Source organism: Dryobates pubescens, chromosome 14 (assembly GCF_014839835.1).
Source record: "Dryobates pubescens isolate bDryPub1 chromosome 14, bDryPub1.pri, whole genome shotgun sequence".
Lineage (NCBI taxonomy): Eukaryota > Metazoa > Chordata > Aves > Piciformes > Picidae > Dryobates > Dryobates pubescens.
In genome coordinates, this window is record NC_071625.1 from 7,476,888 (window position 1) to 7,618,732 (window position 141,845).

The window sequence follows — 141,845 nt, forward strand, 5'->3', positions numbered from 1 at the left end:
TATCCCAGAGTTCTTATCTACAGGATAATTTGTGGTTTGTTTTTTGGGGGCTGTTGGGTTTTTTAGAACAGAATACTGAGGTTCCAGATCACTAGTATTACCTGATTAGCAGTTCCTGCATTATTCTTCCTAGCAGAGAAAGTGGTGGTTGCATAAAGTTCTTTCACACTAATAGGCTTTTCTTACTCTGCAAGCCCTACCCCCCTGAGCAAGGGTAAACTAAGCTTGTTAACCAGCTAGCCCTAGCAAATATCATGCATTTGGCTAAAGAATTATGATGGCCTGACAGATTTTGATCAAGCCTGTAATACAGAACCATTTTGGTTGGAAAAGACCTCTAAGGATCATTGAGTCCAATTCTGCTGAGCCTGGTGCTAAACCATGTTCCTTAGCACCACATCTCTGCCTATTTTGAAACACCTCCAGGGATGGGGATTCAACTACCTCTTTGGGAAGCCTGTTCCAGTGTTTGAGAATCCTTTCAGTGAAAAGGTTTGTGTGTATATCAATCCTCTCGAAAACCGAGTAAGTAGTGGATGAAGGCATCTGGTATCAGTACGTGGAGTTAAAAAAACAAAAATACTTTCTAGGACAGTCCAGCAAATACTTTCCAGTCTTTCAGACACGCAAGTCTAGTTTTGCTGTTCTTTCGCCTCACTGAAGGTGAAATGCACGGCGTTGCCACAGGGGGGCTCAACCAGCCTGCGACGACAGACAGAGATTTCCTGCTTACACAAGCAGCTGAAGCAAGGCAGCCTCAAAGCTTCAAGCATTGCTGCAACCAGAGCTCACAGGGAAGAAGTACTGCTAAAAGAAAACAAGGAAAGACATAGCTCCAATTTTAATTCGCCTTAATTCTGCATAGTTCCTCACACCCCAGTGAAGCAACCGTCATTCCTGATGACTTTGTGAGTGAATAGTGCCTTGAAGAAGGCACTGAGCCTACATTCCTCAACCTGCCAAAAATCCCACTGACTTCCTTGGAATTTCTGAATGACCAAAGACACGCAGCCTCATGCCTTCTTCCTATACCTACTCACTGTGGAGAAAAATGTCCTGTTCCATCCCAAATCCTTTGAAGAGGATTCTTGCTTGCGTGACAGTTCCACCATGAAAATTGGTCTCACTATTGTTGAGGGGGCTGCTAAGAATCTTCTGTTAACCTGCACAGGAAATGTCATGTCACAAGCTGCTGGGTTAGCTGGCCAGCAAACTGAAAAACATGCATTTATAACTATCACATGTTTCTAGAGGTGAACAAAAAAAATATATCATTTGTTTAAAAAAAAAAAGTAGCTCAGTGTGGACACCAAACTTTTAAAATTTGTAGTAAAAACCCCCCACAAACATAACATTCAGACATGATCAACTGCTGCAGAAAACACCTGAAAGTTGAAATGCCTTGTTTCTAGCAAGTTTTTCTCCTCTGCTGGAATATGTCAGAGGACAATTTCCATCTTGAGTGAAACAAAGTTTTAAGTTCATAACAGTTATATGCTCAGCATATCAGGTATGGCAGTGGAATTTTCAAAATGCAATTGCTTAAACTTCCCCAGATTTGGTGTAACATTACAAAGCTTTTCAAAAATCCACTGCACTACCTCTTCTGAGCACCACATATTCAAAATAGAATTGGGAAGTTAAAGAGACTATTTGATCCCCAAAAGTTCCCAGTGGCATGGTTTCTGAGCTAGTCATTCACAATTGCTTTTCAAATCTATTAATTCTACTCATGCTGAATGCTAGCTAGCCTTCTATATTTAAGGAAATTGCTTGAAAGACCAACATCCACAATACTACTAAGTTCAAAATTAGGTCCAAATTATCTAATGTACTGCTTCAATAATATGACACAGGGGGGGAAAATGAAGAACAAAATTCCCTACAATTGCAAGAATATAATTCCAACAGCAGCAGAATTACACTCTGGTGGTAACAGATGCCCCCCCGAGCAGTACACAAGGAGATGGGTAAGGCAACAGGCCAGCACCACTGTATGCAAGCCCAACCCAGTTCTGCTACACTCTTTGTGTGCCCAGCCCCTACAGAAAGCATTGAGTTTAGCATAAATAAGCAGAGCAGCTGCACAGCATTTGAACAAGAGGTACAGCATTTCCTGGAAGCATCACATGGCTTCCAGACCCATGAACTTGCAACAGATGTGGGACAGCAGGCACAGCTACTGCTCTAGCAGGCTGCCAACTGCCCTGAAACCCCAAAGCTCTCAAATTGCCGGTAGAAGAAACAAAGAGGAAAAGGTAGTCCCAGCAAACTGGGGGTGTGGCTACCTCCAGATGAAAACTCAACAGCAAGACTTTCTCAGAAACACATTTTTATATGGTGTCTGAAGAATGTAAAATACAATGCAAACATTTAAACACACGATGTGCTGTGTTCATTTTCTCCACAATATCCTTTTGCTGCTTACATACCTCTGTCACTATGAAACGAGATTGTTTTGTGTCCTCCAGTATTTAAGAACAGCGATTTGCTCCCTTCTCTCCCAATCACTGCCACCCATTACATTCCACACGGCGCTCTGCTACACCACCTGTTAGCTGCCATATGACATCTCATGTTACAGCAAAACTTTGTCGTGATGTCGACCGATATCACCCTTGACACCCCGCAGCCTTCCTTAGGTTCCCGCGCCCGGGAACCAAGGCGGGGGAGGACCAGCTGCCCTCCCCTGTGTGCCCGCGGGCTCGTTCCCGCTCTTCGCCACCCGGCCGAGGGATAGCCTGATCCCACCAGAAGGCCTGGAGCATCCCCATTCCCGTTCGGAGGCCCGGCCACCCTCCGGGAGCTGCCTCACTACCCCCAGAGCCCCCGAGTAACGGCCACACCACGGAACTACAGCACCCAGAATGAAGCGCAGCCCAGCTCCCGCCGAGGCTGGCGCCACGCTGCCTGCCGGGAAATGGAGGCGCCGCCGGCGACCGGGCGTGGCGGGCTGGGCTGGTGGTCCCTGCGGGGCCTTCGCTTCCGCCCCTCGCCGCAGGTACCGGCTCGCTGCCACTATCCCCCGGGTCCGGCCACTGCCGCGCACCTCCTTTTCGGCGCGCAGAGGAGCGGGGCGGGGCCGGTCCAGGGGGAGGGGCGGCCCCAGCGGCGGCGCGGCAGAGGGAGGCGAGCGCGGCGGCGAGCAGGTGAGCGGGGGTAGTCGGCATTCTCTCACTGCCCGCCGGGCCGGAAAGGGGCGAGTGGATCAAGGGGCGCGGCCAGCACCGAGGGCAATGAGGGAGGCAGGCGGTGGGTGGGGCAGGGGGGGAGTGGAGCCCCTTAGCCAGTGCCCAGCCAGGGCACGGCCGGCCCCCGCCGCTTTCTCACCACGTTGGCCGGTGGCGCAGCGCCCGCGCACCTGTACGGAGGCGGCGGGGCAGTTGCGCCGGCCTCCGCCCTGTTGTGGGACGCTACGGGAGGCTGGACTGTGGCTCGGCCGTGGTCAGGGACGGGCGGGCGGCACGGCGTGGACGGAAACCCTTCGCCCCGCGGTCGGGGTACGAAACGGTGCCTCACCTCGGAGGCGGCTCCTCAGCCGGCTCTGCTGTGAAACCTCTCGGTTTTCGAAGCCGGGCCCTGGAACTGGCCGCGGGAGCCCGGCCCCGCCGGTACCGCTGGCTCAGCGGCCGCTCCTGAAGTTATGTAAAGCGGCGCGGGCGGCATTCCGGGAGCCTGACTGGCCGGAGGCGGGAGCGGCGGCCCCTCCACGGTGCTATCCTGCGCCTGACGGGCCCATGCCCGCAGCTTCTGGGCTGTGTCGGTCGCTGGAGTCCGGCTGAAAGATTGCTACGGGGGGTTGTTCGTTTTTCCCTCTGTTTCGGAACTGTCGCGTCCCAGACATAGGTAGGCAACGTGGAGTCTGGGCGGGGAGTGGCCATCAGTCGTTTGTAGTGCGGGAACAGGCTCTTTTGGGTAGGAATTGCCCTCCTCTGTGCGCGTGTACGGGAAGCGCGGTAAATACGCCTCAGTTTTGAGTCCATAGGTGAAAAGCACAAGATGATTAATTTCAGGAAACTTACGAAATCCACTTCAGCAAGGGTTTTTTTTTCTAAATATTTCACTGATTCTTCAGCTGACATTCCACTTAAAGTCTGCCTGCTTTGTCCAAACAGAGATGTAACAGCGTGTAACCAGATCAGAAACAGTATTGCATAGCTAAAACTCTTCTAAATCCAGTGACAGCTGTCGAGGGAGGATTGTTTTGTTTCTATCTACTACCTTGAATTGCGTGGTTGCTGTGTTGCTCGGTGTACAAACCATTACCTTCAAAGGGTTTGGAATTGGGATAGCTGCAAGCTGGAGGCCACCCCTTTTTAAGTGGTTTTGTTAAGAGCCTTTTTGCTTCATCCCCAAGAAGGGAGGTGGCTGCTGTAAACGCCCGGTAGGGTAAGTTCGTGTCATGCTGTTTCGTAGCACGTGACGGTGGTGTTCCCAGGACTCTGCTATCCTGTTTCAGATCGAGCGGTTCAGCACTTCCAGCAAAGCGTTCTCTTTCTGTTTCGTTATTAAGCTGCAGTTGGGAATCAAACCCAGAACTAGTTTTGACAGTAAACGCATTTTGTATAAGCAGCAAGTAAATACCTAGACAAGAATGAGAGTGCAGTTGCTGGATTAACTCTTGGGTGTCATGAGAGATGGTCTGAAGGTTGGTGTGATGCAGTGTCACTGGTTTAGTGTAGTGACGTGAGACCAGTGTGTGGTGAAGCCTGAGTAGCAGCAGATTGTGCACCTAAATCTTTTTTCCTTGCCCTGCCTGTGTAAGCAGGGAGCAATATAGTTTGTCTGGAAGGGGAGTTTTGTCAAATTGTTTTTGCTCTTTTTATTGCATGAATTGTCAGTCAACTTCTCTGTGTGTAGAGAAGGCTTGAGTCCTGAGGTTGTGACCCTCATTTCACAATTGTAATTTTGTTATTATTTTTTATTAATGTTTAGCCTTCATAAAGTGCAAATTAATGCAATTTTAAGTCCTGCCACGATTCATGGCATAGAGGTGGTGTAGATGTTGGGAAATTGTGATGATGCTTTTACAATTTAAAATGTATTTTTCAATATGTATGTGTATATATATTTACATATATGTATCTATTTATGAGTCTGGTAAGTTCTAATGCAGTGTCTTTGTTCGCTTCCTTTTCTATTTTCTTGACAACAGGGGGGAAAAATCATAGAATCATAGACTGGATTGGGTTGGAAGTGAAGGCTGTCTTGTCCAACCCCCTTGCAGTGAGCAGGGACATCTTTAACTAGATCAGATTGCTCAGGGCCCCATCAAGTTTGACCCTGAATGTCTTGAGGGATGGAGCCTCCACCACATCTCTAGGCACTTGTTCCAGTATTTCACTACCCTCATTTTGAAGACCTTCCTCCTAATGCACAACTTGAATCTGCCCTGCTCTAGTTTGAAACCATTGCCTCTCATCCTATTGCTCTGTGTCCTTCTAAACAGTCCTTTCTCAGCCTTTCTGTAGGTCCACTTCAGATAATGAAATGCTGCTTAAGGTCTCCCTGGAATCTTCTCTTCAAATCAAATGACACTGTGGTTTTTGCTCGCTTGACCTTCCTTTTCTGTTACTCTGGAGTTACAGGAATCTGGCTGTGACACTGATATTATCTGCCCCTTCTACTTATGTACGAGTATGCTTACTGTGTCAGACTGAGTCAAGAATGTCTTTTAGAAGCAAATATTGTGGTCATTGCCATTTAATATGCTTTGACTCACAATTTGGGATGGTCTTGCAGAGTACAAAAGAAACTAACTGCATATATAGCCTGGGAGCCGACCTAATGCAGTCCAGCTGCTAATAAGCATGCAGTCAGTGGCACCAAATTACAGCTAGGCTGACATAAAAGCTGCTGAGCCATGTACAATGGAGATGTTGGATTCTTAACACCAAGTGCCTTACAGATCTGTTTGTGTTGAGCTGTATCACTGATAGAGCTCCAGCCTTTCACTAACATGTGTGCATTTAAAAGTAATTGTAAGTATAGAAGTTCAAGGTAGTTCTTGACTGGCATTTTAAAGGTTGGACCTTTCGTGCCTTCCAACCTGGCATTCTATGATTTCACTTTAAAGAACTTCACCGCATTCCCTGTCTGCTTATTTTCCTTCCCTGGTTAATAAAGAACCAGATTCATAAAGTCATGAAGCAGAAGATAACTTTTTTTTTCAGTTTACATCCTTCAATTTGTTGCAAGCCTGGACTCAACAGGTATCTATGGTTTGTAGGTCTTCAATCCCACACCTCTGGGGACATGGCAGGTTGGGGCACTCCTTAAAGGTATGCTCTCAGTTCCTTATGCTGCTAACACATGGAAGAGTCACTGAAGTGGCAAGTGAAAAAGGAGTTACCTTATTAAGTGTTTTATACAGTCAAGAAAATTGCTAGAGAAAATCCACCTGAGAATACTTCATGTCTTTATTTTTGTATCTACTGAAAAAAAACAAAGGTGCAAAGTTAACTGTCTGATGCAGAAAACAGATTCATTTACTGAAATGCACTAAAAAAGGGATTGGTCTAGTTCCAGGACTAAGACAGCTGTGACTTGCTTCTTCCTAACTACATGAGGCTGTAGCAAGTCAGATGCTTGACGTGTGGAGTTAAGTCCCACAAGCAAATACAGGATTATACTGCAACAGAAGCTGCTGGATGGTCCAAATCCTGTTCCTGGCCAGAAAAATCAGCAGGGATTTATGATACTGACACTTATGCTTCCTCAGATGCTGCTGAGTGTCCAGCCCCAATTCAGTGTCCATTGCTCTTGAGGAGTCACTGCCTTCCTCTGGTCCTGTTTTACCAGTTCCATGTCCTTCTTGTGGTGGGGGTTCCAACACAGGACTCCAGGTGATGTCAGAGTGGAGTTAGAGGGGCAGAATCCCCTCCCTTAGCCTGCTAGCCGTACTTCTTAAGGTGCAGCCCAGGATGGTTGGCTTTCTGGACTTCCAGCATACCTTGCTGGCTCATACTGAGCTTGACAGGGCACTGGGCAACCTGATCTGGTTGTGGATATCCCTGCTTGCTGCAGATGGGGTTGGACTAGATGAGCTTTGGAGGTCCCTTCCAGCCCAGACCATTCCATGATTCTTGTCAACAAGCGCAAGTCCTTCTCCTTAGAACTGCTCTCTGTCCATTCCCCACCCATTCTGTATTTGTGCTTGGGTTTGCCCCCACCCAGGTGTGGGTCCCTGTTCTCCAGGACTTACTTAGAGCAGGGGAATGAAAGCATCATTTCACCCTGCCAATTAGGAAACTTATTCAGTTTTTGCTCCAGTAGATGATCGATCATCTACGTGACCTGAATCAGGTTGATCATTTCCCATTTCACAGCTCCCTGCAGACTTGAGGTTTATTGGAATACTCCTGGTGTGAAAAGGTGGTGGCTCAAATCCTGTCAATCTAACAAGGTGGCATCTCATTTGCCTCTTCTAAGAGCTATTCTTTGGGTACTTCATCAAAATGAGGAGATGGTTGGTTTTGGTGGCTGAATAGTGCTGTCTTAATTTCCCTCTGCTGCTTTGCTCTGCAGACAAGCACACGGAAGATTCATTTTGGCTTGGAATGGTTTTCTTAAAGAAAAAAAAAATCAAATCTTTTATCTTTCTGGTTTTTTTCCTGGAACTTGTTTTTGCCTTTTTAATCTGCTGGAATGGAAAACCAGCAGCTCCTAACAGCACTGCTTTTGATGTGCATGAGTCTAAAACTTAATTGCTTCAATTCAGGCCGCACAAAATGTGCCCAGTTAACATTGTTGCAAATGTCTGCAGCATTGTATGCAAGAGAGTTGTTCTGAGGAACTGTTTTGCTTTGAAAAGAGGGTGATTATGCTTCACTGAATATGTAATATATGCAAATACATTTTTCCACTTAAGTTGTTTACTGTGTTGCTTTTTGAGTCGTGTCATGTGTATTGTCACGGGGGGGTGTTTGGCTCACCTGCCCTGTTCCACATGTCATAGCAAAGCAACTCAAGGAAAGCCTTTGTCTTGCTTATACTAAGAAGTCACTCAAACTACATCAAATTCTTATATGGCTAAAATGTGCTGATTTTTGCACTCAACTCATAGATTTTGCAATCGTACTTTAACTTTCTGCTATTTAAATAGTTGCGAAAGACAGGGGTCTCCTGTAAAGCTGTCCATCAACCTTCAGATGCCATTTAAAAGCAGCATTTTGTATGGAAACCAAATTCCTTGTGAAAATGTTTAACCACCTGTGCTGCTATGCACCACCTCAATGCTGATACAGATTCTTCCAAAGCAGTGTCTTAGTGTTACTTCCACTTAAAAGTGAGAGCAATATTTTCTGTTGTTCACTGCAGGTGCTGTTCTTGAGAAGAAGAGAGAACATAGAACATGGCTTATACAGTGCAAGAACTTTAAACTCCTGGACTGAAAACAGGATTATTACTTGTTTTGATGAAGGATGGCAACGCCATACGTTCCTGTTCCTATTCCTATTGGAAGTTCATCATCCAGCTTTACAAACAGAAACCAAAGAAGTCCATCCTTTGGGAGCATCTCAACAAGTTCCAGCTCTTCAAAAGGACAGTTGGAGGACTCCACAATTGGTAGTTTTAAAAAGATGAGCGTGCCTGACCAAACAGATTCTACATCATCTTTGTGCAGCAGTCCACTTGTTAGGACTAAATTTACAGGTGTGGAAACATCCATAGAGTACTGTAGTCAGCCCGTAGAAGAAGTAGAGGAGAATACAGATTCCAGGAGCTGGGAAGAGCGACCATCTACACCTACTATACTGGGTTATGAGGTGATGGAGGAAAGGGCAAAATTCACTGTAAGTTTTGGGACTGGTGCAGTTCATCCTGTAATGACAAGATAACAGTTGAATATATTTTGCATTCTCTTTCAGTAACTGATCCTGCAGTCCAGGGGTGTTGGAGTATTCTATGAATATCATTTTAGCTTCAAAGTACTGCTGTGGGACAGAATATTCTTGTTACACATAGATATATATCTCTGGAGAAGAGAAGGCTCTGAGGAGACCTTCTAGCAGATTTTCAGTATTTGAAGGGGTGCTACAGGACAGCTTTACAAAGGTACAGAGTGACAGGACAAGCAGTGAAGGCCTCAAACTGAAAAAAGCAAGGTTTAGATTAGGCATTAGGAAGAAATTCCTCCCCATGAGAATGGTGAGGCACTTGAACAGGTTGCTCAGAGAGGTTGTGGAGGCTTTAAGTGGCTGGAAGTATTAAAGGCAGGTTGCATGGAAACTTGATCAGCCTGGTCTAGTAGGAGGCGTCCCTGTCTATGGCAGGGGTCTGGGGCTAGATGACCTTTCAAGTCCCTTCCAAGTCAAACCTGTATCATGATTCATGATACAGTTGGAAAAATTGAGACTCTGAAGCAGTCTTTCCTGTAACTGTGTACATGAGAAGGAACTCATTCTACTTCAGGTATCAGTTTGCACTGGAAAAGTCAGGAATTCCTTGCAAAGTTGCAGTCCCTTGTTCAACTGAACTTGTCAAAGTTCTGGGTACTTAAGCATCATAAACCATAGTAATTTATTTAAAATTAATGATAAGCTGCCCTGATACTTGTCTTTTACAGTTACCGAAGTCCACAGAGTTTTTAGCTTCCTGCATTGCCAGGTTTAGTTTCTAGTAAGGAGAAATCAGTTCTGAAAACAGTGAGATGCCACATACACACTGTCTGATGACAGAACACTGGCTCAACTGATTTGTATTGATTGTTCCCAAATTGTGCTCCAGCTGGCAATTCAATCCTGTTTTTCACATCCCATAAATATATTAGCACATTCCTGCAGTTGTTTTGATGGGCTTGGTTCAAAGATTTTCTTGAGGTAATTCAAAGACTGGTGGAAGGTGTTTGTTAATAGTTAATTATTTGTAACACTACTTAAGGAGAGCAATCTTAATCACAAATAGACAAAGAGGAGGAAATAGAAGGAAAACTTTTTTCCTTTTAGGTTAGAAAAAATGTGTAATCTATTGCCCTTAGGACAGTTAAGATACTAATACAAATAGAATAGAATAGAATAAACCAGGTTGGAAGAGACCTTCAAGATCATCGTGTCCAACCTATCATCCAACACCACCTAATCAACTAAACCATGCAACCAAGCACCCTATCAAGTCTCCTCCTGAACACCTCCAATGATAGTGACTCCACCAGCTCCTCAGGCAGCCCATTCCAATGGCAATCACTCTCTCTGTGTAAAACTTCCTCCTAACCTCCAGCCTAAACCTCCCCTGGTGCAGCCTGAGACTGTGTCCTCTTGTTCTGGTGCTGGTTGCCTGGGAGAAGAGACCAACCTCTGCCTGTCTACAATCCCCCTTCAGGTAGTTGTAGAGAACAATAAGGTCACCCCTGAGTCTCCTCCTCTCCAGACTAAGCAACCCCAGCTCCCTCAGTTTCTCCTCATAGGGCTTGTGTTCCAAGCCCCTCACCAACTTTGTTGCCCTTAAAAAAAATCATTTGAAATCACATAAAATCATTTGAAGGCAAATAATGCTGCTGCTTAATTATTTGAGGATGATGGCTTGTCATAAGTCTTTCCATTTCTCACATCTTTGTTCATGGTAGCATGAAAGAAGAAGCAGATTTATGGGGGTTTTTTTTGCATGTAGATTAAAAGGTTACTTTAAAAGAATATCTTGTAAGCTACAACAGTGATTAGTATTGTTACATTGATAAGGGTTAATCTGAAATATGCCAAGGCATATTCCAGTGTGCATGTACGATGTTCTTCAACTGTAGTTACAGTGACAACTCTGACTACTCCTTTTAGGTACAGCATGATCATAGACTCACAGAATGGTTTGAGTTGGAAGGGACCTTAAAAATCATCTAGTTCCAACCCCCTGCTATAGGCAGGGACTCCTACTGGACCAAGTTACTCAAGTCCCATGCAACCTGCCTTTGAACACTTCCAGGCTTGGAGCCCCCACAACTTCTCTGGATGTGTTCCAGTACCTCACCACAATTTCTTCCTAATATCTGATCTCAGTTGAGCTTCTTCCAGTTTGGAGCCATTACCCCTTGTGCTGTCACTCCATTCCTTTTTACAAAGTCCTTCATCTCTCCTTCAGGCCCCCTCCAAATACTGGAAGGCTTCTCAAGGTCTAGAAGACTGCTTTAAAGTCTCTGTATAGTGACTGTTTCCTATAAATGAAACATTCTTCATTGTTAAAATGCTTGTTTGCATTTTTGTCCTTTCTGAATTCACTTCTGTTGCTGTGCTTGATTTTGAAACCACATGATTAACTGTTTGTTTTCAGTTGCATGTTGAAAATCAGCTTGTTACTGTGCATTTAAACCAGCAAGTAATTAGTCCTTGAAATTTTGGGTTCTTCTGCAGTGCCAAATCAACGAGATGAAAGATAGTTGAAATGAAATTCTAATTAGCTGTAAAAGAGGAGGCTCAGTTGCTGAAGCTTTTTTACTGTCTGCTAGCATCTCACAGGTCCCAAAAGTATGGACAACTTAAGCTGAGTAATGCACTGACTTCAAGAGTTAAGTGTTAGTGCATGTTGGAGTACAGAGCTGCTGAAGCTTGGGGCAGAAAAATCCTAGGCTGAAAACCCTCTCTGTTGGTACATAGCCAGTCTCACATGAGTTAGCAGTCCTGGGATGCTCAATTAGCACTTATTTTTTTGAATCCAGCTAGAAATGATGATGAGATGCTGAATCAGCCAGAGATTGGTTTATTTTCATGGAATATTTTGTATTTGTGTAGTAAGACGACTCAGGAGTGACTGGAATTGCAGGAGTTTGTTGAATCCATTTGAAGTGGGTTTTTTTTTCCAAGGCCTCATGGGAAGGAACTGACAGTTGGTTTTGTAATACCCTAGACTTGTTCATTAATTTCAAATCTTAGAAAGAAAAAAAAAAAAACAAAAAGACACACACACACAAAAATCAACCAAACAGAAACCAGAAGAAAACACAAACATGTTGGCTTTCTTTTTTTGGCCAGTAATCTCCAGCTGATTGTGCTTCTGATTACAATGAAGTTGAGCATAATTTGTGAACGTAGGTTTGTTGGGTTTTTTAGGTTGTCTAACAGTTTCTTGGTAGCCATTCAAATTGAGGGCCATACTCTGTAGTTTTTTTCACATAGGCATTTGCAGAACTTAACAGCAGGAAAAAAAAGAATACTGATGAGCAAGCACATTCACAAGCAGGATCTTCCCAATTTCATACAGCAATTCTGCTTTCTGAAATGTTCATAAAAATAAAAGCATTTGTACTTTTGGTGTGACAAGAAAGCTAAAACATTTGGAGAAACTTATTATTTGTACAGAAAATACTGGACAGAAAAATGGCATTTTAATGCTGCCTTCACAAGCACGTCTTGCAGCTTGTATTTTAAAAGCTAATAGCTTTTTGTTGATGACTGAAATGCTGCCTCTGTCACAGTCCAGGACTTCCACAAATGATGATGCTTGAAATTGGAATCTTTTGTGTAGAGAAGCTCTTTCTGAGTCTGCAGCTTGATATATTATGGAGTCAACAAATGTTTAAACAGGTCTCAACACCTGTACAGAGCATGCACCGGAGTTATCACATGCTGGGACTGCAACAAGAGAAATACATTTATCAGCTAAGAGAGCCTGCTGTGAGAACATGGAATACTGGAAAAGATTTTACTATGTAACAGGGTAGAAAACATTGTAAATAGGATTTGGTTAAATGCCTGATAGAGGTTTTATATCATTAGGGTTCCAAAAATAGTATCATCTTCACTGTAATTTTTTTTGTCAGCTAGAGAACTAGACTGGGAAATGTAGCCCAGTGCAACTGCAGAGCATCTTTTTCCTTACACTGGAGGCAGTAAGGTTGTGACATGAGAACCTAGGCTTTCCCAGGCTCTGCTGAATATTTTCTAGTTCAAGTTTTTTTGGTGTTAGATTAATTGTGCTCAGAGATGTGAGCATCAGCCTTTCTGAAAGGAGTTGGGTGTTTGAAAATTGTTTTACTTATCTGTTTGTTTTTAAGTAGGGGAACGGTGCTGCTGTGTACTTGTCTTGCTAAATCCGAGTCAAAGGATCTTTTGCTTCAGTTCTGCAGTGCTGGTATAATTGTTCTGAGCCAGTTAGCCAGGGAATTAGTCATATTTTACCTGGAAAAGCAGAACCTAATGTTCAAGCCAAACAGAACCCAAGGAGGATGGCATTTTTATCTTGCATCACTTGTGAAGCAAGTGAGATGAGACGTTTTAAAACACTCAGCATCCAGTTATTACAGTCATCTTAAAAGCAGCTTGGTCTCAAGGGTTAATGAGCAGAATCAGAATCCAGCAAAGGTTAAAGCAGATCACTAAAACATCTTTCACTTTCATCAGTGAGGGTTTATTTTTTACTAGGGAATACATGTGGGTGCAGTTTCACAAGCCTTTTCTTGCAGAAAGAAAGTTAAATGACTGCAGAAACGCCTTCCTTAAACTCTGAAATTAATTCATGCTGTTTCTTCTGACAATTAAATTCCAGTTAAGAATTTATTCTTTTTGTGTTTTTTTTTTTTTTCTTTTATGCACAAGTTTTGTTTCATTAAGAATTAAAGCCTAATTTCAGCTTTCCAGCCAATGCAGCCTGGAGTTCTACACATTTGTCTGACTGTGACCATTTTTCCCACACAGGTATACAAAATACTGGTAAAAAGAAGTCCAGAGGAAAGTTGGGTGGTTTTCAGGCGGTACACTGACTTCTCCAGGCTTAATGACAAGGTGGGATACTCTCAGCTAATTTGCCTCACTGATTCTTGGAGGTTTCCTTTCCTTTGTGTATTTGTGTTTGTCCTTTTGTTCTTTTCTTGCCTTTTTTACAGCATCTAAAACACATCCTGTAAAGGAGGCATTGCTTCATCCCAAGCACTGTGCTTCGGACTTTATCCTAGTCTCTGATAAAGGAAATTAACTCTTTAATAGGTGTATCCCCTTCATGGAACTAGAGAGATGCAAGACAGACTGTCAAAGGATGCTAAAAGCAGTAGGTGAAGTTCTAGAAAGCATTAGAGACAGAAGAGAGGAGGTAGTCAAATAACAGACCCAATTCTTGAGAGCTATCTGTGGGGAGCAAATACAGCAGAGTGACATTGTACCTGTGCTGTAACATTAGCAGATAATACAATCTTAGTGGATGTTGGACCATGACAATTTGAGGGGCTAGGAGCAAAGGCTAAAATAGAGACATTTGGCTAGATGCATAGGTTTTGTTTGTCAAGGACATCAAGTGAATTGAAGAATTACATGTAGAATACTCTCCAGTCCCCAAAAATGGTGGGAAAAGGACTTTGTCAAGTTTATTAATATGCTGGTAGAGATGTTGAATAAATAATGAAAGGCCCAGCCTAAAGACACAAGAAATTAACCATCTCTTTCTCTGAGACTGGGCCTCATGTGACAGGAATAATCTACCATGTGATCATGTTGCAGAGAGGCATCTAGAAAAGATTCTGCAAGCAAGCAGTCACAGCCAGCATAACTTGTCTGAGCCACAGTTTGTGCTGCTGTGTCTGAAGAGTGTTCAAGAGAGTGCCCCAGGACTCTGCTGGTGAAAATTAGTCTGCTGACAACAGCTAGCTTTCATCCACAAAAGGAGTAATCTGTGGGCTGACTTACTCTTTCCTTAGAAATAAATTACATGATCTGCATAACCAGACAAGTGAAATTACCAGGAAGCAGAAATGTGTGGTTGAAAAGCTTTCCCAGCAATGGTTGTCTGTGGTCTGCTCTACAACTAACACAGGAACTCCTGTTGTTATCTTTTCAGGGTTCAGTTCTATTCAGTGTTTTATTAAGAGGGGATATTTATGTGTATGGTATTAATGGTAGCTTGATAAGAGACAAAGGGACTTTAGATGACCAAGGATAAACTGAAAAATACCAAGAGGAAATTAAGTAAGGGAAGAGGAAGATAAGTAATTAAATGCAGAAATAAAGAGCAAGGCTTTGACAAACTATTGCACAACTTGGAAAGCAGTGATTATAATGGACTGTTTGAATATACAATACTTGTGCTGTTAAAAAGCACCCTTCGTGTGCTTTGAAATGGTGCCTGTGTGAGCAAAGGTGATCCACTAATATGGTTCTTCCTTTAAACTCTGTAGATCTAGAGATTCTGTCTGAAATCTTTCTCTTGTAAAACTTCATCTGCTGAAAGAGATACCCCTTAGAGTGTTTTTGGGGAGTCCATAAAGAGCCATTAAATAAGGGTTATTGTCAGGAGGCTTAAATGTTACCATGCAAGGATCAAGACACCCCCTGAAGAATTCCATTGTAGCTATGTAACATTGAGTGCTAAACTGGTTTTGAGGTAGTCTGGGGACTCCCTCTCACCAGAACTTTGGTTCTTGTGGCAGTTGGAGGAACATTAGATTGCAAAACCTGTCCACTTTTCCCTCTTGGTTGTAAATCCTCTACAGAATGTTTCTATGAAGCATCCTTTATAAGAAAAGGCATCTAAAAATTGTACTTTTGTGAACGTGTTAATGTGGGTTTTTTGGTCTTTGTGTATTACAGAAACACAGAATGCTTTGAGTTGGAAGGGACCAGAAAGATCATCTGATTCCAACCTCCCCCCCAGTCATAGGCAGGGACACCTCTTAGTAGACCACATTGCTCAAGGCCCCATCCAACCTACCTTTAAACACTTCCAGGCTTGGAGCCTCCACAACTTCTCTGGACCACCTGTTCCAGCACCTCCTCACCCTCACAGGGACAAATTTCTTCCCAATATCTGATCTCAATTGAGCTGCTCCTAGTTTGAAGCCATTACTCCTTGTCCTGTCACTCCATGCCTTTGTAAAATAACTAATTGGCAAGCTTGGGCAAGTCCATTGTTCCATAATTCCATGCTTCCATTCACCTGTGTATTTCATGCCTGAATTCAGAGTAAAAATCTGGGTATTTTTGGCATTTAGTGTACCCTGTTACTATTTCAGTAACTCAAAAATAGGCATGTTAGAGCCACATCCATGCATATTGGTGGTAATCTGCTGAGTTGTAGGTTTGTAATGGGCCTTTATTTTCTTTTTTATTGCAATAGTGCTTCTTATCCCTGAGTATTTCAGAAAAACCACCACCAAAATGCTTACTCATCTCATACACTTTGCTTCCATGCAATTTTCCTGTATTTTGGAGGAAGTTTTACACAGAGAGAGTGATTGCCCATTGGAATGGGCTGCCTGAGGAGGTGGTGGAGTCACTATCATTGCAGGTGTTCAGGAGGAGACTTGATGAGGTGCTTGGTTGCATGGTTTAGTTGATTAGGTGGTGTTGGATGATAGGTTGGACACGATGATCTTGAAGGTCTCTTCCAACCTGGTTTATTCTATTCTAAAAGGCATGAAGTAGCAGACTTGGAGACATTAAATCACAAAGCAAGGTTTTCATTTCCATTTTTATGTGGCAAATTGGAGAGGCCATTTTATTAAGGCAGCACAGCAAGGGGCAGAGCTGTGTCCACAGTTCATGCTGTAAGTTGGATTTTACTTAGGGTTCAGCCTTACGTTGTGCTTGAACCCAAGAGAGCAAGCTGCCAGAATTCTAAGTAATGTCAGTGCCTGTGTTTAATTCACTATTTGATCAAGACCTTTTCCTTTTGGTTTTCATTGGCTTGGATTTCTGTTTCAGCTCAAGGATATGTTCCCGGGCTTTCGGTTGGCCCTTCCACCAAAGCGCTGGTTCAAGGATAATTACAATCCTGACTTCTTGGAGGATCGACAGCTGGGACTGCAAGCATTCCTCCAGAACTTAGTAGCTCACAAAGATATTGCTAACTGGTATGTACTCAAAACCTTGCTTGTGGATTTAGATTTTTGTTTGTGTCCATAGAGGCTCTCAGATGCTCGAGCAACATGTAAGGAATGTCATTAACTCTCATGTTGTGCATTTGGTCATAAGTAAATTGTTTTCTGTCCTGTTAAATTAATCCCATCTTAACTTCAGCAAAAAAAGGGGGAATCACAGTACTTGAATTGTACATGGTTAACTGCTAACTAAATCTGTAATATTTAAGATGTTAGACTAATCCCCTGTTTACTCCTAAAGTATTACTTCTGCATGCTGAAGGCAGAATTGATATCTTGTTATTGACATTAAATGATGGGCTTCCATAATAGAAAGTGGATGTACTATTATGTGGTTAGTTCTTTAAATGTATTTCAAACTAAAGCCTTCCAATTTATGTGGCATGATAGCAGTAGAATCATTTTGGTTGGGGAACACCTTAAAGATCAAGTCCAGCCATTATAGTTTGCTTTACCTAAGTAAATCTAAACCATAAGTCAAGAAAGGATTAAGAAGAGTCTAAAGACTCTTCTGCCAAGTGCAGAAGTCTGTTTGAACAATATATATTTTCCACAAAGTAGAAGATTATTCCAGACCTGAAGATGAGCAGAACATCATTCAGGCAAATGAAATGTAAAATCGTTTTAATATAGTCCAAAGAGGATTTCAGTAAGGAAAATGCTAGAGGCAGAGCAGCTAGGTTTTTAGAACTGTCACCAGATACAAACTTGTGAGGTTGCTGTACCAGAGATTCCTTGAGGAACTGTCTTCTTCTAAAACTTTATTAAAAATGAAGAGTAAGAAATTCACTAGAGCAATTTCCTCCAAAATTTTCAAGGAACTAGAATGTGAAATTGCTGAGCTGTGATGTGAGACCATACACTGCTTGCATCTCCTTTCCTTTGGAGTAGAATGGCTGTTACTACATTTGGCATATTTCTAGAAGGCATTTGGCTGTTGAGTCTGGAAACTTGAGAGATTAGTAAGTCTGACTGCTGGTACTGCCTGTGATACAAAGCCCAAAGTGCTAAATAAAACCAGGACTTGGAAAAGCAATAATGTCTTTTGCAGAAAGAAAACTATCTAACAAGTAGGTATGAGGGAGACTGCATAAAATGGTTGAAAGTCAAGGGGAAAACAATCTGTGGAAATTTAGGAGTATCATATATCAAATGCTGGATCACAGTTATGGACACTGATGTTCAGAACATCTGGAGATTAGCCATGAAAGGGAATGTAGAGGGATCCCAAAGTGCTGAGTGTCTGGCCTGAATTTTCATGTTATGAAGTACAAAGTGATACTCAGTACATACATACACAGTGTCATAAACTCAGTTGCTCAGTTTACAACCTGAAAAATAACTATTGGTTATTGATACTGAATACTGAGGCCACTCAGTATTCAGCAGTATTCAGAAGGTTGCATAAAGATTGTTGAAGCATAACTTGGAAGGAAAAAAAAAATGGTTACTGCTGTGGGAAGCTGAGTTGCCCTTCCACAAAGCCCAGTGCCAAAATACAGCATTCAGTTTCAAAAGAGAATCTGCTAGAAGTATAGGGAAAGCAAGCTAGAACAGATGAAGCTATAGACAAACTTCCCTGCAGACAAACTTCCCTGCTCTCCTGAGACTGTTGTCCTGGGAAATGGCTGGCTAAACAGGGCCTATGAAATCATCAAGGGGATATGGAAGGTGAGTAAAGAATGTGAGTGTTTTGGATGATTCATAGTCATCTCTCAGTATGTCACATGGAGTTGCAAAGCTTTACTGTGAGGTGTCAGAGACAGAAAGCCTAAATGGCTTTAAAACGAAATGGGGATCAGCCTGTGAGTTTCTCTGTCAGTGGCTGTTAAACATGATTATTTGGGTGAAATATGTGCCCAAGAAGTGTTAAAAAAGCTTCCTGACTATTAAATTACACAATTATAGGTGTGCCAAAATGAAGGAATTATTCTCCAAATGTCACTTAAGGCATGGTGCTGGAGACAGAATGGTGAGCTGAATGAGCCTTCCATCTGCTTGAATAGGTCTGGAGGCTTTATGCTGCTTCTTGTTGCAGCCAGTTTGACATTTCAGCTGACTTGTTTGCATCATGGTGATGGTCTGTATTGGACAACACAGAAATCTAACTTTAGAGTGCTTCACTTGCCAGGCAGAAAGGGGAATCAATTTCTATTCTGGTTAATGAACAGATAGCTAACTGAAATGTGGTTCTGAGGAAAATTGTCATCTTGGCTGTGTAATGCTCTGCATCATATCCATTAAAAAACTTTACCTTACTGGTACAGCTTACATTCTAGGGTTTGGATCTGTGGAATGTCTGGATTCCTCAGGAAGTGCTTAAAACTGGGGAGACTGGATGTCTCCTTTTTTTTGAGCACTCATCAGATGCTACTTATCAGTAGGAGTTACTATTAATGGAAATCAATATTTGCACCTTATGTGAGCTGTGGTGAGCATCTAACCCTGCTTCTTTCTTAGAAGCTCACCATTTGCTTCTGCAGTTTTGCAAGTAAGTCACACTGCAGATGAACCCTTTCTCTTTGTGGAGAAGTCTCTTTCATTTCTCATTGTGCAGCATGTTTTTGTTGAGGCACTGGCAGTGGGAAATTCACCTTTCAGAGATAGGAGACCTATAGGTATGCCTATTTTTTAATAAAAATAAATTCACCAAGTAGTTTAAAGGTAGGAAGTAGGATGATAAACAGATGACTACATTTAGAGTCTGCATTTTAGTAATTCCTTCCCCTATCTTACCTGATATTGAAGATTCAGTGAAAGATCAAATTGAAATCCACCCACAGAGTTTAAGGTATTTAAGATGATTTCAGCCTGCTGAACAGAAGTGTCATCTGGATGGCACAGCTTTCTTCTGTTCAAGCTTGAAAAGGAGGAACTGAGTCAGCTGTTGAGTTTTGTCAGGGATCCCGTGTGCTACACTACCCCTTGTTGCCATCCTTGATGCTGGCCTACACTGGCATTGCAGCCCCTCTTTAGAAGGATGCCAGCTAGCAGTGGAGCAAAGGAGGAAGCTATGCACAGCAATCTCTCTTACATGTTCTTGAAGATTTCTATGATAGTTGTGAGGCAGAACTTTCTCCTGTTTGCTAAATGAAAAGCAAGAAGTGTAACACACAGAGGGTAGAGCAGGGTCAGAGTGAACCTGGACTGCAGATGAATTTTTATGCCATCAGGTGCATATTGTTGATGAGGAAATGTTTTCAGTGACCTGTAGCTTTAAGCTTCTTGACCTCCCTCCTTATGTAAAGCAATGAATCTACAGCTTTCAATTTTAAGAAGTTCTGAAAACTGTAGAAAAACACTTTTCTGCTAGCAGCTGTAGGCAAAACAAAAATGGATTTGACCTGATGTAAGTAGATGATATATGCAGATTGGAGATTTTGTGCATTTAGTTTTCTGGGTATTTCCTTTCCTCACTCCAGCATTACTCCCTGTTAACCACCCTAATGCTACCGTTTAATAACACCATAAAATTACTAGCAAAATTATGACATTAAGTACTTGTAAAATATGTTTGAACTGAGCTATGTGAACAAGGGTGAAGATACTGCAGAAAAATGGAGAGCAGAAGTGCTTTCACAGAATGAATTCTTCTGCATTATGCATATTGCAAGCTCCTTCAGTACCTTTTTGATAAGAACAATCCAACCATTAATAAAAGGACTTGAACATCATGTTGGAAAAGGTTCACTTCAGGTCAACCTATTTGGAGAGGGGAAAAAAACCCAACCCTGCTCTTCTTGAAAATGTACTTTATATGCCTGAATAACTTTTCCCTTAGTTTGAGCTGGTTTTCTCTTAGTTTAATTAATGGCTTGTTACCATCCATCTTCTTCTATTTTTTGGTGCTAATTAGAGTGATAATCTTGGTTTAAGTAGCAGGATTTGTGTAGTGTTTTTATCTGAGTACATGAGAAGAGCTGGTTTAATAGAACAGGTCTAAGCAATGACTTGCACAGATGATGGACTGATTGAAACAGTGGAGAAGGTTTAAAAAGGGAAAGTTTTATTCCATTTGTCCCAAATTAAGTTGGGACCAAAAGGATTAATTTTGTTCAGGTTGGTGCAAAGGCTAAGGCGAAAGAGATTGCAAAGACAAGAATTCTCACCAGTCATTGGCCAAAAAACCCCACCAGTATCTTCATCTGAGCAATAAGCACTTGAAAGTAGGCTTACAGAAATCCAGCAACAAAATAAAGGCTCTGTGTATTCTTCAGAGTCCTTCTAAAACTGAAAGTGATGATATAGGCAATGATCAGTGTTCACTGAAGACATTTCTCTCCTTATTTGGCTTGCCAAACTTGAAACTGTTTGATTAGATTGGTAGTTGAGTAAAAGTTTTCTTTCTAATTTTGCATCTGCCTCAAAAAGAGAGAGAATGGACACAGGGCAAAAAAAAAATCACTGCCTTTTGCCCTCACCTTCCCATGGCACATAGGTGGGAGGAAGAGGCAGGGCATTAGTTCGGATGCACATCTTTCATTTCTGTGCATTCATTGCATCAGGAGGGTCTTTAAAGAGTGAGTGGTGAGTGCAAGCACAGAATTGCTAGGAAGTTACTAATGTTGAATTAACTGTGAATGCAATATTCTGGCTCTAAGTCATTTCTAGAAGAATGAATGCCACAGAGCAGGAAAGGCTTAGAAAGATGGCTGAAGGGACATGTTTGGAGGTGTCAAAGAGTTCTGTGAAAGGCAATCTAAACTTGGAAGGTCGAATGAGCAAGATGCTGAAAGTACTCTGTAGTAAACCACAGGATTACACACACTTCCTCCTTATGGCCTTTGCAAAACAGTGCACAGAGGGGCTGACAACTGTTACACAATTTTAAGTTGAATGCATTAAATTGAAATGTTTGAAGATGGCTGTGTAGTGTATCCCTGGCACATTAACCTGGTCACTTCTTGTTCTGATAACTCATTGCTATGGTTTTCTATATACAAAAAGATAGTTGTATGTACAAGATTTCTATGCCAGTGATTAAGATCTTAGCACAATGGAGACACATAAGCATGTTTCAATGCCTAGGCTTAGTTCCACTGCTATTTCCTGAAGGGATCTGCATATAGATTTTAGCATCATCCTTTTTCATCCATCTTTTAATATTTATTTTTCACCCCTCTTCAGTAGCAAAGTGATTAAAAACTTTTCCTTGTCAGGTATGTAGCCACAAAGTCTGTGGAGGTTTGAAAAATCATCTCCTAAATTGACTTGCTCTCTGTTTGAAAGCTCTTAACTGTACCTGTGCAGCTTCTGAAGTCACGTTTTGAAGACTCTGCCTGGTTAACACATGCAGCTGGTTAACACATGCAGCTGAGACTTAACAGTTTAACATTCAAGGAGAGTTGTTTGAGTCCCTTAAGGAGATACTGCCCTTGTATGATGTTGAGTGTCATTGCTTTTCTGCACTTCAAGTAATTCACTCTCTTTTATTTGGTAAAGTCTTGCAGTGAGAGAATTTCTTTGTCTGGATGATCCTCCGGGTCCTTTTGACAGTCTAGAGGAGAGCAGGGTAAGTGCTGTGTAATATGACAAAAGTAGAATGCAAAAGGCAGTAGCTGTTGTTAGAATATTGTGAATCTGCTGAACTGGCATAGAATGAAACAGCTTTATTGATGTTCTTCCACAAAAATCTGCAAAGGGATGTGTTTCTAAAACTGTCATTATTGGTGCACGCTGATAATCTTTGAGTGCTGTACTTCATCTTTGTCCCAGAATACCTCTTCTTCTTTGGCCTTTTATGAGCAGCGGATGAAATTTGTTTTTAAGGCAGATAATGAATATAATGAGAGGGTTTGCAGGTTTACATTCAGCACATCACAATGTGTAAATGTTAGGCTTCATGTCTTGCAGTGTAGTGCTTCTTGCTGTGAAAAGTAACACAAGAATTGTGTTCCAGCAGATAACTAAGGAGGGTCAAGCAGTAGGGTAAAACAGCAGCCTTTCAGCACCCTGAACAAATAATACTGTGTGCTGCTGCCTGTTAATTGGAAAGAGGTTTCACTGACATGCAGAGCTGTTTCTTCTGTCCAGAACAGCTGCTCTTAGTTTTCTTGCTTGATGCATAACAATATGTTTTGGAATTGCACATACATTGTTAATGTTGTGGCAATGATGAAGGTTAAGTGGTAATCCCTCAACTGAATTTACCAGCTTGCTTTTCATGCAGGTGGGAGTGCCTTGGTTCTTGTTACATTTTTGTGTACATCTAAAGGATTCAGCATGGAGTTTATGTTTGAGCTCATACCTGGTTTCTGTACAGTCATGTTTCTACACAGCAATTTAAGTTGATGAAAATGAACAAAAATCACAGGAGTTCATTTCTCAGATAATTAAGAAGTTTAAGTGTCATCAGCATTGAAATTTTGCTCATACATACTGTGATCCCACCTGGGTGTTAGTGTTGTACCAGATTCCAGGTGCCCAGCTCTTCAAGGAGCAAAGTATCTTATTACAGACATTCCCCTGACAGGTCTTTCTCAGCTTCAGTTCACCTTTCTGCTGCTACATCATCCTTCAGAATATGTTGGTGTTTTCTTACTTGGGTGTGCACAGTGACTTCCTCTCCTTGGGCAGCTGATACACAGATTGCAGCTAGAGATAGGAATAGAATATGGAATGGGATGGAATAGAATATGGAATGGGATGGAATAGAAGATGGAATGGGATGGGATGGAATGGGATGGAATGGAATGGAATGGGATTAACCAGGTTGGAAGAGATGAGTCTTTCAAAAGGCTTTTTTCTGTTTTCATACAGAACAATGGAACAGCTTATACCACCTGTGAAATACTTTTAGTTACTCTGTGAGTAGGGAAATTTGCATGTGCCTAAATCTGAAGGAAGAAATAATATAGCTAAATTATATTCTTGAGGAAGTGATGGCCCATTTACTGGTAGTCACCAGCAACCCCAAACAGTTTTACACACTACACCAGAATTCATTTAATTGCTTCAGCAACTCTTCTGGTTAAGCAGTCATCCTGTTTCATCCAAAACAATCACTAAAAATGCTGTGTGAAGAACAAGTTCCATGATTCTATAATTGCATGCCACGTGTTGTCAGCTCTACTAGACATGAATGAAGCCACAGCTTAACTGATGATGGCTCCTCACTGCCTGTCAACCACGAGAAATTCGCTGTCTGAGCCAATAAAATAGATCAAAGATCAGAATAATTATTGGACTGAAAAACACTGCACTTGTTTGAATTGGTTCCTTACAAGAAAAACTGAGGTTGGTAGTCTGGTCCAATTACAGCAACGAACAGTATCTGGATGTTTGTAACCCATTTGAAAACTTCAGGGAAAGTGGTGTCTTAAGAGCAGTTGTTAACTGAGCTCGTGTTCCATGTTTGTATTCAGTGGACGCTGAGTTAGTAGCTAGAGGCATGTAATGTTAAGCCAAGAAAGCCTCTTGCATGGGTTTCCTATTTTGGGAGGATGTGTGAATGATTAAATCAGAACTGGTCATTACTGTTGAGAGGCTTGCTCTGTGCAGTCCTAGATCAGCTGGCTCTCAGCCAGTGCTTCTGCCACTTCCTGCATTCAGTGGGTGTTGCATTAGACAATCACTCTCCATAGGAAGTTTTGAGATTGCTCACTGATTCATCAGTGTGATGTATCCATGTGTCATGCTCAGCAGCAGAATGGAACATACTTGGCATGGTTGGGTGTGTTTAGCATTTCATGAAACTTAATCAAAATGGTTTTAGATTCATAGAAGGGACCTTAAAGATCTTCCAGCCTCCTGCCATGGGAACTCTTCTACTAGACTGGGTTGCTCAAGGCCCCATCCAACCTGCCTTTGAACACTTACTTCCAGGCTTGGAGCTTCCAACCTATTCCAGTGCCTCACCACCCTCATGGGGAACAGTTTCTTCTTAATTCTCAATTGAGCTTCATCCAGTATGAAGCCATCACTCCTTGTCCTGCCCTCCATGCCTTTGTAAAAAATCCTTCAGCTCTCCTTTAGGCCCCACTTCAAATACTGCTCTAAGGTCTCCCTGGAGCCTTCTCTTTTCCAAACAGAACAACCCCAGCCCTCTCAGTCTGACTTCATAGAGGAGCTACCTCAGCCCTCTGGTCATTTTTGTTGCCCTCCTCTGGACCAGTTTTACCGGTTCTGTGTTCTTTCTGTGTCGGGGACTCCAGAGGTGGACACAGGACTCCAGGGGTGGTCTCACCAGAGCAAAGTAGAAGGGCAAAATCTTCTCCCTTGACCTGCTGCCCATGCTGCTTTGGATGCAGCCCAGGACATGGGCTGTCTGGTCTGCAAACTTTCTGTAAGCACATGTTACTGGCTCATGTCAAGGTTCTCATGAAACATCACTCTCAAGTCCTTCTCATCATGACTGCTCTCTATCCATTCCCCCACACAGTCTGTATTTGTTCTTGGGATTGCTCCAACCCCACTCACCTAGAGGTTTTTGAAGGAAGCATAGATGTGGTGCTAAGGGAGAACACCAGACTTGGAAGAGCTAGATAATGGTTGGAGTAGATCTTAAAGGTTGTTTCCAAGTGAAGTGATTCTATGATTGTAGAAGCTAAGTGCAGGACCTTGCACTTGGCTTTGTATTCTGCCTCTCAAGGCTGTGCTACTGGTAACAGCTGCTTGGTACAGCTGTTCTTCCCTGAGCAAGGGAAGAACATGCCCTGCATCCAGATACTCCGAGCATCTTGGGAATGACTGCATAGTTTGACTTCCAAGTCATCTGAAATCAGAGGCTGTCTGAGAAGAAGAGAGAGAAGGGAGTTCAGCTAATGTTCAGGTAGGCAAAAAGGTTCAAAATTAGGGACTGTGTGTGTCAAAGGCCAGAAACTTCTTTCTGAAGAGTTTCTTGCTGTGAAACCAGCAGCTGATAAGGTGTTTGCACTGCAGCTCAGCACAATGAATTCACCGTTCAAAGCGAGGCAGCATTGCTTTAAGGACAGAGCGTCTCCAAGTTTATGTAGCTCTTCTATAGTAATCAATACAAAGAAAAGCAGCTGCAATTCTGTTACAGGTTGATCTTTCTCTCAGAAAAATCAATAAAGACAGCCCAAGGTAAATGGAAGATGTTCTTAAATTTGTCTTTTAGGCTTTCTGTGAAACTCTGGAGGAAACAAATTACCGTCTGCAGAAGGAGCTCCTGGAGAAACAGAGGGAGGTTGAGTCACTGAAGAAATTGTTGAGTGAAAAGCAACTTCATATAGATGCTGTTGAAAGAAGAATTAGGTATGTGGAAATTCTGAGAGTTTTAAGACTTTCTTTCTGTGGAGTTATTTTCTCTATGTACTCTGAAGCAGCAGCTTTAAATGTCTTCTTGGAAACAGTTTTCCCTGCAGAACCAGGCACAAAGCAATGTGTTCAGTGGGTGCTCTCATACACTGGCTAAAAAGCTGGTTGGTACAAGTGACTGGGAAACTTGTCCCATCTTTTCCCTTCAACTGAGGTTATGTTTCCTAATCCTTTAAGTCCTGTAAAGGTAAAGCAAAGACTGTACTCTGCTTCTGAAATGTTGGGTATGTTAAATGGCCTGCTAGAGATGAGAGCAGTGGGAAAATTGCTTTGAGTTACAAAATTTGACCTGTACTCACCTCTGGCAGAGCACACTGATGAAGGATTATGTGTCCCTAATAATGTTCTGAATTGGTACCTGAAAGTGTCCAGAGCCACACTGGATGGGGCCTTGAGCAACCTGGCCTGGTGGGAGGTGTCCTTGCTCGTGGCAGTGGAGTTGGAACTGGATGATCCTTGAGGTTCCTTCCAACCCAAACCATTCTGTGATTCTAATTGCTTGCAACGCTGCTGCAGATGGCATTTCAGTAGCACTGGAGATTATCCTTTGCCTCCAAGTTAAAAACTGGTGCTTTACTACAAAACTTTATGGTATCTGCTTGCTACATTTTGTATCAGGCCCAGGAGAGCTGATGTTGGGCTGTTCAGTGTCCTGCTGGGCCTGATAAGTCAGTCATTGTGGGGCTTCTTTAGCAAAGGACTAAATTCCCATGGTCCCTTGGGCAGTTGTTTTAATAAGGCTTGGGTTGTCGAGTCTGGTTATCCAGGTTGACTAACAAATCACATCCTTGGATATCAGGTTTAAAGGAACTGCATTTGGAAGGGGATCTAAATTGAATTGTGGCTTATTGAAAATGCTGATCTGAATGCCATGTTCAGTTTGTCTCTCCTGAAGGCAAATAATTACGTTTGAAGATGCTTCCCCTGTCTGAAAAGAAAGTTACTGTTTGCTGCTGGCCTAAACAGTGGAATAGTCAATAAAAATTAAGTAACTGACATTTGGCTAAAACATCATGATAGAAAAGTCTGTGTGACTAAAAACAGAGTGAAGAGGCATGAGTAGCACAAAGGGATTGTGTTTTGTAGACCTTTCCCTGAAGGCAGATAGACTTTTTTACATGCACAAACACCCAGACATGTAAAGTTACTGAAAGTCAGCCAAGCCCTGCCTGAAGTTTTGATGGAAAAGAACTCCTCTGATTTGTAGTTGTGAAAGTTACAAAGTAAACCCATGACCGTGTTTGAGAACTTCAGCTGCTCTGGTGGGAACTGAACCTGAAACAAATTTGTCTTTGGCCTTATTTCAGTGGAATTTTGATTTGATGGCCCAGCAAGAATTAAGCAACTTCTGCTGATCCACTCTGAAGGCTGGGTACATACGATGTGAGGTGGGAAGGGACAGCTGGACAAGACTTCTGGCCTGCATTAGGAATAATGTGGCCAGCAGGAGCAGGGAGGTCATTGTGCCCCTGTACTCTGCATTGGTTAGGCTGCACCTTGAGTACTGTGTCCAGTTCTGGGCCCCTCAGTTTAGGAAGGACATTGAGACACTTGAGCATGTCCAGAGAAGGGCAACAAGGCTGGGGAGAGGCCTTGAGCACAGCCCTATGAGGAGAGGCTGAGGGAGCTGGGATTGTTTAGCCTGGAGAAGAGAAGGCTCAGGGGTGACCTCATTGCCCTCTACAGCTACCTGAAAGGTGGTGGTAGCCAGGAAGGGGTTGGTCTCTTCTCCCAGGCAACCAGCACCAGAACAAGGGGACACAGTCTCAAGCTGCACCAGGGGAGGTTTAGACTCAAAGTGAGGAGAAAGTTCTTCATTGAGCGAGTTGTTCGTCATTGGAATGTGCTGCCCAGGGAGGTGGTGGAGTCACCGTCCCTGGAGGTGTTTAAGAGGAGATTGGACATGGCACTTGGTGAGGTCTGTGGAGACAGGTTGGACTTGATGATCCTTGGGGTCTCTTCCAACCTTAGTTATACTGTGATACTGTGACTTCCTATGCGTATGCCTTTACCTGTGCTGGGTTTGGCCCAAACACAGGCAACTAATCACGTTAGAGAATACTGCTGAGGTGTACATTGGCACAAAACTATAGAAGCTATAGAAGAGCAGTTAAATTTATGAGGCTGTGAAACAAGGACAGTATCACTTTGAACATGAGACTGTTTGGCCTTTCCATTTCACATGGAGCGTTCGGCACCAAATTGGTGGATGTTTTCCACACAGAGCAGTACTTTGGAAACAAGGGGGGGTTGGTAGTTTTACATGACCACATTCCCACTTGTAGCCAGGCTAGTCAGACTGCCAACTCCAGCTGCTGTTACAAAAAAATATTACCTGTGTCTTTATCATTAATGAGGAAATGCTCTGAAACTTAATGCATGACTCTAAAGGTGCAAATTAGCTTGGGAAGCTGTTGAGGAAATCATTTTATCATCCTGCCTGTCTTCTGCCTGACTGTGTGTTGCAGTTTAGGCAAGGTGCGTGGGGCTTAGATAGCCTGCTTGTAATTTCTCACCTAAAATCATCATCACACCTCTGGGGCTTGAACTGATTGATTTTTAGTTTAGGAATAAGCAGCTGGAGCAAACAGCGTTCAGCTTGCTGTCCAGTGCGAGCCTTGTGTCTCTGCAGCCATAAAAGAAATGGGGCATGTGGGAGTAAGATGGTTAAGGTCCCAGAGAATGCAGAGCTTAAAATGAAACCAACAGCTGTTCAGTGATGAATGTTTGCTGCATGGATTGGTGGTGCTCTGTTCTTATCTGTTGTAGGGATCTATCTGTAGGAAAAATGACTCGTCAGATGTCAGGAGAAGAAAGTGAGTGCAGTGGTGAGGTGGAGTCTTCTGCAATAGAAGCAGACCAGGGTACCCTGGGTGAGGACAGCTGGTAAATACTATTATTTTTTACTTCTAATATATCTTAGGGGGGGTTATTAAGCTTGTTTTTATATGTTTGGTCTTGCATAAGTTCTGAAGAGCGTTTTATTGCACCTCTCTGCTGCATAAAGGCCCTCAGGAGAGAGAATCTTAGAGCTGGAACAAGATAACTGGGACGAGATTTGTAAATATTTTGTGGGTTGCTGGCATGAAATGACTATGGAGGACCTTGTCAGCTTCCATTTCACAAAGCTTATTGATCTGTTGTTGCAGCTCAGACAAAGAGAGCCACGAGGCTTGCTGGAGTGGCTCTTTGGCCGAAAATTCTGTACCTGAAATTGAAGTTGCTGAAGTGGCCTATACTGCTGATGAAGAAGGGTAGGCAGTAGCAGCTGCTCTGACCTGGCAAAGGTTCATCTTTGGGACACACTCTTGGGGTAGGGGCATAGAGTAGCTGTGAAGAACTTACAGCAAAGAGCAAGACTGCACATCTTGAATGTTTACATAAATCCTTATAAATGGTTAATGTAAGAAGTATACCCTGTGCTGCTTTCAGGTTTTTATATCTAGCATTTATATATTTAATATATTACAGTCTAATAAGGGCTAAAATCAGCTGAAGTTCTGGTAGTGTACATACACCATTTGGCTGAGGAAAGCTTCACGTGACATCACCAAACACATCTTAATTAGCATGTCCCGTGCTGCCCCTGCTGCGACACGTCTGAAGCGTTCATCTGGGTGGTGTTTGTGTTTTCATGTTCTTGCAGCCATAAATTGATGCCTATTGCAGTGAGAATGGACTCATCCTGTGTTTCACAAGAGTGTAGAACGTGCTGGTTTTAAGTTGTAAAGCTGAAGATGTATTTCTCTGGAAATTTTAAAGCAATGCAACAGGAAAGCTTACAGTACCACAAGAAAAGTACTTAAGAGATGGGACTAGAGTTGGGTACTTTTGGTTTTTTCACAAATGGTCATTTTTGCTGAAGGAACTGATCTGAGACCCCCAAAACACTGTGTATTTTCATCCCAAGACAGCATGCTGTGTACTTTTTGTTTGGTACTGCTGCTTTGAAAGCCTGGGATACCCTGTGCTTCATACCCACGTAACACCACCGCTGGTGAGGTTGCCTTTGACTCAGAACACTACCTCTGACCATCCCGCTAAGGCATTCACGTTTCTTTAACGCTAGTCCAGATGCCATGGAGGTTACTGAAAGACTCACAAAGAAGCCATACATTCCCTGCACAGTTCATGACTGGATGGGAAACTAGTTGCAATGTATTTTTGTTTCAGTATCTTGTACATGTGGAGATTTTGCTACGTGTGTTCTGTAGCCTGTTTCTCACCATGTATTAAGACAGGGAGATGCACTTTATAATTAATAACTCCGTTGTGCCAAGCTCAGTTGGCTAATTGGTTGAGAAAGGGGAGCTGCAGGGAGAGGGAGATGTAGTGCCTTTTGTGTTTGACTTGTTCATTACTGCAGCGTTTTGTTACAGTGCTCTGTGGAGTCTTTGATACAACTTGTTTCTGTTCTGTACTTATTTACTGAAAGTGCCTTGTTTCATTCTGCTTTTCCAACAGGAAGAATGCTGGTTTGTTTTGACTCTTTTCTTTCCCTCCCCTCCACCACCCACAGTGTTGTTTCATATTGTCAATATGCAGTGTCTTTGTGCTGGAGTTTTCAAAGGGAGCTTTGTACTTCAGGCTGTGCATACAATGACCTTTATGCAGAACCCTATAAACCTTCCCTGTGAAATAAAACGATGGAGAAAACACCTGGTTTTGTGTTGTTTGGGGTTTTTTTATCCTCCAGGGGAAAGGGGAAGGGGGAATCAATACCTTGTGGATAAAAATACTGTTGGAAAGAGATGCTTCTTTACCTCAGTGATGTCCTCTAGTTACTCAACTTTTGGTCTGAGTTCTTTTTGTACCAAAAGTTGTCCACGTGAAAAGAGATGGGAAAGCTGTAACAAGGTACCAGAAAACTTTCTGGGCTTCTGTTGAAGATTAAAATAAAGGAGCTAATAAGGTTGGGGAGCTTTTTTGTTTGTGTGTTTGCTTGTGAGGGCTTTTTGTTTGTTGTGGGTTTTGGTTTTGTTAGTATTCTACGTGAATCCTCAGAAATGTTGAGTTGAAAATCCATGAAAGCTTTTGTCAGATGCCACTTAGATCTTCAAAAATAGGATTGAACGGTGTTGGATTTACAGCTGTGTTTCCAAAGTCTTGAAAAGGTGCTTGGGTCAGCCCTGCTGGGACTCAAGCTGCTCCAGGGGAAGTTTAGGCTCCAGCTGAGGAGAAAGTTCTTCACAGAGAGAGTTGTTGGCCATTGGAATGGGCTGCCCAGGGAGGTGGTGCAGTCACCATCCCTGGAGGTGTTCAAAAAGGGATTGGACATGGCACTTAGTGCCATGGTCTAGTAGGCATGAGGTCTTGGGTGACAGGTTGGACTTGAACTTTGAGGTCTTTTCCAACCTTACTGATTCTATGACTTTCTAAACTACTTCAGGTAAATCCCCAAGTTGGTCACTAAAGAATGCATTAATATCATCTACAACCTAGTCATCAGAGGGCAGAGGAGTGGCAATTTTCTTGCCTTTAAGGTCGAGAAAATACTTTGCTGACCCAGAATATTTAGTATCACATCAAGAGAGGTGTTTGTTTAGGGGCACCTTGATGTGTTATTCAGCTGAGCTGAAAGATGTGAATGCAACCAATTGCCATCACTTGGCCAATGTTACTGGTTAATGAATGTGTCCAGAGAAGGGCCACGAGGATGAGCAGAGGGCTGGAGCACCTCTCCTATGAGGACAGACTGAAAGAGTTGGGGCTGTTCAGTCTGGAGAAGAGAAGGCTCCGAGGTGACCTAATTGTGGCCTTCCAGTATCTGAAGGGGGCCTACAAGAAGGCACATTTTAAAGCCCTGAAGTGCAGCCTTGTTCAGCATTATCAAAATAAAACAGTACTTGAAGGATCCTATTTAACAAGGATCAGTTACATTTGGGCTGCCCAGAGCACAGGGAGTGCCCAGGCAGGCTGTTTCTGAAGGACAGGATTTTTAAGTGTCCTGCAGAGTTAGCAGGAAAGGTGGAGGATCTTTGCAAATAGCCAAAGTCACTGAGTCCTCAGATGTAATCTGGGAGGCTGGACAAATCAGAAGCTGCTTGTGTTGGCCCGTCTTATTTAACAATGAGCGTGTTTAGCATGAAGTCTTCCTGCAATGGAACAGCACCTGACTCTAAAATAACTACTCAGAGAAGCTGAACTGGCAAAGCTGCTTTCTCTTTCTGTACCTTTAACCTCCAGATGACCCACAGAAAGGTAGTCTGCAGCTCATTTGTCTCATGATCCCAGATCCTCACCCTCTGCCTGTCTCTGTTTGTGTAACTTGTGCTTTTTCTGCCTCATTAAGGCTCTCACAGCACCCAGCCCCGGCTGGAGTTCTGGTGGTGGTTGTGAAAAGCCCAAGCTGGGGGTAGGGCAGTGCAGCTCTGGATAAAGAGGAGAAACTTGGCAGTAGGAGTGGTAAACTTGAGTAATAAGTTCAGTCTTCAAAGGTACTGTCACTGCTGCCGGAGCTGAACCCCTCAGCTGCAGGAACCAGGAGAGCTGCAGCCCCAGCATGCAGAAGCCATTGGCCAGTGGGCACTGGCTCAACTGACTGGAGCCCTGGCCTCATAAACAGGAGTCAGTGCTGGCTCTCTCCTCTGTCTTAAGGGAAGTTAACATGTTCTGCACAACCCTTTGTTAAGCCTGCAGGAGCAGTACTCTAACGTGTTCTCATGGCTTTCAGCACACTTGTCCTGGAGACCTTTCCACTTTTTACCCCTTTTAAGCCCTTCACGGAGATCTTAAATGCTTGCTGATGCCTACTCAGCACTTCTGTGCCTTGAGGATCATCCAGGTGCTCTGCAAGTAATGAATGTGTCCCCACTTTGTATCCAAGGTAGGTATTGGATTTCTCTCTGCTTTGCAAATGGGGGAAATGTGGAAGAAAGCAATTAGATGAATCACCTTAATTGCACAGTAAGTCAGCCAGTGCAGTCCCAGTGTCACTGCTGATCCCATCCACTTGTCAGCAGCTTAAAATGCAAGGGTTTGGTGATCCAGTGAGACACACTGTCTCTGTAATACAGGAACTTGAGTCCTGGCATATCCCAGCTGGGTTTCAGGTAGGTCTAAAGATCCTTGCTCAACAATTACTTGCTGCTTCTGGATTTTATAACCCTTTGTTCCACCAATTCAAACTAAAAACGCTGTTTGCATTAATGTGGTGGAGAAACAAGCCTCTGCTCTCTGAAACCCATGTGAGTTAATGCTTTTTATCTAGAAGAAACCACAGCTGCTGCAGATGGTTTATGAAAGGGTTGAGGACGACTCTGAAACGCTGCTCATTTGTTTTGTTTGGCAGCTAATGGGGGCATTGCTCATCTAGCAAGTGCCTAATGGGAGAAGGTTGTGCCTTGACCTTTTAGAATCTCATTACTGATTTGCATATTCAAAAACAGAGAGAGAGATAAACGTAGTTTAGGAAGCAGTTGCAACATGTGGCAACCTTCCTATGGGATCTCTCCGCCCAGATTTCCTGTGGCTCTTCCTTAGCTGTTCTCTGATAACCTGGTTATGGGGTGGGTAATTTGTGACGTGAAGGCTTCTCCCTTTTCCCCTCATATGCCAGTTACATGGATAAGCAGCAAGAGATCTCCCCCTCCCTTGGCAGCTGCTTTGTACACTGCCCTGAGTTTATTTTTGGTGTGTTGGTGTGCAGTGTTCATTTAGAAATCCTCCAGCATAGTTTGTAGTAGAACATAAACCTTGGTAAACATCATGTGATTCCTCTTGGCTTTGAGCTGTCAAGGGGATAATAACTCATGTGGGTGGAGGCAGAGAACTGTCTCAACTCTGTGCCATCCGTGACAAACACCAAGATCAGCCATTCATCTGCAGGGGTGGTGCTGCTGCTTCCGTGTACCACAAGAGCCCAGATAAACCAGCTTCTTGTGGACACCTCACACTGGTCAGATCTGACTCGATCATCCCTGCTTCACAGGCAATTCAAAAATTAGCTGAGTGCTGCACAATGTGCCAGGTACATGTTGTGATGAGAAAAGAAGCTCAACCTTGCTGTGAGGTCGCCTGAGAAACAGAGCAGGTGCAAGTAACTCCTTTTCTCTCTCTGCTGTTGGTGTGCTGCAGGCCCCCCCGGCAAGCTCTGTGAGATGTTTCAGTTCCCGGTCTAGAAGTGCAGGCCAAGCCCAACACCTTTCACTTCTCAAATGACATCAAGTTGCACAAGACTGTGATTGCCCAAAGGTCAGAGCATGAGAGCTCTCCACAAAGAGGCTGCTCTGTTCTGCTGAAGCAGCTGTTAGCTCAGCTTTCAGACACAATGTGTACTCCAGACAGATTCTCAGCCTACATAATTTAATGTCTTGACCACTTAACATTTTCCCTCATCATTTTTCTCCCCCTACTGCCCCTTTTGTTGAAATAAACCCCCATATGCTCAGCTTCAAGTGTATCCCACAGATAAGCTCTGCTGTCAGGTTAGTGCCATTACAAACCTCTCACAGAATTCCTTGGTTTGTGCAGGAGTATTTTTTTTTCCTCACTCAGGAAACTAAATGAGAGACATTTTGAGGGCAGAGCTTGCAAAGCACTGGGAGCTCAAGGTTTTCACCTGGAAAGTGTGAGGTGGCCTCTGCTGCCCACTTTCAGCCATGAGCTTCTGAAAGTTTGCCTCACAGCCTCAGGAAGATCACCAGTAACATCATCCATTTCACCTCTGCATCCATATGCAGCTGCCACCTTATCTGCTTTGGATTGGGCAGGAACTACCTGAGCCCAAGGCAGCAGTTTGTCTTTTTCACCTGTTCCTGCCACTGCCACCATTTCCAGCTTAGCCAAGACACTCCAACAGCCACTTCTTGTAGATGTGAAGGGCTTTCTCTCCCAAGCTCCTGCTTGTGCAGTGTAAAAAGTACATTGGCAAAGTGTAGTGAAAGAATCAAAGTGTTTTCTACAGGACTTACTCTTCTTGTTCTTGGTATCTCCTGATAAGGTTTCCTCTTTCCAGACTATTCTCTTCCTTCAGGAGCAACATTTGGTAGTGCCTCACTTTGCATACTCTTACTATGCCTAAAGGGGGAACCTGAACACAGACTTGCCTGCCTTGCCCTTCAGTGCCCTCAGCATGTTGCAGGACATCCAGCTTGGGACTGAGCACTGCAACACACAATTGGCTGAGTCAGTATTAAAGAGGTTAAGTCCCTTCATTGTACTGGGCTGAATGTCTACTCAAAAATGGGTACTTTGATTTAATCTTTCTCTTGGCTCCATTTTATCAAGCTGTGAGTGCACAGAGGGGGCTGGTAAGCTTTGGCATAATGGTTTACTTCCAAGGTCCTGCTCTCCTGCATGTCTGCAAGTGCAGAGCAGGAAACCAAGCTGGGTGCCAAGATGGTCATGGACAGGGGAAGGTCAGAGAAGAAGCCAGAACAGCCCAGCTGGTCAGCATTTAAAGGAGCACTTTAGCTTGGAAAAGTGGAAGGAGTGGGGAAGATGGGAGGGTTCCCCCTCAGCTTTTCAAACAGCACTTCCTAGCAGGCCCTTTTCCCTCCAGCATAAGCAGCAAGACTGAAACCAGGCACTGTATGAAAATCACAGCCTGCCAGGGCTGTGGGAGCTTCTTGCTGTACACTGAACTCAGAGCTCCTCCTGGAGGTCTGCGGCGTTCCCAGCCCAGCCCATGGCAGCTCATCCCTGCTGCTTAGCACAGACAGAAGCACACCAGGCACTTAACAACCCTGGGTACAGAGCGGGTGCATATGGTGGGGTAGATGCACGGAAATCCCCAGCTGACCTCAGCTAGCTCAGCAGCTGCAGCAAGGTCCCTTCAGTAAATTAAAATCCCATCTGAAAATAGTGAAGTGTTCAACCCAGCTGAAGACTTACAGTCTTATGTCTTGTGGAAAGGAGGCTCAGCTCAGAGGGGAGGAGGGGTCCACATAAATGCTATTGGAACCCAGAAAACCTTGCCCAGCATGGCCAGGTATCTTTGAAAGCTGGATCCTACCAGGGAGAGGTATCAGTTTGTTACCTACTCAGGAAAAGGCCCTAGCTCAGACCAAAGAGCCTCTCACCTGTTTTCTCAAATGTAGCTCACTTACTAACTGCAGATCCTCAATTTCAACTGGTGGTCATGCAAGTCTAGGAGAATCAGAGCAAGCCAGGTGAGTGGGTACCAACACGGCTTTAAAACCAGCCTGGGTACCACCAGCATGGGAGGTTGGGACAATGAGTGCCCAGGCTGTCTCAGAAGAGTGTCTGCCTCAAGCTCATCTTGGTAGAGAGGAAAACAACAAACTGTATTAAACAGCAAGTGGAGAATTAGCAGGAGACTTTTAGTTGGGAAGAAAACCCCTACAATTCATCAAAGCAGACACAGAGCAAAACATGAAAATAGGAGTGTGTGTAGAGTGTAGGGAAGGGGCCAGCATGAGCCTGCCACATGCAGCTATCCTGGGGAAACAAAGGTCTCTAGAGAGGCCTAGGCACACATTAACATCTCATAACCCTGTTCTCTAGCTTTATCTGTTGCACTGCAAATATTGATCCCAAGTGTATAGTCCAGCAATTACCACATAATTATGTGTTGATGAAAAGCAATAAACCACTTAAACTGTGATCAAAGTCACGTGAGCCAGGCAGGTCCTCCCTGCCTCTGTTCTGCACTGGTGGGTCTTGCACCTGCCTGCAATGGGACAGAGGTGAGAGAAAGGGCAGCTACATGAGATGAGACCTGTGATAGCTGCTCTTTCTTAAGATGGTGGCACTTGAAGCCATGGTTTAGTTAAGTCACGAGGTGTTGGGTGACAGGTTGGACTTGATGATCTCTGAGGTCTTTTCCAACCTTACTGATCCTATGGTCAAGCTTGTCCCTGCTGTTCATTTCTAAGACTAAAGCTTCCTCCTTGTTTCTGCAAAAATGTCATGAAAACAATTGAGGCTCTGCAGCGTGAAAACCTGTGAGATACTCTCATCTGAAATACTCCTTCTGCATGCCCACCCCCTTCTTCACCCCGCTCCTCCTCTCCCTCCCCCAAGAACAGGGTACCAGAACAGTGCCTTCACATGTTGTGATGGAGCCTTTATGCTTTACAAAGAGGCAAAGCCCCCTCTCCACGCCAGGCAATGACTGAGGCTCTTAAATCACTGTTCCAACGCTTGTTACGTGTAAATATCCAAGTGTGTGTGCATCAAATGAGCTACTACACACACAGACACTTCTTGTAAGGAGAATCTCATGAGATGCAGGGTGGGGGGGGGGGGGGGAAGGCAAAATTTTATCTATTTCAAGTAATCCTTGCCTACAGCAATTTTTCATCTATAAAAGACCTGAGCATTTGTTCTGTCACCTGGGAAGTGAAGTGCACACATTTCTGTAACAACGAAGAGGTGCTGGGGGAGGAAGCTTGTGTTCTGGGCACGTTAGAAAAACCTAAGCAAAGAATCTTTTCCACCCCGACTGGTGGAAGTGAAGGAATGCAGCCCAAACTGGGTTGTGAGGGTATTATATTTTTGGCTGATTTTTTTTAAGCTAAGTCACCTTTGAAGAATAATTGCATTTTAACCTGATGCTGACAGATTAATACATCAAACATAGAATACATAGAATAGAATACATAGAATAAACCAGGTTGGAAGAGACCTTCAAGATCACTGCGTCCAACCCATCAACCAATCCAACACCACCCAAACAACTAACCCACGGCACTAAGCAACCCATCAAGTCTCCTCCTGAAAACCTCCAGTGATGGTGACTCCACCACCTCCCCAGGCAGCCCATTCCAATGTGCAATCACTCTTTCTGTATAGAACTTTTTCCTAACATCTAGCCTGAACCTCCCCTGGCGCAGCCTGAGACTGTGTCCTCTTGTTCTGGTACTGGCTGCCTGGGAGAAGAGCCCAACATCCATCTGTCTACCACCTCCCTTCAGGTAGTTGTAGAGAGTAATAAGGTCACCCCTCAGTCATCCTCAGTCATCCTCTGAAGAGCACCGCAGCCTAATGACAGCACAGGGAGAGTACTTAATGCCTCGCTTGATCAGAAAGATTTAACACAACCACAGCACAAACACAACACCAAGGTATGTATTTACAGCATGCATAGTCTTTTTTTTTTAATTGATATATGTCCCCCAATTTAAAGCTATCCAGACTACCCAAGGCTGTTAAGGGAAGCAAACAGTCACAAAATAAATAAGAAACAAGAAAAGGAGATGGCTTTTGTTCACCATCTGCCGCCACGGTCCTCATATGAGCTATGTTCCTTCCAGTCAACAATGCCACGTTGACACTACTGCCTCTTGTCTGCTTACAGACTGCAGGAACACCACCTTGGCAAGGAGAGAGACGTGAGCAAAAAAGGAAGACCCACCTGACCCAGTGTCACCTGAATTTACACAGGAAGGAGCTGCCTCCTCAGCTGAATTATCTACCTAGAACCCCTTTGCTTCCAAAGAAAACCAGCCCCTCTACTGTCCCCAAACAAAAATGGAGCATGCACTCCAGTCCTGGAGGTCCATACTGCATTTTGATTTGTCTGCATGACTACAGGACCTCTGAGTATAGCTTCACCAACCACCCATGTCCCAGGCTGTGAGGTGGTATGTGACTGTCCTCCAGAACCACCAGCCACTGCAGAGAAGCTTTTAGAGAAGCTCACCCAAATGATCTCTTTCTCTTCTTCACTGCTTGCAAATTTTGCTCCGCAAGTGCCTGGTCTGAAATCAATAAGCTGAAGACACCTGAAGCTTCCCAGGATCAACACTTAGCCAGAACACTGCTGGAGGTCAGCAGCCAGATGCCAGCTTGCAAAGGAGAAATCCTTGCTAAGATTTCTTCTCCCCTGCTCACATGGAAAGCTCTTGCCCAAACCCCAGAAGGTCCACGTTTCCCAAAGCAGACATTTTAGTTTCAAACTAGAAGCTTAGAGACATATTTTGGCCAGGTTGTAGAACAGTGCAAACGTGCCAAGTGCTACAGAAATGCTAAGTAAGCAGAAAACACTGACTCAACCACAACCAGTACTAGAAGCCAACTTTCCCAAGTTCAGCATGGCACTGTGTTGGCATGACCCTGCACTTAGAAACACCAGGTAAGTCCACAAGCACATGGCCAGCCTGGCACAGTGCTGCAATCGCTGTTGTACCCAGTTCAGAGACCTGCAGAGGCTGCATACCTTGAACACAGGATTCTAGCCAGAATGAGCAGCAAATGGATTGTAAATACCTCAGAATGATTTGTTGTTTTATTAAGCATCACAGTATCACAGGACTGTGATATTTAATATGCTGCTCTCAGCTGGCACCTCACCTTGACTTTGAACAAATGTTCAACCTAACATTTTGTTAACGTTTGGGGTCCTGCTGAGAGCTCAAAATGCAGTTTAAAATCCAAGGCAGTTTGTGGTAGGGCTGTTTGGGTTTTTCATTTGAAAGAAATGATCAGCACAAAGGGGCAATTCTTCTGGTACCTCCAAACTTTGAGATAGAACTACCACAAAGTTTTCCAGTAGGGAGTTTATGGGCAGTCAAGTGGCAAGGCTTGATGCTCCCTTCATATGGACACAAAGCAAAAGCAATTGCACTGCAGAGAATGAAAAAGGCCAGGAAAGCTGAGTATCTCCACAGGGTTTGTCCATTTTGGCTTCCACCTTGAAAAGTTCTGAGCACACCATGTCCAGAAACACAAATTAGCTTATGCTCAGCCTCAAGTCAGGTAAGCTGAAGCCTGTTGGAGCCTGTCAAAGCTTAACACCCAGCAAGCCACGGGTTAAAGCCCAGAGGAGAAGGGATTGGTTCCCTCTTGCTATGGATCTACAGAAACCAAGTCTCCCACTATTCCCCAGGTGGCTCAATCATCAGTAAATACAAATTCATGTGAAGAAATGGAGTTCAATGTGCCTGTGCTCCCCACAGCCCTAAAAACTCCCTAGTGTTTTACTATTTCCCAGGGACTGACCGTTACTAGCACAGAGATGAAGTCTTAGTTAATACAACTTGTAAGTACAACACAGCCTACTTAGTTTTTGTATTTGAAGAGTGATTTCTCCGTATGTGCAGTGGCCCAGCACTCAGAGTGGCATCTGTTCCTCAGGTGCACTGTCAGCTGGACAGCAGCACGTCAGCTTTACGAATAACCCAGACCCAGCTTTTAATCAGAGTTAAAAAGGCATCTTGAATGCAACACGCTGGCATTGTTTCTGTAAGACAGAACTGAATGCTCAGCAGGAGAACACAGGAGGGTCACATTTCTGCTGGATTTTTGACAGGGGTAGCAGGAACCAGTTTTGTTTGGCAGGGATCTGTAAGAACTTGAGCATTTCCTTCACCCCAGCTGCCGTACAACTGCTCTTAACTCAGTTGGAAATGTAATTCAAGTGCATGGGATACTCTGACCATAGCTGAAATCAAAAACCTCTCCCACTTGAAAAAAACAAAACTACAGAAGAGTCTTCTCTTCATATCTAGGACACCATAAGTTGCTCCAGGTTGACTGTTTAAATCTCCATTCCCAAATGAATGGCTATTAGCTCTTGTGCTCAAATGAACTTGCAAGTCAGGACACATATAAAGCTGTTTTGCTAACATTCAAATAGCCTGAACCAAGTATCTCCCTAGGATCAGGCTCTCATGACTCATTCAGCTTCTTCATTTCACAGTGAATCCAGCTATGTAAGTGAGGCATACAGGTTGTACAAACCAGCCAGACACAGTAAGACATTACCCAACAAAAACTGATACTAACAACAAACAAATCTCTGGCTGAGGCTGAAGAAAACTTCGATGCTTGGATGTTTTGGCAACTATTGCTTTGTTTTGTTTGTGTTTAAACTAGGTTGGTAGTAGAGCAGTAATACTATTCTTAGCAAAATCTGCCATCAGAACCCCCAGCCTGTGTGAAATGCAGGCACATTAAATTGGTGTGGCTATAAAACAGCATTACAGCTCTTTACATCTGCACTACAGTGTTCAGTGAAATAAAACCTCCATGCTCTTATGAAGCCCAGGCAGCCAGCTTCTTCATTTCATCTTCATCCTCTGCTCTCTTCCTAGTTGATGCTGCAGAGAGAGAATAACAAAAGCCATTAACTAATGTAACAGTCAGAACCATTTCACCTCCTAGCACGAGGACTTGCTCAGTGCTTTTCCATTGGAAGATCTCAGATCAGTTTACTGAGTAGCAAGCTAAACGCAGGTAATGCAGCAATGAAGCTGATAAAAGATGCATTTTGCCCCACCATTATCTCACACATAACCCTGAGGTTAAGGTTTGATGTAGCCCTTTCTGAATGACTCCCACAGAAAACACATGCAATCTCTAAAAGCTGTCACAGAGAGCAGAATGCTGCCAGTCCTCTCTCTCACTGCCATTAGAGCAGGCACCAAGTGACCTCCCCCTGGCCAGCTATGTGTCCTGCTGCCTTTCCAATGAGTGCTGGAGGGTTCTGCATGTGCAGGTGGTCTCCAAACACTCCCTCCATTTTAATGAGAGGTGTCATTTATTAAAAGGAGGAAAGACATTCCTGACATCAGTTAAGTGCTGTGGTCACAGCAATTCCCAGTTCTGTATTGGGGCCCACACACCTGCTTTCTCTTTTTTATTTACCCAAAGCTAGCACACATCTTTCACATTCTCTGAACTACAATCTCACCCAGATAGTCCTCATTCCCTGACCCATAAGCTGCATGGCCAGGTTCAACCTCAGACTAAGGATCTGCACTCCTCCCAACAATGGACAGTTACTGAGTGCAATACCCCTGTGTGCATGCTTACAGCAGCCAGTTGGCTCCCACTTGTGGCAGCCATACAGCCCGGAGTCACCACCTTGAGAGGGGCTTCAGCTACCACCTTTGGGGAACTAAAGGTGGGAGGAGGCCATGGGAGAACAGGGGTGCAGTGCCTACTCCAGGGCAAGTGCCATTGGCTTATGGTGTGACTGGGGAAGGTCACTATGCCTTGCTTAATCTCACTTCCCCATCCCCAAAATCAGCAGGGGACCATACATCTCTAGTTAGAAGCACAACAGAACCATTCATTGTTGTTCTGATCTTGCTATAGAATCATAGAATCAATAAGGTTGGAAAAGACCTCAAAGATCATCAAGTCCAACCTGTCTCCCAAGACTTCAGGACTAGTAAACCATGGCACCAAGTGCCACGTCCAATCCCCTCTTGAATACTTCCAGGGATGGTGACTCCACCACCTCCCTGGGCAGCCCATTCCAATGGCTAACAATTCTCTCTGTGAAGAACTTTCTCCTCACCTCAAGCCTAAACTTTCCCCCTGGCACAGCTTGAGACTGTGTGCCCTTGTTCTGGTGCTGGTTGCCTGGGAGAAGAGACCAACCCCCTCCTGGCTACAACCACCTTTCAGGTAGTTGTAGACAGCAATGAGGTCTCCCCTGAGCCTCCTCTTCTCCAGGCTAAACAATCCCAGCTCCCTCAGCCTCTCCTGATAGGGCTTGTGCTCGAGGCCTCTCACCAGCCTTGTTGCCCTTCTCTGGACACGTTCAAGAGTCTCTCCAATTGCTCTGTAGCAGTGAGCATCCAGCTTCATAAAAGACAAGCCAGTTTTGCAAGGCCTTAAACTGCATAAATGTCAGCTGCTAACTTTCCCTGAAGCAGTCATACAGACAGATGAAGCAGCAAATTAAGATAGTGAGAAGCACATGGAGATGGTCTGTGTTTAATAAAAATGTCAGCTGGCACAGCTGGATCTGGAAGAGGACACAGGAACAAGTTATAAATGCCCAGCCTGCAATTTGCACTGTTTTCCTAAATACTTTTTACTGGCTGCTCTGCAATTGGCTTAAGTGGATGAGACAACAACCCCAGTCTGAACATCTGAAATTGTTTCTCAGGGTTTTAAGCACCATCTGCCAAAACACACCTAAGAGACTCTGAGCTGAGCTGGTCTAGGAAACCTGTTCTGCAGCTGAATGCACCATGAACAACCTGTGCCACATGTGTGCTGCCCTTGTCACCAAGTACCCATACTCTTCTACTAGCAGCATCAACACACATCAAGTCTTTCAGCTGACGGAGGACAGCAGAGACATAGTAAAAAGTATAGTTAAAAGCTGACTGTCTCTGGCTTGATTCAAAACAAACTGGGCAGAGCTACAGACAAATGAGACCACTGCTCAATGCCAGGAATAAGTCATCTCAGCAGAAAGAGAGCAAAGGAATGACAGTATTTCTTTAAATCTGCACTTCCTGCTGCCTCCTTCATTTCTAATTAAAATACCAGTGGCAAATATCAAACCACGACCCAACAAAGCTGGATCTTGTGACACAAACATTTTGAATCTAGGTCAGACTCTAATTAAAAAAGACTGAGGATTTAATTGGCAAAAAGAAAAACTTTCTTCCCATTCCTCAGCTATCTCTTCCCATTTCAGTGGGAGATAGGTTATTAGGTGGGCAAGCTCAAGTTCCCCCAGTTTGCCTCCCCGGATCTACACAGAATTGGATCCTAAATGTTTTCATATAGTGAACCAGAATCCCACCCTGCTTTTTCTGATACACAGATACAAAAATAGGAGAAGGAACCTATAATACTTTAGAAGTTAAACCACAGTTAAATACATATCTGGAGCTCTCTCCTCCTACTCACAACCCGCCTTGATCCTCAGAAAGGTAGAACGGCAAGCGAGCAGCTTACCCGGGCGGGAAGGCAGCGATGTGGACGGAACACTTGGCAGTCTGACATCTCTCATCCCCTTGTTCAATTCTTCTTGCTCCAGTTCTTCTAATTCTGCCATCAGCTCATCCTAAAGTCAAGGAAAACATAATTTACAAATTCATTGTCCTGACAGCAATCTCAGGCAAGGGCACGTTTGGCATCCATGAAGCAGAGCGCTACTGAAAACCGAAACCCAACCGATTTACACCTGAAAACAAGCCTCAGAAACCAGCTGTCACAAGTATAATTTTTACTAAGTGTGGGCAGTAACAATAAACCTTAACTTAAAAGAAAGACAATGGAAGTCAGAAAGAGGACAAGGAATAAAAATAGAAAGAGAACTATGTCAAAAAGGAGGGGGAGGAAATAAGCATACATGTACATAAAGGTCCCTCTGTCTTCCTCTATTTGTTCCAAACCTGGAGCCTCTACCTTTCATGGATTCTAACTTTAATGTGCAATTTCTTCCACTTCAAAAAGCAAACAGCTTCCACCAGTCCTAAGGCAGACTGACATTAAATAGTGTGCTTCTGCCCTATCACACAAGTCCAGGATTTCAAAATATCACTGGAACCAGAGTGCTCTTCCTGTGTCCTGCTACTCTTGAAGCACCAAACACTCCTGGGTTTTCAGGCACAGAAGCTGACCTGGACAGATGAGCTACTCCACTTGCCTAATACCGAAAATTAAGGGGCTTCACACTTTTAAAAATAAAAAAAAAAAAACATATTCCTTGGCTGGATTTTCCCAAAGGAAGGAAGCTAAATACTACATATTTGGAGAGAAATTGGTCACTGCCACATTGATAAAATGGTTTAAAGAGAAACTCCGGGGAAAAGGAACTGGGGAAAAAGTGGCTGTAGCAAAGTGAGACCTACTAGCTATGACAATGGATTTTGTCCATTTACACCTTGCTCATCACCAGTGTGGAAATTACAATGATAATTACATAGTCACCACAGGGCTTCCTAGACTTATTTTTTCATGGGCTCATATTTCTAAAGCCAAAGGGCTACACTTTACCTGATCGGCCTAGTTCACATTGCAAACACTAGGATATCATCTAAAACTTTCAGCTTCTGGTCTACACCTGCTGATGTTTAATTGACAGTTGATCTCTTGAAGAAATGTGCAATTTGGGGCCCCATGTCCAACTTAAGCATTTAACTGAGGTGCAAAAGGGGCTGTCCTGTAAGTGTCTGTCTCAGTGGTGTGAGTACAAGTTTTCTTAAAAAGTAAGTACCCAAGCTGCTGTAAAGCAAATGGGAGCAGGTAAATAGGTGTTTCTGAAGACCTCTAGATAGCCATTTAGCACCCTCCCACACCAAAGGAGTCCTTACCAACCTCTGCTGAACAAGGAAACAATTAAGAGGGGTCAGCCACAACAGGCTCAGAAAAAAGAAGAAAAAAGGGGAAAAAAAAGAAAAAAAAAGAAAAAAAAAGAAAAAAAAAAAGATGAAAAAAGAAAAGGAAAAAAAATGAGGAGAAAAAAAGAGGGAAAAAAATACGGAGGAAAAAAAGAGGGGAAAAAATAAGGAGAAAAAAAAGAGGGGAAAAAAATGAGGAAAAAAAAGAGGGGAAAAAAATAAGGAGGAAAAAAAAGAGGGGAAAAAATAAGGAGGAAAAAAAAGAGGGGAAAAAAATAAGGAGAAAAAAAAGAGGGGAAAAAATAAGGAGAAAAAAAAGAGGGGAAAAAAAAAAGGAGGGAAAAAAAGAGGGGAAAAAAATAAGGAGGAAAAAAAAAGGGGAAAAAAAATAAGGAGGAAAAAAAAGAGGGGAAAAAAATAAGGAGGAAAAAAAGAGGGGAAAAAATAAGGAGGGAAAAAAAGAGGGGAAAAAATAAGGAGAAAAAAAAGAGGGGAAAAAAATAAGGAGGAAAAAAAAGGGGAAAAAATAAGGAGGAAAAAAAGAGGGGAAAAAAATAAGGAGAAAAAAAAGAGGGGAAAAAATAAGGAGGAAAAAAAAGGGGGAAAAAAATAAGGAGTTAAAAAAAGAGGGGAAAAAATAAGGAGGGAAAAAAAAAGAGGGGAAAAAAATACAGAGAAAAAAAAGAGAGAAAAAAATAAGGAGGAAAGAAAGAGGGAAAAAAATAAGGAGAAAAAAAAAAGAGGGGAAAAAATAAGGAGAAAAAAAAAGAGGGGGAAAAAATAAGGAGGAAAAAAAAGAGGGAAAAAAATAAGGAGAAAAAAAAGAGGGAAAAAAATAAGGAGGAAAAAAAGGGGGGAAAAATAAGGAGTTAAAAAAAGAGGGGAAAAAATAAGGAGGGAAAAAAAAGAGGGGAAAAAATAAGGAGAAAAAAAAGAGGGGAAAAAATAAGGAGGAAAAAAAAGGGGGAAAAAAATAAGGAGTTAAAAAAAGAGGGGAAAAAATAAGGAGTTAAAAAAAGAGGGGAAAAAATAAGGAGGGAAAAAAAAGAGGGGAAAAAAATACAGAGAAAAAAAAGAGAGAAAAAAATAAGGAGGAAAGAAAGAGGGAAAAAAATAAGGAGAAAAAAAAAAGAGGGGAAAAAAATAAGGAGAAAAAAAAGAGGGGGAAAAAATAAGGAGAAAAAAAAAGAGGGAAAAAAATAAGGAGAAAAAAAAGAGGGAAAAAAATAAGGAGGAAAAAAAGGGGGGAAAAATAAGGAGTTAAAAAAAGAGGGGAAAAAATAAGGAGGGAAAAAAAAGAGGGGAAAAAATAAGGAGGAAAAAAAAGAGGGGAACAAAATAAGGAGAAAAAATAAGAGAGAAAAAAATAAGGAGGAAAGAAAGAGGGAAAAAAATAAGGAGAAAAAAAAAAGAGGGGAAAAAATAAGGAGAAAAAAAAAGAGGGGAAAAAAATAAGGAGAAAAAAAAAGAGGGGAAAAAAATAAGGAGAAAAAAAAGAGGGAAAAAAATAAGGAGGAAAAAAAAGAGGGAAAAAAATAAGGAGAAAAAAAAGAGGGAAAAAAATAAGGAGAAAAAAAAGAGGGAAAAAAATAAGGAGGAAAAAAAAGAGGGAAAAAAATAAGGAGAAAAAAAGAGGGAAAAAAATAAGGAGAAAAAAAGAGGGAAAAAAATAAGGAGAAAAAAAAAGAGGGGGAAAAATAAGGAGAAAAAAAAAGAGGGGGAAAAATAAGGAGAAAAAAAAAGAGGGGGAAAAATAAGGAGAAAAAAAAAAAAGAGGGGGAAAACTAAGGAGAAAAAAAAAGAGGTAAAGGACCCAGTGATCATGCCCCCTACACTTTGAACATACCCCTGTAATGGCTAGAGCATTTGCTCTCCAAGTGGGACACCCAAGTTTTAAGCTCTTCTAATCCATAATCATGGGTTTAACTTATGTTTCCCACAACTCAGGCATTGCTTTATGACTAGGCTGTGGAGCACTGCAACAACAACAAATCCCCTTTTTCTTCTTGAACCTAACCCAGAAAGACTGTAGAGCAAAGGTATCAAGAGAACTCTCAGCTTCCAGGCTTTCTCCACTGGAACATGCACATTTTGCATTTGATTATCAGAAACAAGCCTCCAGGCAAGGGTCACCCCCTCCTGTCAAGCAGGACAGAGCTTTTTTTTCACTTTTCATGACACACACTGTGTCAGCCCATGGAGAAAGAGCCCTTTTGGTTCTGTGTCTGTCTAGAGCAGCAGAAATTACATGCTTCCATGCTCTCCTTGCATCCATGGCACGCATGTGAAGGGGAAATCCAAGAGTGTGGTGAAAAAGTCCTTCAAAAAATAAAATGAAGTATCATCCCTCATAACCCTGCAATTAAGTCATTGATTCTAGCACTCTTAAGATGAAGTGGCCTGCAAGCCAGATTTCCCAATTACTGGGCAAGCACTGTAAGGATTAGGCTTCTGTGGAAATACAGGTGCTGGAACAACAATGTCCCACTGGCTCATTTTCCCAGAACAGAAAGCACATCCATCAACTTAGTAACTTCCAGGTCAGTCTACAATGTGCTTTCTAAGCCTAGACTCCTAATGGTTCAGCACTGAAGAAAAGTGACCCTGCAGAGCTGTTTGGGATGGCAGTACGGTTTCTTGAAGCCCAGTTTGTACAGGCCAAATCCCATTCTTGGGGCCAATACTGATTAAATGTTCCTTGACAAGCCTTCTTGCGTTCAAAGTGGGGGGAAAAGTAAATACAAAGAACCATTACTATTTGCAACAAGTTGTAACTGTTGAATGAAAAGTCTCTCCCCCAGTCAGGCAAATGAGATACAGAACATGCATTTTCCTTTGTTGCCCATTTGGACACAAAGGAAGGAATTAGTAGGGGAGAGTGAGCTGGTTGATTCTCTAGGGCATTCTTCAAAGGATCCCCAGTGCTTGGTCACCTCAAAACATAGTTAAAAAGCAAAATCAAACTGGTGGTGATACTGAGCCTGATCCTCAGAGCTCTGTATTCTACAGAGTGCAGGAATTTTGAGCATACCTGACCCTTCAGTCCTCAGCCATGCCTGGATCAGAAATAAGTAACATCCTCCTTGAACATACAAAATCAATTCCAGGGACACTGGATGAAAGTTTCTACCACAAATTTTCAGAAGGTCCTAAGCATCTTGTGAGGATTTCAAAAGAAAGTAACTCAAGGAAAAAAAACTTATTACCTCCCAACAGGATTGACTCCTACCTAATGGAGCTACTTCTGTAGAAAATCTGAACAAGAGGGAAAGGACCTGCACCTCCAAGCACCAAAAAAACCAAAAGCCCTCACAAACCTGGTTCAAATATCCCTAACTGTGAGCAGCAGGCTGCTCATGGCACAGGAACAAGCACTTAGGCAAACGGCATAGCCTGAAACTGTCACGGGATGTCTATTTGGAGCACCAAAAAAATTACATGTTTCAGTACCTACTTGGAGCAGTGCAAATTACATGGTTTTGTGACCTCCTCTTTCCATGGTCCAAATGAGAATAACAACTACAGGAGTGCACTTCAAATCACCTTCTATAAAAACTCATGTATACATAAAAATACTCTGGTGTTTCACCTATAGATTTTTTTCTACTGCACTACAGATTATGTGTGGGTTTATATATTTATGTATTTAAAACTATTAAAATGTCCTAAAGAGGCTAGAACCAAGGAGTTTCACATCAACACCTTTTATAAAACAAACCACTGGAAGAAGCTACTGCACCAGAAAATAGCCATGGAGTCGTTTAACATCTATAGCTCATAAGCTTTACTGGAGTACTAACCTCATCAAACTCTTCACCAAAGCCAGCTCGATTGGAGATAGCATCTGAAATTTCTTGGGCAACATCTTGCTGTTCAGTGATATCTTGCATCAAATCATCAATTTTGTTCAAGTCCCTGGCAAGATAACATGGAAACATTTTTTAAGACACAAAAAAAAGAGGAGATTACGGAAGAGACTCAGAGAAATTTGAGCAGCTCCTGTTTTCTTTTCATGCCCATGGCTGTGTAACAGGCAGAACTCAGAGAGAATAATTTTCCCCACCTACATCTTGGGTTTTGGCCAACTTCCATGTGTTGTGGCCACTCCAGTTTCTTCCACCTAGGGATTATAACAAAAGTCAAACTGCAGCAGCCTGCGTGCCCCTCCTTCTCTGTGCTCCCCATACCTCTGCCAGCCAACAGTCACGTTCCCTGGGCAGATCCAATCTCCTTCCTCAAGTTAGCATCTTTATAGATGGATCTTTTTTTGATGTTAAGCTTTCACCAGAACTGAGAGAACTTAACAGGACTACACTCCATTTAAAACTTTCCCCTTATTGTTAACTGCTTTATTGTTTCAGTTCCTGTTTACTTCTCTCAGAACACCCATTCTGGTTTAACTCTGTTTATTCAGGCAGAATAAGCAATATAGAGGCACTGAGACAATCCAGGACATATAAAAACACTGCACACACAAAAAATTACCCTCTCTTTAACTCAGGTCCAATTATACTTGGAATCACACAGTCCATCTTAGGGACTCTAAGAAGATTTCACTTGGTTTCTTCAACTATTTTGTTCAGAAAGAACCAAGGCAGAGGCCAGTCTCTGCTGCAAAAGCAGGCTTTAAAAAACAAACAGCTCTGCCAAAGCAGACTTCAAAAAAACAGCTCCCTCCACACAGATCTCCCTAGTTAGCTGGACTTTCTTCCAGGCTCATTGGCAAGAAAAGGTATTTCTCTGCTAAATATAACATTATAGCACCAATATAACACATAATATTAATATATAACATTATAGCACCAATAGCGTTCCTGACACATCTAAGTGCCACAACAACCCCATGCAGTGCTACAGGCTGGGGTCAGTGTGGCTGGAGAGTGGCCAGGCAGAAAGGGACCTGGGGGTACTGGTCGATAGTAGGCTGAACATGAGCCAGCAGTGTGCCCAGGAAGCAAAGAGGGCCAATGGCATCCTGGCCTGTTTCAGGAACAGTGTGACCAGCAGGAGCAGGGAGGTCATTCTGCCCCTGTACTCAGCACTGGTTAGGCCACACCTTGAGTACTGTGTCCAGTCCTGGGCCCCTCAGTTTAGGAAAGATGTTGAGTTGCTGGAAGGTGTCCAGAGAAGGGCAACAAAGCTGGGGAGGGGTTTGGAGTACAAAAGCCCTATGAGGAGAGGCTGAGGGAGCTGAGGCTGCTTAGCCTGGAGAAGAGGAGGCTCAGGGGAGACCTAATTGCTCTCTACAACTAGGAGGTTGTAGCCAGGTGGGCTTGGTCTCTTCTCCTGGGCAGCCAGCACCAGAACAAGAGGACACAGTCTCAAGCTGCACCAAGGGAGGTTTAGGCTGGATGTTAGGAAGAAGTTCCTCATAGAAAGAGTGATTTGCCATTGGAATGGGCTGCCCAGGGAGGTGGTGGAGTCACCACCACTGGAGGTGTTTAGGAAGAGACTGGATGGGGTGCTTGGTGCCATTGTGTATAGTTGATTAGATAGTGTTGGATGATAGGTTGGACTTGATGATCCCAAAGGTCTTTTCCAACCTGGTTAATTCTATTCTATTCTAAATACCTGAGGCCAAAATGAAGTCAAAACTGCCTGACTTGATAGAGTGGACTACAGTGATGTTATGGTTTGGAAGTGGTTAGTAAGCTCAACTTCAAAGTTATTAGAGAGCACTTACATATTTTCATGCACTTTTTTCATAGCTTGTGCAGCATAACCCATATTCTTGAGCACTTCTGTGTTGGTGTGGGAATTTTCCAGTGCCTCTCTCTGGAACTCAATCGTGGACAGTGTCCCATCAATTTGACTCAATTGTTTTTCATATCTTTTTTTCCTCTTCAGTGCTTGTAAGGCAGCTGGAAAGCAAAGAGGCAAAGTGTACTGGGTATTTATAGAGCAAATTGCAAGGACATGTAGTTCAGCACCGAGACAACCTGCAGGATTTACAGTTCTCACTCTCCTACCTTACTAGTAGGGAGACAAACTTTGACCACACCAGATCAGCAGCCGGTTTATCACCAACATGCTGTCGCATGAACATGCTGGGAAGCCTCTTTTAGAGTAACTCCTCTTAGCACAACAGGGAAGAGCAGCTTCTTCCTCCGCTGAGGGAGATCTTGAACTCCATCCTGTGCACACAGGCAAAGCAGAGAAGATGGGAAGGGAAAAGAAAAACATCAGAGAGAAGTCAGAAAAGGAGGAAACAGGGGAAAGCAAGGAGAAGGATTGCAGTACATAATACAAAAACTAAGGAAGACAGAGTAAGAAGACCTGTCATAACAGCCACATCTCCACCAGTGCTGCTTTCTAAACTCTGTCAGCAGTAGAAACTGCCAAGTGCAATGGCAAGCCCAACTGGCCTGACCAATCAGGTGAGGAGGACTCACTTTTCTCTGGTGTTCAGGTGCATCTGTTTCCTATGATCACTTAGGAACACAATCTTTAAACTTTATAACTCAAAAACAGATAGAACTTTGTAGACACAGTCACAGCCAGATCCAGCTACTCCCCCTTATCTTTGAGATTGGTCTTTCATATTTGCTTAGTTATGAGCAGCATACTTTGCCCAGAGTAAATCATTACCAGAATAACTGCATGGGACGAGCCAAGCAGCAGGAGAAAAGGACTTTCTCTAGGTGTGGAGCACAATCTCACCACAAGCACTCCCTGACCACTTTCCAAACTATACATGTGCTAGGCAAGAAAAACACCAAACAAAACCAAGAGGCTGAGTTAACCCACTGCTTTTTCAATGCTTTTAACACCCATGACCTTTCCCTTCTCTTTTACATTTATTTTTTGAAAGCAAGTTCAGAGACAACAAGGCACAGCAGCACTGCAGATCCCCAAAGTCACTTAACAGCAGCAATTCATCTTGGTGTCCTATTCAAACAATTGCCCACGTGCAGGATCACCAACCCTTGACACTGGGGTACACAACTTTTCAAAGGAAGCTAGGAGAGGGCACAGATTTATGCTGTGTAACAACACACTAAAAAAAACTCAGTGGTTTGTTGACAAATGCTTAGATCAGTATGTTCAAAATGGGTCATTGTTAGCTGTGCAGAAAAAGGAATTGAGCAGACTAAGCTACACAATGCCTTCCAGCAGCTACAGTAGAGTGTTTCAGGACAGCAATCTCAACAGATTAATCACAGCATTCACATTCAAGACCCTCTCAGGGTCTGGGGGATGGTCCAAAGCTCATGAATATTCTGGAAAAAATACATGAACACCAGATGATGTCAACACAAATGGTAACTCTGCATTTCCAAAACACATCATCTTTTCCTCTACTTGCATTTCCCTGCTTATTCATGCATATTACTGGTAGTGTCAGGACACCAGCTACCACCTTCCTCAGCTTCACTTGAATCAAAATTCAGCGCTGGATTTATATGTAGGAAGCCAGAGGTTCCAGGCAAACTTAATAGTCTGAAGCTGTGCATAACACTGGCTGTGAATTGAAGAGCACTAACTAGCTGGTGCAGAAAGGCTACAGCTACACACAGGGACGTATTTCCAGTTGGGCTTTTTCAGAAATGGGACACTGCAATGGTGCTGTTATTACTGGCTGCTTGAAAGAAAAAGGATTTCCTTAGTCCCACACAAAGCAGTTGTTTGCAAAATCCTGAAGGTTCCTGTGTTAACATTTAATTAAACCACACCCAAATCAAGAAACCACAGAAGCTAAACTCTGTGTGACTTCACCTATTCATAAACCTGTTCCTCATTACTGTAGTGCAACATTCAGGCCAAGTGCAAGGTCCTACACCTGGGCTGGGGCAATCCCAAGCACAAATGTAGGTTGGGCGAGGAATGGCTCAAGAGCAGTCTCGAGGAGAAGGACTTGAGCCATGTCAGTTGATGATAAACTCAACATGACCCAGCGATGCCTTGCAGCCCAGAAGGCAACCATGTCCTGGGCTGCATAAAACCAGTGTGACCAGCATGACAAGGGAGGTGATTCTGCCCCTCTAGGCTGCTCTCATGAGACCCCGCTTGAAGTGCTGCATCCAGTTCTAGCGCCCCCAGCATAAGAGGGAACTGCTGGAGCTGGTCCAGAGGAGGGCCAGAAGATGATCAGAAGGCACCTGCCCTATGGGGACAGGCCGAGAGAGTTGGGGCTGTTCAGCCAGGAGAAGAGAAGGCTCTAGGGTGGCCTCAGAGCAGCCTTCCAGTACCTGAAGTTCAGGGCCTACCAGAAAGCTGGAAAGGGACTTTTTACAAGGGCTTGTAGTGATAGGATGAGAAGGAATGGATTGAAGCTTGAGGAGGGCAGATTTAGACTGAACATTAGGAAGAAATTCTTTACAGTGAGGGTGGTGAGACACTGGAATAGGTTGCCTAGGGAGGTTGTGGATGCCCCTTCCCTAGAGGTGTTCAGGGCCAGTTTGGATGAGGCCTTTAGCAATCTGGTCTAGTAAAAGGTGGCCCTGTCCATGGCAGGGGGGGTGGAACTAGATGATCTTTAAGGTCCCTTCCAACCCAAACCACTCTATGAATTTATAAACACATCACCTTTATTACTTCTCTTTAGCTTTTCCAGTGACTTACAGAACAAAGAAGTTCATAGGAAATCAATTCACACTCCTCCCTGATCAATGAAGGCAGAATTCCCACACCACCCTGGATGATTCTTCTCATTTATATTACATGAATACCCTTCATTGCACAGTGATTTATAACAGCAGCTCCTATAGCTAATGTATGAGAATTTCCTTGGCATTTGAATTTTTTCTCTGTTTGCCATATTATCATGATCTTTAAGGACTTATCTACCTCTCATACAAACCTTTTAAAATGTGTGTACAACTCTTGAAAGAAAAGTGAAATGCTTCACAGAAATGCTACTACTGCATTACAATAACCAAACTGAAGAACACATCCATTAAAATATTAGAGCAATTGAGCAAAGAACACAAACTTACTTCACTGAAGGTCTAAGAATGGCACTGAAAAAGGGTGTTGCCCATTCCAAAGATCTCAGAGAAGGAAGATAGCCCAGGAGGAAGAGCCTAAGCAGGGGCAGAGTCTGAGGAAGCAAAAGTAATTAATACTAATTCAACCAGGAAGAGGTGGAGGTCTTCTCCAGGAGAAAAAAGAAAAGAAGAAGAAAAAAAATCACTCTTATACACTGTTGTGCTCCAAAGAAGCCAATTCAACTTCTGCATTTCATAATGAAGTGTTTAGCTGTTGGCTGGGCTTCAGCACATTTCCCGTGCTCTACTTCCGAGTCCAGCAAGCAGGATACAGCTCAGGGATTGGGAGCCACTGCTTTTAGCCTGAAGTTTTGGTTTGTTTTGTTTTCAAGCCAAGTGGCTGGAACAAGAGCAGACTATTACCAGTTTAAGTATGCATGTTAAAGAATCACTGTTATTAACACACACAACACATTCCCAATATGGCTACTATGTTGGCACTTCATTAAGGAAGCAGAAACGACCAGCTAGCCAACACCCAGGTTTCTAAAGAACAAGAATAGTATCACAGAGCTGTGGCCCCCTCCTCACGGTTTCATTGCAGATCAAAATGGAAAGACACAATGCAGTCTCTGTGCAGTGCAGCAAAAAGTGCAGATATAAAAACACCTTTACCTGTCAAGCCCACCACCAATGCCCATCAGCACAGGAATTACTGATAACCACATCTTCCCAAGGAGAAATAAAAGCATTGTCTAGCAATCCTTAAAGTTCCCAGGGTAGGAACTGGTAAAGAAGGAAAATGTTTTTTCTTCACAAGATACACCACCACTGTTTAAAACACTGGATCTCATTCTTGGATGTAGATCACAAACCTCCACTTCAGTCCTGCAGGGCTTCAATGGATTACAACTTCTGATATCCCTTACAGCAGGGACAACCAACAGAAATGATGCTGAGGCTGTATACCACCCTAAGCTCATTAGCAGCATTCATAACACTTCAAACCTTGAGGTGGAAGCCATGCACAGTTACAACTGAGGGGCTAATTCAAGAACAATAACACTCTTGACTTGTTAGAACCATTCCCATTCATGGTAAGACACTTGAAACATGATCATGAAGGTCCAGTCAGTAGCTGTTAAATCACAGAACAAAGCCACACTAAAGGCTTCCTCATCATCTCCCTACCAGACACCATCAGTCCCAACCTGTCACACACCTGCCATAGGTATGACGGCCCTGTCGACATCAACACACAACTACTTCACTGTTGTTTGGTTTCAGCAACTAGGTCACTGCAAAGGAATGCTACACAGCCACATAAGCCCTGCCCAAATGTACCACACAGCAGCATCTAGGCTTGTAATGTCTAGATGTAGACCATCTACAGCTGTACATCTAACAGCCTACCTCTGATTCCAACTTTCTGCATAGCTTTTGTCCTCAGTAGTATTATGTGACTCTATGGCTAAGATTTAATCCTGCTCTGGATTTTAAAGCACCACAGGGAAAAAAAATCAAAAGGGGAGCTATGGCTTCTTTTAATTTAATTCTTTTCATGCAGACTTTTTTTTCTAGGATCTGTGAAAGCCTGAAGCTGAAACACCACTCAGTCACATGTATGCAGAAAATGCGTCTCCTTTTAAACAGTTCTCACTCAGTATTACTTTCTGTCCTTTAAATTTTCCCGCACAACCTTCGAAATGCCAAAGACGAAAGGCTGGTTTGCACATGGAGTTGGCAGCTGTGCACTGGACCAAAACTTAAAAAAATACAGCAAGAGACTGAAAAAAAAGGTTTTTTTTTCTAAATCTTGTGTTTGCACCTGGAACAGGGAGAGATTAAAAGGCAATGCTAACCAGGAGAAGAAATACTGCTCATTGTGACACCATCTCTGCAGAAGGGATTCCAGCACACATCACTGTTCTGAAGACCCTCACGTGGTCTCACTACAATAAGTTATTGATGGGGAAAAGCATAGCTAATTTGAGATTAGGTACAGGAAGTGCAGGGATATTCACTTCATGAAGGAGAAGCTAAAAATATTTAAGTGATGTTTCACATCTATTTGCATAGCTAATGCGTTACAGCTTTTAAATCACGTTAAGCCTACTGACGTCACATGAACCATTCAATGAACTCGTGAGAAATGGCTGATGCTTGAATCTGCTCTTTCTCGTGTCAGTATAGCTGACTTAGACTCACATGCCTACAGGCTAATTTAGTGCATTTTCTACACCTAGATACATCTTACTCCTGTCTCAGACATTCCCATTTTAGTTTCCAAACCTCTCCACAGATGGCGTTGGGAAAAACCATCAGAAATTACCTGCAAGGTCCCTTTGAAACATTCACTTCAACAAGGCAATATAGATTAAAACTTCTATTCTCTCACCTGTGTGCATGTTTGCAAAATGCTGTAGTAGATCCTGGTTAGCAGAGGCTCCCTCTGCACTATATAGAGCAGCATACCACCTACTATGCTGTTATATGCAGATCAGCAGCAGTTAACTGTAAAGCAACTGACATCCCATATGAAGGGCTGTTACTTGGGATTTAATTTCACTCACTAGCCTGCTAAATTTGGGTACTTTGGCAAGGTTAGTTTCTCTTGTTTCTCCTTTGACTGTAGTTACACTATTCCATTTTTACTTTAGAATCACTTTTGGCATGAAAAAAATCCCACTCTGCACTTCTTGTCCTACTCCTGCCTCTTTACTGTCCTTAACTGTAGGACCCTGAGTTAACAAGAAGATAAAAGGGAGTTATTCTTAGCCACGATCATCTCAACAATCCTGTTTGCAATATGACTTCACAAACAATTGTATAGATAAAAAGCCAGGGAAACTGCATACCATGTGCAGCAGTAAAAACAAAGATCTGGGAGAAAAGCTTCCTAGGTTGAATGCTGAAGCACAAGGCCATCACCATCACCCAACCAATTTAAAAGAGCAGAACCACCTTCTCCCAGCAACAAATGCTCATTCTCTCCCATCTCAGCTTATCCTTTCTAACTAAAACTTAAGTTTTGCTAACCTGCTTTTTGCTAATAACTGTTAACTGCTGAAGTATTACAAACAAGTTAGAGGACTAACCAAAATACCTTCAACATCCAGCTCTTCACAAGTTCTATTACATGACATTATTTTCCTAAACGACCGAGCAACAGCAAGAGCTGATGAAAGAGCTACTTCTTGTTACATCACAAATCTTTGATTCAAAATGTTTTTCTTCTGTTTTGAAGTATTTAAGAAAAAATAAAGCTCAAAGTAGATAAGCAGAACTCTAGGTGACTTCACGAAGTAATTAAGTTGTTTCTCGAGGGCTTGTATATCTCCAAGCCACTGGCTACCATCATTTGCTTCTTTGAGGTGACAACCTGAACATAAACAGGATCCAGACCTCCTCACCCCTTTGTATCCCCTCCTTTGCAGCTACTAGAAGCCCAGAGCAGCAGCCACTATAGTTTCTTTTTCAGTGGTATCACATACTTCCTACATGATCTGATGCAAATGACCAAATCACTTTTTCCCTCAGTTGCCAGCAGTGTATTCCCCAACACCTATAGTCAAGACAATGTGAATTTTTCCATGAATATAGAGGCCATCTTCATTTGCTTCAACTCCTCCACTATCCACACAACCAATACCCTACAGCCAAGCTGTGATGCTCTTCACATGCTGAACAGTGGCACTTGGTGCACCACATATCCATCTGTGTGAACTGCGCTACAAAGCATGGAAAGTATGGCACAAGGAACCACAGACAGTAAATTAGAGAGGAAGAAAGCAGCCTATTATCAGCCATCCATAATGAATCCACAACGCACTGAACACTAAGAGAAGCCAAAGACCCAAAGCTATCCAAAGGTCCACCGTGTCCTTAAGACTGCAAGCACCGTGGTGACGGAACCCACAGCAGCATCCAGAAACACACCTACGGAGCCAGCAACAGACCCTGCTGGACCCCGTGTCCACCTTCTTTTTAACAGAACCTCATACCCAGAGGCACTTGAACCCTGGAATTTAAAGCCTCACAAGCCACTCGAGCAGCCCCCGGCCCGGCTGGGCGCACCTGGCCTTCGCCGGCGGCAGGCGCAGGGCAGCGGGGCCCGGCCTGGCCACGGCCCCCGGGGAGGCGAAGACTCACCTCGCTTGTTCTTGGTGCCGTACTGCCGGGCTGCCGCCAGCTCCCTCTCGATCCTCGTCTCCAGGTACTCCTGTTTCTTGCTGAGCATCTCCTCAGTCTCCCGCAGGCGGGCCAGCGCCTCCTGCGGCGTAGGCCCCCCGCGGCTCTTGGAGGCGGCCGAGCCGCCCCCCTTGAAAAACCTCGAAATCTTGCTCATGGCGGCGGCCCTGGCTCGGCACCCACCAGCGAAAGGGTCTGACCGGCCCGCTGGAACCTCCCCGCCCGGTACACGCCGTGACGGCACTTCCTGGGCCCTCGGGTGGTGGCACCGCACCTGGTGGCGGGGCGGGCCTGGCCTGGCCCGGCGCTGTCCACCCGGGGGCGGCTCTAGGACGGCCGAACCTGCAGCTGCCGCTGCCGGCCGCACGTATGCCCTCCGCTAGTGCCGGGGATCAGCGGCGGGACAGGTATAGCGAACTCCGCCGGGCAGCTCGCAGTAGTCCCCAGTGAAGAGTGGGTAGAGCCCCTCGGCGGGGCGGAGTGGGGACCGAGGCAGGGCCTGGCAGGCGTGCCCGTCAAGCTCACACTCCGAAGGCGGCTACTTAGTGTCCCCACCTCCCATATTCTTCCATCCTTATGTCATAAGAAGACACATACGGCGAGGACTGCCGTCTGGACCGGCGCTGGCCAGGGCAGAACACCCCGCACCCGGCGAGCAGCAAGCAGGTGAGGCGAGCGGAATGACTGCTGGCAGGCACGGTGTGTGGAGGCAGGGGCGACAGAGCCCCCCGTCTCAGTCACGGTCTTTAAGGCGCTGCCAGAGGACAGTCAGGCAGTAGGATGCGCACGCAGGTCAGGACTGAGAAACATTAAACTCTTAAGAAATGTGGCTTTTAAGAGTAGAGGTGCATATACAGAAGTACAGGATCTATCTGGGAAAGCTGCCTTCCCCTTGTCTCTGCCTCATGAAACTGGCCCTGTTCGAAGGGCTGACGCTGGTGACAAAGACAAGACACGCCAAAGAACTTTTTCCCCCGGTAAAAGCAGCCTAATGCATGAAGAGCACCACCGCCACGGATCTGGGCTGCAAGTTCGAGGCGCCGCTTGCACCGACACGGACTCATCCACAGGTTCCCCTGAGGACGTGGGGGTAGCCCCTCCAGCCAGGACCCCCAGCAGCCCCGAGCCGGCAGGATGGGCCCGGCCGCGCTCGCAGGGCACCTCCCGGACGCCGCTGAGCCGCCCCTCAGCCCCTCCCCGGGGCGGGGATCGCCGGTACATCGTCATGGCAGCCCCGCCGCCGGCGTGCTGAGTCCTCCGGTGGCCCGGCAGCCCTTGCGCGCCGTGTCTGTGGCCGCCCCGGTCCCCAAGCACGCCCCTTTTTGCGACGCGCGGAGGATGGCGGAACTGGAGCTGGGGCAGCACTGTGGGGTACCGGATTGCCACCAACTCGGTAAGCCCGGGCGCAGCGGGTGCCCGCCGGTTGGCGGAGACAGGGCCTGGCTTCCCATGGACGAGGCGGGGACGCTGGGGCCGGGGGTGGTGCCCAGGGCGGGGCGTCGCGGCGACACGGCGGTGAGGGGGCTGCGGGGCCGTGACGTGCTCCTCAGGGTGTTCTCCGTGGTGCTGCGACCCTGCTCGATCTCTTGTAATGACAGGCCCTGGCATTAGTGTGGTTAATGCCCTGCTTTGCCGACTGTTACTCCCCTGGTTTCTCATAAAATCATAGAACGTTTTGGTTGGAAAAAGACCTTTAATGTCATCGAGTCCAGCCATTCTCTTAACCCCACTTCAGCCTTGCTTGCCTGTTCTGATCTCAAGCAATGACACTAATGAAAAAGGAACTTTTCAGAGAGAGGCTGTAGAAACAATTGTACTTGAAAGTTTTCAGATGGGACCACTCGGTCTTACAGATGAAATGTAAGATCTTTGTGACCTGAGCTTTGTGGTCCAGTTGCATTGTGGTCCGTTAAGACCATATCTTAAGGATGGAGTAATGGCCTGGAGGTGGGCATTTGCTACCATCGGTGGTGTGGATGAGTTCAGCAGACACTGCTGTGAGAGTTGGTGTAGTACGTGGGGGATGAGTGCAGAGACTTAAGTATGTGTGATTTAAATGACACCAGAGCAAATACCTATGGTACAAAGAACACAGAAGAGGGAACAAGATCATCAGGACTGTCAGATGCTGGATTTGGGGATGATTTTGGTAGATGCATTTGCTAAATGTCCCTGTAAAGACAGCTGTCCCATGATATGGGTAAGCAAAAGTTAATCATGTAAAAATTAAGCTGGATATTCCTAGCAAAACAAGGATCATATTGTCTAACTGAAAACAAATCTCTTTGTTTCAGATTTTCTCCCCTTTGTATGTGATGGCTGTTCAGGTGTCTTTTGGTAAGTTCGCTGAATTGTAGAGTATCTCAGAGTGGTAGCAGCCCATAAGAATCAAGTCCAACTCTCTGCCCCTTGCAGTTTTACCTAAAACTAAACCGTATGACTGAGAGCATTGTTTAGATGCTCCTTGAATTCTGACAGGCTTGGTGACCATATCCCTGAGCAGCCGGTTGCAGTGTCTGACCACACCCTCAGTGGAGAACCTTTTCTTGATGTCCAGTCTGAACTTCCCCTGACTCAGCTTCATTCCATTTCCTTGTGTCCTATTGCTAGTCACCAGAGAGAGATCGCCACCTCCTCCTCCAATGCGCTATTTGAGGAGGTTGTTGTCTGAGATGAGGTCACCCTTCAGCCTTCTCCAAGCTGAACAAAACAAGTGACCTCAGCCACTCCTCACAAGTAATGCCCTCAAGGTCCTTTACCATCTTGGTTGCCATCCTTGGGGACACAGTGTAATACTTTCATGTCCTCCTTGTGTTGAGGCACCCAAAACTCAAATAGTACTTGAGATGGGGCCACATCAGTGCAGTGTGGGGAACGGTCATGTCCCTTGACCAGCTAACTGTGCTGTGCTTGATGCACCTCAGGAGATGCTTGGGCCTTTTGGCTGCCAGGGTACACTATTTGACTCATACTCAACTTGCCATCAACCCAATTCCCCACATCATTCCACAGGGCTGCTCTCCAGCCTCTCATCCCCAAATGAGCATGTATGACCACAATTCCCCCATCCCAAGCAGAGAATCTTGCACTTGCTCTTGTAAAGTTTCATACAGGTGTTGACTCTGCATCTCTCTAGTCTAACCAGATCTCTCTGTAAGGCCTCAAGGGAGTCCACAACTCCTCCTGGTTTAGCATTGCTGCCAAACTTAATATCTGTTAAATTTCTGCATCCAGATAATTTATAAAGATATTAAAAAACACTGGCTCTAAAATTGAACCCTTGAGAACCCCACTGGTGACTGGCCACTAGCCTGTTGTAACTCCATTTATCATAATTCTTTGAGTCCAAGCATCAGCCAGTTGTTTACCCAACATGTTATGGACATGACTAGCTCTGTGATGGACATTTTGCCCAGAAGATACTGTGACAGGCCATATCAAAAGCAGAGAGAGAGAAACTCATACAGTCTTGAGGGCAGATTTCACTTCTAACACATTAGAAGCCTTCCAGGGATTTCTGCTGTTGTGGAAGGTGATTAAAAATCCTTTTAAACAAACGGAAGTTGCTTTGAGCTGAATTCTTGAGCATGCTAATGTCCTTATTCTCTGAAATATCTTGTTCTCTTGGAGAATGAGTTCCAAGAGTTAAATGTGTTGCATACTCAGGAGGAGTATGTTCAATCCATTCAAACATGCAAAATGCATAAGTTAGAAGACATTTTGGAGAAGATTCATGACATAATTTAATGGTTTCTGTAATTAAACTTGTCAGATCACTCTTAAAACACTTCAGTGCTCTCATGGGCAGCTTTTATTTTCCTGAAATGTTGATTGTGATATTTTCTTCTTCTTTTGCTACAAAGCCTTCAGCACAGAAGCCGGGATGCTCATGGTTGTTCTGAGGTAATCTAATAATACCTACCTTAACATTAAAGTTCTGTGTAATTCAACTGCCTGTTTCCAGATTAGACATGTACACATAGTGTACAAGTATGAATTGTTTAACTCAGAAGGTGACAAGCTTGGAAAAATTAATCTGCTCTTTTTCTGCCCATCAGAAGTAAGTCATTTGAGCAGGATAATGGTTCTTTTTCTAACGCTGAGCTAAACTTAACCAGGACAAAAGTAGGAGAGAATTGCTGGCCTGGCTTTGTCCGTGGAGTGGAGAGCTAGAACAGCTCTACTGGAAGGCTGGGGTGGTGCAATGTATCTGTAATATCCTTGTATTGACACCAAATAACTCTGTACTAATGCCTAGGTGAATATAAGAAAACCTGCTGTGAAACCAGATCAGCACAGATCTTACCCGTGCTCATACAAGGACTGCAATGGAAGGGAGCTGGTGCCAGTTTTATGTCCCTGTTGTGAAAAACATTTTTGCCTCAGGTGAGCAGAAGAGAGCATTTTAGACATCAGTAATCGTTCACCAGTGCATGGAAAAGGTAATGAAAGGTTTGCACTGTTGTTTGCAGGCATCGGCACCCATCAGACCACGAGTGTGAGAAACTGGACACCCCAAAACCTCGAATGACTGCCACCCAGCAGCTAGTTAAAGACATTATAGGCAAGTACAGTGGGATATGTGTGCTGCAGTTTGCTTCAGAAGGCTGTTTGAGCTTCTGGCCTCCTTTGAGGATTCAGGTTTGACCAAAGAAGAAAGGATGGGGGTTCCTTGTTGAAATAGCCCTGAACTCACATGTCAGCATGGAACACTGTTCCAGATGGAGACAAAACAGCAGTAACACACATCTATAAAGAAAATCTTCAAATACCAAACAGGCCTCAGATTTCTTTCAGAATTATTGTCTTGTTCTCATTCTACAAGTACGATAATGTAATAAATTGTATCCAGCCATTATTATTTGCACAGTAATTTATGTGCTAATAACGCAATTGCATTGTATTTGGTGTGATGCCACTCTGCTGGGATTATACCTACACAACCAAGATGGCAAAGAAAAAAAGGTGAGTCTACAGTGTGAAGCCTTGCAGCTTTTTAACAAGTTCTAGGACAGGAAAGAGAATAAACAGCACTGCCCAACTGGACAGCGGGGTTACATGTGGAAAGGAGGATCTGAAACTGTCACCACGTGGATGCTGTGATGGCCAGAGGTGTAGAAACTTAGGAGTTTGTATCTGTTGAGCTTTTGAAACCTGTGATTACCTCAGGATAGTGTTCATCTGCTTTTCAGTGTAAAGGAGTTCTGCTAGAACCATAACAATTCCACATATCCTTGAATAGGAGTGCCTGATATTGTGACCCGTGGAGAACGTGAAAGGGACGGGAACCCTGGAAATATAATGAGGTCCAAGAGGCTAATTCCAAGGAGGCAGTCTGAATCATCACACTAACAGATAATATTCTTCTCAGATTCTAAAACAAATGAGGAAGCAAAATGCAAAAAACGGAAAGGAGCCAAAAACAGTGAGACAGCAGCGAAAGTGGCGTTAATGAAACTGAAAATGCATGCCTGTGGAGACAAGTCCTTGCCTCAGGTCAGTCATGTTTGTTTTCAGTAACTCTCAAAGTAAATCAGAAATTTTCTGAATGTCTCATTCTTTGTCTAGTTCCCTCAGTTTAGTTTTTGATTTATTTCTTTAAGCCCACAATCATTTTTACATCCATTTCAGCCTGGTTCTCAAAATCAATCTCACTAATCTTGTATGGTGTCTGTGAGTTGGGTGCAGTCAGGTCAAATTCCTTTATAGCAGAAATGTCTTTGCCTGCCATAGGGCTGTCACCCAACACTGGCTGGGGGGACACAAGTTCTTTTGGTTACCCTTGGCAGAATGATGACAGCATTAAGTTGTGGTTAAGCCTTATTATTGTAACAGACTTCACTGATCATTGTAGCACAGAAGTTTATGGTCAGAGCAGCACAGGATTTTTATAACCTGGATCCATGTGGCACAGTTTTATGAAGAGCATGACACTGAATTTCATAGCACAGCTTAGTGGAGAACAGATCTTCTGAGAAGCAACTGAAGGAACTGGAGTCATTTAGCCCATAGAAAAGGAGGCTGAGGTGAGACCTTCTTGCTCTCCACAAGTCTTGTTTGATAATGTCTGCCTTGGACTCACAGAATCACAGAACATTAGGGATTGAAATGGACCTCAAAAGATCATCTAGTCCAACCCCACTCAGTGAGGGCAGTCTGACCTGATGACTATACGAGTGATGCCTGCTCTGTGTCTTCTGCTGAATGTCAACTAGAAACCTGAAGAAGGGATTGTCCCTATCCTGTTCAAAATCTGTCCTTTACAGGTTCCTCTCTCTTAAATAAATGTTTCAGTCTAGTAGATACTGAAGGAGTGTTTAATGTATAAAAGGAGGTAAGACAGAATAAAGGATTAGCTGGCCGTGACTGGAGTGTTGACTTGTGAAGATAGCATTTCTGGTAACATGAAATTGCTCTGTTTTAACCACTTTTGCGTTCTGCTTTGAGGCCCTGTATTGCTGCCAAAAGCCAGCACTGCTTATTTAAGCTCACCTTTTTCTGCTTAGAGCAGTCACTGTCTAATAAAGCCAGGCCAGACACCTTTCCCTGTATGTAACAGTCTAGCTGTGGGACTCTGGTGAGGTGTTCTCTCCACCTTTCTGAACTTCCTGTCCATCATCTCTGTGCTGCAGCTGGAGGGAATGTGACTTTGTGATATCACTCATTTGTATTCTGCCATAAAATGGGTTCTTGGTCCAGAGAGAACAAAGGAAGTTTCAGTTGGCAATTTGGGGGACAAAGTGTAAGGTTTTACTGAAAAAATATTAGAAGTGTGTGACTGGAATGACGTATTTCCTCTGTGAATAATACTTACTTTTCATGTTCTCCAGACAGAAAGAATTTACTTTCAAGTATTTTTACCAAAGGGGAACAAAGAGAAAAGCAAGCCCATGTTCTTTTGCAGCAAGTGGAGTATTGGCAAAGTAGTAGATTTTGCAGCTTCCTTAGCAAGCCTTAAAAATGACAACAACAAATCAACATCCCAGGTAAATCAGTAATAATGCCAAACATTTTCCAGGTTCCTGGCTTTGGGGTTGATGTTTTGGGTTGTGTTGGTTGGTTGATGTTATTGCTCCCCCACCCCACTTCTGGCATCCCAGACAGGCAAATCTAGATGTTAATTTCTGTGCTATTTGTCTTCCAGAAATTGAGATTGTGCCATAGTGCTTCTGGAGCAGCCTTGCCATTTGAGCACACACTGGAAACCTGGCTGTCTGATAAGGACTATCCATTGTACAATGGTGGAAATATCATTCTGGAGTACCTTGATAATGACGTTCTCCTTATAGAAGATACAGAGTCATACTTCAGTTAAACAGGAAATTACCACAAACCAAAGAAAGTATTTTTTTAGATGCCTGATATTTAAACCAAGTCCAGTTTTGTGTTAAAATCATTGATGTGCCAGAATCTGACCTCAGCTGTAAAGACACAGTGCCCATCAATTTCTTAGTTGCTTGAGTGACAGAAAAGATAATTAGTTATTATATAACTAATTACAGATACTCACTTCCTCAAATCAATGCTTTATTCTGCTGGTTAATGTCAATAATGTTTTATGGAAGTTTATTTTTGTGTAAATGATGAAAAAAAGTATGTATTAAAATCAATAAATAATGAAAGTGTAAACTTGTGTCAGTTACCTGAATTCAGCACTGTCCAGGCCCCAGATCTACATTTTCTTCTCATAATAGAAAAGACCTTTAAGATCATTAGTTCCAACCAGTCTATTTATCTACCAAGGCTGGTGCTAAACCATGTCCCTCAGCACCACATCTCTGCCTCTTTTCAACACCCCCAGGAATACGGGTTCAACCATCTCCCTGGGGAGTCTGTTCTGTGGTTAAGAACCTTTCAGTGAAGGAGTTGTTTATAATGTCCAACCTAAACCTCCCCTGGTGCAACTTGAGGCCATTTCCTCTCATTTTGTTACTAATGAGAAGAGACTGACTCCCACCTTGCTACTACCTTTCAGGCAATAGTAGAGAGTGAGAAGGTCTCCCTTCAGCCCACCCCTACATTTCAGGTAGTTGTAATATAATGATGTTTAGAACTAAAGCTTCCTGGAGTAAAAATAAGTTCTTCCTTGTGTTTGTAAATCTCAACATTATTGTGTGATTAGGTGGGGGATAAAAAGAGAGTTTGAAATGATCCTTTTCTAGCTCTTGTGTAAAAGAGGAAGAAATAAAATTCACTTGAATTTCCATCTCAGGCTGCTGTTGTAAGCAACGTGCAGCAAAAAGTCAACCATCATTGTGCAACAAGTGGGTGGGGAAGAACCCCAAACTGAACTTCACAGGATCACAGAATGATTGGGGATGGAAGGGACCTCAAAGATCATCCAGTTCTAACCCCCTGCCAACACCAGGGACACCTTCTCCTAGACCAGGCTGTTCAAGGTCCCATCCAACCTGGCAAGTGGAAAACACTGCTACACTGCTATTTTTGTTTCAGCAGAAAATCCTCATTGTCTCCTTACCCCCTTACTTCTGCTCCCCATTTCCCTGCCTAGCAGTTACAGGCAAAAGAATTAAAACAATATTTGTTGTGGGTAAAGACAAAATAGACTTGGGATGCAGAAATTAAATCTTTGGGGAGATCTCAAAGGTTTCACTAGGAGGCTGCTTTCACCAATGGCCAGCTATGGCTAAGAGCAAGCAGCTGCAAATGGCAGTACAAATACAGCAAGTCACAGCTGATAAACCCCCAAAAAGTTTTCAGATTCACTTTCATCTTATTCCAGGAATGTGTCTGGGACTGTATATAGAAGCTCATTCCACCTAGTTTTCAGAAACTGAGAAGCAAAACCAAGTTAAGCTAGTCTGACCTCTGAGGAGAGGTGAAAATTTAGTCCTGATCATTGACTCCAAGAACAAAAGCAGAATTTTTTCCAGAGCTTCAGCCATCTGGCCCTGGCTAGAACTGCTCATATTTTAGCTGTTTAGGCTCTAGCATATCTTCATTTAGCACACTCAGTTTTTTCTTTTTCTACATAATATTATCTTAGCACAGGGAAAGTTAAACAACTGTGTCTGAAAAAGGAAAACAAACAGAAAATACCAACAACATTTTTGAAACCATTGTTAATTTTACAGACTTGTATTAAGGAAGGGAAGGAAAGGGAAAGAATTGTTTTTGTTGGAAAAGACCTCTAAGATCACTGAGTCTAACCTTCAACTTGAACACTAGCATTGCCATTAAACCGTGTCCCAAAGTGCCATGTCCACATGTTTCTTGGACACCTCCAGGGACAGTGACTCCACCACCTTCCTGGGCAGCTTGTTCCAATGCCTGACCACTCAGCAAAGAAATTTTTCCTAATATCCAATCTAAACCTCCCCTGGCACAATTTGAGGCCACTTCCTCTTGTCCTGTCACCTGATTCCAGGGAGAAGAGACCAACTCCCACCTCACTACAAGCTCCTTTTTAGGTAGAAGAAAATGTTAAACTCACTTCTCATAGAGGCAAAGAAAATTTATGCAAAGTTCCTTAACTGAGGAGATGAATTTGTCACAAGACATACTTAATGATTTTATAATACATAATACTTTCACATGAACAATTAAAATAGGTGCATATCAATCTTTTGGGCTGTTATATCTGGAGAGTAATATTGGAGAACTCTCAAGGTAAGAGCTTTGCAACCGTTTTACAGCTGAGAATGCTCTTCACAGCGTCTCCTGGCCTTGTTCCAGCTCAAAAACTGCCTGCTATATATATTTCTGATACATGTAACAGTTAAGAAAGGTTTTATATTGACATCAGTGTCCTGGTTTGAGCTAGAACAGGTAATTCTGTTCAGAGATTTTTACCCTTCAGCTCAGTCTCTTCTCAGTAACTGCACTGCACTTTCTGATGTTCATAGCATGCTTTCACAGACAATGGCTGCTTCTAGCAGTGATAACACTGATGTTTAGTGTTACTAACAAGGACTGGCACGCAGAAAGGCTCCTGCTGATATTTGCTTCTATGGAGACCAAGGTCACTGCTACATCTTCTGTACGATGTTGTGATGCCATAAAGTAAAAGGCAATCCTCATTATCGATAGCAACTTGGGGATAATGAGATTGAGAGCAGCTCTGAAGGAAAGGACTTGGGGGGTACTGGTAGATGAGAAGCCAGGCATAAGCCATCAACAGGCACTTGCAGCCCAGAAGGCAAACAGCATCCTGTGCTGCATTAGAAGTGTGGCCACCAGATTGAGAGAGGTGATTTTGTCACTCTTTTCTGGTGAGACCTCATATGGAGTACTGTGTCCAGCTATGGAATCCTTAACACAGGAAGGACGTGGACCTCATGGAGAGGGTCCACACAAGGGCCACAAAAATGATCAGAAGGCTTGAGCTCTTTTCCTATGAAGACAGGCTGAGAGAGTTGGGGTTGTTCAGCCTGGAGAAGAGAAGGCTCTGTGGAAGCCTTATAAGGGCATTTCAGTATCTGAAGGAGGCCTACAGAGAGGCTGGGGAAGGACTGTTTACAAGGACTTGTAGTGATAGCGTGAGGTGGAATGTTTTTAAACTGGGGCAGGGTAGATTTAGGGTGCACATTAAGAGGACATTTTTGACAATGAGGGTAGTGAAATACTGAGCAGCTTGCCTGGAGATGTGGTGGAGGCCCCATCCCTGGAGATATTCAAGGTCAAACTTGATGGGGCCCTGAGCAACCTTTGATGTATCTGGGGATGTCCCTGCTGACTGCAGGGGAGAGGGACAAGAAAACCTTTGAGGGTCCCTTCTAACCATGCAGTCTATGATTCTACAACTTTCCATAGTACCAGTGCAGTCCAATACAGCTTGTACAGAGGCACATTCAGCAGCTTGTCTCAACAAAAACTTCATCAGAGCCAAAGTGCCTCTTTTAGTTGGCTGTAGGCTTTTACGGTAAATTTGTGAAGAATTACTTCAAAATTAAATAAGAACATTTTAAAACCTCTACACTTCTTTAATGATTGAATACTTAATAAAACCCCCAAGCTTATATGACTATTCCTGTTTAAGAAGTGGGAATGGGAGAACATAAAAAAGGCACAGTAACTCGTCCCACGCAACAGCACCATTGGGAATGGAAAACATTTCTTCACTGATGCAGAAAAAACAAAGCTACCTGCATTTGGCCTGGAACGAGTGCCTAGCAGTGGATTGGATTTGCATTAGGGAAACAAGGTAAGCCTGCTATTTTTGATGATGTAGGCATTTTATTATCATTTTAAGCCATACAACAAACTACAATCCATGTCCTCTGTATATAGATTATCATTTCATATATGACATTCATTGCAATTTGTGAACAGAAGACAGCATGTCATTGCTTTACCCCTTACTTGATGAAAGACAACAGGGTCAAAAGACAAAACTGGTATCAGTCCATTGAGGAAAGAGTTATTTTCCCTCTGCATTACTTTAATTACAGTAATCTTGAAAACACATAATTTGTACTGCAAGTTGTTTTCAAAAATAATTGTTTGAAGACTAAGGAATTCTCTGGGAAGTGTGTTTACAATGTAGTTTTAAAGCATACCAGTAGTCTCTGGTTGCCAATTTAGCTATTTCTAATTAGCAGAGCAGTCATGAGAAGGGGCTAGTGAGGGGGGCACAGGAAGCTGTTTCACCAGTGTCAAAGAGTTTTTGAGGGAAAAGCCAAGGAAGAACCAAATCAGTAAGAAATCAGCTCCTTTTAACCACCATAAACCTAAACTGATGAAATGCTTGTTTACTTCAAAGGGCTGTTACATACACATTCAAGTTGTTTCCCATGGGTCTGGTTTGGTTCAATTCCACACCCCGCCCCCACTATATAATGCAGTGTTGTTTTCAACAATGGAGCCTTCAGAAGCTGCCCTCTCTACAATGACATCGAGGTGCTGGAGTGGGTGCACAGTAGGGCAGCAAAGCTGGTAAAGGGTCTGGAGAACAAGTCTGGTGAGGAGCAACTGATGGAATTGGTGTGGCTTTTTGTCTGGAGGAGACCGAGAGGAGACTTCACTCTGCAACTCCCTGAAAGGAGATTGTAGTGAGGTGAGTGTTGGTCTCTTGTCACTAGTATCAAGTCATAGGGTGAGAGGAAACGTCCTCAAATTGTACCAGGCGGGGATTACAATAAACTTCTTCACTGAAAGGATTCTCAACCACTGGAACAGGCGTCCCAGAAAGGTGGTTGCATCCCTAACCCTGAAGGTGTTTCAAAGAGGCACAGATGTGCTGCCGAGCGGTATGGTTTAGCAGCGGGCTTGATAGAGCTAGCGCTTAGCTGGACTTAATGATCTGAAAGGTCTTTTCCAACCAAAACGATTCTGTGATCCCAAAAAAAGCGGATAAACGCCAGTCTCTTGCTCCATGGGAGCTCTTTTACGGTGTCTTCATTCTGCCACGTCCCATTATTAAAAACCAGCCCACATTACAAGGTAACCGCAGCAGTTCCAGGTCTGAGGGCGCGGGCACAGAGGTAACCGCCGCCTGCCCCTCCCTGAGGCCGCCCGCGCAGGCGCAGCGGCGGCCACGGGGGCCGGCAGGAGGGGGCGGGGTTAGCGGCTTCTGCCCCGGCGCGGCTGCGTGCTCAGCTGGAGCGGAGACGGTGGCGGAGGGCAGCGTGCTGGAGGGGACGGAGGTGAGCCTCTTCTTCCTTCCTTAGCCGCCATTTCGGGATGCTGTGAAGGGGATGCGATGCGGCCCCGGCGGCTGTGTGGCCCTGCCGTCGCCCGGGCCGGGCGATGGCAGGGCCACACAGCCGCCGGGGTTGGAGCTGCCCTGACCCCGGCAGGGCAATACGGGCCGCCCTCCAGCCCGGGATCTGAATCTCTGAATGCGCACCCGGAGTTTGTGGGACAAGCTCGTCACGGGGCACCCAGGGAGGACAAAATAAAGCTGGAGAGGGGAAAAAAGGCACTTCTAGTCAGTATAGGCTCCGGTATGGAACTAGAACACGAGTTGTTGAGTTAATGCTTTGCTGAGATGTCAGTGATGTTCCTTCCCCCGCCCCGTGCTGCCGTTATACTGCGGGTGCCTCCAAGTACGTACTGAAAACTTAAGGGAAGAACCTTATTAAAGGTTCCACGAGTGCTACCAGTTGCTTACAGATAACAGATTTCTTTATTGACTGATGAGAGCAGACTCAAGGGGTCTCCAGGTAAAAATAGTGTAATTAGCATAATATCCTATGACTAAACAACTCCTGCTCAACCACCACCATTTCTGCACCCATCCCAGAGCCAGGGGCAAGACCCTCAACCAGCCAAAATACCACACAGAGGAGCTCAGCCCCAGTAAGGAGCCCCAGCCAGCACCCGTGGATGATATTGGAGTAGTCATCAATCCTGGCCCTAACAACCGGGGGGCCACCAGGCCCCCCGGCCTTTGTTGTCACCACCACCATCACCCAGTGTGCACCATGGGCACTCACCAGCGATGAGAGGAGGATCCCTCAGCCCAGACGGGCTTAGCTTGGGGCTTCTGCCTTTCCTGGTGGGGATTAAATAGGGGAGTGGGTGGGGAGGGCCAAGTGGCCACACCTGGGGTGGGAGGAGACTCCAACAGAGCCCAGGTGCTTTGCAGTTTAGTTAGGAAGAAATTCTTCACAGAAAGAGTGATTGGTCATTGGAATGAGCTGCCCAGGGAGGTGGTGGAGTCGCCGTCCCTGGAAGTGTTTAAAATAAGACTGTATGAGGCACTTAGTGCCATGGTTTAGTTGATTAGGTGGTGTTGGGTGATAGGTTGGACTTGATCTTGGAGGTCTTTTCCAACCTGGTTAATTCTGTGATTCTGATTCAGAGTAACTTAATCTAATGCTATTGTACCAATTCTCTGTCCTGGCAAATTATTAAAGGCTATAATTAATAAGGAACATTGGCAACGTAATTGGAGCATTGTACTCTTGGCATTTAACCCAGCTTTTCTCTCCATCTCTTCCTGTTTGGGACCAAGGCTGAAAGAGACAGCAACCATTAGATCAGGGTGATTGAACTGAGGGCTCATGGGTTGTGTTAACTGTGCAGGGTTTGGTTTTTTTTTAAAAATAATAATTTATCTAATCTTTGTGAATCTGCAAGCATTTAACTAGGTTATCACTTACAGAGTGAATTGCTTAAGTAAGAAATATGCAGAAGGCTTCTTAAAAGGCTAGAGCTCAAAAATGAAACAGCCTTCCAAAACTGTGTCATTAAATGAATGGCCTTTGGGGGGGGGTGTCAGAAATAATGGCATGTGGGCTGGTTTGTGTTTTACATTGCTCATGAAAAGATAGATACACAGAAAGTAAGGAATCTTCTATTGCTTCCTAGTAATGAAGAATATAGAAGACACTTTAAAATGACTCTCAAATCTTGTAGCTGTTTCATGTTGCATCAGAACCACTTCATAATTGTGTTTGAAATAAACCCCTGGAACAAAGTATGGAGGACTAAAATATAGACAGGATAGACTTTGAGTTTAAGATTCTAATCTTCTAATTTAAGACATTCAAAGTCATTTAAACCATACTTAAAAATAGACCAAGCTGTATGTCAACCGTCTCCTGCAATAACTTGCAGTGAAGATTCCAGTGGTTTTAAGCAGAAAGGCCCAGAGCTGTACACTGTGCCTGAGAATGTGCTTTTGCCACACTGTTCTTTGAGGTCAGTGTCTAAATGTGGAATCTTGTACAAGCATGTATCTTTCAAGACTGATGTTCTGTGCTTGTGAATGGTTTTGTACTGTGGTGGGGCTTTTGTTTGGTTGTTGTTGCTTGGTCTTTTTTAATATAGACACAAAATTGGGAAGAAATCTGGTAACTTAGACTAAACTTTTAATATGTCTCAAATTCATGTTTTTTTTTTCCTGAGTAAAGGATGGAACAAACTTCCACATTCCAGCAAGGAGGAAACAGTCCAGTCCAGAATAGGAGGAGCAAAAAGTTAGAATTTGTAAAAGAAATAGCCACAAACATTTCTGTGCTAATCTCTTCTTTTTTGTAGGCTATATATCTAAGGAAAGATGGCAGATCCTTGGCAAGAATGTATGGACTATGCAGTTGCTTTAGCAAGGAAAGCTGGGGAGGCAAGTATAAACTATTTGTAAATAATATTATTTATTATTGAGACTAGTATGTGTATACCTTTTGAAGGAGTTTGATGTTGGATATTATCTTGAGGGGTGTCTTGTCAAAAACATGAAGTAGCAGAATTGTTTGGTGATGTTCAAGTTCAGGGTTGGAGTGTCTTTCATCTTTACAGCTCAGTTAATTTAAGAAAACAGCTTTGCACTTTCTTTTGGACTGGCATCCAAGTAAAGACTGAAGAGTATCCTTTTGTGCCTTGAATTTGATTGAAAAGAAACATAAATTCTGAACTGTGGGTAAATAAAACATGTCTCTCTTTTTTCCCCCTTAAACTGCACCTATCTATCCTATTATCTTACCATCTGAAAGCTGTTTTAAACACCTCAGTCAGCTTCATACAGTGGCTTGTTGGCAGAAGATGCCATATCATGTTCTCTTCATAAAGACTGCCCTGCTTCTGGTAATAAGAAGCATCCCTTTCAGTGGTGGTGCTTTGCCCATTTGTGGTCTAAGATGGCTTAGAACAAGAAAGCGTTTGCCTGTCTTGGCAGAGACTCAGCATAAGACTGGTTACCAAATGTTCAGTCCTTGGTACTTGTGGTTGGTACATTTGAATACTGTTGCAGCCAGACAAGATGGCACATGAACACAGAACGTGGCCCCTGCAACAGCCTCATTAAAGTCTTCCCTCAGGAAATCTTTTTAAGTCATAGTAAAATAATTCTGTGGGCTGTGAGGCATGGATTCTTGTTTGAGCTGATTCTGGTACTTTTCAGATCTTAAATGCAGGGTCTGACTAAAATTAACTGACTTAAGATCAATCTTAAGTATTCCCTTCAACTCCAGTATTTAAATTGATACATCTAAGACCTGTCCTAACAAAAGACAGCTCAGCTTCATGTACCAGTACTTCAGATACATGGATAGTTACATAGATGCATACATACATGCACAGGTAAGCCCAAACTTCTGCATTTCAATACAGATTTTTGTCAGTGCTTGTGCTTGTAAAAAAATATGTAAAATTGCAGTAAAAATTATGCTCAGGTTTTTGGGAAAACTAATATTTTTCCATACTTTTATTCGGGAAAGACTGATTAATTTTTTTAACTCTTTGTTAACAGGTAATCCGTGGAGCACTCAAAGAAGAAATATCTGTTATGACTAAAAGTTCACCTGTAGATCTAGTGACAGAAACTGATCAAAAAGTAGAAAACTTCATTATTTCTTCAATTAAAGAAAAGTATCCTTCTCACAGGTATGGCTTCTTACCAGGGCAGTTTTGACAGAAGAAGGGGAGAGGTGACTGAAAGAAGAACATGGAAAGTTCATGATTTTGCTTGGCAGAATTTCCTGTCAGTTAGCATGCTGGAAAGTTACAGAATTGTTCCCTGCCCTCAGTGTATTAAGTATATTAGAGTAGTAGTGGGATGAAGTTTTGCAAGGCAAGGTGTCCCCACAGTCTAATGGCATGAGTTTAGCCTTGTTCGGTACTTAAGCTGAAAGCCAATTCCAGTTGAGCCACCTGTAAATAACTTCTTAGTTATTTGTGTTGGAGAGTCAAAAGTTGGCCACAAGATACTGTCAGAACCCAAATGTCAACAACAACCCAATGTGTGTTGTTGTCTGTTGAAACTAGCATGCCTTTAGAGGTTGTGCTGTAGGAGTCCCACAGAATCTTATGTGCCATTGGCAAATCTCATACAGTTTAAGAACAGCAGACATCATTAAAAGAAGATGAGATCTGATTCTGCATAACTGAAAGGCTGTCATATAAAACACTGATTTTTTTTCTTCTTTAATTTCTTTTAATTGCTGTTCCTTCCCCTCCCCCCTGAAACAATCTGTTGTTGAAGGATGAACTGTATGTATCTTATTGAATTTAACTTGCGTGACTTACTTTTCCATTTTGATATAATGGCTCAAGTTTAACACAGTTGCCTTAAAGTGAGTTTCCTAATTTTCCTTCAAGGTTTTCTTGCTGTGGGTTTATATGTGACACGTAATAAGCAGGCTTAGAACTGGAACAACTGAGGTGATCCAAAATGTCAGTAGCCTAAAGAGATTGTGTAGGCACACAGACTTCTGGAATAACATTGAAGTAACAGTTTCTGTGACACTGATGAGCATTTCAGAATATATTAGCTTCTTTTTCTATTAGATAATTTGTAGCACATGAGACATCCTAATGTTGAATGCCTTTTTCTGAGGAATTACTCATCCACCTCAATAACTCTTCAGCCTCTGTGAAGATCTGCTGCCTTTTGGAAACAGGCTTTCTTTCTGAGCAGTCATCCTCACTTCCATGGTTAATCATAAAACTCCTAATCAATATTGAAGGGATCTTACTTGTTTACTCTCAGCAGTTCTCATTGTGCATGTTTGTGGAGGAAAGCTCGTGTTTGATGCATGTGTTTCAGAGCTCCAATAATAGGTGATAAATTCAACAGCATGCAAGAGGCATAGAAGGGGATTTTCACCCACTGAGACTCATCATAATAATTTTACAGATCAAAACAAATACTTTCCTGAGCAGCAGAAACTTTGAAATCTGGGATCCTGTGGCCCTGTGCCTTTTGTATCCCTTGTATTCAGTATTGTAGTTGAGGGTGCACTCCACTACCTGCTTCAGGAGGAGCTCTGGTTTGTATTCCATCCCCTGACCATGTCACTGTTTCATAACACTCTTCCTCACAGTTTTGAGGCTAACAACTTTCTGTCATGCTTGGGTTGAAATCAGACTACATATGTAACAGTTAACTGCAGTGGTCTAACCAGGTGTGTATGACCACAGAGACTTTCTTCAGTGAAAACACAAGCTAAAAAGTAGTAGTTTATAGCACAAATGAAAAGGTGTAAATAGCTATGAATGTTCTAATGAAAATTTAATGATGTTGTTAACAGGAAAAAATCAGAAAGCTTCAGTGTTTTGACTATTACATTCCAGTAATGGGTATTAAAATGTAAAGTTCTGTTCCCCACATTTGTGCTTATCTATGACATCATAAATATCGATGCAAGCTTGGTCAGGTGTGATTGGTGCCTTCCAGTCTGTTGCTCGGCTTTTTCCATCTGATCACTGGTGGTACAAACCCCTGCATCTCACTGTATGAACTTCAATTTCAAGGGCAGTGGTGTAATTCAGACATGTTAAACAATTCCCTTGTAGCTTCATCGGAGAAGAATCTGTTGCAGCTGGAGAGGGCAGCATTTTGACAGATAACCCCACATGGATTATAGACCCTATTGATGGAACCACCAACTTTGTACACAGGTCCACCTTTCATTCTTTTTTTTTTATATGGTAGCAACTTCAATTGATTACCCTTTTTCTTTCTCCAGTTCCATTACAGTATGGGGTTGGGTTTTTTGTTTTGGTTTGGTTTTACTGCAAACTTGTTAATAGTCACAAATTGCTGTTTACATTTACTGAGAGCCATTGAGCAGGTTTTATAATCATTTTAGTGTTTATGGAGGTATTATGATGGTCTCACCCTGTAACCAACAGCAGCTGTTCCATGAGAGACCTGTACTGTGTAGGAGAGGTCAGCAGCCTTTGGCACAGGGGCTAGAGGTAGGTGAGCTGACTTTAATAGTAAAGCAATGGGATTCAGAACTAGGACTTGCAGCTTCTTCAGAGAGGTGATAAGAGCTCCAAGTGCTTATTTCTAAGACATTTCAAATTCATCAAGATCTAGGAGCCACTGCTATGAGGGAAAGCAGGGTATCACCAGTCATTGCCTAGTGGTGATGAAAAGAGGACTTTCAAGTGTAATGCTGACTGCCTGTTCCTTCAGTCTTTGAAACACTGGAGATTTTGGCCCCAGTGAGCTTTTCTGAGCATGATTCCAGTTTTGAATTGACTGCTGGTGTGTGCACCACGGCTTTGAACAGCTGCTTAATCCTTCTGAATAGCAGGTTCAAAAAAGTGTCAGAAAAGTATCCCCTCTGCTGGAATTACATACTGAAAAGTCTCTGTTTTTCACAGGCACTAATTAAAGCAAATATATTGGAACTGCAATTTTTGAAGAGTCACAACCTATATTAATAGTAAAAAGTTAATTGGTTGATTGCATCTCAGTCTAAGTTTCTGACAGTCTGCCACGTCCTCTGTGCTCCAACTGCCTTCTGTCTTTCCCCTCCATTCTTCCTTCTCACTTCAATATCTGTCTTGTGGAGAAAGTGGAGATGTGGGTAATTTGTTTCTTTTGATCAGCCCATTTTTGTGAGCTTGTTCTTCCTGAGAAAGGTGCTTGCTTTATTCTTCAGCTATACAATGAGAGTCCCCGAGCTAATGACAGCTGTAACAGGGGTGACGGTGCCTAAGCTGAGCTTTAGTGGGTGGGAAAGTTTCTATTTTGATTGGTAATCACTGTGTTTTGTCTGTTTTCATAGTAAATTGTGTAAGTTCCAGAAAATTAGTATTTCCTCTGTAGTTCAAGTTCCATTTTGAAACACACTTTGCATTTGACTGACCATTGTTTTTCTTGGGAGGAAGCATGGTGATGAAAGCAGCGTCGTGTCTCACTATAAATTAGTGAAATGTTTTGTTTTGTAGGTTTCCATTTGTGGCAGTTTCAATTGGCTTTGTTGTAAACAAAAAGGTACACTCTTTATTACTTAATACCTAATTAATCAAACCCATGTTAACTCTTTGTTGCTACTTATAACCAGGATCTGTATTTTCACAGTAAATAGGAAGAAACCTTAAAGGTATCTTTACTTTTTCTTTCAGATGGAGTTTGGAATTGTGTATAGTTGTATAGAAGACAAGATGTATACTGCCAGGAAAGGCAAAGGTGCATTTTGCAATGGTCAAAAGCTTCAAGTATCAGGCCAAGAAGGTAAGCTGGTAAGATACTGAACTGAGTAGCTTATTACTAACAAGAGTGAGGCATCAGCAGTTTTAGACTGGGATATATTCCTGGTTTTTAGCCCACACTTAATTTTGCAAAAGAAAGGCTTCTTTGAGCCATGTGTTGATCAGCATTCAGTATTTTATGTTCTCTTTCCACTTAACATGCTTCTGATCTTTGCAAAAGCAGGACTCAGCCACTGAAGATTTTGTTCCCTGTGTCTATCTATTGTGGGGGTTTGTTTGCTTGTTTTTAATTCTCTGTGTGTCTGTAATCTCTCTGTGAATGTGCTTTAGAGTCTGTAAGAAATAAATTCAGCTTCTTCCAGGTGTGAACCAGTGGCCTAAATCAGTATCAGTCTTGTATATTTATTACCATCTGTAAAGTAAAATCCACCCCTACAGTGGGACCTTTCAGGATCTGAGCACTGTTCTACAGGAGTCAAACTTTATTTACTAGTGACATTAATGTGTATGCACAGTTGAACCAAATGACTGTGTTTGATTTTTTTTCCTGCCATTTTTCATGTCAGAACAGATTTTTATACTCCAAATATATGTGCTATTTCAATTAAAATACCTTGTTCATATTCAGTCCTGTGAGAAAGCAGTGAGGTGAACTCTGCTAATCAGCGTTGCTGTATGTGTCATACTGCTGGAATAGTGAGGGTTTGTTTCTTTTCCAGACATTACAAAATCCCTTTTAGTAACAGAATTGGGGTCAAATCGAGATCCAGAGGCTATAAAAATAATTCTTTCTAACATGGAAAGACTTCTCAGCATTCCTATTCATGGGTAAGACACTTCCTACTTTTTATGTTTACTGATAGTGTTAATACTTTAATCTCCTTAGGGAAGGATTGTTTGAATTGCATTTGACACCTTAATTGGAAGCTATGATTTAAATTGGTTTTGTCTGGTGGCTTCTGCAGGGAAAGTGTATGTTTAACTTTGTCAAGCTGGGACATACAGAAGAGAACCCTAACAATCAGTGTTGAGAACTGAGGCAGGTTTGAGTTTGTAGGACTAAAATGTATCGAATAGAATAGAATAGAGTAGAATAGAATAGAATAGACCAGGTTGGATGAGACCTTCAAGATCATCACATCCAACCTATCATCCAACACCACCTAATCAACTAAACCATGCAACCTATATATATATATATACACTAGCTTAAAAAATGGAATACATTTTTGTACTTTTTTTCCCCCCACAGAAACAAACTAGGACTAACCCAAGATAATTCACATTTCTTAGCTTTCCTTCCCTGTAGTAATGAAAATAATTGGATACATATATCATATGCTTTTTATATATGTATCAGAAGACAGAAGTAGATCTCTCTTTCATCACTGTACAGTGGTTTTTCAATCTGTCCAAGTAGTTGAAATTGTCCATAACCTGCTCTAATTTTGGTTACACTTCCTGCTGCTTCTCCTTCAGCTAACATATTTTAGGTTAAGAAGTAGTTTCAGGACATGCTTTCACTCCAAGCCAGAATTGTTTCAAAAATATTTCTGACCATTTACTGTATTTGGAGAGCTCGCCAAGCCACTTCAGCAAAACATCATTCCCAATTTTTTGTTTCCCTGCAGCATTCCATCACATTTTTTCTCTCTCAGTTCACTGTGTGATTGGTGCTTCTGTGTTCCCTGGGCACTGTACACAGACAATGTGGCTTTCTTACAAACTGTTCCCTGTTAAAAAAACATCTGTCTCCTGCAGGATTAGAGCTGTTGGTACAGCAGCTGTCAACATGTGCCTTGTGGCAACAGGTGGAGCTGATGCCTATTATGAAATGGGAATTCACTGCTGGGACATGGCCGGGGCTGGGATCATTGTTACTGAGGCTGGTGGGGTGCTGCTGGATGCATCAGGTAAGTGCATGGGCCTGCTTGAGACTCTTCTGTCCTAAATAGCTAATTGACAGGCTAATGTGGCAAGCTGAAAGAGGTTGTTTAACTTGGGGAGGACAAAGCTCCAGAGAGACCTTATCAAAGCCTTCCAGTACTTGAAGGGGGCTTACAAGAAAGCTGGGGAGGAACTCTTTACAAGGGCATAGGACAAGGGGCAATGGTTTGAAACTAGAGAAGGGTAGATTTAGATTGGACAGTAGGAAGAAGTTCTTTACTATGACAGTAGTGGAACACTAGGTCAGGTTGCCCAAGGAGGCTCCATCCCTGGAGATATTCAGGGTCAGGCTTGATGAGACTTTGAGCAACCTAATCTAGTTGGAGATGGCCCTGCTTAACTAGGGGGGGGGTTGGACTAGATGACTCTGGAGTTGCTTTTCAACCCAGTGTATTCTATAATTCTAATTGGGAGCAAAACATGACTGAAGGGAGAGGGCAAAGAGGTGTTTCAATCCTCCTTCCAAATTACCATCACTGAACAAAGTTCCCTTCCAGTCAGCTGTATGTTGTTAAGCTACCAGACAAACTTTACTCCCTTGGCTGAGGACCTGCAGAAGTGAAAAGAGACAGTAAACACTGAAGAGAATTTAAATGTAGCTCATGTGAGATACCTGTTGTGTTACATGTAGAGAAGGAAGAGGTCTTCCCTCAGCCTGCTTTTCTCCAGACTAGACAACTTCATTTCCCTCAGCTGCTCATTCATAGAATCACAGAATGGTTGGGGTTGGAAGGGACCCTTAAATATCATCTCATTCCGCACCCCTGCCATGGACAGGGACACCTCCTACTAGACCAGGGTGCTCAAAACCCCATCCAACCTGGCTTTGAACACTTCCAGGCTTGGAGCCTCCACCACTGCTCTGGGCAACCTGTTCCAGTGCCTTACCACCCTCATGGGGAAGAATTTCTTCTTAATGTCTCATCTCAATCTTGCCTCTTCCAGTTTGGAGCCATTACCTTTCACCGTCACTCCGCATCATTGTGTACACACCTTTGTGTATTTAAACATGGTCCTAAATAGCAATGTATTGTTTTCACTTGATTTCTTTCAATGCTCATTTTCTTCCCAGCTTCCAATTTTCTGCAAATACAAGCTAGTTACTTTGCTTGCTTTGATTTCTAGGTGGGCCATTTGATTTGATGTCTCGAAGAATTATCGCAGCAAGTAGTCGAGCTATAGGAGAGAGAATAGCCAAAGCACTTCAAATAATTCCTCTGAAAAGGGATGATGCAACTAACTGAACACCAAAACTAAGCTTCAAATGTAATTATATACTCTTGTCTCATACTCTCATGTGATTGTTCTACACCTGGAACCTGATTAAAAGATAAGTAGATGCTAGTCTTTCAGTCCTGGTGTGACTGCTAAGTAGTGGTTTGAGATTGGACCAACACTCTTAAGTAAGCCTTTACTGTCAAGTTTCTAATTTAGCATCACAGTTACACAAAGATCTATAAAAAGAAGCAAAGACAACTAATATTTTCAAGTTCTGTACTACACTGGAAGGCATAGCAAGAGACTCTCTGATGTATAGGTGAATATAAATCTCTAGTCCTTTAAGTGACAAAACAAAATTCACTGTCTTAATACCCCCTCAACACATCTGCTCCTGAACCCAGAAAGATGGAGACATTACTGTTGATCAAGTCTGTCTCATCTGTGACCTACAGTGTCATCAGCGTATCCATTTGCTTACCTTGTTTTTGTAGAGGTAGCTGGCACATTTCCATATGTTTTTTTCAGTTGCTTGTAGTTTGGACTATTTTAAAGGCTTTGTTACTTAGCTCTCATGCTTTTTGTAGTCACCATTCCCGTGGTGGATAAACAGAGTCTCCTCTTCAGCCTCTTCTGTGGCCAGTATACTTGCAAATCCATTACAGCTGCAAAAAAGAATAGTTTCACTGCCAGGAAAATGTGTGCATCTCCCCCAGACAAGTTCTGAGCACACCTTCTATCACCAAATGCACTTCCTTTAAATTATGATGAACCACGATTTGCATGAATTGGCTGATACCAGGCCCTCTGTCTTATTGCTGACAGAATTCCTGTTCATTTTGCTTTTCCATGGATGTGTGTGTTTCAAAGTCTTAAGGAATCTTTAAAATCCAAGAAAGCTGGCAAAAAAATAAGCCCACAGTGAAGGTTTGTTTACATCACCTTCTGTAAGTGGTGATGGCAGTGACCAACCAGGGGCAGGTTTCTGTTGTGTTGTAGAGCGCACAGGCACAAAAGAAGGCACACATCTAAACCTAAAGGCTTTATAGACCTAACAAATATCAGTGAGCTCATTCTTGGTGACACCTGTTCTGAACTTTGAAAACTCCTCTGGTTCTTTGAATTTTTGTATCTATGAGTGCACTGTTAAATAATTAATGCACTTTAAAAAACCCCCAAGATTTAACTTGGATCTCTTTTTTTTTCTTTTTTACTTATTTTTCCATGTTTAAAGTTTGCTGAAGGAAGTTTTCTCTTTAGTGGTCCAGTCAAGACACAGCACCACTTTGGGAAACCTGACTTCTTGTACTACTGTACCTGTGATTGTACCTGCTATTGTCTGTCCTGGAGTTTCAACAGGTCTCATAACATTCAGTCCTTTAGAATAGAATAGAATAAACCAGGTTGGAAGAGATCTTCAAGATCATCGTGTCCAACCCATCAACCAATCCAACCCACCTAAACAACTAAACCATGGCACCAAGCACCCCATCAAGTCCCCCCCTAAACACCTCCAGTGATGGTGACTCCACCACCTCCGCGGGCAGCCCATTCCAGGGGGCAATCACTCTCTCTGCAGATTGTGCAGAAGTATTGAATGTGAAGTTTTGTCTAAATGGCAGATGGTTGATGTTAATGAGATCAGCCTGCTTCTCTTCAAGGTCTTGTCAAAAAGCCAGGCTTGCATTACTGGTCCTTTTTAAATTCCCATTGACAAGGATGCAAACCTTTGGAGCATTTCACAGTAACTTTAGCGTCGCAAACTATGTGAGATCATCACGACTTCCTGAGGAGTGTCTGCTGTACCATTTCTCTGGCTTTTGTATAACAAATTCTGTGTGACTTTTTAAAAAAGGACTTCTTTGTGAAATGGAGGTGTCTAAAAAGACTTGAGATGGGAGAACACATTTGAAATAAATATGCTTTAGCAGCAGGTGCCTTCAGCTGTGCTTCTTTTCTGAACCTACATCAGAGTACAGTCCTGGGTTCCAGCAGGCTGCATTTGTGGGCTTCAGACTGTCTCCCAGTTGAAACTTGGCCCCTGATGCCCATAGATCATAAACTCATAGAATGGTCTGGGTTGGAAGGTACCTTAAAGATCATCTAGTTCCAGTTTGTCTTCCAAGGAGGGGTTGGGGACATGCCCTGCCCCAATACTGTGGCCTGGGACACCTCCTACTAGACCCAGCTGCTCAAGGCCCCATCCAGCCTGGCTTGAACACTTACAGTCTGGGAGCCTCCACATCTTCCCTAAGCAATGTGTTTGAGTGCCTCACCACCCTCATGGGGAAGAATTTCTTGCCAGTGTCTAATTTCAGTTGAGCTTCTTCATTTTGAAGTCATTGCCTCTTGTTCTGTCACTCCATGCCTTTGTAAGAAGTCCCTCTCCAGCTGTCAGTGAACAGTACAACTTCAGCTGGCAAATTGTACTGTGCTTTGGTTTGAATCTCAGCTGAGTGAAGACTGCTCAAAACTTAGAAATGGAAGAGGGAGGAAATCAAGCAGACCTGCTTAGCAACTGGAGCAAGTGACCAGTTACAAGAAATACTACTGGAAATCTAAGGATTGTATAGGCAGGTTTAGCCAGTCCCTCTTCACCTCTGCTTTGAGAATGTGACTCACTGGTCAATGTATTCTCTGTAGTTGCTTACAGAGCCAGCTGCTCTTCATAGCAAAGGTGTTCACAGCAGGGATTGTGATTTTTAGCCTGAGACTGAAGCACTCAGTACTACAGAATTGTAATGCTGACTTTTAGCACTGATACTTGTGAAAAAGGGCAAGTAGCCTTAGTCTATTGTTCTGGCTGTCATCAGGGTATTAGTTGTGGATATTTTCTTCTCACTTTCTCTGACAAGCCACAAAGCTGTGCTCCTTCAAAGCAGAGTGTTCCAGAAGGTTCAATCCTTTAAAGCTTTTCCCAGGATGCCCTATTGCCAAAGCCATAGAAGGCTTCATGCTTTACTCCTGCCCTGTTAAGCAGCTCTGTCTCCCCAGCAATGGTAGACTGTTCTTCATAATAGCTGTGACCCAAAGCTATGGCTTTAATTCTGTGCAGACATTCCTAGACATTTTGACTAGATCAAAAATGACAAGCTGTGACTTCAGCATGATGCAATTTAAACAAGGGATCTCCTTCTTTCCCTGAGCTTTCCCATTCTCTCAAAGCCAGCTGCTGATTTGGCTCTTGGTCACCTGAGAGTGAGGTTATTGCTCCACATGTCTGATCCTGTTGCTGGAGTGCTGACAGGCAACTTTCCAACAGCACATTGTTTTTGGATCTCAGCAGTTGGCATGGCTTTCATCGGTTGCACAAACTCCAGGCATCAGAAGGATATTGACCCTGATGTGACACCTCAAGTCTCTGCCAGAGCCAGAGTCAGCCAGATCTCCTGGACAACACAATCCATTTATCTCTGGGTTAGTGCTTGCCCTGCACCAAAAGTGACAGTGAGTGTGGTCTGTCACACCTCTCTTTGCTTTTTACAATCTTCACACAAAGATCCACAGCTTCTCAAAGATCAGGAAGACCTCCTGAAATGTCCTCTGTGTACACTAACCTCTGCCTGCTACAACAACAGGGCAAACAAAAGCTGATACCCTACAAAGCCATAACCAAACAGACAAACTGGAGGATTGCTCAGCTGAGAGCACATCATGGATTAAAGTGATGCAAACTCTTGGCTGTTTGAGGGAGATCTCCCATAGCAGAGCAGAAATGATTCCCTAACACAATTCAAGCTAGTCAGCTGCTAAAAATAATGGGGTCTGTGCATTGTGTTCTAGAAGCTTATAGCCTATGTTGATGACTGCTACAATAGCTTGAGTGCTGTACCTGCTCTTGGTTTGCACAGTTGCAGTGATGGTTTTCATACTGAGATGATTCTTCCTAGACCAATGGTGCAGTGGAAGATCAAGGTTTCTGTTTGGGTTTGTTTTGTCTGTCCCTAGGTCAGTAGTGACCACAACCATGTACAGCAGGTAATTCTGTGAAAAGGAGGAGGTGCTCTCTCAAATACTAGTTTCATAGGAGTTCTTCCTCATCTTTTTGTATTCAGTCTCCCTCTCCTGCTGTTCCATGGTTCTTGTACTGCTGACCCCACCGGTGTGCACAGCAGAGCTAAGTCTGGGATAGGATCAGGCAGACTCCAGCTGCGCGCCTCTCTGTGCTGGGCGAGCGCTAGATGGCAGCCGGAGCTAGGGAAACGCCGTAAAACCCAGGGTTCCTTTCTTCTAGACACGATTCCCTTTGTCACTCCTCCCTCTGCTCCTTGTAATTATCGTCGGATGCAGCTAAGAGCGCATCTCAGAGTTAGTCGAAAGAATTATACCACAGATTTTTGAGGACTTGGGCTCTGTTTCTGTGGCTTGACAAGAAATTTGAAGCAGGTCTGTGGCAGCAGCATTAACATTTCCTCCTTTGCAACTGCTGAAGATTGTGGTAGCTATCACGAGAGCATGAATCTGAATTCTTAGATAAAAGCCATCCACGTGACATTTAAAGCTGTAGTTATTGCCCCTCCGTTTTTGCTGTCATAAATTAGGGCATGGTTTTTAGAAGCCTTTCTTTGAACCTACCAGATAATCTGGGCAAGCACACAGCAATCTGTACTCAGCGACAACTCTATGGTCTTTGAGATGAAACTGGTTTTATTTTCCAGTATTTTACCTCCAGACTTCTTGTGTTGCTATAAAGGAGCTTTGCCAGCTGTGTGCATTGTTCCTGTGCCACACAAGTTCTGAGAAATATCGTCTTAATGCCCTGTTCAAGCATGGATGGGTGAATCGTCCCTTCATTTCATTAGTTCACAGGTTTGTGTACTGCATCCTGTAAAAATTGCTCTGTGTTTGTGACCTTGTCATGCATCTGGAGATGCCCTGCTTGAGCACACTGCCAAGCCCATCTGCACAGGCTATTGAGCAGGCCCCAAAGTACTCTGCTTCCTAATAGTGAGTAGCAAAAGAAGAGGCATATCCCAGAGTGTCCACAATGAGCTTTCACTGCAGGTAGGGGTGACTTAAAATGAGCAAGTTCATAGAATCATAGAATCACAGAATGGTTTGAGTTGGAAGGGACCTTAAAGATCACATAGTTTTCAAAACCCATGCCATGGGCAGGATCACTTTCCACGAGACCAGATTGCTCAAGGCCTCATCCAACCTGGCCTTGAACACTTCCAGGAAGAGGGCGTTGACACTGTCCCTGGGCTACCTGTTCCAGTGTCTCACCACCCTCACTGTAAAGAATTTCTTCCTAGTATCCAGTCTAAATCTGCCCTCTTCCAGCTTAAAGCCATTCCCCCACATCCTATCCCTAAAAGCCTTTGTAAGAAGTGCCTCAACAAGTTACTCTACTATGGATCAGCATGATACAACTCTCCTGTGCTATGACTCCTCTGTGGTGTTGCACAACAGCTACACTCTCCTTCCGCCAGCCATTCTCAGTTGAAAATTTCCCTTTTGGACACAAGAAAAGCTCCAAATGCTGTTTCTGGCAGTGGGGGCCTTGGCTGAGGACAAATAGCTGCAGAAAGCGAGTCCCAACTGAGGTGTATTGACCTGGAGAATGCATGGGATGTGTGATCATGGGGAAGGTCAGAGAGGGACTGGCCAGAGAAGGCAAACAGCAGCAGGTAGCTGCAAAAGGGAGAAGAGCTTCTAGACTGGGGCTGCCTTATATTAGTACCTGCAGGGAATTTGTCTAGCTTTAGAAAGGTCATTCTTTTCCAGATCTCACAATGAACAGGCAGGATGACATTTATGTATCATTTTCAATAACATTCTATAGCTTTTCCAGGCTAACAAAAATGTTAATTCAGATCTATGGGTTAATCAGGATGACTTTATTTATTACTAATGCAGAAACCTCCACGTTACTGGATGTTGACATTGACCTCTTGAAGGCAAACAGCTGAAAAAATACTTGTTACTGTAGCCTCATTACTGAAAGCTAAAAATAACAACCCCCCCCTTTATTTCTGCTTCATTACACTTGAAATTATGATTGCAATTCTGAACACTCCTCCAGCAAAACACATTTAAAAGAGAGCAATGCTTTAATGTTATTAGAAATTCTCATTTCAATATTTATCCAGGTATAATTAGCAATCTACTAGCTGTGCAAAAGTAAATCATATCCCACTTCACCTGCGCACCTTGTTTGGTGCTCTGTGCCCAAATGGAATTCATAATGATAAGCTGTCATTGCAGGGGGAGGTTAAAAGCTTTTACTTCTGGAGGCACTTAGATCTTAATAGCAGTTTCCACTGAAAGGAAGTGCAAACCCAGACATAATGATCCCCATCAACAGTCATTTGTGTATCTGGCACTGAAAAATGCTGCTATTCAATCAGCCAAGTCAATTAAGACAGAAAACATATTTTCCACTAGCACACACCCTGGTTAATTTCTCCTACCTTTTATTTAAATACCATGGGAAATTAATAACTAGTAGACTCTATCAGAAGTATTTCTTTCTGCCACAATGTCAAGAGTCAGCGCTGGGCAGGCCACTAAGCTCGTGACAGATGCTCTCCATGAAGCTGTCTGCCTTCCCAAAGGGAAGAGAAAGAGAATGTGGGAGAGAGACTGATGGGTTGGGAAAGAAAACTAAACCAGCTTTAATAAATATAAATAATAATAAAATTAAATATATGCAAATAAATACAAAATCAATATGGAGCCTAACCCCCTGTGGCAACTGGTCACTGTCACCACTGATGCTGTGGCAGAAGTCCCAGACTGGACTCAGCAGCAGATGGGAACCAGATTCAGGAGATGGGTTCAACAACTCGACTCAGTAACTCAGGAACTGGGGTCAAAGGCAGAACAGAAAGAGATTTCCATGTATGTCAACCATTGAAGAAGAGGCTTGACCCTGATGATCCCTCAGTTTTATAGGGAATCCCTTGTTGATTAGCATAGGGCCACCTGAGCTGTCTTCTCCTCTCCACAGTTTTAGCCCTTTACTCTGCCCCACCAAGGTGTCACATAAAATATAGCACTGCCTTCAGTCCGCAGCCCAGCCCTTGGTCCTAACCTTCCCCATCACTTTCACGCTGCTAGCAGCAGCCACTGTGTGTGCAAACCTGCCCTGAGCTGCACAAACTGCTGGCACTGAGCAGAGACTGAGCTGGGAAGTCACAGCACTGACCAGAATCAGTTCTGCTCAAGCCAGGACACCCTTGTGTACCTGCCAAATGCTAAGCCCAATACTTGACACGTTAGGAAATGCCAGCACAGCTCTATACTCAGGTTAGTCCCTCCAATCCAGCAGGTTCTACTACTAGTATTTCATTATTTTTTCTGAAGTTTTCATTGCAATCTTCAATGCACCTCAGATGAAGCCATGCTGATAATGTCTCCTTGGGAACCCACAATGGAGAGCTGATTGCCTAGCTTTCCCTTGTGATAAATACAGAGAGCTGGATCTGTGGGGTAAAGCATGTGCAGACCTGCACTCTTAGATTTCACCATGCTGCAGATTGCTTCAGCACCTTCTCTGCCCATGGCCATCACTCCTGGGTAGCTGGTACCAGCAGGGAAGCTCCCACCAGTGGGTTTGAAGAGGGTACAGCCCTGTTGCACTCCATCAGTACCTCCTTGGTGTCATGCTCTCACCTTCACTCCTGGAAAACAGATGCCATAGGTAAGTTCAGTAATTGTACTGGTCCTGGAAACCTGGAAGCCGTGACAGACTTCTTTCCTTGGAATAGAACAAACATATGGAATAGGAGTTGACACTTCCCAGTCACTGGCATGCAATTAATGCAAGGTACAGGTTTATGGAGGGTTCAGTGTGACCTTGGCAGCTGTTTGGAGACACCTGAGGGATTTTTCTCCAGCAACTAAATGAATGCTAACCCCAGTTACTTCCAGCTCCACACATGGCTGTGCTCCAAAAGGATCTGTACCTACACAGAGCTCTGTGGTTCTGACATAATCCAGAATGAAGCTTTTGGAGCACAATCTCTGGGAAAGAGATGCTTGCATCTATTAAACCAAGACAACTAGGAGAAAAGAAATCATTCTGTGTTTCAAAAAATACTTCCTCTGCAACCTGCTCTAGGTGAACATGCTCTGGTGGGGGATTGGACTAGATGATATCCAGAGGTCTCATCCAACTCTTACCACTCTGTGATTATATGATTCAAAACTATTACATTGGGGAGGGGTCTGGAGCACAGCCCTGTGAGGAGAGGCTGAGGGAGCTGAGGTTGCTTAGCCTGCAGAAGAGGAGGCTCAGGGCAGACCTTATTGCTCTCCACAACTACCTGAAGGGAGGTTGTAGCCAGGAGGGGGTTGGTCTCTTCTCCCAGGCAACCAGCACCAGAACAGGAGGACACAGTCTCAAACTGCACCGGGCGAAGTTTAGGCATGAGGTGAGGAGAAAGTTGTTCACAGAAAGAGTCGTTAACCATTGGAATGTGCTGCCCAGGGAGGTGGTGGCATCACCATCCTTGGAGGTGTTCAAAAGGGAATTGGACATGGCACTTGAAGCCATGGTTTAGTAGTCATGAGGTCTTGGGTGACAGGTTGGGCTTGATGATCTGTGAGGTCTTTTCCAACCTTATTGATTCTATGATTCTATGATTCACAAGAAAAGGCACCAGCTGCATAGAAGATGAAATGCCAGATAAGAAAGCATGAAGACTCAGTTATGATTTTGATCTAGAGACTGATGATTTTCCATAGGTAGCATCAGTTACGATAAAAACCTCGAGAACCAAATGACAGCTGTTGAGATAATGCAAAGACCAAATAAAACAAAAGAACTGAGATTTGCAAATACATCAATAACATTGTTTGGATTATGGAAGCAAAACTCAAAGACTGTGGGCAGATTAATAACAGTCTCTCCCGCAGCCTAAGTTGCCTTGGAGACAATTATTATCTATCACACAGCAAATTTTCTGCTGTTGTCTGAACACACTCAGAAAGATTTCTTTCATTTGAAGGCTTTTTTTTCCCCCCCCCCTGTTTGTTTCATATCTTGCAGTCTATGCCAGATGGCAGGTGGAGGCAGTGTCTTGGATGTGTGACTCTTCCATTACAGACTGTGACAAATTGTCCCTAGCATTTCCAAACTCAGTACAGAAACTGGCAATTCGCTCCCACCCTGCCTGTTGTAACATCTTCTGTCAATGACTTCAAAGACATGAACTTAACGAACCCAGACTGAAATACCATTAAAGGCAAGATGCACTTATTCCTGAAAAGGGCATGTAAGGGAGGGCTGTCTTATGCTGGCAGAGATCTTGCAAGCTAATAGTAGAGAGGAAAATTTTGCAATAGCTTTCCACTAGAGGGAAGATGTTTCATTAAGCTGAAGCTTCCTGGCACAGAGTGCACTTGGTTTGGTTTCATTTCAGCTCTTAGCTCACTTGCATTTTAAAGCCCCGACACATACACAGCAGGTATGTAGGTGGGCCTGAAAAGACATACAGCAGGTCCTTTGTCATGTTAAACCAGAGAGGAGTTGATGCAATTTGAGCTAATTAGTAGGGGAGGAAACTTTGAAGGGCAATGTAACTCCATCGATTTCATGCTGAAACTGTAAGTCATGCATTCATCAGCTACAGAAATGACTCCTGGTAGCACCATCAGAAAATATGTCACTCTGCCAAAATCCACGTACATCTGTGCTAGACATATTTATTTCCTACCCCATGTCCACATATATCAAAACAGAGCTGATTTGGAGAAGCTAAGTTTCATGTGTAAATTCGTGGTGATCAAGTTTAAAATTTGAACCTGTTACATACTAATTTAACTCATCCCCACCCATCTGCTTTTGGGTGTTTGTGTCTGTGCTAGGCGACCTGGTGCCAAACATTTTCTGTTTAACACCTTTTCCTCACTGAGCCCCCACTTTTTTTAGCAGTGACTAACCAACAGTGTGTCAGAGAGGAGCAGACAGCACTGGTTCCTTTTTCCCCAGCTTCTGTGGGCACAAGCTGCTGCTGCTTTGGCTGCAGCTGGCCCTGTGAGCAGCTGTGTGCTCGGCAGCCTGACCCTGCAGCACCACGGACCTGAATAAATAGAGCAGTCTATCGTCAACCATCTCTGGTGGACAGCAAGCCATTTGATTAATGCAGGTGTATTTTCCCTTCCTTGAACCTCCTGCATCATCCTGTCTGTTGGTGGAATGCTATTGATTTCTACAGCTTCAAGTGCATCCTGCAAAACATTTTGCCACATGCTTACCTTTAGGTTATTTATGTTTCTAATGTTGCCATGGAGCACACTTAGGGAAACGAAGCACATGCCTGGGAATGTAGAACCATAGAGTCATAGAATTCTTTTGGTTGGAGAAGACTTCTAGGATCATTGAGTCCAACTGCCAACCTAAGACCACCACAGCCAATAAGCCATGTCCTGAAGTGCCATGTCCACACATTTCTTGAACACATGCAGGCACAGTGACTCCACCACCTCCCTGGGCAGCCTGTTCCAATGCCTGGCCACTCTTTCAGTAAAGAAGTTGTTCCTAGTATCCAATTTGAACTGGCACAATTTTAGGCTACTTCCCCTTGTATGTCATGACATAAAGGGATACTTGTCTTGCAGATAGGTAGAGATCACAACCATCTGTTCACAGGACTCCTCAATACACAGGGACATGGAGGCTTTTATCCTATATTAAAGCCTACCCAAAATGCCACAAAAATTATCAATGGCAAGTATACTAATGGTTAGTTAAGTGAATATATACAGACATCAGTCTAATACAAATTACAATCAGCAATCCATAATGTAGCACCCATCAGTAGAAAGACAGCAGTTAATGATAGCTGTCACCAACTGTACAGCAAGAACAAATTACAGCAACAATCAAGCAGGTAGATGCCATTAGAGGTTGGTGCAAACTTCTCATCAATGAAGCAACCCTATTAACAATGCAGTAGCAGAAATAGTTGAGACAAATTACTTTTACAGATATATGATACTGGTATCAAATTAATTAGACACACTTCAGAAAGAACCAAACCATCCCAAAAGAGGGAAACCAATCCCAGAGGGAGGCCAGCTGTCCCACAGGTGGGAGGGCAAGCCCCAAAACTAGGTTCAAAGAGAACCCAATAAGATTAATAGAGTCTCACTTCAGAGCTGCTCATTGCCACCAAGTCTGGAGTCAGCCAGGCATCCCTGCTGAGCATTCAAGAATCACAGAACCATAGAATGGCTTAGGTTGGAAGGGACCTTAGAGATCATCTACTCCAACCTCCCTGCCATGGGCACACATGCCTCTCAAACAGGCTTAATTGCTCAAGGCCTCATCCAGCCTTGCACACCTCCATGGAAAGGACATCCACAACCTATTCCAGAGTCTCACCACCTTCATATTGAAGAACTTCACCTAAGACTCAGTCTAAACCTGTTCTCCCTCAGCTTAAAACCATTCCCCCTTGTCCTATTGCTAGCCATCCTTAAGAAAAAATCCTTCTCCAGCTTTTCTGTAGGTTCCCTTCAGGTATTGGAAGGCAGCACCACCCCAGTTCCCTCAGCCTATCCTCACAACAGAGGCGCTTCAGCCTTTGGATCACTTTTGTGGCCCTCCTCTGGATTTGTTCCAACAGTTCCATGTCCTTCTTATGATGGTGGAAAGTTTGTGTGAGATTCAGCCTGGTTAGGAAAGGAAACACACATGCAGCACAGGAAAGTTCTCAAAGAGAGAGGCTCAGTTTTGGAGGATAAAAAGTTAATACCTCTCCTATCGTCAGAGGGTGTAGAACATCACTACCTCAAGCAGCCAACAGACGCTGATGATTTCAGTTTTTCACCTGTATCAGAGGATGGTGTTTTCTGTTCTTTTAGACTCATTTTAATTTCTCAGACTGTTTCTACTTTGTTCAGATGATCAGTTGCCAAAGATGCCAGCTGCACTTCTCAAAGGTGTTTCTGGGTCCCAGGCCTAGTCCCCTAGCTCACAGTTCCACGCAGGCAGGACTTTCTTTGTCCGTATTTTTCAGCAGAACGTTTTCTTTTGTTGAGTAATTTCCACCCTTCCAACCAGGCCACCTTTATGGCTGCTCACATCAGGGCATGCAAAGTCTTCAGGGTTTTGCTGGCAAAAAAGAGCTCCCCACATCACCAGGCACCAGTGCACAAGCTGAGCCTAAGGAGACAGCTCTGACATTTCTTTTTAATAACTGCATTTGCTGAGGCTTTCTCTTGTTTTATTCATTCACTGGAATCATTTTCTCCATGTTGCTACTGCTTCCCTTGACAGATGCCTGCGCTTCCATTTAGTGCTTAGTCTCCCACAACAGGCACACTTTTTTCTAGCTCTCTGCCCTGAATGTTCATCCTCTAATTAACAGCTCCAGAGACTGATCACTGTCTCAGCGCTGCCACTGCAAAGCAAGGAGCTTTAACAGGAGCCACAACGGCAGCACTGGAATTTAATTATGATTACTGCTGCTATAAACAAAGATAAAAGATACAGATAAATAGTGAGCTTCACTAGCATTTGATGTGATAGAGCTTTGATTCTCAAAGCTGGTTTAAGTGCCTGACTCCACAAACCAGTGGGAGGGTTCTCTAAACTTTAAAGGCAAAATGAGAGGGTGTATCACATTTGCAGGGAGAATGTTTTTCCTTGAATTCCTAGGATCACAGAAAAAGAGAGGGAAAGCAGGAAGAGAAGAATCAGGGTCAACTATAATTTTCTGTCCATGACAGATGTTTAAGCTGTTAATACAAATCTCCAGTGATGGACACTCTGTAGTTGTTGCCTTCTCCTTGCTTAAAGGCTTAGAAATGTTTTTGCTAATATCTAAAGTCTAACTTGCTAAAGCGTAAGCTCATTACTTCTTGCTCCATCTTCTGTGAGCATGTAAATCAAAAATTATTCTTGTATTGAGCAGAAAACTCCAGAGTTTGGTATTAGTATGGGTCTTACAGAAACACCAGCCCTTCCACTTTTATGCCAAATCACAGAGAAATACAGTTTTCCTCGTAATTTTGCGCTAATTTCATCCCACCCGTGTGTCCTTAACGCTCTCAGAAGAGTACTCGCAGGGAGTGTCAAAAGCCCCAGTCAAAGTCAAGACAGATGGCATGTTACTTCTTTCCTAACCAGTGAGACCAATCACCCTTTTGAAGAAGAAAATACATCTGAACTGGTGTCATTTGTTCTTGACATCTATGTTCGTAGCGGTCATCTAGTCCAGCCCCCCCTACAGTAAGCAGGGACATCCCCAACTATACCAGGTTTTTTTTAGAGTTCCATCAAGCCTGACCTTGATTGTCATCCAGTCATAGACCCTCCACTACCTCCCTGGGCAACCTGTTCCAATGTTCCACCACCCTCACTATAAGGAACTTACCCCTAATGTCCAGTCTAAATCTACCCTTCTCCAGTTTGTCCTGTTGCTACAAGCCCTTGCAAACAGTCCCTTCCCAGCTTTCTTGCAGGCCACCTTCAGACAACTTATCTTGATGCCTGCCAAAATTCTGTTGGCAGGCACCAGAATTTTTTCATCATCTAGATACTTACAACTAGTTTTCCAGTTGTTGTCAGTCTTAGTCCCTATTTCCTCTCCAGTTCTCTCCTAAAGGCAGGTGTTCTTCCTGAACTCTCATACCCCTCCCATATGTTCTCTACTTTCCAACCTGGTCTGGTCTATTCCATTCCATTCCATTCCATTCCATTCCATTCCATTCCATTCCATTCCATTCCATTCTATTCTATTCTATTCTATTCTATTCTATTCTATTCTATTCTATTCTATTCTATTCTATTCTATTCTATTCTACTGAGGTTGCTTCAGGCTGCCTTTAAATACCATACCAGGCAATTTATCAGCCATGTTGAAGCATCAAACATCTAAGAATTTCATGTTTCTTCCCCAGTTCCAGGATGAAATCTTATTCTTTTTCTTTACCATGTTGTTCTTTGGGGTTTGTTTTGTTTTGTTGATTTTGTAATAGATTTGGCCATCATTGGACTTTTTAGGGAAAACTGAGGGGGGAAAAGAGAAAAGAAGTCAATGTTTTGGCCTTCTCCACACTGATCTGTTTAGCAAGTGAAACAGAAGCCTTACTTTTGCCTGACTGTTCCCTTACTAAGGCTATTTATAGCCTAATCTCTTGTTATTTGCCATCTTTTTTTACAAGCTGCATCTTCTTTTATGCCTTCATCTTCTGAATCCTGTCCCAACTGCTCTTTTTTTTTCTTTTTTCTTTAACTATTTACCCTAATTTCCTTTTTTTTTTTTTTTTTGCTATTGTGCTTGAGGACAGTGATGAGTGGGCAAAGAGAAAGGCTACCTCTTTGTCCTGTCTGAATTTATCTGTATCTGTCCTTTACACTGTTCCTTTCTAAGTGACAGACATTCTCCTTAGCTTAGTCTTCCCTCTTACTGGCTACCAATGACATTTTAGTGATGCACTGCCTGAATTTAGCCAAATCTACCTTCTTGATGTCAATTGCTTTGTTTTGCGGGTCTCTCTTTTTCTTCACTGTTTAAATGTGAACTCACAGAATCACAGAATCAATAAGGTTGGAAGAGACTTCAAAGTCCCACCCGTCGCCACAGACCTCATGACTAAACCATGGCACCAAGTGCCATGTCCAATCCCCTCTTGAACACCTCCAGGGATGGTGACTCCACCACCTCCCTGGGGAGCACATTCCAATGCCTAACAACTTTCTCAGTGAAGAATTTTCTCCTCACCTCCAGCCTAAACTTCCCCTGGCACAGCTTGAGACTGTGTCCTCTTGTTCTGGTGCTGGTTGCCTGGGAGAAGAGACCAACCCCGTCCTGGCTACAACCACCCTTCAGGTAGCTGTAGACAGCAATAAGGTCCCCGCTGAGCCTCCTCTTCTCCAGGCTAAACAATCCCAGCTCTCTCAGCCTCTCCTCATAGGGTTTGTGCTCAAGGCCTCTACCCAGCCTCGTTGCCCTTCTCTGGACATGTTCAAGTGTCTCAATATCCTTCCTAAATTGAAGAGCTCAGAACTGGACACAGTACTCAAGGTAACGTTCGGTTACGTTCATTCAAGCTGCTTTCAATCTCAGATTACTGGTTGTTAATTAATTTCCCAGAATTAACTTAACCACATCTGAAACTGAAACAAAAGAGATAAGAAACTCTGTGGGAATTAGGCACTAAATGGCTGAATGGCTGAATTTGAATGTGCATCCTTAACTTACTCAGCACATCTAGCTGTATCACAGACTGAAACTCCCTGGGGAAAAGTTTGTAGTAAACTGCTATAATTAGATAAAAATTCTTTGATGAATAGTAGCAGGGAGGTTATGTTAATTAATCGTTGCCCTGTTCTCTAAGATGCAGGATAACAATTTTAAAAGCAGTCAACATCCCTTGACTGGTGTAAAAGGACAAAGTTTCATTCAGCAGCTAGCTCACTGCAGCAGGACATGGGAAGTTTTCAGACCTGCTCTTTTCTTGTCAGTTCTTGGGAAGGCAATTCAAATTTAAGTGTAGCAGTTACCAGTTAGAACAGAATAGAATAGAATTAACCAGGTTGGAAGAGACCTTTGAGATCATCAAGTCCAACCTATCATCCAACACCATCTAATCAATTAAACCATGGCACCAAGCACCCCATCTAGTCTCTTCCTAAACACCTCCAGTGATGGTGACTCCACCACCTCTCTGGGCAGCCCGTTCCAATGGCCAATCACTCTATCTATGAAGAACTTCTTCCTAACATCCAGCCTAAACCTCCCTTGGTGCAGCTTGAGACTGTGTCCTCTTGTTCTGGTGCTGGCCACCCAGGAGAAGAGACCAAGCCCACCTGGCTGCAACCCCCCTTCAGGTAGTTGGAGAGAGCAATAAGGTCTCCCCTGAGCCTCCTCTTCCCCAGGCTAAGCAACCCCAGCTCCCTCAGCCTCTCCTCATAGGGCTGGTGCTCCAAACCCCTCCCCAGCTTTGTTGCCCTTCTCTGGACTTGTTCCAGCAAGTCAACATCTTTCCTAAACTGAGGGGCCCAGAACTGGACACAGGATTCAAGGTGTGACCTAACCAGTGCTGTGTACAGGGGCAGAATGACCTCCCTGCTCCTGCTGGCCACACTGTTCCTGAAACAGGCCAGGATACCATTGGCCTTCTGGGCCACCTGTTGTGACTCTCAACATCTTTATTGGAACTTCACCATGAATGAAGGGCTTTTCTTGCATGACCTGCCTCCATGCAGCAGCAGCAGCAGCTCCATTTCTTGGCCCATTTCTTAGCCCCTGCTTTCACTTATCTAAATATCCCAGACACTCCCCAGCTTTTCTTGTGGGCATGCTAGGTCTTTCTGAGATCCCAAATCTGAGTCTGTATGAAGTCCAGTGGAAGCTGCTGCTTTCCTTCAAATGCAGCTGGACAGAAAATGTTGAATGCTTTGCACCAACCACCAAGGAGTGGGCTACAGGCTTCATTCTCTTCTTTGTGGGAAAGGATTCAAACCACCATTGCTCACCTGACAAAGGGTGTGTAACTGAGGGCAGAGTAGGCTCTGCTTCATCTGCCAAACTTGTTCCACTGTTTGGAAAAGTGAAATATTCAGTGAGTCACGAAATTGAGCATGATTCCTGAGAAAAGTGGTTGAGGGGGGAGGGTGATGCCTGCTCTTTCAGCCAAAGTTTGTGTACATATTTTGCATGAAACAAACATTGCATGAAATATTGATGCAATCTCTACAGCCAGGCCCAAACCCACTGTTCCAAGCTTCACTGTGAGCATCTAATTACACAGCCAAAAAATCACAGTCTTGTTTTTTTTTTTTTTCAGGGGGAAACTCTGTGAGCAGTCTGCAGGCAAGGCACCAAAGGGACACTGAAGGCAGCTTGGACTCATTAAGTTAAAGAGGGCATTGAACTCAACACTCCTCACCTTGCATGAGGATCTGTTCCTTCTGCCAATCCATGTTGAAGAAGGAGTGAGCTCTGCCTCTGCTGTCAAACTAGATGGTCCAGGTGAAGGTTCAGTGCTGTGAAACCTACATGGAAGGAGGCAGGTGTCGCTTCATTGCGCTGACTAAGGCACCTAGGGCCCAGAGAGGAAGACACTTCGAAAAAATATCAGACCTCAGCTCCCTGACAAGTTCACTGCTGCTGTACTCAGATCTGCACATGTACCTGCACAGATCTCTCCAGGTTAGATATTTCAAGATATTCGTGTTGCTCTTTTAGTGCAGTTCTATGGGAGAAGACAGATAAAAATATTACCTTTCTCTGATCATGGTGCTTTCTAAAGATAAGTAACACATTAGTCTTGTCTAAAACATACATTAGGAAAATTAGCACAGTCAATTGCCTGAGGAAATCTGTGAAAAGCTTCATCATGGGAGACTTTTAGCAAGACACCAGACAAATATCTGCCAGGGAGGTTGTAAGTAGAGTTTATCCAGTGTTTGGGTGGGAGGTAAAATGGCTGATCTGTGAAGCCCTTTCCAGCCCTAATTTTCTATGATTCAGACTGTAAAGATTGCTTCACACTATGTGTGCACAATAGCCTCTTGATCTTGATAACAGCACTAGATCCAAACCTATTACATCACTTGCAGCTTCACACTTCATAAAAGTTTATTTAGTGCAAACAGCATCTAAAACCTCCACAGCCCAAGGATGTTAGGCCTGTGTCCAGGCAGCAGATAAGGCACTGGAAAAGATGAACATGGCTACTAAGTTCTCAGCAGTAAAAGCTGTCAGTGTAGGCAGAGGAATGCAGACAGTAAACAGATGCTTACAGGGAAGAGACCTTCAAAACAAACATACAACACAGCAGAAAGTAAGAATAGAATAGAATAGAATAGAATAGAATAGAATAGAATAGAATAGAATAGAATAGAATAGAATAGAATAGAATTAACGAGGTTGGAAAAGACCTTCGAGATCCTCATGATGCAGAACCTAGGGATGCACTTAACATTTCTCCCAGGACTCATTCTGCATCATCCACCACCAAGAGCATTGCATGTGTCAGGAGCACAGACATGGAGCCAAGAGAAGCCTCTGCTTTTCTTTCTGGTGGCAAAAGGAAATTTTCTGGAGAAAATATTCCAGGTAGCAGCTGAGTTTAGACTGAGCGTCCAGCACTTGTCTGTTCATACAGCTTCAAGGCAGTGCCTTGTGTGCCTGTGTGTAGCAAACCCCAAATCTCTCTGGTTAGGACTGTTAATGTCTCATTTGCAAACCCACCTCTGCAAACCCTGCACAATTTCCTCACAAAGAACCTGTTTCTTTTTCTACACTTATATGGGTCATTATTTGCCTTTCCTCCTACTTGCAGGTCTGTACATGGAAGACTTCTGGAGCTGCTTACGCACAAACGTTGTTGTGTTTCTGCCAGAGGGATGACTAAGACAACAAAGCCAAAGGCTGTGGCTATCCTCATAAACTGGTGTTATACATCTCAGAATGAAAACATATTCTTCAACTGCTTTCTGGAAAAGGATCAGCCACAAAAATATGTTGAAGCTTTTTATCTTGGTCATTGTTGAATAGTGGTGTTAAGCATTGACAGCAACTGGGGAAAAAAAAGCAGCAAGTTAGAGAAGCAAGTTAGAGAAGCAAGTTAGAGAAGCCCATCTTATGGTGTTTGCCACTGAGGCTTCACAAAAAGGCAACAGGAAGGATGAGGTACCTAGAAGACTTTGGCTCTGGAGAAAGGAGGGTTGTTAAACAGAGAGGACAAAACTGAGAGGGTACTTAATAGTACCTAAAATGCTCAGGCAGCTGCTGCAAAAGAGCTAAATGAATAAACATTCAGTGGAAAAAGAACAAGAAATAATAAACTGCAGCAAGAAAGATTTCTCCTCTTTAGAAAAAATATCTCAGGGAGATTGGGAAATATCTGCTTGCAAGTTGTCAAGGACAGGTAATGCAGATACTCATCAGTAATGAGGCGTTAATAATAATCCCTTCAGGGACAATGACCTCTCAAGGCCCTTTCCAGCCACATTGCCTGTACTTCTATGATAAGATTCCAAACAGATGCAGACATGACAGGAGATGTTAGCAACTGGAAGAAAGTCTAACTAATTAAAACTTTAGAAGATTGCTCTCTTTTTCCTGCTCTGCATTAGGAGACTGGAAGGTCTCTGGGGCAGTGCCTGAATATAAAAATCAGACAAACATGGAAACAAAAGCCCAAAATGTTGCTTAAATGTTAAGAGTGAAGACATTTAGGAGATGGAAACAGAATCAACTTTCATTAGTCTTGGGCTTGCTGCAGAGGTGGAAGATGTATAAATAACTATAGCAATAGGTAATAGTAAGTTTCTCATAATCTGCATTGGATCCAGGAGGGAAGAGAGAGGCTCTCCAGTGCTCAGTATGCATCGTTAGGAGGTACACTGTCCCAGATACAGTGATTTGGTTTTTATCTGGAGTAAGGTGGGAAAATTTGTTGTTATGTGTTCAGAAAGAGAGCCAAAGGTTTCTGATTTGTTTCTGCAGATTTCAGTCTGGCAGGTTAAATCATCTTGAGCTGTCAGATGGGAGCTACCAGGGAACTGCTAAGAGCAGTTACACCACCTGAGTGCTGAAGCTCTTTCTGCTGATTTCCGCTTGCACAGTCAGCAAAAAGCCTGTAATAAATTCAACAGGCTTGCTCAGACAAGACCCACTGATTTCTGATCTCAGCTTTTTGGACGTTCTTTGCTCCACACTCAGCCACATTTGCAGCAAAACGCAATAAGCCCAGCCCAGGCGTTTTGCAATGCAACCAAGCACTGCCTGTTACACAATACAGGAAAGGAACAAAAGGAGGCTTCTGTAAGAAAAAAAAACCACCACACAACAACAAACAAAACACCAACAAAATATATTTTCATGAAAACTTCTTGAAATCTGAATTTCACAGTTATTCTGGGACAGCTGGATTCCACAGCAGGTGGGCTAAGAGGGCTTAAGGATGCTCAGTGAGCAGAGAAATAGAACCAAAGTTGGTTCTGGCATACACAGGATTATGAGTTCCTTACAGAAACCCTTACAAGGTGACCTCTGTGGCATGGTAGGCTCCAGGGACTCTGCCCCTAGCTGCTCAGAGCACACTGCATTTGTCTCCAGCTGCCTGCCCAGGTCATCATCTTACTTCATGGGGTACCTGGAGGGATGTGAGCAAAGAGCAGGTGAAAAGGTAGGCCCACAGGAATGGCATCCATAAAAGCCAGCACACAGGGAGAAGTAGCTAAGCAGGGCTGGAAGAAACTCAAAGTAGGCAAGGAGTGGAAGAAACTACACAGAACTCAGATTTACCTGACTGTTTACCCAGGTCAGGGAAAGGCTCATCCATCCAGTCAAGGTCTAGTTCACTTCCTAGAGTCACATATTTGCTTGCTTATGCCAGAAAACAACAGCTGAAGAATTTAGGATTTCCATAAGGGGAATGGTTTGAAATGGGAAACCCAGGTTAAATTACTTTCTACTGCTAATTTGGCACACTGAGACCTCCTTCTTTTAAGACTAATGACCTACCTGAATAGCCTCAGGGCATTGTGGAAGCCAGCTGTCTCAGCCTTCCTGTCTGACAGTGTTCAGCTGTGAATGAAACATATTTTAGAGCCAAAAAGGAGAGAGAAAGATTGCTGGGCAAGATCTTTGGGCCTCTGCTATTTTTAGAATGAGATTCCCCTGAAAATGCTCTTAAAATCTGTTGCTCCTCACAAAAAAAACCCACAAACCAACCTGACTAAGTACAAGTGGGTGATGTACTCAGCACTGGTTAGGCTACACCTTGAATTCTGTGTCCAGTCCTGGGCCCCTCAGTTTAGGAAAGATGTTGACTTGCTGGAATGTGTCCAGAGGAGGGTAACAAAGCTGGGGAGGGGTTTGGAGCACAAGCCCCATGAGGAGAGACTACGGGAGCTGGGGTTGCTTAGCCTGGAGAGAAGGAGGCTCAAGGGATACCTTATTGCTGTCTACAACTGCCTGAAGGGAGGTTGTAGCCAGGTGGGGGCTGGTCTCTTCTCCCAGGCAACCAGCACCAGAACAAGAGGACACAGTCTCAAGCTGCGCCAGGGAAGGTTTAAGCTGGATGTTAGGAGGAAGTTCTTCATAGAGAGAGTGATTGGCCATTGGAATGGGCTGCCCAGGAAGGTGGTGGAGTCACCATCACTGGAGGTGTTTAGGAAGAGAATGGATGGGGCGCTTGGTGCATGGTTTAGTTGATTAGATGGTGTTGGGTGATAGGTTCGACTTGATGATCTCAGAGGTCTTTTCCAACCTGGTCTGGTCTGGTCTATTCTATTCTATTCTATTCTATTCTATTCTATTCTATTCTATTCTATTCTATTCTATTCTATTCTATTCCCCATCTAAACCATGGCTCTGCCATCATCACTGGGCTTCATAAAGAGCTGCTTCCTTTTGTCATAGCTGCAGTACAGCCAGCTGTGTGCTTATCTCAAGTTGCAGAGTGTTTCACAAATCTGTGTGCTTGCTTTCTTGATTCTGAAACTTTTTTCCTTTTTTTTTTCCTTCTGTCCCCAAAGCCCAGAGTCAGATGGCAAGAAAATATGCTGAACTTACAGCTTTTGTCTGAAGAGTGTGTTTTTCACTCTCCTAGATGCTGGGAAATTCAGAATACTCTGAAGGTTCATCAGTGAATGGAAACCAACCAAACTATATCATTCCAATTGAGTTTGTTTAAAGGGAATTTCATTTTAGGGGATGGTGATAGAAGTGAGGAGGCAAAGGTAAGGTGAACTTTAGTTTTGTTCAGGTTTTTGTCCACTTGCTGAGTGCACTGTCATGATTTGTCTCTGAAATGCAAAAATCCCTCTCCCCTTCCTGGACAAAACTAGAGAGCAGCAGCTTGGGCCCTGCAGTTTTACTTGTCATGCAGACCAAGTTCAAAGAGCCTGGAAAGCGTTTGTCAAATAAGCCACCAAGCTATTTGTGTGTGTATATACATGGTGAGACACTCATTTGAATCTCTCATCATGATGATATCAGAAAAGTATTGCTGTATCACTACTAACTTTAAAGTTTCTTGGATAATGGGTCCTGTGGGTAGGGCACCTTGTCTGCTCAGCTTGTTCCCACTGCCAGCCACTGGATTTGCCTCTGGAGCTGGGACCTGTCCTCAGGCGATCTCATTCTGTAGCATCTGTGTTATAACAGAACTGCACATCCCCTGCTAGAAAGGTGAGAAGTGCTTCCTCTATTGTTGTTCACAGCATGACAAATGTTTTTCTAGGCAAGATAAATGATAAGGTTCTTTCATTCACAGCTGGCCAGTCTTTTTGGTGACAAGACTTACAGAGCATTGTTCACAGAATCACAGTTGCACTCACCAAAGGTGAAGCCACCCACATACAATCTGTTTTCATCCCTGCTACCTGTTAGGGCTTTGGCACATAGCTTGAATTGCTCTTCTTAGCAAGGCACCTCCTGTGTTTAAAAAAAACCCAAAACCAAACAACCTTAGTGGAGTTTTTTTTAAATACCACTTTGTGGTACCACATCCAGCTCGGGTGGCCTCCGCATGGGAAGGACATAGACCTGATGGAGAGCGTCCAGAGAGGGCCACTAAAATGATCAGAGGGCTGGAGCACCTCTCCTATGAAGACAGGCTGAGAGAGTTGGGGTTGTTCAGCCTGCAGAAAAGAAGGCTCTGGGAAGACCTTATAACAGCCATCCAGTACTGGATGAGGGCCTGCAGAAAAACTGAGTAGGGACATTTTTAACAAGGGCACAGGACAAGGGGCAATGGTTTTAAACTAGATCAGGGGAGGTTTAGATTGGATATTAGGAAGAAGTTCTTTTCTATGAGAGTGGTAGAACACTGGACCAGGTTGCCACATCCCCTTCCTGAGGCATTAACTGTCAAGCTTGATGGGGCTCTGAGCAACCTGATCTAGTTGGGGATGTCCCTGATAACTGCAGAGGGGTTTGGCAACACGACCTGTAGAGGTCCCTTCCAACCCAGTGCATTCCATGATTCTATCATTTCCCTGGGAAGAAAATGTGGTGGCAGTGATCTGCCAGCCTTGCTGGCACACGTGAGGCTTTTATCACCCAGCCCTGCCTGCACATGTAAGAGACCCATCAGCTACTAGAAGGTGTGAATACTTTTCCAGGTATGTTCACAAAGGCAAACTTCACGTGTCTTGCGCGGGTGTGGGAAGCAGTATATGAACGGTTATACCCTAAGGATGATAAAACCTCTCTGCAAAGAGTGCCTTGAATAACAAGTTTCCACCACATCACAAAGCTTTATCCACTGCTGGGCAATATTCAGCATGTTTTATACACAAAGTCCATGACTCTCACTCTCTCCCCAGTCAAGGACTGATTTTAAAACTCTGGACTCAGAAGACTCTTCAGCTGGGAGAAGAGAAGGCTCTGGGCACCCTAGTAGCAGACTTCCAGTACCTGAAGAGGGCCTACAAGAAGGCTGGAGAGCAACAGTTTACAAAGGCCTGAAGTGATAGGACAAGGGGCAATGGTTTCAAACTAGGGAAGAGTAGATTTAGATTGGATGTTAGGAACAAGTTCTTTACCGTGGGGTTGGTGGAACACTGGAAGAAATTGTCCAGGGAGGCCCCATCCCTGGAGATGTTCAAGGTTAGGCTTGACAAGGCTCTGAGCAACCTGATCTAGTGGAAGATGTCCCTGCTGACTGCAGGGAGGTTGGACTAGCTGACTTTGGAGGTCCCTTCCAACCCAAACCATTCTATGATTCTATGATTCTTCAGCAGGTTTCTCCAGTTCCTTGTTAGGTCATTGTCCAGGGTAGGGTACTTGGGAGGAATGCCTGGGGTGAAATGTTATCAGGCTGTCAAATTCTTTTTAATCCTATTCAGCAGAAATAAATCTAAGCCTTACTGACTTTCCTATTTGTCAGATACCTTCCTTTTTCCTGAGTTTCAGCTCACTGAGAAGATATTTTAATCCTATTTTACCCAGTACCACTTTCTCTCATAAGTAACTGTTTAGAATGGGATTTAGTGAAAAGAAGATTAGGGAAATGGTAAGAGCAAGAAGGGCTGCCCACCAGAAATAACACACTAGTAGCTTGAATAAATGGCCAGCATTAGCTGTAGTGGGATGTATCTCATTAAGTTTCCATGCACTTGAGTTTCCCAGGTTCTTTCACAGTGAGTCATGGGGCAACAGTCTTTTTCAGTAAAGAGTGTTGACCTGTTTCAGTAGCTGTAATTGCTCACATCATTTGCTGTTGTATATGTTGTATATGTTGTTGGCATCCTGGCCTGCATCAGGAACAGTGTGGCCAGCAGGAGCAGGGAGGTCATTCTGCCCCTGTACACTGCACTGGTTAGGCCACACCTCGAGTACTGTGTCCAGTTCTGGGCCCCTCAGTTTAGGAAGGAGGTTGACTTGCTGGAACGAGTCCAGAGAAGAGCAACAAAGCTGGTGAGGGGTTTGGAACACAAGCCCTACGAGGAGAGGCTGAGGGAGCTGGGGTTGCTTAGCCTGGAGAAGAAGAGACTCAGGGGTGACCTTATTGCTCTCTACAACTACCTGAAGGGAGGTTGTAGACAGACGGATGTTGGTCTCTTCTCCCAGGCAAGCAGTACCAGAACAAGAGGACACAGTCTTAGGCTGCGCCAGGGGAGGTTCAGGCTAGATGTTAGGAAAAAGTTCTATACAGAAAGAGTGATTGCCCATTGGAATGGGCTGCCTGGGGAGGTGGTGGAGTCGCCATCACTGGAGGTTTTCAGGAGAAGATTTGATGGGGTGCTTGGTGCCGTGGGTTAGTTGTTTGGGCGGTGTTGGATTGGTTGATGGGTTGGACGCGGTGATCTTGAAGGTCTCTTCCAACCTGGTTTATTCTATGTATTCTATGTATATCTCACACCGTGCTGCTCTGGGCACAGATCCTGTGCAGACATCTTCACATTGCAGTGGATTGAGAAGAAGGCCCTCTCCTCAGGCATGGGTCCAACACATCCTCCTAAACCTCACATCATGTCAGATTTTACAGTGACAGGTTTGGCCTGTCTGAAAAACCTGTCAAGGTGACTCCTGAGAAAACAGCAGTTCCCAGCTGTGCTGTGTGATTGTAAACAACTCTGGAGACTGAATGTAATACACAGGAGGGAAAGGTAGAGTGATAAGTACATCTATAGAAGAAAAAGAAATTCCTTTGAGAAAATCTTTTAGTTTCCAACTCAACCTTAGTTTTCCAGACCATTACATCCTTTTCAGATCTGAAGAGAACTCTTATGTGAGTAGAAGCCTGTTTGTCTTGGTTCTTAATGGTTTTAGCTGGTTTAATTAAAGATATGACCTCCTTTGTGGAACAAGCCAATGTGAAAACACAAAGGATTTGGTCAGATTCTAGAATAATTAATGGGTCAGTTCCTTTGTTTTCATCCCTCAGGAATGAAACATGAATCAGTTTTACAATGCTATGTTCCAGATGACTTACAGCAAGATAAAATAGTTGGAAAAACAACCATGTGATGATGGTGAAGGATCACACAATGAACTGCTTCTATCAGCAAGGAAGGACCTAAGCACTAGAAAGCACAAGTGAGGTTTTCAGCACACATCTCCACCCAGTCAATTTATTTTCCCTTCAGTTTCTTTATAAGAATTATTCTCAGATGTTGCATCTCTCACTTTTTCTCTGGCTATTGCAAAAAAGCAACTCCCAAGAGCGCTGTCATACACAGTGCAGTATATGGACAACCTGGTGGGACCTGCACAGACACTGAAAACTGTTCTGTGATATAGCCTCCCCACTCTGCAATGAACAGGCATTAGCAGTGCCTCCCATCTCTAGCCTTCCTATGCCGTAATGGAAAAGCAGCCTCAAAACACAGACTAAAAAGTACACAGCAAAAAGTAGGGGCAGTGGCTTAGTTAATATTTAAACATATAAACAGCTTCCAGCCCTTGACAACAGTATCTCCAGCAGTTACACAGAGAAGTGTTTGAACCCTGCTTGGGTGACTCCTACCTCCTGTTTCTTTGCTGGATATTTGACACTGTGTTTGGCAGGTTTCTCCCCAGTCGCTCACACTATTTAAGCAGAGATCTTCATGTGTTTGTCATTTTCTCTTTGCTGCCAACTTCTAGAAGCGATGGCAGCTCTGCTCCACGTCTAGCAGATCCCTGAATTTCCTACTTTTCAACTGCAATCTCTTCCTCCCCAGTTCCCCAATGATGTTTCTCTCCCCCTTTGTCTTTCAGAAGCTCCAGAGAGAGCCTTTTGTCACTGTGGAACCAACTTCTCAAACCCACAAGGTCTTACGTTCTTATTAGCTCTCATTTCTTGCTCTACTCTTTTCTTTGGCATCACTGTAATCTAGTCTTAAAGCTTCATCTGCCATGTCTCAAACTCAGATTCACCAAGTATCTCTATGTCTCCTAAAGTGACCTTCACTCCCTGCTCCTGACATTTCCTCCCTGGTGTTCAGCCAAGCACTAGAGCACCAAACATACATTGCCCATGAGATACCACACCAGCACCATCAGCTTCCCTCCAAAACTCCTGATGTCCTTGAGAAGAGAGTGGAGGAGTGGGGAGCAGATCTAGTCCTGCTTGACTAGACTACACTTCCCTAAGATCACAAATGTGTCCCCTTTGGATCATGCTGGCAAAACAGTTTCTTTTCATCCTTCAGAGGCAACACTTCGCTGCATTCAGGAAGGTGATTGATCATCTTTTGGGAACCTGAGATCAACCTCCTGTGAAAATTTGGAACAATATATGAAAGAACTAGCTGAGACATGGGGTTCATGAACACTTTTATATACACACACCCACAGAGAGTACTTACATGAGTGTGTATATATGATATTACCTTTAAAAATTCTCTTGTTAACACAAGTTTATAACAGAAATAAGAGAAATAGGGGTAGGAGAGAAGGGACAAAACAGTTTACTATCCTGCTTGTAAGAATTAGGAGGCAATAGCTATGAAGGCATAGAGTATCCCGAAGGGAAGGAAAGACAAAGGACAAAGACTGGAAATGAATATGCAGGGAATAAAATATTTTTTGTGAGGACACTGTGTAACCTGCCTCCCTGGGGAAAGAATGTCAAGTCTCTGCTGTTACATCCACTTACTAATAACCTATCTGCCAGTCTTCTAGCTCAGGCAGTTCTGCTAAAGATTGCATCTTTATCACAGAAATAGTGATAGAAGACAAGCTAGGTTGATCATTTTCGTTTCCCATGAGAACACTGAGTTCTAGTGCTTAATCAAAAGGGTGAAATTCTGCATCTAGAAAGCAAAGAAATGATGTTTTAATGGAAATCCATTTAGATATCAAGAATACTTTTAAAAGAGCTAATATTTGGAAGAAGACATAGAAGGGAACAGCAGAGACACTGGTTCTTCAGTTGCTAGAAATAAGTAAACTACTTTTTGGAGGTTTGTTGCTTTTTTCAGTCATTCCTGCAATGCTCCTGCAAGCTAATATCAAGACATTTACAGTTTATCTCAGACAGCCTTTTCCTAGAGCTGCAATAAAACCTCCCTAGGGGCCTTCTCATAAGACTTTCTTGCAGTGGTCTTTCCTTCAGTCTTGTCTTTGTAAGGCATGATGTCTAAAGGATCATTTTGTCTCAGCTTTTATGAACTGTAAAATTGTTCATATTTTCATTAAGAATACTTGCAAAACTCTTCATCTTTATCCAACACTGAGCAAACCAGTCAGATATTGTTCAGAACATGCTGGCAATGGTCAGGAAAAGCCCTCATCAAACAACAGACATAATGGCACTTGCCATAGCAGGAATTGTGCGTTACACAATTGCCTATCTCCCACTTTTGAAAAAGCCAAACTGGACAGAGATGAAAAGCAGCCATGTCAGGTCAGTCTCTGGATTACATCCTTAACACCTTCCCACAAAGGCACAGAAATACAAACGCTGCAAAATTAGATTGGTCAGGTGGAGATCTTGCAGCTTGCTGAGTCTGCTAGCAGCTTAGGAATTCCTGGGGTTTTCCTTCAGGCTTGCAGTTCATCCTCAATCAGCTTGGGAGAAGTTTTGATCATGCAGGTGCCTGGACAGGTAGATACAAGTGTGTGCTGCAGCTGTTTGCATTGCAGGTCCGCAGGGACTTCTCTGCAGCAGGCAGAGTGGTTGCATATAGCGTCCGTATCAGGCAACATGCACACGCTCTGTCTACAGCATGCAAGGTATGTAGTGACTTTGGACTTATGCCTTGCTATGTATCTTAGATACAGATGATTGAATGCTGACCAGCATTTCAAGGCATGGTTGGAAAATTACACTTGAAGGTCTACAAATCATTAGATTCTAAAGCGAATAGCACTAATCACTAGAGACAGGGGCAACCATAACTTTAATTATTCCTCATCTGCTCAAGTTCAGGTAATACAAATGAATAGAAGAATAGAATAGAATAGAATAGAATAGAATAGAATAGAATAGAATAGAATAGAATAGAATAGAATAGAATAGAATAGAATAGGATAGGATAGGATAGGATAGGATAGGATAGAATAGAATAGAATAGAATAGAATAGAATAGAATAGAATAGAATAGAATAGAATAAACCAGGTTGGAAGAAACCTTCAAGATCATCGCATCCAACCCATCAACCAATCCAACCCACCTAAACAACTAAACCATGGCACCAAGCACCCCATCCAGTCTCTTCCTAAGCACCACCAGTGATGGTGACTCCACCACCTCCCTGGGCAACCCATTCCAATGGCCAATCAATCTATCTATGAAGAACTTCTTCCTAACATCTAGCCTAAACCTCCCCTGGCACAGCCTGAGACTGTGAGCCTTGAATACAAGCCTTGAATGCATCCTACTCTCATTATTATCATTGTCATCATGTAGAGTGTATCTCATCTAAGTTTTGACACAAAGACACAGAAATCCATATAGGAGCACTCATTCATTTTACCAAGACACTAATACAGTTATAGCACCTTAAAATGAGGACATTTGTATTCTATAATCTGCCATTGGACCTCCACTGAGTATAAAAGGGAATCCAAAGTAACCTGCTTTATGATAGATGCCCTTCATTTTTTTGACATCCATATTTACTCAGGACAGTCCCATCCAGGACATCAGCCAAGGCACAGTAGTTTGAAAATATGAAATAATTTACAGATTCACAGATTGCATTGGGCTGAAGGGACCCTCAAAGGTCATCTTGTCTAACTCCCCTGCAGTGAGCAAGCAAACCTCCAACATCAGGCTGCCCAGGGCCACATTAAATCTGATCATAGAATCATAAAATCAATAAGGTTGGAAAAGATCTCAAAGATCATCAAGTCCAACCTGTCACCCAACACCTCATGACTACTAAACCATGGCACCAAGTGCCACATCCAATCCCCTCTTGAACACCTCCAGGGATGGTGACTCAACCACCTTCCTGGGCAGCCCATTCCAATGCCTATCAACACTCTCTGTGAAGAACTGTCTCCTCACCTGGAGCCTAAACTTCCCCTGGCACAGCTTGAGACTGTGTCCTCTTGTTCTGGTGCTGGTCGCCTGGGAGAAGAGACCAACCCCCACCTGGCTACAACCTCCCTTCAGGTAGTTGTAGAGAGTAATAAGGTCTCCCCTGAGCCTCCTCTCCTCCAGGCTAAGCAACCCCAACTCCCTCTGCCTCTCCTCATAGGGCTTGTGCTCAAGGCCTCTCAGCAGCCTCATTAAATGATCTTGAATGTCTATTCTTCTAACACTTTGCTCTCTCTTCAGTTTTCTTTGAAAGAGAAGTGGAATTTTGGGAGCGTCCTCACTTCGTGAGAGAGAACTGGTAAGAGGACAACCACTAATAAGAACAGTTTAAACTTACAAGACATTCCAAGCTACCAAAATAAACTAGAGTGCCATCTTTATTTGAAGATATTCCCTCAGCTTGCTAAAAAGTATCTATCAAGAAGCAAACAAGCAAAACCCCAGTGGAAGGATTCTAAATGCAGATCCACGTGGAAATGAGATGCAAAGCCTGACTGTGCAGGTGGTATGGTATGTGCTGCAGTAACAAAGCAGAACCAGAATGGAGTCCTGCTGAGCAGTCCCAAAGCAGATGTAACCAACAGTCTTATTGCTTTGATCAGATAGATGCTTCAAGAGATGATCTCAGCTGGATGATCTGTGGTACTTCAGAAGAGCACCTGGGGAAGGACTGCAAAGGAAGTTTTCAGAATGCTATTAGCAAATCTTCAAATCAGAAGAAGAAATCCAAAAGAGCTTTGGGAAACAGATTGCTTTCTTAATTTCCAAGTCTGCTGCAATAGCTAAATCTTAGAGAGAGGTTTAGGGATAAAGTCAGGAAAGTAAAACACCTTCTCTTTTTTGGGGGGGAGGAAGAGGGAAAGGGAAGGAAGAGGCAGGATTTGTATGTCCTGAAGCGAATTCAGGCAAATGAAGCCCACAAACAAGAAAGTGGAGTACTCAAATGTTGGACTAAACTTCAGAAGGAATACATGAAACTAGAATTACTAAAAGGAAAGTGCTGGCCTCCACTGGCTTGAGGTCTCTAAATGTGAGAGCCCAGCAACGTGACTGGGTAGTTACTGGCTGCTAGTAGCCTCTCAAGGAAACAACAGATTCATTTTTGCTGCTGTCAAAATTTGACTCCTCTGGCAAAACGACCATTTGCAATAGTAACCTTAGCCCTCAGTGAGGGCTGAAGCAACAATCAGCAGTTGGGGAGCATCAGCTTGCTCCTGGGGACTGTTCTGCTGAACAAAGGAAAAATGACCTGCTTTTGTCTCCTGTTCACCTCCTCCCCTGAGAGAGGGAAAAGCCTCACCGAAACCCAGCTGACCTTCTGAACTTTCAAACCAGCTGAAGCTAGTAGTTTGTTAAGTCAGTGTCTTACATCATGAGTACTGAAGCTTTACTTGCAACTTTTCCTGCCTAAGCGAATGTCTAAGGCAATTCATCTGTCTCCAGCATTAACCAGAAACAGAAGCAGCAAGCTGGCAAGCAGAGATAGGCATTCTTTCACCTGTTCCTCTCTGCTCTCCAGCATTAGCCCACCTTGAATTTACCCTGGGACCTTAGAACAGATTCCCACCCTGGTATCCAGCCAGGGAAGTATTACAAAAACCTTTTGCTTGGCCTAAAATACAGCAGTGCCAGACAGAGTGACATGATCCATCCTTCCTGATGAAAGCTGCTATAGCTCATCTTCTCAGTAGGTATTACTGTGTCTGAACAGGAAGCTTGCAGCATGGTTCCTTCCCTACTTAAGGTGAAAATCCTTGCTTTTAACAGCTTTTCCAAGAAAATATATATATATTTCTCACTATGGACATTTCCATCTGTGTCACTAATAACCCCATGTAGAGGCCATGCTCCTTTTAGGAATGTTCTCAGCAGAAGTCATTGTCAACAGGCTAATAGTCTGCTGTGGCAGCAGGTCTGACTTTCAGCACAGGTCTGACTTTCAGCACAGATAATGTCTTACCTTTTCATTGCAGTTTTTGATTCAAAGAATCACTGAATGTCACCAATTAGTTATAGCAGTTGAAGCAGTCCCCTTCTGGGACAAGGAGGAACTGCAGAAAGAAGCCTTTTTTAAAGCATAGTGTTGCCAATAGTCATAGCTGTGATTTGTTAATTGATGTTTTCACATCCGAGAGTAAGCTGTATTTTTCCTTTGACAAATCCACACATCTCTAAAGCACCAGGAAAGATGTGGCACAGTCCTCAGTTAAAAGCTTGTCCTAAGTGACAGAGCTGGAGTACAGGAATCAGCATCCTCCTTCTCACATGCACAGCCAGCAGGTTGGTGGAAGTGATTGTTCACCTCTCTTGAGCACGCATTAAATGGTTCCCAGAGGGCTGCATCCGGTTTTGGAGGGAGTTCAGCAGAGGACACTCAAGATGCTCAGGGGGCTGAAGCACTTGCCCTGTGGGGAAAGCCTGTGAGACTGGCGTGGTTCATCCTGGTTAAGCTTACAGATCCCCCTAACACTACGGGAAAGTGACGAGGAGTTGGAACCAGGCTTTTCACAGCAGTGAATAGTGACAGAATGAGAGACTAAGGGTAAAAGATGAAAGAAGAGAGATTCAGACAGAAGATAAGGAGATTCCTTCCCTCTGGGAACAGCTGAGCAAGGGTGAGGGTTGCCCAGGGAGGCCGTGCTGGCTCCATCCTTGGAGGTTTCCAAGTCCCACCAGGGCACAGTTCTGTACAGCCTTATCTGAACTCAAGAGAGGGCTCTGCCTGACTGGCAGTCTGTGCTGGAGGCTTACTGCTCTCTCTTTCCTTTATCTTACAGTCCTATATAAATAACTTTTCTACAACTCTGTCATTTACAAAGTCAATAAGTGAAAAAACACGTGGACCAACATATTTGTTGCCTGACAACCAGCAGAGTATTTCCAGGAAATCAACCTAAGGGAATTGCAGGGGCTGAAGTCTGCACTTACTAGGTGCTTTTTGCCATTGGAATAGCATGTTACAGCCAGAAGGAGTGTCTCAGAGATTGCATGACTGCTTTCTGATGAAGTTTTGTTGTGATCTGAGCTGTGACAGGGCTTAGGGGTTCAGTCAGGGTGGACCTCATAATGCTACACACCTTGCCTCAAACAGATTACTGTATGAACACTGAATAGAAAACAAATGAAGTGTCCAGGGAGCTTTGGTGGATCAATACTAGAGCCTAGCTTTATGCTCTAGTTAGTCATAATGCTAGGCATTGGGTCATAGGTCTCCAGAAAGCACAGGAGCAAAAGAGAGAGAAATAATCTCTTTTGTTATTTCACTTTTCACAGAGCCCTGTGTCCCCTCTCTATATCACATAAAAGCAGAATGCAGACCTCTCATCCAGCTGATTCAGGTGGTGCAATGATAAGGAGATCCCTGTCAAGGAAGCATTTTTATTGCCTTTACCCTTCTACAGCCACCAGCACTCTCTCTTTCTTAGCACCCTCTTTCTTTCCCAAATCCATTCTTCCTGTAACTCTGTGCCTCTCTGGAGAAAATGTCTCACTGCAGGGGTGCAGAAATGTAACTAAATTATGCCAACAGAGTTTCCAGATCTTGTAGTTAGGGAATGTAGCCATGTCCATTTGGTAGGGCAAACTGAAATGAAAGAGTGCAAGAGAGAACATAACCCTCTGTGGTTTGAGCCTACCTTCTTCTTCTGAAAGACAATATGATTTAATTATTTGCCCTGAGGTGTTCTTGAGTGTTCTTGAATGACAGACTAACAAAGTGAAAACAAGTCAGTGATCTTTGTGCTAGTAAGGGCATATGAATAATAACACTATGACCTACTGGCAAAGGAGGGGGAGGAGAGGAAGGAAAACAGTGGTCACTGGGTCTCCCTGTTCATTGGTCATCCTACAGCATCATGTGGCCAAGGCTCCTTTTTAAAGATAACTCCTCATCTCCTGGAGCTCATACTACTCTCCTGTCCTGCTGCTCTGCTTGATCCTGTGGGAGACTTCTCTCTAGCCTGACAAAATGTGTGACCAGTTTGTGGGCAACTGGAAGCTCCTTTCGAGTGAAAACTTTGAGGACTATTTAAAAGAGCTGGGTGAGAATTGTTATTTGGAGTTATGGTTTATGGGGCAGGGAAGGCATGCTGCTCTTGAACTTTATTCTTTCCTTGCTTTTTCTGGCTATGCTCTTTTGATCAGAAGGTGTTAGATGGGGAACTGGGTTGTTTGAATTACTGTCAAATTCCCATAACAGAGAAGAACCTTGGTTGTCAGAAATAGTTTTGGGTAAGTCAGGTCTGTGCATGCCTAGTTAGCAGTGTTATGAATGGATGTGAAATATCTCACTGCAATATTTTGTGTGGATTAGCTTTTATCCTTGGACATACAGCTCGATGCAACACTAGAATGTAGCTCCTCTGTGTCTGAAAGCAGCACACCTAAAATTCATTATGCTGCTGCTGGACTAGGAGACTGTCACAGGAGTAACAGGACTAGGAGTTGTCCCAGCTGCTATAGTGAATGAAACTCTGTGACAGCCTCCAGTGAATATTCACAAAGAAAATTGCATGGATTCACCCAGATACTTGCAGAGACATGAGGGGTAACACTCTTCTCTAAAGATGTAGGCTTCTTGCTTAGAACAAAAATTGAAGTTTATAAGGTCTGCACACTCTTGCAATGGGCAACAAGTAGAGGGCAACTTGCAGTGATTGGGTGGGTGCTTGCTAAAAAGCTGGGGGGGTGATGTGTGTGGTGTATTTGGAGATGAGGGGTGAAATGCTTATGAAACACTTATGTAGCATTCAGACAGCTTCCAGTGAGACTCTTGTGCTCCTAAGCTGTACCCCAGATTTTACTCAGGACACAACCATTGCCAGCTATTTTTTAATCATTTCCTTTTATTCAGCCTAGCTGCTGATAAATACAAGAAGTGCTTGTGTTGTTTGCTGGTTGCCCCACCTTGTTTGTTTGGTTGTTTGGTGTTGTGGCTTAGAAACTCAGGTCTATTTCTGCTTACTTACTTTTAGCTACATTTAGCTTACAAGTTAGTGTACAAACCACTGCAATTATTCCAAACAAGTGTATGTGCAAATATGTAGCATTAAAATCCTGACTCAGTCTTTGAAATATTGCTTGTAGCATTCTGGCAGTGGCAGAGCAGAGAATTCCCTTACCTCATCCCACCTGGCTTGGTCTATAACCATAACAAGCTAGTGAGATGAAAACTCTGCAACACAGAAAGGATTAGGGAAATCAGCACTGAGGTATTTTTCTTTTCCACAGCTAAAATAACATCAAATAGAGAATAGCATTGTGTAAAGAGAAATATTTCATAGTGCTCTGTCTTGCTTACAGGTGTGGGGTTTGCTACCAGGAAAATGGCTGGTGTGGCTAAACCCAGCGTAGCTATCAGCATCAATGGTGATGTGATAACTATCAAAACAGAAAGTACCTTAAAAAATACAGAGATCTCTTTCAAGCTGGGTGAAGAGTTTGATGAGACCACAGCAGACGACAGAAAAACAAAGGTGAGTCCAAAGCCATCTCTTTCCAATTGCATCTCTTAAAATGGAAGTGGGAGCAGAAGGATGGAGCTGTGATTTGTGAGCCCCAGCGCAGAAATGTTGCCTTCAAAGGTAAGAATGCTATGGATGCTCTGTGCTGTTTGAACATGGAAACAGTCTTCTGGAACAGGTTCCCCATGGCAGTGGCAGAGTCACTATCCCACTGCTCAAGAAATGTATGGACTTGGCACGTCAGGATGTGGTTTAATGGCCGTGGTGGTGTTACATTGATGGTTGAACTTGGTGATTTTTGGAGGTCTTTTCCCACCTAACCAATGTTATGATCCTATGATTCTTCTCATCCCAGAGCACTCTGATGAAACAGCCACATTTTGTTTTCTCTTTTTCCTGGCAGAACGTCATAACCCTAGACAATGGCGCTCTGACCCAGGTGCAGAAGTGGGATGGAAAACAGACTATCATAAAGAGGAAAGTGGTGGATGGGAACCTGGTGGTGGTGAGTTCATTTTTGTTACTTACTGGACTGAATTCATCGTGCAGAATTCATGTTTGGCAGATGTACTGCACTGGGTTCAAGCATGGGGAATGAAAGCATCTGAAAGAGCTCTGAGAGCTTGGTGAGAACTCTCTGAATGAATCTGGAGTGTACACAAAAACTGAAATGCTATTAAATTTACGGAATGGTATGGAGCTGCCTGTCCTCCATTCATAGCAAGATGTGGCTAGGAAAGAGTAGGGATTAAGAAACAACATCCCCGTGAGGAAAAGCTTTATATATTGGAAGCTTCGTGTGCTGGACAGCACAGAGGAACCATTGGCAAAACCCATGTAAAGTGTGTCCTTTCTTGTGCTGATGCAAAATACTCCAGGCAATCTCCAGGAAAGACTCAGCAGCCCTCTGTGGGAACCATTCTACCAGTTGTGTACCACCACCAATTGTGCCAATGATATGGTGTTATAACAAAGCAAAACAAAAAACCCAAACCAAACAAAAACCCCACAAAAAAAAAACCAAACAAACACCAAACAACACCACACAAGAAACCCCCACAACCCAACAACAAACAAACCAAAAAACCCCTCCATACCTGAGCTCTGTTGGGTGCTGTTATCTGCTCAGAGACCATTGAGCTTGACTAGGTGCCAGTGAGGCTCACCTGTAGTTTGAGGCTTCCCAGCACTGCTCTCCAGCTTTAGGAAAAATACTTTGAAGACTCTAGGAGTGGCCTAACGCTGTGTTCATAAAAGGCAGCTGAGATTCCTACCTGCTACAAAACAATACACATATATGAAAGCCCTGAAGAGCTGTTCCTCCCTCTAGAGAAAAATAATATGTCCATAAATTTGATATTTAATTTTTTCTGGAGAGAAACCAGAGGAGAACAAATACGAATCATTTGAAATAACAACTTCATGAAGAAAGGCCAAAAAACCCCAGAGTTTGTTAACAGAGAAATAAATGAGGGCAAAGCCTAACATGCAGAGGCTGACACCAGGAGCTGCAAATCTGAAAGCTATGTGGGACTCTCTGGGTATGTGTGGGTATGGGTTGTACACACACATGTGTGAAGAAGACAAGCCATGGATGAAAAAGGTGAAAGGAAAAAAGAGTAATACCCAGCTCCAGATTCCAGTCACCCTCCACAGAATTTCTAGGAGCTGCCTTTAGAGTTTTTTTAAGAGGAGATTAAAAATCTGGGGGTTGCTGGAGCAATCCTTTGATGCTCTTTCAGTCCTGTGTTTGTATTTCAGCCTTCTCTTTCTGAAGCTCTCAAACCTGACTTTCACTGTTTTGGCAATTGGTTATAGAGGAGGAGGAATGTATTTTTTTTTCCTTACACTGGCTCCTCATGGATAAGGAGTTCTTTACCTCCTAACTAACAAACATTTAGTGAGAGTCCGAAGCTGATAAAATTTGCCTTTCTTTCCAGGAATGCTCCATGAATAATGTTACCTCCAAAAGAGTTTATGAAAAAGCATGAAGAAGTCATCTTCTCACAGGACTAATGCTTAAAGCTGGAGAAAGCCAACTTAACTGAAGGAGAAAAACTCCACAAATCCATTTGAAAGAGAACTATACTTTTTACAGCTCTATCCCAAAGCAGTTACACGTTGCCAGTCTGTTCTGTTGTGGCTATTCAATAAAGTGTTCAGCTTTCTACAACCCATGCTTGTGCTGGAGTTTGTCAGAAAAGGGTTTGGGGAGGACAAAACAAGCAAAGGGGTGCTGTTCAGGAAAGCATTGTGTGAGAGCTGGTGCCGTGCTTGCTAACTGTGACCCACCTCACTGTGGAAAGAGACCTGGAGATGATCCAAGTGAGTGGCACTTGCTGTGTGACAGGGACAGATTTAGACCTGAACACAACAACATCCTCCAGTGAGCTCTCTGTGTGGGCTACCCACTGCAAGGAAGCTGTGCAAAACAAGAGGAATAATGGGGCTGCTTTTCTTGGTTTCAAGCCTGCTCCTAGGGCAGGGAGGAGGAGGATGACTGTGAATGCCCAGTGTTGGTTTCCAGTGTAATCAGGTGCTTTGGTTTAACCCCAAGTGGAAACCAAGCCATGTCCTCACTCTGCTCCCCTCCCAGTGGGATAGGGAGGAGGACTGGGAAAAAAAGTAAAGCTCATGAGTTGAGCTAAGAACAATTTAATAACTAAAACAGTATATAATAATAAATTACAATAGTAGTTGTAATGAAAAAGGAATATAACAAAAATATCCCAGGCAAAGACAAGTGATGCACAATGCAGTCATCACCACTTGCTGACCGATGCCTCGGCAGTAATCCACTGCTCCCTGGCCAACTTTCTCCCAGTTGGAGCACAGAATCATGGAATTGTTAGGGTTGGAAGGATCTCAAGGATCATCTAGTTCCAACCCCCCTGCCTATCACTACATTCTAGTCCTATCATTACTTGACACCCTGAAAAGTCCCTCCCCAGCTTTCTTGTAGGCCCCCTTCAGATATTGGAAGGCCACAATAAGGTCTCCTCGGAGCCTTCTCATCTCCAGACTGAACAGCCCCAACTCCCTCAGTCTGTCTTCATAGGAGAGATGCCCCAGCTGTCTAATCATCCTCGTGGTCCTTCTTTGGACACACTCCAGCACCTCCAGATCCTTCCTGTAATAGGGGCTCCAGAACAGGACACAGTGTGGGGTCTCACCAGAGCAGAGCAGCATGATTTTCTGTGCTATGGAATATCCCTTTGGCTAGTTCAGGTCAGCTGTCCTGGCCACGCTCCCTTACAGCTCTTTGTGCACCTTCTCAATGGCAGAGCACAGGAAACTGCAAAGCCCTTAGCTTAGGACAGGCACAACATAACAACAACTAAAGCATCCATGTGGTACCAACGTTATTCTCACACTCAGTCCAAAACACAGCACTGCACCAGCTGCTAGGAAGAGAACTAACTCTACCCCGGACAAAACCAGGACAGCAGGGCATCAGATACCTCCTCCCCACACAAATGCCAACAATTTTCAATCTGGGGATCATCTGAAGTAGCTTGATCTTAAGCATGAAATTAGAGCTGCTGTAGCTCTGAGCTGTGATTATTTTTGCTAATGTTCCTTTCCTTAATATCTGGGGTGGTTTTTTGTCTATAGTTATACAAAAAGCCTTTCATTAAGAATCATAGCTTTAAAAGTATTCTCAGGCTTGCTAAAAGCCTGTGAAAGTTTGCTTGTGGTGCAATCTTCTTTATGCATTTTCTACTAGCTCATTAGGTTAGAACAGTCTTGGGAAGACAAGCCTCTCTAGATGCAAAGCCCATTGCACACCATGTTTCTCAACTCTTCTTATTCTCAAAATGCCTTCCTCTACTGCTCTTAGACCTGGCCTCATACTTCCAAACTTCCTGATTTCTACACCTCAGAGGACTCAAAAAACAGGGGGGGGGGGGAGGAGGCAGGGAAGACTAGTCTAGGGAAAACCCAGACAAAAAGAGGCTGAAAATGTGTGCAGTAACCATAAAATGTGAAATGAATATATCTCAAGGTTTGTGATCAAGATCTGTGAACAAAATTCCTGACATTCCCGAGGGCAGCTGTCAGAGGTGAAGGTTGTGAGTCCCTACTGCCAGCAGTAGAGACCTTGTATACTTGAACTTTCCTCTGCATGACTCAGACCATTCCCATGTTTCTGCACTATTAATACAACAGGAGGGGTGAAAAGAAAAAGCAGGACTTCTACCCTCTGGGTGAGCTAAAGAGTCACTTGAGAGCAGTACCAAAAGACTCTCTGTAAATCCTGCAGAGTGTGTTAAAAAAGCTATGAAAAAACTGTCAGAAATCCTACGTGGAAGAGATGATCTTAAGAAGCAGCAACATTGACTGCAACGAGCTATAAAAAGGCACTGAAGATGCACCCAGGATGCCCCTATTACAAGAGGGATCTGGACGTGCTGGAAAGTGTCCAGAGAAGGGCCACGAGGATGATCAGAGGGCTGGAGCACCTCTCCTGTGAGGACAGACTGAAGGAGTTGGGGCTGTTCAGTCTGGAGAAGAGAAGGCTCCAAGGTGACCTAATTGTGGCCTTCCAGTATCTGAAGGGGGCCTACAAGAAGGCTGGGGAGGGACTTCTCAGGATATCAAGTAGTGATAGGACTAGGGGGAATGGAATGAAGCTGGAGGTGGGGAGATTCAGGCTGGATGTGAGGAGGAAGTTCTTCCCCATGAGAGTGGTGAAGCCCTGGAATGGGTTGTCCAGGGAGGTGGTTGAGACCCTGTGCCTGGAGGTGTTTAAGAGCAGGCTGGATGAGGCTGTGGCCAGCCTGATCTAGTGTGAGGTGTCCCTGCCCATGGCAGGGGGGTTGGAACTAGATGATCCTCGTGGTCCCTTCCAACCCTGACTGATACTGTGATACTATCTGCCCATAGTTAAATGGAAATGCTGTATTTCAGAGCTCAAATTTCCAATATTCAGTTGGCAGCCTTAATTTTCCAGAAACCTTACATTCTTAACAAAGCCTGCAGTTACAATTCCAACCCTCACAGCATGATTTTTCAGAGGCAGGTAATCTCTTCTGAAAGCATCACCACTTGTTTCAGTACCTGGTGGATAAATTCAGGCTTTGTGAATACATCAAGCACTTAAAACTTCAATTTTTGGAAATTTCAATGAAGTGACATCCTGTCTATAACCTTTAAGAGGGCCAGCACCATCACGAAGTATCAGTGATGTTTTTCTTAGAGTATGTCTGAAATCTGTTCTCTGAAGAAGGCAAAAATTTATTCTGTAAAAAAAGGCAGCAGCCTAGTGACTTCCTGATTAAATGGAGATAGTTGCTCTCTGGTAAACAAAGGTGTGTGCTCTCAGACCTGAGTGGAGGTGTCAGCACATATTCCACAGAGTCACAGCATGGATAGGCTTGGAAATGACCCTCAGCAGCACAATCCCCCTTCAGTGAGCAAGGACATCTTCAACTAGATAAGGTTGCTCAGCTCTCCATCAAGTTTGATCTTGAATGTCTCCAGGGATGGGGTCTCAACCACATCTCTGGGAACCTGTTCCAGCAAGGAACCCCTCATTTCTAAGGGGGAAAGGCAGGTCAGTGTCCAATCTTTGCCTGCAGAACAGCACAGGTCCCCCTCTGTTTTCTGTAGTGCTGAACTATTCTCCAGAAGTCAGACATCATCAATAACTTTCCTCCCTGAAACAAGAGGATCTCACCAAACACATACAAACTTGGCAGGCAACATACTTAATGCAGTAGGCACCTTTGAATGCTGAAAGGAGGAGACCTCTGCCCACTAACATATTTGCTCATTACTCCTCTATAGGTGCCTGAATGATAAGAGGGAAAGCAGACTCACAGCCACAGATTTTCAGCTGTTCAGGAGGAAAATGAAGTAAGGCTTATTCTGAGCCTTGACCTTTCTCTTGGTTTTCTGGTTTTCTTTTAACTCTTTGTTTCCCCTTGAAGGAACTTAAAGTACTTTGACATCCTGGACAGTCAAGCCTATGTGTGCCCAGCTCTGCAGTCTGTCCTGAGCTGCCACCCATTCCCCTGGCCCCAGCAGTCTTGGTGTGGTCTCATGGGGTGCCCCAGCTAAGGAGAACAAAGTCTGTTTGCACCCTCCAATGCAGCTATTGGGAAGAGGCAAACGGCTGGCCTCCTGTTCCAAATCGATCCCTTGGCTCTGTAAAGTCAGTGTTAAAACATCCCTGGTGTCCTCACAGCAAGGCAGACATGTGGCCTCTGTTCTCTGCTTTTATTTCTGTTCACTTCATTACTCTCCTAGGAATTTAATTTAGTATATCTATTTTGGCAATGAATTTGCCTAGGTCATATTCCCTTTAAAGAAATCAACATACATTTACACTCTTTATTCATTTTTACATTTATACATTTTTAGCTCACTATTTTTATCCATTTTCACTTTTATCACTACTGCTGCTTCACAATCTCCAAGTGTATTGATCTCAAGCCTTGTTTTACTCCAACCATAAGCAGAAAAAGGGAATCAGAGCTCCCTCTTATCACATGTGCTCATTGACTCTGGTAATTTTTTCCCTTTAAATTTGAAGACAAGATTGTTTTCCACAGAAGTTTCTTCTGCTAAGAAATAATTCCCTGCTCTTCTTTCTAGACTGCAAATCCTTTAAATGAAAGTGCTGATTTTTCTTAGTAACAAAGAGATAGATGGTAGCAATGTCAACATTGTTTGAGACTGCTTAAGACTGGGGTTTGTCTGTACAAATAATTCTCTGTCACTTTGGTTGTTAAGGTTACTGGTACTGCTGTGTAGCTGTTCTATTCTGACTAGTGTGCTCTTCTTGAATGTCTCTAGGCTTGGTTTTAGAACATCCCAACCATCTTTTGTTTCCCAGAGGCAGCAGCCTTGTCTTGTTCAACTGTCTTTTTGTGGCTAAGATGGTTAAATGAAAGAACAAAGAATGCCTGAGGAGCAATGGTAGAATATTTTCATATGACTCCTCGGAAAATAATGGACAGTCCTCATTTCCAGAGGTTGGATCAAATGCACAAATTTACACAAAATGTGATCTAATGCATCTCTGCTTTAGAAAAGCTTTGTGTGGACAGCACCTTCAAAGACTGACATTCATGTGTAGATTACAGATACAGCATCTGCTTCCTACTGCGGGGCATAAAGAGTTCTTCTTTGTTTTCCTTTTCAATCACTCTAGGCATTCCCTCCCTACACTGCACTGTAATTAGAGCTGAGCAGTAATGGAAATCATAGAATCAACCAGGTTGGAAAAGACATCAGAGATCATCAAGTCCAGCATATTACCTAATACCTAACACCATCTAATCAACTAAACCATGGCTCCAAGTGCCACATCCAATCCTTTTTTTGAACGCCTCCAGGGACAGTGACTCCACCACCTCCCTGGGCAGCACATTCCAATGTCCAATCACTCTTTCTGTGAAGAACTTTCTCCTCACCTCAAGCCTAAACTTCCCCTGGTGCAGCTTGAGACTGTGTGCTCTTGTTCTGGGGCTGGTTGCCTGGGAGAAGAGCAACTCCCTCCTGTCTATAACCTTCTTTCAGGTAGCTGTAGAGAGCAATATGGTCTGCCCCGAGCCTCCTCTTCTCCAGGCTAAGGGGCTCTGCTCAGCTTACCCTTACCTATGTTGTGGCTGATAGGATAAAAACTTTTTGCATATACCAACATTTGTGACTTGAGATCCTGTCATTTCCCCCCAGCCACAGCTGGCAATGTTTCCGCTGCTCAGGCTCTATTGTTTGCCTGTTTAAGTGTGCTGCTTCAACACAATAGCCTTCAAGATGAGACCTAAACTTTACCCTCTTTGGCCCAGCATCAGCTCCATCTCACTCTTTCTGGCTGAATTTGGTCCCACAACCTATAATCCCAGTGTCCCTCCACCCTTAGAATGTAAAGCTGAGAAGTCCCAATGAGGGATCACATCAGAAAGTGTAATGATACAAAAAGGACAAACAGGGAACTGTTCTCCATATAAATAAGAGACAAGCCATCTAATCCTTTCATGCAGCAAGCAATAGCTTTCTCCAGGAAGATGGTTTAGGAAGGAGAAGGACAGAATTACAGTTCATGTGGTCTTACACTAAATGAGTTTCAGATAGTTTGAAGTGCCTTGAATTACACCTTAAATTTCTGTGTGGCAAACATCTGTGGTTTATGAATCTGTTCTTTCTGCCTGGTGTTTATAGGCCACAGGAAAATAATGTATTTTATAAATACATTATAAATGGGGTTTTTTTTGGGGGGGGGTTAAGTCTTTGAAAATTCAAACTCTAATTTTTCCAACTCTGAAACTCAGCTTTGCAGAAGAGGCCCTGAGGGTCCTGGTGGACAGCAAACTGAATATGAGCCAGCAATGAGCCGTTGTGGCAAAATCAGCGAACGATGCCCTGAGCTGCATTAGGAGGAGTGTTGCAGGTTGAGGGAGGTAAGCCTTCCCCTCTACTCAGCACTAGAGTGGCTGGGTCCAGTTCTGGGCTCCCCAGGACAAGGGAAATGTGGTCCTAGGGAAGCTGTGGAGTGTCTTCATGGGAGCAGGGAAACTTGAAGATATCTGGCAGGGTATTATGATGCGTTTCTTTCCTGAGAGGGTGGTCCAACACTAGAACAGGCTTCCTAGAGAGATGGTCAATGCCCCAAGCCTGTCAGTGGTTGACAGTTATTTGGGCAATGGCCTTAATAACATATTCCAATTTTTGGTCAGCTTTTAAATTTCTCAGGCAGCTGGACTAGATGATCATTGCAGAGGATGACCATCATAGATCCTTTCTAACTGATATCTTCTGTTCTGATCTGTTCTATTCTATTCTATTCTATTCTATTCTATTCTATTCTATTCTAGTCAATTCTATTCCATTCCATTCCATTCCATTCTATTCCATTCCATTCCACCCTATCCTATCCTATCCTATCCTATCCTATCCTATCCTATCTATGTGGTGGTAGCAGTAGAATGGCATTGGAAGCACAGTCAGAGCTGGGTTTCCCATGGATGCAGTGCTCTTGTACTCGGTGGCTCCATGTTGCTGAGACCCCACTGTGGTGTTCCCTGACTGCTCTGTGGATGCAGTGATCACCTCATGTCTCTGTCCCCATGCACCCTTCAATGTCCTGTTCTACTCATCAGAGGAAGCCAAAGCAGGCGTCACCCAGAGCCTTGGTACTGACAGGGCTGCCTTGGACAAGATGCACATTGTCCTGCCCTGGCACTGCCTCTCCTATTGGCCCATCCTGCCCGCTACAGGGGCTGGGCATCTTTAAAAAGAGGCCAGGGAGGTCTGAGTCAGGCACACAACCTTTCTGACTCCCACCGAGAGCTGTTGCGGCCACTGCCGCTCCCTGCAGGACCACTGTCTGGCAAAGCCTCTACAATGTGTAACCGATTCGTGGGAACCTGGAAACTCATCTCCAGTGAAAATTTCGATGACTATATGAAAGAATTGGGTGAGAAATGGTCTTTTCATTTTCTCTCTCTTTTATCTTTCTTTGTCTTCTTTCCTTTTTCTTTCCTTTTTTTTTTCCTTCTTTTTCTTTTCTTTTTCTTTCTTTTTCTTTTCTCTTTATTTTCTTTTTCTTTCCTTTTTATCTCCTTTTTCTCTTCTTTTTCTTTCCTTTTTCTTTCCCTTTTCAACTTTTTCAAATGAAGTTTTCTTTGGGAATGTCTCTTCTTCACCTTATGCTTTGCTCATGGATGATGCCTTCCTCCTGGCCACAAAAGCAATTGAATTACTTTTCACACATAATTCAGTTTATTTCCCTTAGCATCTAAAATGGAAAAACCAGAAAGGTAGGTGCTGAATTGCTGTAATAAATTCCCTTCCATCTAAGTCAACTGACCAAATCTGATATGGCTCTCTTTTTTTTTGGTAATAAAGAGTATCTATGGAGATGCTGCAATTTTTGTGCTTCCCAGTTGTACCATTAAACTTGTGACTTGTGCTAATTTACAATATATAATGGAGCTGATGTCTCATGACACTTTGGTTTCAGAGGTCTAAATCCTATGAATGAATCTATCTGTTACTCAAGAATGCCAGGAATGCAATAAGTTAAGCATTGTTTTTCATTTTAATGCTGCCTTCATCCCTATATAGCAAGTGCACAGTCAGCTACAGCATTGCTTTTGCTATAGAAATGATTCATTCAGACAGTGACCCCTTTTATCTGAAATGTTAAACTGGATAACAAAAGAATTGCAGTTAATTAACCAGATTAAATGTGGGACGAAGAGTCCAGCTACAGATATTTTTTCTGAAGAGCTGAGCAGAGTTGTTTAGCACAGAATAATTACTGCAAATAATTACACACTTTGCAGACAACTTTATACCCTTTTAAACAGAGATGGTCATCTTAACAGAGGCAAGAATTCCAGCTACCCCCTTTCTACTTCTATAAAGTAGCAATACATCATCGGTATGCCCCAGACCTCACATTTTGTAGGCAATGGACTGGACTGGAAAGCGCTAAGCAATATGAAAAGCTTTTGACATGGGATTTTCCCTGAAGCTTTCTGCAGCTTTGTGCTTGTATACTTCAACACTGAGGTTTGGATGCAAAGATCCTCAAAGGATGCTAGCAGCAACCTGGGAATCCCCTGGTCCCCAGTATGTTTATAATGAACAAGAACCAGCATATTGGCACTTCAGCATCCAGCCTCTTCCAGGCAGATGGTTAACCAAAGTGCAGATTCTCAGATTTGTTGAGATTTTTTTTAAGTATTTTTGAAGGCTTTTATGAGAAATACACCTTTCCTCTGAATTTTTCTGCCCATTCTGTCTCTACACAGTATACATGAGTGTGTGCTCAAGCACACCTTTATATCTTGCTGAAGGCGCACGCTATCACTTGAGGCTCCCTCATCCTCTGAGCACAGTGCCTCCAGATTTGAAGTCTCACCTGAATCAAGCATTAGAGTATTCGAGAAGGAACTGTTCTTTATCCTTCCAGTGATGATTTATGGAAGCATACTGGGTTTGTTTCTTGCTAGAATGTAATAATAGTCTTGTTTCTGATTTCTAGGAGTGGGCTTAGCCTCCCGGAAACTAGGTGGCCTGTCAAAGCCTGATGTGATCATCAGCATGAAAGGAGACATAGTAACCATCAGAACTGAAAGCACCTTCAAAAACACAATGATCTCTTTCAAACTAGGCCAGCAGTTTGATGAAACAACACCAGATGACAGGAAAGTGAAGGTATGGGGAATCTCTGACTGCTTCTAGACATCTCCTAGATGAGCACTAGGAGGAGTTTGTCCTCCCCGCTTAGGGCATTATGAGTTTTCCAAACTACTCAAAGAAAGCACTGAAAGAAGAAATAACATGCTGGTGAAACTGATGTTACAAAGTGTGTTATTAGCCAAGAATGGCTAGTGAGGGAGGCCATCCAGAGGGACCTTGACAGGCTGGAGAGTTGGGCCCATGACAACTTCATGAGGTTCAACAAGACGAAGTGCAAGGTCCTGCATCTGGGTTGGGGCAATCCCAAGCACCAATATAGGCTGGGCAGCAACTTGAGAGCAGCCCTGAAGGAAAGGACTAGGGGGTGCTGGTGGATGAGAAGCTCAGCATGAGCCAGCAGTGTGCACTTGCAGCCCAGAAAGCCAATCACAACCTGGGCTGCATCAAGAGAAGCATAGCCAACAGATCTAGGGAGGTGATTCTCCCCCTTTACTCTGCTCTGGTGAGACCCCGACCTGGAGTACTGCATCCAGTTCTGGAGTCCTTATTACAGCGAGGATCTGGACATGCTGGAGCATGTCTAGAGAAGGGCCACGAGGATGATCAGATGGCTGGAGCACCTCTTCTATGAGGGCAGACTGAAAGAGTGGGAGCTACTCAGTCTGGAGAAGAGAAGCCTCCAAGGAGACCTAATTGTGGCCTTCCAGTATCTGAAGGGGGCCTACAAGAAAGCTGGGGAGGGACTTTTTAGGGTGTCAGATAGTTGATAGGTCTAGGGGGAATGGAGCAAAAATAGGAATCAGTAGATTCAGATTGGATGTTAGGAAGAAGTTCTTCCTCATGAGGGTGGTGAGACACTGGCACAGGCTGCCCAGGGAGATGGTAGAAGCCTCATCCCTGGAGGTTTTTCAGGCCAGGCTGGTTGTGGCTCTGAGCAACCTGCTCTAGTGTGAGGTGTCCCTGCCCATGGCAAGGGGGTTGGAACTGGATAATCCTTGAGGTCCCTTCCAACCCTAAAAATTCTGTGATTCTAATGTGTATCTGTCTAAGCATAAAGTGAATTGCTACTCAACTATGTGAAGATGGGGCTGAAGCTTGAAATTCTTCTCTTGGCCCTTGCAGAGTGTCATAACCTTGGAGAAAGGGGCACTGGTGCAAGTGCAGAAGTGGAATGGCAAAGAGACCACAATAAAGAGAAGACTGGTTGATGGGAAAATGGTGGTGGTAAGTTTACACTCCCTGTATGCTCTTGAAGATCAGAAAGATGATCTTCTGTTTGCTTCTGTCTAAACAGGCTGTCAGGTTTGGCTTTCCCTCTGTCTTATGAGATTAAGGGGGAGAAAAGGGAATTAAGCTTAGGAAACAAGCTGGAAGGAGACAAATATTGTTTCATACAGCAATTTGTTTTTATTATATCAGCAGAGCTACAGGGTTCTTACCATTCTCAAGATTACTATTCTTAAAATAATTGAGGGTTTCAAACAGGGGTAGCTTGTGAAATGCAAATGGAAGTTTGCAAGTTGCATATTGCTCTCTCTGGAATGGCTCTTTCCCATCTCCTGTCTTTGGAATAAAGCCTGTCCAAGTTAGAAAACTCTTTCTACACCTTTTCCCATTTCTATTTCCATGTGGAAAAATGTGTGCATGCTGGGTCCTTTGGGTGCTTGAGCTTTGCTGTGTGAAAGCCAGCACCTCTGTGCCCACACCTGCCTGCATGGTGACCTGAAGAGGAGACAGCCAAGTCACCGTATCACAGTATAACTAAGGTTGGAAAAGACCCCAAGGATCATCGAGTCCAACCTGTCTCCACAGACCTCATGGCCCCTCTGAAGTACCCACTGTGGGGAGGGAGCCAAGCCATTCCCAGGAACTAGGGCATGTTGGATTTCCCCTACCCTCCATTCAACCTGCCTTTCTCTAGCAGCCATGTGTAAGCCATGGGTTGACCGAGCCAAGGTGGTAATGCATTTTAGGGGCCCTAGTTGTAAGGGTCACTACTAACATGAAGATTTCAGTCATTAATTTTTTTAAAAAGGATTTTGTTACTTTGTTAATTAGTGCTTTAATAGTGGAGCCAAACTGATTTTGGTAACTTGTTTGCAATCAGCAGCATTCCACCTTTACATGCTAGCTGGTGCTAACTGCAATCTGTTTTAAGCTCTCACTCAGGGTGATTTGCTTGTCACAGCCACGTTTCTGTGTTAATTTTTTTCACATCACCTTCAAAAAGCAGAGAGGTAGAGTCCCTCTCCCAGTGCTGTCCTGCCATTTGCCCCTTGCCTCAAACAGGCTTCTGGAGGAGGCCTCATCTTTGGCAGAGCAAAGAGGTCTTTCTTAATGTCCTGTCACCTCTGTTGCACGCATCCTGCGGCTGTGAGTCAGCAGGAGCTGCTGAAGGATACTGGGGTGAGAGGGTCAGGATAAATATTCTGTGACTCATGTGTGCAAAGGGTTTTAGGACAGAAGCTTGGCCTCTGAACTACCCAAGCTACTTCTGCTTCCACAAATAATCCCATGTAAAACTGAAAGTGTTGGTGAGCCATAAACTGCGTGGGCTGATATTTCTGTCAAGCCAGCAACAATATGAAGGAAGGTAAATTTATTTATGGAAGCTAAGCCTAATTGTGCAGTCTCTGTCATTATATGCCACTTTAAATAACTCTGAAGATTTTGAAACAGAAGCCACTCCATCTGCAACACAAAAATAGCTTTGCAGTTCTCTCCAAAAGTTCTGTAACTATGTAAAGCTGTATGTGACATCTGGATTTTCACTGGCTTCGGAGGCTACTGCAGCAGACACAATTGCTGTCAGTGAAAAGTTTATATTAATCTTTGCCTTTGTGCCTTAGGAATGTGCCATGAAAGGAGTTGTCTGCACGAGAGTCTATGAAAGAGTGTGACGAAATCCCCTCTGCACCATACCGGGACTGGCTTTTGAAACTCATCTTAGTTCAGTGGCTGAAGCCTCGTGCACTGTGCTGCTTTGTTTTCTTATTTCCTTTTGTTGGGAAAATGACTACACTGTAATTTGATGTTTCACAGCCATAGTGTGACTAACCCAGAGTATTGTGGTGATCCAATAAAAGCTTCTCAACACATAAAGTAGAGCGTTGGCCTCCGCGTGAATGATTGAAGTTTTCTTTCTGGGATGGTGCCATCTTTTCTGTTGATCCGGTCAGACTCTTTCTGAGTAAAAGGGTAAAGTAAAACTGATCTGCCTCTAAGAAAGGGTTAACACTACACTACTTCCCTGAGTTGTGTAAATGCTGGCATCTCATGGATTCAATATTCCTTTCCTGTGAAAGATTTTATTGCTGAATAGTTCCTTGTGGCAAAATCATCTCCATCACCAGAGTTTTTGACTTTGACTGTGATTTATTGCTTCAGCCTCGTGGTTTTACCACCTCCCAAAACATTTTTACTTCTTTAGGTACAGTTTCATATCCTGACATTTATGTGGAAAGGAAGAGCTACTGGAGGACAAAAAAAAATATATCAGAACATATTCTGTGTTTCTCTGCCAAAAAAGCTCTTAACTTGTGAAATGAGATGTGGAGAGGGTGTGAATGAACTCCAGAAATCCTAAGGCTTCATTTTGGAAAGCGCTCAGCAACCCAGTCTACTTCTAGCATAGCACTTAAGCATGTGCTTAATGTCATTAACTCAAAAGAGATTTCATTGGGTAGTTTGCTACCCAGCCCAGCTGAGTAGCTAAGCTGTTGATTCCTCCCATTGCACTTACTCTGCTTTTAGCTGAGGAAAACCCAGATAAACCAAACACAGACTTCGGCAGATCTATGTAATCAAAAAGCACTGCAGCAGCTTATGAATTTTTTGCCTCCATTAGTCAGTGTTCAGTAACACCATATCATTCATGCTAATGACATTGAGTATTTTGTCCTCTGTCTTTGCCTCCGTGCCATCAGAGGGAGCTCTCCTTGCCTTCTTTGTGGGGTTAAAATAACTGCGAGAGGTGCATGTGTTGATTTTGGCTCATGGGGAGCTGCAGAGCTGATGTGAACCTTTGCCCACTGGTTTTACAGTCAAGAAGACAAATGCTCAAGGCGAAGAAAATCATAGAGAGATCCTGAACATCAGAATCTACATCTGTGTGGCTAGGCAGATAACTAAGAGGTGAATATCATATGTGAATGCAAAATGTAAAGGCCCCCTTTCTTCTGTACCCATCACTGGAAAAGCTGGAGTCTGGATCCAGCTTTGGAGACTTTTATGTAGATGCAGACTGCCTTGCTCTGTAGCTCCTTCATTCCCTCCCCTTGAAGTGCAACACATTCCCAGAGAGGCTGCTGGAGCTGCCCAGCCTGGCTTTGGGAAGTTGTCCAGAGCCTTTCCAGCAGGGCTTTGCTCCTGTCCCTGGGTAGCAGGCGAAGGAGCCGCTACTGCTGCTAACAGGCTCTGCATTTCCTTTGCTTTTCCTGCTGTAACCTGTGAGTGTTTCTCTGAGGTTAAATGGAAAATTTATCTCTCTCTGATAAAATATTAATTTTTAGCATTGTATTTCCTTTTCCAAGGAAATAAACATTCACTTCAGTAGGAACTGGGGTTTTTCCAGCTCTTGAACCAGTAACAAAAGAGAAGAACAAACGAGCAAACAAACACAAACAAAACCAAACAACTGCTCACCTCGTCCTTGTGTCTTTATTTACTGTCATTTTCTTTTCTGTGGTATCACCCATCTCTCTTCTCCTTATGGAACATTTAATTGCATTTATTTTTCCAGAGATCTGGGATTAAAATTATGAGAGCTTTGGGGTTTTATGCCTCTAAATAAATGGAGCTCTGCTATTAGAAGCCTAGTACTTGGCGCTTTCACTCTACACAAAGGTCAATTAAAAATGTCATGAGAGCTGGAGACTTTCCCAAACAGGAAAAGTGCAACAGAACTGATAGTGTTGAAGGCAAAAAAACAATAAGGCAGGTGGGACAGATCAGCACAGAAATGGAGCGCTGTGGGGTATTGGTATCCATAAAGCAGTCCTTGGGCTCTCCAGGAGAATTCTGGGGAAACATGAAGTGTGTAGTCTCGAGGCCTTTATTATGTCTTGCTGTAAATTAGTTTTACTTCTTTCCTAAACCTTTCACATGGGACAGATAATTATGAAAGGAACATCTAGAACACGGTATGATGCCCGTGTCTTGACCTGTGCTTTCACATTGACAAGTAAGTACAGCTGCCATTTCCCTGGCTTCTGTGGACACTTAATCTAGAAATATCAGTGTATAAACAGCTTTATTTAAAGCAATCAGCTTGATGTAGTGACTGATTTTAGAGGACCACACTCACACTCCCCTCCTGTCAATCACTCTTCTTATGACTAATACAACATTCTGTTTTACCTGCATCTCCCAGGGTTGTGAGAAACATCTATATAGGCTTTATTCATTCCCCAGCCACCACAGACCTGCCAGCATTGACTGCCTCTGCCCTGCCTGACATTTCCTGGGCAGGAGAAGCAAGCTAGCATGGCAAGAGTCCTCCTCAGTCCTCCTCAGCCCAAGAGGTCTTACAGAGAGCACTGAAATCAGATAAAAGCTGCATCTGGACTACAGGTAGAATAGAATAGAATAGAATAGAATAGAATAGAATAGAATAGAATAGGAGTAGAGTAGAATGGAATAGAATGGAATGGAATGGAATAGAATAGAATAGAATAGAATAGAATAGAATAGAATAGAATAGAATAGAATAGAATAGAATAGAATAGAATAGAATCACACAGATTACAGAGGGTGCCATAGTTGTTGACTTAGACTGGGCAGAATTGGGCAGTTTCTGATAGTAAGCACCTGCAGGTGATGCATAGCTAAACTTGGGATACTGTACCTCACTCTCTGGCCTTTTCCACACAGAGTAGAGCAGAGAGGAAAGATGAAGCCATTGACCTTCCTGTAAATGAATCTCTATGCCTGCTGACATCTCAGGCAGTAATTTTGAACTCCTCTTGGCTGTTTTAGGAAAGTTCATTTGGGGGACAGTGGTAAACTCAGACCCATCCAGTGGCCCAGCACATGGCCTTAGCTGCTATTTCACAGAGAAAGCTTGACACCTGTTGGGACAGTTTCACTGGACAGCAAATGTATGGCAGAGCAGTTCCAGAAATGGCAAAGATTTGGGGAAGGGGATTGGACTGTGCTATTAAATGTCAATACTTGATAAGAAGACCTCACTACTTAGCACATGTTTTAGAGAAGCCACTTTGTGTGCTGATAAACACTGTAGTGGGTAGAAGTTGTTCAACTGTGCCTTTTAAGACGTTGTTACCCAGCCTAATTTTCCTCTTTGGGTTAAAGATTTTCTGTTGATGTCTGAGATACAAAGGAGTGAAAGGTTAGCACTGAAGTGGTAATCAGTCAGAAACAAATAGGCTGATGCCATGAAAAACTCGCCTTCAGAAATCCTGGAATTTAGATGTAATCAAGGTCTTTGTTAGAGAGGCAATTAGAGCATATCCTTGCCATGTCAAGGAAAACGTTGTGATTGGCTATTGGCCATCCTGCTGCAGATGGGAAACACAAGAAAATGATGTTATGTAGACAAAAGGGCACAACAACATTGGGAATAATGCAGTTCCTGAGACACTACAGAGAGAGAAAGCTGTGTTCAACACCATTCATGCAGTGTTATAAAAGGACTCTTTACCTGTTGTGTAGCAAATCAGTGTTTCAATGTTTTCCTTCGAAACTAAAACCAGGAGGAATGCAGTGATTTGGGGATTAGGAAGAGTGGCATGAATGGATTACAGCTGGATCTGTTTTCAGGTCCTCAGTGCAGTATGAATTGAAGGGGTTTTAAGTAGTTCTCATATTATTTGCTATAATGGGATCACCAGAATTGATCATACTATTTGTGAGAAGTGTAAGGGAAGGAAAAGGGGGTTTCTATTTACTGCTAAGTGAACACACTGCTTGGAACACTCCCTTGTGGATAAGACTTCCTTAGAAGAGGTATCTCTGTCAGCAATGGAGTCAAAAACACTGCAAGAGCTCATCTTGTCCTTCAAGCGTATTAACTCAGTGTCACAGATAAACATACAGGAGGACACATCTCTAGTGGAGCTGTGGGACATATCAGATAAAGTAAAGCCCATATTAAGTTTAACAGAGTTGAGAGTTTCAGTGGAAAATCTGTAGACACAATTACTGGAGAGATACTTAATATACCTATGTACCGCACAGTACTTGTACAAGCCAATGATAATCTCCTTTATCTCTCTAAGCCTAGGGCAAATTTCCAGAGCTGAAAGTTAAAATACATATCCTACAGAATCACAGAACAGTTTAGGTTGGAAGGCACCTCGATGGTCATCCAGTTTCAACTCCCCTGCCATGGGCAGGGCCACCTTCCACTAGACCAGGTTGCTCAAGGCCTCATCCAACCTGGCCTTGAACACCTTCAGGGAGGGGGCATCCACAACTTCCCTGGGAGACCTGTTTCGCAGTCTCACCACTCTCACTGTAAAGAATCTCTTCATAATATCCAGTCTGAATCTACTCTCTTCCAGCTTCAATCTGTTCCCTCTCATCCTATCACTACAAGCCCTTGTAAAATTGTAAATGTGCATGGTTCCCTTGGAAGCTCTGCACATTTGACATGAAAAAATCTGTGAGACAGTGAATGTGGAGTCCTCAGTCTTCTTACAGAGAGAATCTCCTAGCAGAGGGTGCCACCTTCTTTTATCTTGCACCAGACTTGCCTAGAGTTTCACAGCCTACTGACTTACGAATTTGTGTATAGACAAATTCGTTTTAAAGTAATATTAATTCCTTCCAAAATCTCCTTTCTTCACGAATAGTGGAAAAACAATACCACAAAGCAATTTGGCACTGTAAGACAACACATTCAAGGCCCCTAATCACCCAGCTAACACAAATGTTTTCGTTCAAGTTGACAAGAAACAGAGCAGTCAGATTCTAAAAGGTTGGCTGCATTAATGTCTGTGCTTTCCAGATAGGATCTGAGCCCTCTGGCTAGGAGCACAGGAACCAACATTAAGGCTCTCCCTGGTGCTTCCCCTTTATGAAGATTTGGTGTAATCAAAAAGCATCATCTTCATCATCATCACAGTTTATCCTGGCTCTGTCTCCAGTTGGGCAGAGAGCATGTTGTGAAATAAAGCTGCATTTGTTACAGCCTAAGCGAATCACTTTGGAAAACTTGTACCAAGGAAGAGGAATAATTTTAAGATGTTATTCTCTCTCATTATTCTCTTTTTTAATGGGGACTTACCTGAACAATCATTTAAGCCAATATCATTTTCCTTTACAGAGAGTGCTAAATCTTGTGGATGGAAGAAGGGCAGTCTTCTGTTACCTTCTGTAAGGCTTTGGCAGCAAGACCTAAGACATGTTTATAATCAGGTTATGAATTTAGGACTGATTAAGTTGCTGCTACAGACAAGGGGGGGGGAGGGGAAAGGAAGCACAAAAATGTTATTTAGACTGTTAATGGTTCACTGTTGAAGTGGAAGGATGTGTCAAGTGGGGTTGTGCTGGTCCATACCTATTCAATCTCCTCAGTAATAACCATGCTGTTATTTATGGACAGAACAGAGAGGAACTGCAAGCGTACTGGAGGGCAGGGTTCAAACTCACATGATTTCAACAAACCCAGGAAATAGTTTCAAACAGCCAGGGGACATTTAAGAGGGAAAAACGCACCAGGCAATATCATCAGGCACAAAAATTCCAGAGGGAGGACAACCAAAAACTAGTGCAAACACTGAGAGGTCATAGCGAATCGCAGACTGGATATGACTGGCAAATGTGGTATTAGCCAAAAGAGGCAAGCCTCAGCTTGAGATGCACAGTTTAGGAGGGGAGACAGCAAGCTGCAGTCATCCACATGCTCTGCTTGTCACTGGTAAAGCCTCCAGGAGGCATGATATCTTGCCTGATGGATGCCCTGCAAAATAAATGGAATGGTGAAGAGTTCAAAATTCCGGAAGCAAAACTAACTTTGAATCTTTTTGTTTCTCAAAATACTGGGCTTCCACTCACAAAATTGTAACACAAAAGAGTAACACAAAATAGCAACAGGATTCTCAAGCCTTATTTTTTAAAAATCAGGCAATTACTCAGTACTCTCCTGAGCAGTCTTTGCTTTTTCATCCCCTTCTCTTGATAAGGCTTCAGAGTGCACTTTCAGATGAGGAAAGGGAGAAACGTAGAAAGGATGTTCGAGTTCAACGATAGCATGCTGCTTATGTCCCAGAGAAAAGGGGGACATCACCTCAGGGACTTAGGCCATCCATCCACGTTATGGTAACACAGTGGAACATTCAGATCCAGAGGCACGCAAAGGGAATGGGACCAGCACCACTCCCAGGTGTGGTGCAAGGATGTACCTCGGCCAAGAGGAAGGGAACTCTTTTTTCAGAAGCAGAAAATTCTCCAGGCACCATCTGGGTTTGAATAGAAGTACTCGTTAAAGGAAATCACTTGTAAACGGTGACACTACCCTTTGTGATTTACATGCCTTTGCACACACATCCTTTTCACAACACACAAAGAGTTAAGTGCTCCTCCTGCTTACAATCCCATTCACAGACTGTAGCTTTGTTTTGTCTTGTGCATTTATGAGAAGTCACTCAACGTGTAAGGAAGAGAGAACATGACCAAAAGACAGGAAAACTGTGGCATCTCCTTCAGAATCTAAATGTGAGGTAGGAAGAGAGGACAACTTTGTTTTCCTTAGTTAACCCAAGCAATCTGTCAGCTTTCCTTTAGTTAACCCATCTTAAAACACAATAATTAATGTGACTGAGACTGAGGTGAGTCTGAAGGCACAGCAAGAATGCATCACTGCTCATCTTAGGCTCTGCTTCTGATGCTTTTGTGTGATATCTGCCTAATCTTTGGTCTTACAAAATACCTATAGAGTCTCATAAAAGTGAGGCCAGTAAGAGGCTGTGGAAGAGTAAAAAGACTCAACAGGATATACTGTTAATTTTTATGACCTATAATATTAATTAAAATGAGCATGTTCTTTCTTTTTCCTATTCATTTTGTATCAGTCCCTAACATTGTAAGACAGTAATTCATCCCTTCCAGAATTTCTTCTACAGGTTCTGATGAATATGTGGTGGTTTTCCTCCAAATACATTCACATTTGCTCCTCTGGATATGACTAGCACCTCCACTAATAAGAAAAAAAATATACAGGATGATAATTTAAGAGAGCATTCCTGAAAAGGATGCTTTATCTGAAGGGGTTATCTTGTTTTCTAGCAATATGGAGTTAGAACCAATTGTTATCAGATCTTCTGGCTGCAAGTGAACAATATTTGTAACCTTACAACAGCACAATGAAGCCAGGACTAGTGACCTTTGTGTCAGAGCTACAGGCTGGGGTCGGAGTGGCTGGAGAGCAGCCAGACAGAAAGGGCCCTGGGGGTGCTGATTGACAGCTGACTGAACATGAGCCAGCAGTGTGCCCAGGTGGCCAAGAAGGCCAATGGCATCCTGGCCTGCATCAAGAATAGTGTGGCCAGCAGGAGCAGGGAGGTCATTGTGCCCCTGTACTCCGCACTGGTTAGGCCACACCTTCAGTCCTGTGTCCAGTTCTGGGCCCCTCAGTTTAAGAAGGACATTGAGACACTTGAACATGTCCAGAGAAGGGCAGCGAGGCTGGGGAGAGGCTGAGGGAGCTGGGGTTGCTTAGCCTGGAGAAGAGGAGGCTCAGGGCAGACCTTATTGCTGTCTACAACTACTTGAAGGGAGGTTGTAGCCAGGAGGGAGCTGGTCTCTTCTCCCAGGCAACCAGCACCAGAACAAGAGGACACAGTCTCAAGCTGCACCAGGGAAGTCTAGGCTGGAGGTGAGGAGAAAGTTCTTCACTGAGTGAGTCGTTTGTCATTGGAATGTGCTGCCCAGGGAGGTGGTGGAGTCACCATCCCTGGAGGTGTTCAAGAGGGGACTGGACGTGGGACTTGGTGCCATGGTTTAGTCATGAGGTCTGTGGTGACAGGTTGGACTTGATGATCTTTGAGGTCTCTTCCAATCTTTGTGATTCTGTGATTCTGCGAGCCACTACCATCCACAGACAACAGCTTCTGCTCCAAGGAGCTTATGATACAAGAATACATACATAGAATACATACATAGAATAAACCAGGTTGGAAGAGACCTTCAAGATCATCGCGTCCAACCCATCAACCAATCCAACACCACCCAAACAACTAACCCACGGCACCAAGCACCCCATCAAGTCTCCTCCTAAAAACCTCCAGTGATGGAACTGGAGTATTCACAAGCCTCAGCATATGCAGATTTACTGGTCTGTGGCAGCTAAATAGTAATGGAGATATAGAAAGAAAACTGAACTGCTCCTTCTGGAATCCTTGGTTGCAGCTGAGAGAGATTCTGAAGTAAATACAAGCAACTTCCATGGGCTGGAAGAACTTTCACAGAGGTTAGGTTGCAAACTCTTCCTTTCATAGTGGATCCCATGCATGTTATCAGAACTTATTTCTTCCATTGGGTTTTGTTTCAAAGATACTTTCTTCAGGAATTAGCTCTTAATCACTTTTTTAAAGTTGATATTGATTTCAAAGTATTCCTATGAAAAGCAAAGAGTATTTCCTGGTTTTCCTCTATTAAGCCAAACATAAGGACATGCTCTGTAGTCTGGCTCTGTAGGTACTGTGTGGTTGTAGCCAGGAGGGGGTTGGCAACCAGCACCAGAATGAGAGGACACAGTCTCAACTGTGCCAGGGGAAGTTTAGGCTTGAGGTGAGGAGAAAGTTCTTCACTGAGAGAGTTGTTAGCCATTGGAATGTGCTGCCCAGGGAGGTGGTGGAGTCACCATCCCTGGAGGTGTTCAAGAGGGGATTGGTGCCATGGTCTAGTAGGCATGAGGTGTTGGGTGACAGGTTGGACTTGATTATCTTTGAGGTTTTTTCCAACCTTGTTGATTCTATGATTCTATGATAAATAGGACCCCATACAACACTGGTCTTCAGCTTGGTCACTGAGTGCACACAGCCACCTGTAACAAACAATGGCAGGAAACCCAGCTCTCAGGCAACGGAAAGCTCCAATATATGAAGTCCACGACATGAATAATTTATTTCCACATGAAGCATGATACTGAAAGATGGATGATTGGTGGTGCAGTAACTCTATGTCATGTTTATAGGCAGGAAATAAAAGCTATTTATAAAAGCTGAATCAAACAACTTGTTTTTGTCCAACATGAGAAATTTCTGTACAAAACCCAGTGAGTTCCCCTGAGGGTCCTTGAGGTCTCCTCCACCCCTAGCAGCCCTGAAGAAACCATGGCTCCAAAGTGCTACGTCCAATCCTTTTTGAACACCTCCAGGGATGGTGACTCCACCATCTCCCTGGGCAGCCCAACAACTCTCTCTGTGAAGAACTTTCTCCTCACCTCCAGCCTAAACTTCCCCTGGTGCAGCTTGAGACTGTGTCCTCTTGTTCTCACATACTCATTTACTTTATAGCTGCATCTCTAGGAAAGCTGTCAGGTAGTTTGCACTCTGCAGTTTAACATATGCTTGAAGAATAGGTACTGGGTGAAATGAGGAACACGTATTTTGGCAGGCAGGAAAATAGATCATAGTATCATAGTATCAGTCAGGGTTGGAAGGGACTACAAGGATCATCTAGTTCCAACCCCCCTGCCATGGGCAGGGACACCCCACACTAGATCAGGCTGGCCACAGCCTCATCCAGCCTGGTCTTAAACACCTCCAGGGATGGGGCCTCAACCACCTCCCTGGACAACCCATTCCAGGGCTTCACCACTCTCATGGTGAAGAACTTCCTCCTCACATCCAGACTGAATCTCCCCATTTCCATCTTCATTCCATTCCCCCTAGTCCTATCACTACCTGATATCCTGAGAAGTCCCTCCCCAGCCTTCTTGTAGGCTCCCTTCAGATACTGGAAGGCCACAATCAGGTCCCCTTGGAGCCTTCTCTTCTCCAGACTGAACAGCCCCAACTCTTTCAGTCTGTCCTCACAGGAGAGGTGCTCCAGCCCTCTGATCATCCTCATGGCCCTTCTCTGGACACCTTCCAGCACCTCCAGATCCCTCTTGTAACAGGAGCTCCAGAACTGGATGCAGTACTCCAGGTGGGGTCTCCCCAGAGCTGAGTAGAGGGGGAGAATCACCTCCCTTGACCTGCTGGCCACACTTCTCTTGATGCAGCCCAGGATCTGATTGGCTTTCCGGGCTGCAAGTGCACACTGAGAGCTCCTGTTGAGCTTCTCATCCACCAGCACCCCCAAGTCTCTCTCCTCAGGGCTGCTTTCCAGCCAGTCACTGCCCAGCCTGGATTCGTGCCTGGGATTGCCTGGACCCATATGCAGGACCCTGCACTTGGTCTTGTTGAACCTCAGAGCTTATACAATTCATTTCTTATCCAACAGAGAAACAGTGTCCCAGAACAGGCAAAGCAACCGCATGTGGGGGGAAAAAAAAGCTGCACTTTCTTACGTTCCTGAGAGGCAAATAGTAAATGAGAGATCTTACAAAGTCATGGACTTTTCCTGGCATTTTAAATATGTATTAAATAATCATGTGAATGCTTTGGTGCCCAGGATTAGGGTTTAGGTTAAAAAGTCACATGCATCCTAAGCCAGGGACCACTGCTGATCAGACTTACTCTTTTATTCGAAAGCTCTTTGGAGAAGTCTCAAGCACAAGCCCTGTGAGGAGAGGCTGAGGGAGTTGGAGTTGTTTAGCCTGGAGAAGAGGATGCTCAGGGTACACCTTATTGCTCTCTGCAGCTACCTGAAAGGAAGTTGTAGACAGGTGGGGGATGGTTCCTTCTCCCAGGCAACCAGCAACAGAACAAGAGGACACAGTCTCAAGATGTGTCAGGGGAAGTTTAGGCTCAAGGTGGGGAGAAAGTTCTTCACAGAAAGAGTAATTGGCCATTGGAATGTGCTGCCCTGGGAGGTGGTGGAGTCACCATGCCTGGAGGTGTTCAAAAGGGAATTGGACGAGGCACTTGAAGCCATGGTTTAGTAGTCATGAGGTCTTGGGTGACAGGTTGGACTTGATGATCTTTGAGGTCTTTTCCAACCTTATTGATTCTATGATGGTGTCTCCACCGCCTCCCTGGGCAGCCCATTCCAATGACAAAAGTCTCTCTCAGTGAAGAACTTTCTCCTCACCTCCAGCCTAAACTTCGCCTGGTGCAGCTTGAAACTGTGTCTTCTTGTTCTGGTGCTGGTTGCTTGAGAGAAGAGACCGACTCCCTCCTGGCTACAACCTCCCTTCAGGTAGTTGTAAACAGCAATAAGGTCTGCCCTGAGCCTCCTCTTCTCCAGGCTAAGCAACCCCAGCTCCCTCAGCCTCTCCTCATGGGGCTTGTAAGAAGAAAAGGTAGTATTTTGTTTATATATTCTTAAAAGGTTGAAACTTCCTGAGTGGCCTAAAAACCCATGTTAATACGTAGCTTTATCTTCTTCTGACATGTCTTTAGTCATTGAGTGATCGTCGAGGGCAGCAGGGCACTGAACTTACTTCTAAAAAGAAAAGTGTAGGTTGGCAAATGCTTAAAAGAACAAAAACCAAAAGGCCAAATTTAAATGCTATCTTCCTGATGCATGCATAAACCTCACTGACAACTCTCAGGGTTGGGT

The 141,845-nt window shown here is 43.6% G+C and overlaps 6 protein-coding genes across 6 annotated transcripts; 5 read left to right on the forward strand and 1 right to left on the reverse strand.

Annotated features, from left to right (window-relative positions):
• Positions 1–8,211: 8,211 nt before the first annotated feature.
• Positions 8,212–29,638, forward strand: SNX16 (sorting nexin 16). The gene is made up of 7 exons (XM_009910495.2): positions 8,212–8,795; positions 13,620–13,706; positions 16,614–16,762; positions 22,232–22,301; positions 25,869–26,005; positions 28,838–28,954; positions 29,218–29,638. The coding sequence occupies exons 1-7, from the start codon at positions 8,424–8,426 to the stop codon at positions 29,324–29,326; spliced, it is 1,041 nt and encodes a 346-aa protein (XP_009908797.1). The 5' UTR covers positions 8,212–8,423; the 3' UTR covers positions 29,327–29,638.
• Positions 29,639–40,082: 10,444 nt separating this feature from the next.
• On the reverse strand, positions 40,083–58,542 carry CHMP4C (charged multivesicular body protein 4C). Its single transcript, XM_054167150.1, has 5 exons — positions 58,146–58,542; positions 50,750–50,927; positions 48,867–48,981; positions 43,679–43,787; positions 40,083–41,073 (listed from the first exon to the last, which is right to left on the reverse strand). Exons 1-5 carry the CDS (start codon positions 58,339–58,341, stop codon positions 41,009–41,011), a joined length of 663 nt encoding a protein of 220 aa, XP_054023125.1. The 5' UTR covers positions 58,342–58,542; the 3' UTR covers positions 40,083–41,008.
• An 835-nt stretch (positions 58,543–59,377) lies between these two features.
• Positions 59,378–65,980, forward strand: ZFAND1 (zinc finger AN1-type containing 1). The gene is made up of 8 exons (XM_054167149.1): positions 59,378–59,577; positions 60,479–60,521; positions 62,048–62,087; positions 62,443–62,570; positions 62,657–62,748; positions 63,556–63,680; positions 65,015–65,170; positions 65,329–65,980. The coding sequence occupies exons 1-8, from the start codon at positions 59,523–59,525 to the stop codon at positions 65,497–65,499; spliced, it is 810 nt and encodes a 269-aa protein (XP_054023124.1). The 5' UTR covers positions 59,378–59,522; the 3' UTR covers positions 65,500–65,980.
• Positions 65,981–73,112: 7,132 nt separating this feature from the next.
• Positions 73,113–82,699, forward strand: IMPA1 (inositol monophosphatase 1). Its single transcript, XM_009910482.2, has 8 exons — positions 73,113–73,212; positions 74,338–74,471; positions 76,383–76,487; positions 77,772–77,817; positions 77,949–78,057; positions 78,755–78,863; positions 79,797–79,948; positions 81,108–82,699. The coding sequence occupies exons 1-8, from the start codon at positions 73,150–73,152 to the stop codon at positions 81,224–81,226; spliced, it is 837 nt and encodes a 278-aa protein (XP_009908784.1). The 5' UTR covers positions 73,113–73,149; the 3' UTR covers positions 81,227–82,699.
• A 31,765-nt stretch (positions 82,700–114,464) lies between these two features.
• LOC104304958 (fatty acid-binding protein, adipocyte) lies at positions 114,465–118,211 on the forward strand. Its single transcript, XM_009905756.2, has 4 exons — positions 114,465–114,635; positions 115,897–116,069; positions 116,461–116,562; positions 117,998–118,211. The coding sequence occupies exons 1-4, from the start codon at positions 114,563–114,565 to the stop codon at positions 118,046–118,048; spliced, it is 399 nt and encodes a 132-aa protein (XP_009904058.1). The 5' UTR covers positions 114,465–114,562; the 3' UTR covers positions 118,049–118,211.
• A 7,099-nt stretch (positions 118,212–125,310) lies between these two features.
• LOC104304959 (myelin P2 protein) lies at positions 125,311–130,293 on the forward strand. Its single transcript, XM_009905757.2, has 4 exons — positions 125,311–125,481; positions 127,057–127,229; positions 128,337–128,438; positions 130,064–130,293. Exons 1-4 carry the CDS (start codon positions 125,409–125,411, stop codon positions 130,112–130,114), a joined length of 399 nt encoding a protein of 132 aa, XP_009904059.2. The 5' UTR covers positions 125,311–125,408; the 3' UTR covers positions 130,115–130,293.
• Positions 130,294–141,845: the final 11,552 nt, after the last annotated feature.

Excerpts from the sequence above, each read along its gene's own strand:
- IMPA1 (XM_009910482.2), top strand. The coding sequence starts at position 73,150 with ATGGCAGATCCTTGGCAAGAATGTATGGACTATGCAGTTGCTTTAGCA. Across the intron at positions 73,213-74,337 it reads TAGCAAGGAAAGCTGGGGAG|GTAATCCGTGGAGCACTCAA; the intron begins GCAAGTATAAAC and ends CTTTGTTAACAG. Across the intron at positions 74,472-76,382 it reads GAAAAGTATCCTTCTCACAG|CTTCATCGGAGAAGAATCTG; the intron begins GTATGGCTTCTT and ends ATTCCCTTGTAG.
- SNX16 (XM_009910495.2), top strand. The coding sequence starts at position 8,424 with ATGGCAACGCCATACGTTCCTGTTCCTATTCCTATTGGAAGTTCATCA. Across the intron at positions 13,707-16,613 it reads TCTCCAGGCTTAATGACAAG|CTCAAGGATATGTTCCCGGG; the intron begins GTGGGATACTCT and ends TTTCTGTTTCAG. Across the intron at positions 16,763-22,231 it reads CACAAAGATATTGCTAACTG|TCTTGCAGTGAGAGAATTTC; the intron begins GTATGTACTCAA and ends TATTTGGTAAAG.
- CHMP4C (XM_054167150.1), bottom strand. The coding sequence starts at position 58,341 with ATGAGCAAGATTTCGAGGTTTTTCAAGGGGGGCGGCTCGGCCGCCTCC. Across the intron at positions 50,928-58,145 it reads CGGCACCAAGAACAAGCGAG|CTGCCTTACAAGCACTGAAG; the intron begins GTGAGTCTTCGC and ends TTTGCTTTCCAG. Across the intron at positions 48,982-50,749 it reads AAAAAAGTGCATGAAAATAT|GGACTTGAACAAAATTGATG; the intron begins GTAAGTGCTCTC and ends TTATCTTGCCAG.
- ZFAND1 (XM_054167149.1), top strand. The coding sequence starts at position 59,523 with ATGGCGGAACTGGAGCTGGGGCAGCACTGTGGGGTACCGGATTGCCAC. Across the intron at positions 59,578-60,478 it reads ACCGGATTGCCACCAACTCG|ATTTTCTCCCCTTTGTATGT; the intron begins GTAAGCCCGGGC and ends TCTTTGTTTCAG. Across the intron at positions 63,681-65,014 it reads GAGACAAGTCCTTGCCTCAG|ACAGAAAGAATTTACTTTCA; the intron begins GTCAGTCATGTT and ends CATGTTCTCCAG.
- LOC104304958 (XM_009905756.2), top strand. The coding sequence starts at position 114,563 with ATGTGTGACCAGTTTGTGGGCAACTGGAAGCTCCTTTCGAGTGAAAAC. Across the intron at positions 114,636-115,896 it reads GGACTATTTAAAAGAGCTGG|GTGTGGGGTTTGCTACCAGG; the intron begins GTGAGAATTGTT and ends TCTTGCTTACAG. Across the intron at positions 116,070-116,460 it reads CAGACGACAGAAAAACAAAG|AACGTCATAACCCTAGACAA; the intron begins GTGAGTCCAAAG and ends TTTTCCTGGCAG.
- LOC104304959 (XM_009905757.2), top strand. The coding sequence starts at position 125,409 with ATGTGTAACCGATTCGTGGGAACCTGGAAACTCATCTCCAGTGAAAAT. Across the intron at positions 125,482-127,056 it reads TGACTATATGAAAGAATTGG|GAGTGGGCTTAGCCTCCCGG; the intron begins GTGAGAAATGGT and ends TCTGATTTCTAG. Across the intron at positions 128,439-130,063 it reads TTGATGGGAAAATGGTGGTG|GAATGTGCCATGAAAGGAGT; the intron begins GTAAGTTTACAC and ends TTTGTGCCTTAG.